Genomic DNA, 121,896 nt, shown 5'->3' on the forward strand with positions numbered 1-121,896 from the left:
ATTAACGTGTCACTAAAGATAATCTTTCTTCTGAATTTGTGCTTATGATTTACATCATTCACAGACCCAGTCCTGTACTACATAGTTGCTGAAGCTGTTACTAAGTTCAGAGGAAGTTGTAAAGAAGATGTAAGTTTGTACATTTACATGTAATTAGGGAAGTTGTTTTTGCTACTCTCCGTTATTTTTAGAGAATGTTGCCAATGACTTTGCTTAACAGAAAACTGCAGATAAGTTTACATGAATAACCTTCAAAAACATCTTACATGCCCCTGTTGGCTCTTCTCTCCCCCTTACAATGGGCATTTCCTTTATCAGTAAAAGCTGATGAATACAACCTGCAACAAAGGATGATTCCTATCATCTAGTCTTAGATAAATGGCACTTTGACAAGCACATTTCCTCACAGTGTCTTTGCCAATTTGGACAGATCTGCTTCAGGGCAAATATACTTCCAGTTATATTAACTGGTTAATTCTCTTAAGACGCGTTAATATTTTTTTTTTTTTTTTGTATTCTTAAGGTTAGTTGACAATAATAAAAAGAGTCATAGTAAGTATCTGTAGTATTGTCGTGTATTACTGAGACTGAAAATATAAAAACATTGGTAATGAGTGCTATTACATTAACAAGAAATAATGGTAGAAGCACAGATATTTGAGACAGCTTAGCACTGCATTTCACTTTTCTTATAATTTACATTTGTGATTATCCATCTTTGTAAACCAATGTGTTCCTGTATTTTAACCACCTTGTACATTAAATATTTTTCACAATGAACTGCTAATGTTTACAGTCATGAGTTTGCATGTTATTTTTTTAATTTGTTTTGCTTTAATTAAAATAAAATAAAAAGTATAATAAAGCCAGGCAGCAAAGCCATTTTCAAATAGATTTAAAGGTGAAATCTGAAAAGCATCAAAAAGTGCCAAAATGCCACATTTTGTCTTTCTTCCCTTGATATCTAAGATGCTATAAGATTTTGTAACACTTCTGGTGGGGGTGGGGAGGGAGGAGGAAGAATATTTGTCATATGAAAATTGCCATTCAAAAGCACAAAGCACAAAAGCACCTGATGTGCCTCTGGATATAAAGCCTCCCAGCACAGCTCTGCTTTAGAAAAGAGCAGTTACTGTCTATGACAACTCAATTCTGTAATAGGCATGTAACAAATATTTAAACAAGTATTTTCTCAAACAAGCTTCTCCAGTTTTACAGGTTTGGACAAAATTACTGTATTAATCAGAAAAGTGAGTAGCATACCACAGCAAACTGGTTTACAAGAAGAAAAAAAATACTGCTTGACTTACGTGGCCCAAGTAGGTAACCAGCACTATTCAAAGTCCAGCCCCTTTTCTCTTTTGCCTTGAAGAAAAGAATGCAAATATGTTATTGCATGAACTACAAAGTGCTTTCTGAAGACAGAGCAAACAGGACCCAGTTGGACATATTCTTAGCAGAAAGTGCTTTCCAAAGGCTCGAAATCACAAAATACTGTAAAAAATAAAAGCCAATAATATTGAAGTTCACCAAGTATCAATGGTGAACTCTTGTACCCTCCCCATTTAAGTCAATAGTTTTGCTGTCGACACCCATGTGGTACAAACATTTCATACCACGTAACTGAAACTGCAAATCACACTTTGGAGGCAGAAATTTTAACTTTATACTCCAAGTTTGTATTACCACCTGATAATTGCCTTAGCGGACAGCAATGTTTTCTTTTAATTGTTTGGATTTACATGACAGCCCCTTTATAAAAAAGTCCATATGTAGACCCCTTTTCTGAGTCAGATGGGACATCCATTCAGTTTTGGTCTATAAACTAGACACTCTCTTTTCTCCTTTAGTCATCTTATTTGTTACAAGGGAGCTAGTGTTCAAAAGCCCCAAATTCTTAATTAAAAACCTGTTCACTGCCCGAAGTTATTTTAAAAGTGCTGCATGTTGTCCAACCCATATATACACAGTGCGTATCGCTGCAGGGTTTGCTGTTACCTGCCAGCCGAGACAGGGATGCTGCCCGATGGGCAGGAGCTTCAACAGCGAGACCCGTACTTACTGAGAAAACCAGTCCGAACGCTTCTGACAGGGCGGCGAAGAGGATTAAAGACAGAAACAGGAAACTAGCACACCTCTGCATCTGGAAGATAAAATAAATAAACAGAACAAAACAAACAAAACAAACAAACAAACAAACAAAACAACAACCAAAAAAAAAAAAAAAAAAAAAAAAGGCAAACAAAAACCCAAACAAAACCAAAACCAAAACGCTCCGAGTTACGGCTCCGCCCTCCCTGGAGCCCGCAGGCGTCCCCGCCGCGGGTGGGAAGCGTGGGTGACCCTTCTTCCCGCGGGGCAGGGCGGCCCCGGGGGTACCTTGAGCCGGGGCGCGGCGGCCGGTCCCCGGCGGGTCCCGGCGGTGCTGGCGGGCGCGGGGGGGACCGGTCCCACGGCGGCGGAGCAGCCACTACTGCATGTCCACGGCACGAGCGGAACTCGACGCGCCCACCCGCGGCTCCCGCCGCCCTTTATGGGCTGCGGCGCGATCGCGCGGGGGCGGGGGGGGGGTGGAGGGAGGGGGAAACCGGGCCGCCCACCCCTCCGTTCCGCCTCCCCTGGGTCATCTCCCCCTCGCCAACCCACTGCCTTGTGGCTCATGCCCTCTGTTCTTGCATCACAGCAGAAGGAGCCGAGACAAAACTCCGTTATTGTACTTCCTCGCTGCTTTCTGCTTTGTATCTGAGATATCTTCTTTTTTTTTTTTTTTTTTTTTTTTTTTTTGGTGTGTATGTGAAAGCCTAGGGATGTAGCTGTCCCCCGCGAGTAGACTAGCCTCAGCCTGTTAATCTACAACCAGTGAAGTTTCACCAAGTTTGCTTATTTTAGTTGTGGTTACAGCTGGCATAGGGATGGGCAAAACTGAATTACAAGGCACAGATTCCAATGTTAATTCCTCTTTTTTTTTTTTTTTTTTTTTTTTTTCCCTGCCAAATTGTATTTTCTCTGCAACAGGTGAGTTTATTCACTACAGGTCCCTCAAATTCATCTCTCAGTAAGAAAAGCATCAGATGTTGCACAGCATAAGTTGTACTTCCAGCTCCTTTTTCTGAGGCTGCTTAAGATTCTCTACAAACTTTTACATGGTGTGTATGTGAACTTGAATGCAGAGCCAAGACAGCTATCAAACAACACAATACATCTATCGTTCACCAGTTTAAAAGCAAATAGTCTTTTACTTCAATGTAGCATAATGTTCATGGTCCAGGCTAGAAGCAAAAGCTGTGTCTTATAGTTCTGTTTGCTGCTCTCATCAGGCGCAGTAGGGTTATAATAGTCTAGTCATGTCATTGGATCTCTGATCTAAAACTGCTTGAATAAAGTTTCTTTTATACAGTTCTTAAATTCTAATGTACATAAATGGGAATCTCAACTTTGCAGATTTTATTTGATGCTTTTTATCATTTGTTGAGGATGTTCTGTCAGCCATTGCATGATCCTCACAATTCAGGCTAGATAGATCTGGAAAATAGCAGTATCATTTTTGCAAAGTGTTGTTTTCCTTTACCTTATTAAAAATGCACTTCTGGCTGAGATTTCCTGTCTTTCAACTGTTACCTCCCCAAAACTAATTTTTGAAACTTGAAGCTTCTCTGTGACACAAAATGTTTTCTTTGTGTTATTCAAATGAAACCACAAAACTTATATCAAGTGTCAAAATTTACATTCAAACAGTATGACTAAAATGTGTTAATTCTGATATCTTTGACTACAGTTTGTTCTCCAGGTTCCTGTAAAAATTAATTGAAAAAGTGTATTTTAACCTGTAATTTTTACTCCAATTTTTCATCATGATACTTGCATCCTGTCAAATTACAGAGGAAAATGATCTCTTCATCTCCACTAGAGTCAGATGCAAAAGAGAGCCTCTTTGTATACTCAAAGGCTTAATCCATCACTTGCTCATCATATTTTTTGTCTAAATCTATCTTTATGTTACTGTCAATTAAATAATTTTATCAGTCATTCCTACAATTGATGTTCTCATTCCCTCAATTTCCCTTGTCAAGAATGCTATTAGTCTTCTTTTATTCCGTAGGAATTTTAAATCTCACTGCTCAGACAGAAGAATTAGACTGAAGCCTGACTTCTCTAGCTTAGCTTGAAAAACGGCCATCTCTGTGACTACATGGTTTTCTTTTCTTATTGAGGTTGACCCTTCAATGTACTAATTCCTTCATAGATTTATTAATTGTTTGGTTAATTGTAAAGGCTTAGTGCAATTTACAGCAGCTGTTATCTTACGCCTAGTCCTCACCAGAGGTTCACAATCAAACTCACAATGAAGATCATGTAATATTTACTCAGGTCAATAGAACAATAAGCACTGATAACAAAACTAGCTCTAATGTCTCTAAATTGATACATGAGAGACAGTAAAACCATCAGCCATCTCATACAACGACATGTACTCTGTTCTGTAATTGTAACTGCATTTCATAATAATTAAATGAAAACACAGGGGAGAATACTATTGTCAGCCAGAGCTACAAATTTTTAAGGAAATGATAATATGGATTAAACAAATGAGAGTATTGATTGAGCCTGGGGAAAAAAAAAAAAAAAAAAGAATTGAATTTTGGCACTGGAGATGTAATCCTGAGAACAAGTGATAAATCCTAAGAATCCAACTATGTGTTTAATGGTAAAAATTTCCATTATATACAGTTGATAAGGTAGGATGACCTATTTTATTTTCAATTCATGAAAACCATAAACTATCGAGATTAGTTACTTTATGTAATATTCAGGAAAAACACTGAATAAAAACGGATTTTACAGTAGATTTTGAGAGGGTCTGCAGTGGCCCCTCTTTTCTCATTACTGAGACATAATGAATAAAGCAGGAAAAAGTGTGTCTGCTATTTCTGTGTTGAAGTTGTATAGCTAGGTTTGGCTTCAGCAACTTACCAGTAAATATTAAAATCAAATATTAAAAACCACTGCATTCATAGTCTGTCTGCCTGAAAAATGAGTGATGTTTTTTTCTACTTCCTAGGTAAAATCATGTGTGAACACATTGTTTAAGACCAACCTCAAGTACTTACACAAAATCTCCAATATTATATGAGCAATGGCAATGAATTCTAAACTTGGGAGATAAGGTACCAGAAAAAATTGCCTCCCATACACTGGAGTATGGGAGTCCAGTGAAATACTGACATTACAGAAAGTAAATGTTTTATTGGGGAAGTGTGATCATCCAGCTAACTAGAAACGATTCTTTGGAGAATTTTGAAGTTGTCTGCCCTTAGATCTGATTAAATATTTACCAGGGGACCATTGACATGCAGTGACACCGGTAGCTTGTGTTACTGTTTTTTCTGTATCGAAAACAATTTTAGATATTTTGAGATCAGTGTTTTAACCCTGAGTACAGCAATTTACCATAACTGAGCATGGAGATCACAAATGCAAGGCTTTCTGTGGATAAATCTAATCCTGAGCAGGAAAGGCACAAATTTCTTTCCAACAGAGCATGGGCATTGACAGATCTGAGAATCTAGAAGCAATGAGGCATCCCAGTTGCCCACAAGGCTGTGAATTGCTTCACTGATCTAAAGATTTTATGCTGTTTTGGTGGTAAATGAGGACATTGTCACAGACCTGAGAAGTTAGAGTTTTTCTTTCTGTTCAACAGAATTACCCCACCCTTCAATATTTGCTACTCAGCTGCTTATTGTTAAACTAAGCAGAGATAAGTTGAAGATGACACTTTGCATTTATCTGAAGATGAGATAGAACCTCAATATGCAACTATAATTTTGAAAGTGGTTTGATTTTTAAGTCTTCAAGAAACCTCCTGATTATTTTTTTCCCTCACACGTATAGAACTTGTTTATTCTTTGTCGTGGTTTGAGCCTGGTCAGCAGCCAAACACCATGCAGCCACTCACTCCCCCTTCTCTTCCAGCAATAAGAAGGGACAAATGATCCAGGCTTGGGGTTTGAGGTAGGACCAGGAGGGGCAGATCACCCATTATGGTCATGAGCAAAAGGCAGACTCATTAGGGGAAGAAAAAAAAGAACATACATTTATTATAGACACTAACAACACGTAACAGAGTAGGACAGTGAGAAGCATTGCCACATCTTGAGAACACCTTCCCCCCACCCCTCCCGGGCTCAGCTCTGCTCCCGATATCTCTACCTCCTCCCCCAGCGGCTCAGGGGCAGGGAATGGGGGGTGCAGGCAGTGCTGCTGCTTCTGCCATCTGCAGTGGGGGGAGCTGCTGGAAATTCTTCCCTCTGCTCCAGGGTGGTCCCTCTCTCACAGGAGACAGTCCTCCCCAAACTTTCTCCAACATGAGTTCCTCCCATGGGCCGCAGCGTTCCCCACACTGCTCCGTCATGGGTCACCAACTTTCTCCAACTGGATTCCCTCCCACGGCTGCAGCCCTTCCCGAGCTGCTCCGGCGTGGGACTCCCCCGCACGCTGCAATCCTCCCAGTGCGGAACTACAACAACGGGGGCTGCTTCTCCCCACAGGGTCCCAGCTGCCTTCAGGCACAGCCACCTTAATTTCACATGTGGGGCCCCTCCCAGGCCATAAATCAGTGTCTGCTCCACCATAGATCTCCATGGGTAGCAGGGGGGGGCCGCCCTGCCATCTCCCCACAGGATACAGGGGGGTCTCTGCTCCGGCACACCTCCCCCCTCCTTTCTTCCTCCGTTCCTCCACTGACCTTGGTGTTCACGCAGCTGCAGCAACTCCTCCTCACCAGCCCCACTGCCCGTCACCACGTCCCTTCTTAAGTTCTCGCAGAGGCGCAGCCGATGGGCTCCGTTTTGGTGCAGAGTTGGGGCTGACTTGGAGCTGGGGGAGCTTCGAGAAGCTTCTCAGAGGGGGCCACCCCGATATCCCCCTCCCCTGCTACTCTAAAACCCCACCACTCACTCAAAGCCAGAACATTCTTTAACAGATGTAGAACAGATAACATGGGTTGTTTTCTTTTTTTCTTTTTTTTTTTTTTTTTTTAATATTAATAAGAGAAGGGCCAATTTTTTCATCCTTCCAAAGCTTTTGCTATTGTTTTCTTCCCATTTTACCATTTTGTAATTTCTATAAAATGTAGGCAATTTTTACTGAGTGAATCTTTTGTCCATTTTACCACCTATAGCTCAGCATCAGACTAAATATTAGATACCTTCCAAATGGAGGGCTGTTTTCTGTTCTGAATTACATTGATATCAACTAATAATTTCCTGTTATTACATCGATCGGTGTGCTACCAGAGGTATTATTCACGTAACATTTATCATTGCAACAAAACTATGACTACCACGTTAGATCACCCTATATCTTTTAAAAATTATTTTTGGTTCAAACAGCACATTGATTTTAGACTAGTTGTCTATAAAGAAACAAACAGGAGAATAAAAACTTAAAAGAAAAATTTGGAAAGTTAATTACTGTACATATCAACAATGTTGTGAAAAATTATAGAAGACATTTAGTCTGGATTCCTGCTTCATAAAACTCACAGAAGAGTAATATATCTGTCCCATTTGGTTAAAATTAGCCAATAGGTTCAAATCTATCAAGGACAGGTTGCTAGACAGCACAATCACATAAATTTCATATCCTAAAGTAATCAATCCAAATGAGAGGTTTTCTTGATGAGGGTTTATCCAAGAAAAGTGTTGAGAATTTGAAATATTCTAAGAAATACCATTTGCAAGGGTTTCCAGTTCTGATAGTAGTGGATCAATACAGATTGCACACCCTACAGCCATTTCTTGTCATGCATCCCCAGATAGCAGCTATTTGGGCAAAGTGGCTATATGCAGAATCCTCACGGAAACTGCTTCAGCAGTGGTCTTTGTGGGCCAAGAAGGATGGCTTCAGAGCCACTTTCTCTCTCAGAAGCAAATACAGTATTTCAGCTGTGTAAGAGGCAACAGAGCTTGGCTCTGAGCACCTGCTAAGGTTAGAGTTCAACTTTTTGGGAGGCAGCAACTCTGGCTGCATCCTGCAACAGCTGTGCACCTCTGGCTCAGAAGGCAGGTTCAGGACTTCTAGGTGCAGAGGTTCCTTTCTCAAATTCTGAATTACAATGCTTGCCTGAAGAAAGTTGATTCTTGGCTTAAGTTTCCATTTAATTCTTTACTTCCTCCTCCTTTGAACAGTAAATTCAGTGGAAGCTCACAGCTACCAAACATGAGGGAGCTGTTTCTGCTCTTGCAAGATCTCAGGAGGAATTACTGCCTATCCACTGATGAGAAATGATGAGAGGAACAGCTGATGACAGCTACCTGTCTCCTGGTGAGCACCTTCTAAGGCCACCAGAATTTGAGAAGCTCTTCTTATCTAGAGGCAACAGAGATCCGAAGTATTTTGTCTCAGCCTCCTTCTCTGTGTGAAATTATACACCTATTATATTGTGTCTCATTTTAATTACTGAGGGTACATATCTGAAAAGCTCTGTACAGATATATCATGTCATATGATATCTTTTTTTTTTTTTTACATCACGTGATAATCTTTGTATATTTTGTGCATTTTAATGTTAAACTATCTGAAGATTCACTGCTTTTGGAAAATCTTGTCTATATTAAAAATAATACTAGTTCCTTATTTGAAAGCAACATCATCATAACTCAATTAAAATTTCTGTAGTGGCTTTGAAAGCCTTATGTGCTTATGAGGCATGATGTGAAAGGTTCCTATTACTAAACTACAGCTTTGCATTTCAATCAATGAAACCAGCATTCCGCCAATATTGTAATTTTTGCATGGGACGTTATTTCAGCATCGCTGAATTAACGAAGTCTGCAAAATATAAATAATTACCTCACAGTTTCTTAAACTGTGTTTTAGAATGGAGCTTAAAATGGATTAATCTAAACACGAGAGTACGGCGGTTCCCGTGGAAAGGGACGCAGGAAGGGCTGTGCGCTCTGCCGGGTACCGGGCTGCTGCCTGCTCTGCTCTGCTCACTCGCCAGCTGAGGCTGCAGCCCTGATGGTCACCTGTCCTGGGTTGAGTGAGTGGTGGAGTTTTTTGGTGGCAGGGGAGGGGGCTATCGGGGCGGCCCCCTGTGAGAAGCTTCTTGAAGCTCCCCCAGCTCCACGTCAGCTCCACTTCTGTTTGGGAAATTGAGCCAATCAGCTGCGTCTCTGCGATAACGTATTTAAGAAGGGACGTGGTGACGGGCAGTGGGACTTGTGAGGAGGAGTTGCTGCAGCTGCGTGAACACCAAGGTCAGTGGAGGAACGGAGGAAGAAAGGAGGGGGGAGGTGTGCCAGAGCAGAGACCCTCCTGTATCCTGTGGTGAGACGGCAGGGCGGCCCCCCCCGCCACCCATGAAGATCTACGGTGGAGCAGACATTGATTTACAGCCTGTTGTTCCTGCTCGGCTGATCAAGGTTCTGTGCCCGAAGAAGGCCGGGGTCTCATGGAAAAAGGTAGCCCCGCTGCTGTAATTCAGTGCTGGGAGGATTGCAGCATGCGGGGGTGTCCCACGCCGGAGCAGCTCAGGAAGGGCTGCAGCCCGTGGGAGAGAATCCAGTCGGAGGAAGTTAGTGACCCATGACGGAGCAGTGTGGGGAACGCTGCGGCCCATGGGAGGAATTCAAGTCAGAGAAAGTTTGTGGAGGACTGTCTCCTGTGAGAGGGGGACCACGATGGAGCAGGGGGTAACAAGTTTTGGACACTCCCCTCACCGAAGATGAAGGAAGTGGCAGCACTGCCTGCACCCCCCATTCCCTGCCCCTGCGCCACTGGGGGAGGAGGTAGAGATATCGGGAGCAGAGCTGAGCCCGGGAAGAAGGGAGGGGTGGGGGAAGGTGTTCTCAAGATGTGGCAATGCTTCTCACTGTCCTACTCTGTTATGTGTTGTTAGTGTCTGTAATAAATGTATGTTCTTTTTTTCTTCCCCTAACGAATCTGCCTTTTGCTCGTGATCATAAAAGGGGGATTTTCCCCCATCCCAGTCCTATCTTGAACCCCAAGCCTGGCTCTCTGTCCCTTCTCATTGCCGGAGGGGAAGGGAGAGAGAGCTGCTGCGTTGGGGTTGGCTGTCAATCAGGCCTAAACCATGACATCACCCCAGCTAGGCTGTGCTGTGTAAGCCTAGCCAGCAGCTTGAGGTCTCCTGGGAATTAGAAGGACTTGTTAGACAGCGCTTGGAAGTTGCCAGAAGCATGGTGGTTGAGCCCAGGCAGGAACCAGCTGCCTGGCCAGGGGAGCCCAGGACAGGTGGGGGCATCCTCCCAGATAGAGCAGCTTCCTATCGGGATATCTGCTGGCCAGGGGAGGGCTGCCAGGACTGCACCCCCCGCTCCTGGGTGGTGCAAGCTGGGCTCTGGTGGGGTCACTCAGGCAGCAGGTGGAGAAGCTGCAGGAGGAAGTTAACAGCTATGCTGTATTAGGGAGGGTGAACAAGTAATAGATCAGGTATTATCTGAGACTTGGCAAGAAGAAATAATAGTGCCCTGTAGCGCAAACAGCTAAGGACTGCCAGACAAAGAGCTTCAACAGCGACCAGACAGAACTTTGGAGAAGGAAGCACGATGGTCTTTGGTGATCCATGGGAACAGGCTATCACCTCACTCTCCTTCTTGTATGTACCAACCAACAGCAGATGTGAAGCCTTGGAAGTGGACAAAACCAGTGAGCGAGATTCACAGGGAGAAATGACACCCACAGCACACACTCAAAGCTGAGAAAGGAAATGGCGAATGCTAGTAGTGGGTGACTCTCCTGGGAGTCACAGAAGCACCCATCTGCCAGCTGTACAGTGAAGGGGAGTTTGCTGCTTGCCAGAAGCCAAGATGTGGAATGTCACAGGAAGACTGCCACAACCAGTTAAAAGCACAGACGACTGTCCACCTCTTCTCCGTGTGGGCACCAATGACATGGTAAAACAAAACTTAGGTGAGATTAATCAGAACTTCCGAGCCCTGGGGGCACAAATGAAGGAGATGGGTGCCCAAGTAATCTTCTCTTCTGTCCTGCCAGTCAGAGGCAGAGGTGCAGGCACAGGTCTACACATCATGCAGCTCAATATCTGGTTTCAGCAGCAGGGCTTTGGTTTCTAAGATCACAAGTCATTCTTTAAGGAATACAGCCTACCAGGGAGAGATGAGATCCATCTATCTAGAAAAGGCAGACTTTGCTAGCAGACTGACTGATTAAGTGAATCATGCACTAAACTAATGAGCTTGGGGGACCGTGCCCAAAGCATATTCATAAGCAACAAGTTGGATGTATGCATCTACCAGGGTAGTGAGGAATGCTCCCCAACCCTATCCAAATGCAAGAACCCTAATAGCCACCATCTTAAGTGCTGGGAGTTACTTAATAACTTCCTGGAAGCACAACAGTCCATTCCCTAGAAAGGGAAAGGAAGAAGACAGAACAAGAGACGACCCTGGCTTAACAATGAGCTTTTGGGTGTATTTAGAAGCAAAAAAGAAGCATATCAACTGTGGCCAGAGGTGGCTAAATACCCACTGGGGATGATGAGAACCTTGCTAGGGCAGAGATGCAATCAGGAAGGCAAAAGATCAGTTGGAACTGAAATTGGTCAAAGATGACAAGAATGAGAAAGGGTTCTTCAAATATGTGAGCAGTAAGCAGAAATACGGGGAAGACCCATTACTAAACACAGCAGGGAAACTAGTCACTAATAATGTCAAGGCAGAGTTTCCCAATACCTTCTTTGCCTCTGTCTTTACTGGTGTAGCTGGACTCTAGATCATAGGATCAAATAGCTACAACACATATGTTGATCCACCAGTGGTGGAGGAAGGGGTGATCTGAGCCCTCTTGCAAGGGCTCATCCCACATAAAGTCTATGGGCCTGGACAGAATCCATCCCAGGGTGTTAAGAGAATTGGCTGATATTGTTGCAAGGCCACTGTCTATAATTTTTGGAAAGTCATGGAGATCAGGGCATGTCCCTGATGACTGGAAGAGAGTAAATGTGACACTCATCAACAAGAAGGGCCCAAAAGAGTAACCAGGAAACTACAGACCCACTAGTCTTACTTCAGTTACTGTGAAAATAATGGAATGAGTCCTCTTGGAAACTACTACAAGGCAAATGAAATAGGTGATTGGGAAAAGCCAACACAGATTTACCAAAGGCAAATCCTGTGTGACTAATCTGATCATTTTCTACAACAAAATAGCATCTTCTGTCTACATGGGGAGACCTGGACTTCAGCAAAGAGTTCAGCAGTGTTCCACATAGCCTCCTACTTGACAAACTGGCATGATACAGATTGGGTGGGTAGTCTATGAGATGGGTAGGAAATTGGCTAACAGATCCCACTCAGAGGTTGGTGATCACTGTTTTTCACTCAGGCTGGCAGCCTGTCACAAGTGGGGCCCCCCAGGGATCAATATCGGGTCCCATGCTGTTTAACATATTCATCAATGGTCTGGATGATGAGATTAAAAGTACCTTCACCAAGTTCAGTGGTGACACCAAATTGGGTGGTGAGGAGAACATGTCAGAAGGGTGAGCCGTCTTACAGAGAGACCTGGAGAGGCTGCAAGAGTGGGCTAGCAAGAACCATATGAAGTTTAACAAAGGCAAGTGCGAGGTCCTGCACTTGGGATGACTAAAGAATAACCAAAGAGCCTAGTACAAGCTGGGATCGGTGTGGCTGGGGAGCTGCCTTGCTGAAACCTGGAGGTCCTGGTGGGCAACAAGCGGCACGTGAGTCAGCAGTGCATTGCTGCAGCAAGGTGGGCTGGCTGGATCCTGGGCTGCAGCCACAGAGACACTGATAGCAGGGACAGAGTTGTGATCATCCCACTCTAGCTGGTGCTTGCCAGGCCACACCTGGAGCACTGTGTCCAGCCCTCACCTGCACAATTCACAGAAGACACAAACTGGAGAGGGTCCAAAGGAGGTCCACGAAGATGATCAAAGGGATGGAGAACCTGTCGTATGAGGAGTTAGGTCTTTTCACCCTGGAGAAGAAAAGGCTTAAGGGGGATCTCATCACAGTTTTCCAGTAGCTAAAAGGCAGCTACAAAGAGGATGGAGGCTCTCTCTTCACAGGGAGCCACATGGAGAGTACAAGGGGCAAAGGGTACAAGCTGCACTGGGCAGGGTTTCATATTGGTATAAGGAAGAAATTTTTCACAGTGAAACCTATCAGTCTCCCATGGACTTGTGGAGTTCCCATCACTGATGTTTTAAAGATTTGAGTGGACAGGATGGTAGATAATAGGTTGAACCAGATGATATTTTGATGTCCCCTCTGACCTGGGCTGTTTTATGTTCTATTATCCTCTTAACATATTATTTCTAAATTACACTGAGTTATCAATTTATGTGTACTAAAATAAGGACCCACAGGAAAAAAAGTTAGTGTTTTAATGAATTTTGTTTTTTAACAGAACACAATGCTAATTGTTTCATTAACAAGTGTTACAATATTATAATACAAAAAGCCTCACAAGTAGGCATTTCAGATATAAAGTACATTCACAAATGTACATGCAAAAAGGAGATACATAATAATAGTTACATCAAATATTTTCCAAAAATATTTTTATTTTAAGTCCATTTAAGTATAAGGAAATCAGGCAGAATGTTAAAAGATAGATATTCAGTTACAAAATACAATTTTGTACCTTTGTTGTTACTGGTTTTTATTTTGTTAGAGTACAAAATAGAATTAACAAGATGATATTACACAGCCTTCATTATCCTACTGTAAATGCACCCAATTAGTCTTTTTCTGCTTTGATAAGAAATAATTCATTCTATCTTACAGGCCCGCTGTGTAATTTGAAAACAGGTTAGGGAAAATTTGGTGGTGTGCATTGTATTCCAGAAGAGGAAAGCCTTGAGCACATTTGATCTCTTGCAAGGAAGACTGAAAGTGAGTGATAGCTGAACAAACTGTTCTCCCACAACTTCCCAATGGAAAAATAAATGGGGAAAAAAAATCTTCTTCTGTTCTCCTCTAGAAGTCTTTTCAACTGATGCCCTGGTGATGAGAATACACTAGTGGTAACTATGAGGCAAAAGTTGTTCTCCCCAACAAGAACCTTCCAAAAAATCAAAACAAGCAAAAAAACTTTCAAACCTAAAATCATTTGATCTCAGATTAAAAAAAGTTCCCAGTGGCCCAGCTTTCAAATGTGGAATTTCAGCTCTAATTGAAAACAAGCATCTTATGACGTGTTGAGACATATGAGTCAAAAAGAGGTTGTGCAAAGCTAAAAATTACTTCAAAGTTATCTCTGCTCACACTTGTGATTCATATGGAGGCAAAACTTCTGTTGTATTTGGTAGGCTATATATGGAGATACTGATGTGTGCTGAACCCTCACAACATTTCTGATTCTCAGTGGGACCATCTTTCAAGATTCTAGCTTCCAGTAATATTTTTTGACACATAAAGGTGGATATATTGGCCTTTTTTTTTTTTTTTTTTTATGAAGGTCTTTTGTTAATACATTTTAATATTTTCAGTGGAATAAAGTCAGTATGTCTGTGCTGTATGTGACCTTTTCCATGGGTTTGAAGAATAAAAATGCCATTGATGTCATGCACAAGATAGGTTAAACAACATGATTGTGCAGCATTGTGGTAATCTTGAGAAAGAATGTTTATGAATTCAACATCAAAAATACAATTTACATGCAGATTTTTGCCCTGTTAAAGTGCATATTGTTTCCACTGGCTACAGAGGGAGCCCATGCTCTTAACTGAGGCCAGGATTTAGACAATATGAGTTGCCATATTATTTGCATTTTGGGGCAATAAGAGAAGGCCAAAGGTTTCTTGGCAAGCCAAAACCACAAACAATTAATATGTAGAGAGGGCTCACAGTCTGCTGAAATACTAGCTTTCAAAACAAGCAAATGAAAAATTCCCCAACAATCACTAAACAGTCCCAGCAAAACAGAAGTAAATCAGGGCAGGTAGAGAAGAAAAATTTCTGTGACTGGTGTGTGTCTATGTTGGGGGGTTACTTCCCACCAACCTCACTTCAGTTCCTTAGCAGTGCCCCTTCTCGCCCAGCATTCCTTATTACAGAAAACAAATAAGGGGTTGAGGTGATCACTCCCACCCACTCCAAGAAAAAGCTTGAGAATGAAGAATGCAGGATGGGATTCAGCTCCTTAGTTCTAGGACCTTACATGTGAGTAAGATATCAAGCTCCCATGATAGTCAGTGGAGAGGAAAGCAGTATGTTCAAAAGTGATTCCATTTAAGCTAATTTAAGTACCTACATGTCATTAGTTGACTAGTGCTCTAAAGTTGAGAGGCTCTTTTGGCTAACTATCCATTGACTGTTATGGAAACTTTGACATTTAGCTCACCTTTAGGGACCTAAATTAATGGCAAATAATTCCAGCCATGATGATAATCTTTCAAACAATAGAAAAATGTTAGAAAAGAGTGATCACTTGTTATCCATGATTAATAGGGGTGTAGAAGAAGACAGAGCTGGATTAATCTGCAAGAAAAAATGTTGAGGTTAGTTATTAGGAAAATCTTTCTAACAATATGGTTAGAAAAAGAATGGCATAAGAAATATAGTGGTAGAGGATTTATGTGGAAGCTTCTCTAGGGGACAGATTCGGTGAATGTGTCAGGAATAATATAGCTACACTTAATACTCCAGAAGAGTAACACTTTAATTATGATCTCTCCATTCTACCTTTATGTCTCTGTGTCAACAAAACTCAGGGACAGTGCCTTTCTTAGAATTATTTCAGATCTATTTATGCTATGATAATAATCTGGATTTTTACTATTGTTAGTGATTACAGATTTTAACTTCGTGTACTCTCCCAGAACATTCATCATCATTACTACCTAGCTTCCCTCACATGTTATCATCTTACATTTCATTATCTCCCTCATTACTTCCTCTGTCATTCTTCTGCTTTTCTGTAGGATCATTGCTCCTTTTCATGTTCTCTGTATCCCTGTCTCATTTTATTTTCACATTTTTTAGTCTGTTTTCCTAAAGAAATAGAGCTTATAGTATTACTCTGCTGTCTTCTCATTTGTCCTTTTCCCACACATGATTTTTGGAAAAAAAAAGCTTAAATGAAACCTGCCATCAATCATAAGACATAATCTGTAGCAAATCAGGTTTCATTAACTTTAATGATGACTGAATTACTGAATTTCTCTTCATTTTCTTAGACTCATACAATAATTAAGTTGGAAAAGTCGTCTAGAGGTCATCTAGTTCAGCCTCTTGCTGGTAGCAGCCCAAATATATCTGGTTCCTCAGGGCCTTAACCAGTTGAGGTCTGAATATCTCCAAAGGTGGAGATACTCCCTCACCTCTGTGGGCCCCTGCTCCAGTGTCTATCTTCAGGGTGATTTTTTCTTCCTTTTACCAAGTTGGAATTTCCTGTGTTGCAACTTGTGTCTGTTGCCTTTCATCCTACCACTGTGTGCAGCGGTAGCAGAGGAAAGTTAAATTGCTGCTATACTTTGTGTGACCCAGAGTTTGTATGAAACAGAGCACTTAGCCTTCATTAAACTTCTCTTTTCTTCAGATAAATATATTAAAAAATTATCACAATTTTTGTATAATATAGATGCTGTAAAAACAATAACCAGTGGGGTTTTCTGTATTAACTGGAGCCAAATCTGGATGCTAAAAAGATAAGTCTTTTGATTTAACTCTTGAGCACTTCAGTTTATGCCACTTGAATGTTAGCAATTATCCTTATCCCTTACCCTTCTAACAACCATAACTATGCTATGTATGACTGTAAATTAGCAGCCCTTTAGTGAAAACAGCAACTGTAGTTTTCATTTCGGGATAGTGGCACGAATCAAAATTTATTCCAAACTATTTTTCAGAATTTCACAGAATGGTCTGTCATCATGTCCACCATTTTGTCTTATAACTTGTCATCATAAATTCAAAAATAGAGCCTTTTAGCTGCAGACTAAGATCTACATATTTAGTTGAAAATATTTTAGAGGAGTTTTTTTTCCCAGTGTTGTACAAGGTAAAAATTTAAAAATGTCACAAAATGCAAGGCACTATTCAGAGCTCTGATTACCAAAGCAGATTATGGTTTACCAGAAGTCTCACTGCTTCCCATGAAGATCAGTTAACTGTACTAACATCTTAGATACTATATTTTTTTTTAGTTTGCTGATCATTACTAATAAAATTGCAGAAGATATAGTTAAAAAATCTGTAAATTATATATTTAATGGGAAGACTACATTTCTAGTTCTTCCTTAATCTTTTTTCTAAACCTTTCCTCACTGGACTCCATCTATCCTTCTCTGTAACACTGAATATTTACAATTTCTTGTATTCTCAACACTAATCCACCTAACTGATTAAGACAAAACATTTTCCTATATCGTATTTTCTTCTGAGAAATATTGTTTGCTTACCAATCGATCCTTGCTTCAGTATGAGAAGATTCTACAAAGAATATCCCAAAGGAACAGATTCAGGTTGTTTTAAGGGGTGTTTTTAATGCAAGCAACACCATTTCCTTCTCTGGGAAGGGTGATCGCTGCTGTCACTTACAAAGAGCAATTAAGTCCTACTGATTCAGTCAGATAGACGGTGAACATTCACTCAGCTTTTAACATTATCAGCCAAGTTATCAAACAAACTAACAGTTCAGAGGCGCAGAAGAAACAGAAAGAAATCCTTATTATGTCCTTTATTGAAAGCTTTTAATAGCTGCATTTTGCAAGTGAATATACGTTACCTGAGTCTAAACTTTTAAGATCTATTATGATACACTTAAGAATGCATATTTTCTCATGGGTAGCTGAAAACTGTAAGCAGCAGATGCAGCGCAATTGCTAATGTTATCTTTTTTCCTAATCTATTTGCAAAATTTTCTGTATTAAATTTCTGTAATACTTGCATTAAGTCTATAGATCAGTCTCGAATGAATTTCATGTTTGTATGAGTGTAAGTAGGTTCGCTTACTTTCTTTTGACTTTCACATGTACTTTTTAACTAGTACCTCGTTGTTCTGAGAGTTACACAGTACTGAGGGTCTGTTTTTCAATTAGCAGTGCAGGCAGACCACAATAGTCCACTTTCTATTATGCAGTCAATGAAAAATCATACTCTTTATTCTTTGGCTTACAGGTTCTCACAGATTTCTTCCGTTTACTTCATCATCCCAAGAAATAGAAGCGAAAGAGGCCTTCTAGCCACTTCTAGACATCAAATTTGAGTAATAGATGTCAACTTTTTAGCATCAAATAAGAAAGGGTTTCCTGGAGTCTACTTATTCCTGCTTCCTAATAAGAGAGAGATGAAAGATTTAAGCCTAGTCTTAGATCTTCCATGACTCTTCCTTCATCAGAAAGAAATTAGAGAAAGAAGTAACCCAGTTTGATAATTGTAGACCCTTTGGGGTTTATTGTGTCTGGGGGATTGAAGGCCTCTTATAAGACTCAAACTACATGTATATATTATACAGAAAGTAATTATTCCCTGCTTTGGATCAGGAACATTTACAGTGGTTGGTTAAACTTCATGTTTTGGGGAAATCCAAAGATTTATAAAGACCATGTCAGTAATGGATTTATGTCAGTACATTTCCTACATCTTCCTATTGCAGTTGCATGAAAATAATGGGAAAAAAAAAAAAAAAAAAAAAAAAAAAAGCTTCTTTTTCAGGTACTAGAAGAGTGCTGGTATTACATATATAATGAAAAACCTTGCAGTGTCCTTTTATCTTTTGAATTTAATGGCTTAGTCTGTTGAAGATCACATAGTTTGTAGATTGACACAATGTGCACCTCTTGCATCCCCATTTCTCTAGGCTCCTGTTTTTCACTCCATATAGCTAACTTCTGATTGTTTTGGTCAGACAGGGTATAGAGTTGACTTCTGTAACTACCTGAGTATCATGAAGGAGGAAAAAAGTAGAGATAAATGTCTTCTTATGTTAAGATTTTCTTGATATTTTGCTCAGAAAATTATCCCTGTCAGGTTTTCTTTTGCCTTCCTTTAAATTCTCCAAAAGAAGTTCAGAAAAGCATCGACTATGATTAAAGAGCTGATTTCTTTTTTTATATGCAAGAAATGAATAAAATAAAACTTCTTGTTAACTGTAAAAGTCTCAAAAGTTTATGAAGGAAACTAAATGGATTAATTTCCATAGACTTTCTGCATATAAAACTGCTCTCCTGGCTCTCCTCTTACTAGTCAATGAAAAAAAGGCCCTTGAAAAAAGGGCATTCAGTCAAAGTTGTGAAGGACCATTATTCTAGCAAATCTTGCATGTTATTTATTAGAAGGCAAGAGTTATTTGACCTTTAAGCTTCAGTGGATGTCTTTAATAGGTGGTACAGTTCACTATCATTCTTTAAATGTTGTTTTCTCCCCAAGTATATAATCATCTTATGACCCAGTCTTTAGAGGATGCTTGTTGAAATTGTTTAAATAATAACAGAAGAAATACTGCTTTGTAGAGGAAGGTAAACAATTTCTGGAATTTATCACACCAACTTGAACGGTCAGACATCAGAAGAAAAGCTATTAGTCTAGGCTGTTGAATACATTGTGTATATACAAGGGAATGTCTTCTGATTTTATGATTATTTCAATTTCCAAATATAAAGGGATTTGTGTAAAAAGTGCTGTAGGAGTACAATGTACTCTTTGTCCAATTTTAACACAACCACCACAATTTAATTCCCTTACCACAGATGAGCCTGACTTCTTTATTTGTAGATTCACATCTCTTTCAATCTTTACTTGTGCTTTCTAAATGTATTTTTTGGTGTATATTTCAAAGTTTATTTTGTCAGGTAAAAAGTAATTTTAAAAACTTACTTTACAGTTCAGTGTGCAAAAAAATATGAGCTCAGTGTATCATCTTTATCTTCTTAAAGTATGGATTAAATGCTTTCACAGAACATGTAAACTTTCAGAACAAGAACAATTTAATTTCTTGGCAGAGTAAGTTATTTCTTACTATGCTAATTGCAGTACAACAACTAAAATGTTACTGGTTCCTGAGTCAGCCTAATCTCTCTACACATAAACTGCAAATGCTAGCTTTCTGTCTCAACAGTTCTTTCCTCTATAGAGATTGTAATAATCTTCTGGTATGCAATTTAATCTTCTGGTTCACCTGAGAAGAAAGAATAATGATTTCAAGGATTACCTTAAGCAAGAGCAAAAATAAAAAATGCAGCAACATACTGGATCTGGAAAGACCAATCATGCCAGATGTGATATTCCTTTGTCTTGGCTCCTGTTTTCCGATGGCATGCACCTATAGTTGCTAAAATTTGCGCTAATATAATTTGGACTGTAAACACAATGAAAGATGTCTTCTCGAGAGATTTCTACAGGAGATGTACCTTCACATCATTTTCTGTTCATGAAGAATGAAGGTGATGTCTAACATGGATTCCAGTCGTGATTTATGAACTGATTTATTTATCTGTTTGATCTGATTTCTTGTGGTTGCACTTCTGCCCATTGTTAGTCCATGTCTCTGTCACTAAAGACAAAAAAATTCATCAGGGACAGTTCCATCTCACCACCAAGACTAGTGAGACTGAACACGTCTGCTGTCCATCTGCTATTGCAGTTGTTTTTGATGAAAACATGTGTCTAGTGTAGCTGATCATACACGTTGACCTTTAGCCAGAATTCCGTGTTTGCCGTAGTTGCATGGAATGGAGCATTTTTATCCAGGCCACTTGTCAGAAGCAAAGCAATGCTTGCTAGACATGCTATCCAAAAATTCATAAATGCAGCATAAAGCTTTGTTGTTATTGAAGGGAAGTAAGAGCATCATTTATTGAAATTTTTTAAATTTAAATCAACCAATAGTCATAGAAATCACTATTAGCTAGTTACCACAGCTCATTCAGACTCAATACTTATTCATATGGGCATTAATGGCATTGCTAGCAAGATGACTACAGTTAGTAATAATGTCATCACTCTCTCACACACATGCACACATATATATAGAATGTGTATATTCTAAGCGAGGTTTGGTTTTCACACAGATATTTATCTTGAGGTTTTTTTGTTAACCCTCTTTTGAACAGAGCAAAAACAGAAGAATCCTTACATTTTCTTTCAATAACCATGAAAAGGAGGAGCTGCTGAAAGCATTCAGAGTATTGAGCAATCTTACCTCTACCAGTAGCCTCTCAGAAACTGTATAGGAAAAAAAGACTTAGCGCCTCTTATTTTATGGTAGCACTAAGACACATCAATCAAGCAGAATGGGAGTGCACTGTTTGGTAGGGGTTAAAATATCCGTATGTAAAAGGCAAAACCAAAAAATCCAGTGTCCCTGGAGAACTGCTGCCAAAAAAACATCCATAAAAAAAGTTTGGAGCCTCCTCAGTACACTAAAAAAGAATGTAGGCTAAAAAAAAAAATCAATTCTGTTTTCCCAGTGACAGGCCCCTGCTCAAAGGCCTGGTTTGCAAGACAAATGAGGGTAGTAAATTTGTTCTACCTGTCTTCCCAATAGCCAAAGCACAGGATAACCTAGACTATTCTGAGACTTGATGTAATATCTGATCAAGGAGAGACTTAAAATGGCTGCTTCCAGAGTTATCTGGCCTTTTGTGCACAGAAGCTGTGTGCTCTGTGTCTGGCAGTATTTATAAAGGGGATATTTCTCAGATATTGGACAAATATTAAAGCTTTTTCCTAGTGGATCAACGCTGAATCAAGTGTGTCTTGATTCTATGCCATTTTGAAAACTGTCTGTTATTGATGGTAGCCAGACATGAATTTCAGACTTCAAATTGATTACTTCTTCGCACTTCTAGCTGAGGAAAAGTTATGTTGACTCTGTACAGTCTTCTCAGATATTACTTCAAAGGACTTGAACTTGCAGAATAACAAGACTAATTTGCTCTGAGCAAAAGCTAGCTAACAGTTTCTATCAATTACCAATAGACAGATGCAAACTCTAAGAAAAAAATTAAATTCAATTTTTCATGGGGTCTTTTGGATTGCTATCTTTGGAATTTCACACACTTTTATTACACAGCACCAAGCAAATCAAGAAACCTCAGCAAAGGCAAACACCATGTAGAAAATTCACCAAACTGTGTTTCTGATTAGCTTCTTGGTTTGCTATTGAATCTGCTACCTCTTACAGCTTTGTACTTCTGAAAGAAGTAAATAATAGGAATGCTTAAAAAGGGACATCCATGGGCAAATGAGCTTGTCACAGAGTCCTGTATCTTCTAACTTGCCTACATTTTATTCCTTCTATTTTCTCCATCTATACCCATTTAATGTTGTCTGTTCTTTGGGCAAACAGAAATAAAAGGACAACATTTTCAAATCCCAGTGTACCAGGGGAATATGTTACCATATTTCTGTTTACTATTGTTGTTCTATTTTTCCTAGAAGTTACTTGGGGATTTTGTGTTTTTACATGGAGGAAAGAAACATCTATTCTATTTGTCAAGTAGAGAAAATCATTATTTGGTTGAACAATTAACCTAGACTGTAAAGTTTAGAAGTACTGTTCCAGGGGCATATTTTAATAGCTTTCACCTTTTTATTATCAGTATAAAAATGTCATCAGAAGGTTTAGGGATTCATGTTTTTGCAGAGTTTGAACCAGCAGCTTCATTGTGAATTTATCTTTCTTAGACATGTAACAGGAAAAATTTAGTACTTTCCAAGTCACTCCTACTGGATGACATTTTGTATATTACTTGGAGTAAAATGATTACCAACTTGGTCTATGAGATTATATTAATTTGGCAATAAAACTAAAGTAAGAATGATTCATACCTCTTTTGGAACTTTTATTTCAAGGTATTTATAGGTTCAGGAAGACATCATTGCACATGTATTGATGGCTATATTCAGAACCATAACATTATATTTTTCAGGAAGTAAGTTTCATGCCATCTAGATTCAGGTGTACAAATACCTAAATTAGGAATCAGTGAGGTCTCAAGAAAGTGATTCTGAATATTTGTTAGTAATTTCTTTCTCTGCTGAAAATATGAGCAGCTAAGATCCTAAGATTCTTAGTTAGATGTTAAAAGTAGATGGCATGAACGTCTCTTTATTTAAAAAAAAAAAAAGGAAATTACACTTGCCTACATTTCTTAGAAGCCTTTAAAATAAGATTTAAATGTTTTACAAAAGTATAAATTCGTTCTTCAGCACTTCAGCCACAAATGACTGATTTATAAGCCAGTCTTGTCTTCACTATAAGATTATACTTTATTTCTTTCCACATAGAATATAAAAAGTTCATTCTTCATCTGAAGTTTTAATTCTCTAAATATACAAATCCTGAGGTAAAACAAATGAGTAGGTTTTCTTCAGATCAGTTCAATGGTTAGATACTTCTCTGTGTGTTTATTCCTTCTTTCTTTCTTCCTTTCTTTCAGCATAGCATTTCAGTTGTTACTGAAAATTTACAGGCTTCATTTTCCCTAAATAATCAAATAAAGAAAATTAAATAAACCAGAAAAAAGCAGAAATATGCCCGGCAGACAGCTAGCTTACTAGTTTTCGTGTATAATTAAATAATATTTATCAAATAAGCTTTGTATATACTGAAAAAACAAGAAACATTATAGACTATTAAAGTACTTATGCCTGGTTTTTGTTAGATATCTGTGTCTTGAAAAGGTAAGTGGTGTGCATTAGTACTTCAAGAAGAAAACAAACAATTTCAAAAATGTTTCTGTAGTAAACACTTATTCCAAGGTAGATTTTGCTAGCTTGATAAAAATAGGAATAACTATGCTTATTTTGTTTCCAGATTATTGTTTTCTATATATCCTGGATAACATTAATACATCTTTGTGAAACAAATTCATATCAGTAGCAGCAGAATCTGCCATGACCCACATGTTACAATTTAACAAATAAATGAAATAGCATGGGTAGCCAAAAGGACTGCCTCCATTATTGGGTAAAGATATAAAAACATGCATAAATACAGACCCTTGCTCTTCCATCTGCCATTTGCTAATCAAAATGACTTACTCTAGTCCTTGAAAGTTAGTAAAGTTAGTAAAGTCTGAAAGTCTGAAGTTGAAAGTCTGGTGAAGGTTAAAAAGAGGTGCTTCATAATAAAAAATACAATACACATTTTGACAGATGTCCTAGTTACAAAATGATATTCTGTGGGAAGATGAGTGTTTTCCCAACAGGAGATTTTAAATTACATAAAGATTGTATCTGGTATTTTGGATTAGGAACAACAAGTAGCTGAGCAAAGGTGGATTCAGGGGGGCAAAAGAGGAAAAAAGTTGTCTTATTACTTGTGGACATTTCCCTAGGCCAAAAAAAAAAAGAAAAGATTTTAAAATTCCCTTTGTAAAATTATGTGGAAACCATTGGAGTAGGATTTACTTTGCTTACCTACTTTCAGGCAGCTGCATATTATCTCGTCAGTTATCTTAGCTCCATTAGGGTTAAGAGACCTCTTCAGTATGACCATTGGAATTTAAAAGTGCAAATATATCTGACTGTAGATAACTGTGTATTTTAAGATGAGATAGGTCACTTTCTGGACTCTATTGACTATCTGTCTCTCAACTATAATGGCCACTTGAACAACTAGTTCTTATATAAATACCTACACTGTGGACATGGAAACTCAGTTACTTACCAAGTAGTCAAAATCATATTTTGCAACATGCCAAATCTAGTTACTTTATGGATAATGAGAGTAAAATTCTTGTTTATAAGGGGAAGGCTTTTGTGTTCCATCAGCTTTCAGTTGTCTACTCTGACTTGTTGTCACCTTTATAAGTGAACTGGTTTTGGCTGGGAAAGATTTCATTCTCTTCATAGCAGCTCATTTACCGAAACCATTCCTTGATTCTATAACAGCAGTGTTTCAGCTATTGCTGAGCAGTGCTTGAACAACATCAAGGCTTTCTCTATTTCTTGTTGCCCCATGGAGAGGTACAAGGACGTGGGAGGGGACACAGCTGGGGCAGCTGTACCCAGCTTCAATATACGTTCAATGGATTTCAATATTCCTACTATCTGACTGGTGTGGCAGCACCAGCTTCCTGACTGACTTTGTCAGAAAATTTGTTTAGTTCATGTAAACGTAGCCTTCTTTCAAAAATTTCTGCTGATAAGTGATATTCTGATCCTATATTACCCTACTGGTAACATACTTACCCTTGTAAGTATAATTAGTACAGCAGTCAACTGCTATAGGAAGTACGCTATATATTTTGTAAGTCGACATTTATTCTCACTGATGAATTCAAGACTGAAGTGAAATTGGACTTCAGCTGAATGTGGAAAAAGATAATGGATGAAAGCACAAACCCAGGCTGGGCCCTCGAGGGGTGGCTGGAGAGCAGCCCCAAGGAGAGGGACTGGGGGGGTCGGTGGGGGGAAAACTGCCCGTGAGGCAGCCCCGTGCGCTGGCAGCCCAGAACCCACCCGTGCCCTGGGCTGCAGCCAGAGCGGGGGGGGCAGCAGGGCCAGGGAGGGGATTGTCCCCCTCTGCTCCGCTCTGGGGAGACCCCCCTGCAGTGCTGGGGCCAGCTCGGGGGCCCCCAACAGCAGAAGGACACGGAGCTGCTCGAGCGGGGCCAGAGGAGGCCACGGAGATGCTGGGGGGGCTGGAGCAGCTCCCCTGGGGGGCCGGGCTGAGAGAGTTGGGGGGTTCAGCCTGGAGAGGAGAAGGCTCCGGGGGGACCTTCGAGCAGCCTCCCAGGGCTTAAAGGGGGGGCAGGGAAGGGGGGGGGGACTCTGGGTCAGGGGGTGGAGGTAGGATGAGGGGTGATGGTTTTAAACTGAAAAAGGGCAGATTTGAATTAGATGTAAGGCAGAAATTGTTCCCTGTGTGGGGGGTGAGGCGCTGGCCCAGGGTGCCCAGAGCAGCTGTGGGTGCCCCCTCCCTGGAAGGGTTCAAGGCCAGGTTGGACGGGGCTGGGAGCCCCCTGGGCTGGGGGAAGGGGGCCCTGCCCGGGGCAGGGGGGCACTGGGGGGGCTTTGAGGTCCATTTCAACCCAAACTATTCTATGATTTTATGATATTGTCACAATTGAGCTTATAATCCTTAAAGTTTTGTGTATTAACATTAAAACAGTATCTAAAGTCCCACTTACAAACAGCTGGTAAGGACTTGCTGAAATCCTTGGTATTTTAAAAGCTAAACTCAGAGTACAAGTGGTTGGAAGATTTCATTGTATAGTGTGGAGAAACAATGGAAATGCTTTTGCTGCCTTATTCAGCAGCAGACATCTTCTGAATTTATCAGAGAACTTTCTTTGATCTTGCTGCAAGGTAAAAACGAGGCACGCACTTTTCATTTGCTCCCTTTCAGATAAACTGAGATGCTTCAATTTTGAATTAGGTTGCTCCAGGTTTTCACTGGGAAAAATAAACACTTCAAGAGGAACAGAATGGAAGAATTATCGCTGTCTCATCTGTTAAATGGCATTCATGTCTTTGATTTGACACAATGAGTGATCATTTTTTCCTTATTTTATTCATTTACCATGCAAGTTAACTGAAACTACAGCAGTAAGTAATGCAAGGTAATTATTTTGCAAAATAATTCTGAAGAACGATACTGTTGATTAAAGCCTGTTTCTGTGATAGATTTCAACCTGAAGAAAACTGGCTTGCTAACAAAAAAAACCTAACCACAAAGTTGGAAAACCTCATTTTGTGTTGTCCTAAGGTTTCTTTGAATTATGACAATTCATGAATGTGGTTTCAAATTTCAAACTGTGCTTGTTAAAATGTCATATGTTCCTTCTTCACTTGTATCCCAGGTATGATAAAGTTAACTAATGAAAAAAAAAAGATGTAATTGACTGGATAAAACAGAACAACTTGCCACATATTATAGCTACTTTCTCTTCTTGCTAAGGTCCTATAGATACTGTATGCATAATACTAGTAATTGCTGCAGGTTTTAATGACTAAGAAAAAACTTTACCTTTGAAGTAGCCGCTCTTTTTTTCTGATCTGAACCTCAGTTATTAGAAATAGCTAGATCATTTTATTTTCCATGATTTCTGTCACCACAGAGATCTTGCTTTTGGTTTCAGAAATTGTTGCCATATCTTTCAAGAGCACCACATTTTTCTGTTAGTTATCACTCTATGGCCTAGAGTTAGAAAATGACATTCATAGTTTATACAAATGAAATTTACTCATTTTGTGTATATTTATGGTTAGCTTGCTTATTTTATTTGCATTTTATTCCTGCATTAACTCCTATTTGAAGAGTGTATGTGATATTTAGGGAAATTTTAATGCTTTGAAAGTCATTTCAATATTTAGAGGTGTCTAAAATATTTTTTTATTAGACTTCTGTAAACGAAGACCTTTAAAATGCAATTGGTGTCAACCATGAAACCTTGTGAGTCATTCTGGGCTATTAAGAAGCAGACTCATCTTTTCTCAAGACAGCATTTTTAAAACAAAGCACTAATTCATAGACTATTCAGAAAACATTTAAATAGTAAAGTAGTCCTCTCATTGGCAAAATAATTCCACTGTAAGTGATGAGAATTACGTTAATTTGTGTGCACTTCCATGTATCCTTATCATTCTGTTTTCTAGATACTGTTTTATTGCTCAGTCTGGTTCTTTGGATATTCTACATATTGAATTTTGCTGAAATAGTTTTCACCCTTTGACTTTTTCTTTCTCTTTTATTTGTTCTGAACTTTTTCCTCTCCCCACCCTGCCAACGAAACTGTTCATAAAGCTTAAGGGAACTGAGCAGGACTTGGTTTAAGGTGAGGGGTGTGAAAATATTGTCCCAGTCATAATCAGTTCTTTTAAAATAAGCACTACCCTTATACTAAATGCAGTATGTGGAGGTGTTTAACACTAAGCTTCCCTATTAAGCACTGTTTAAATAGCTTCTAATTAAAAAAAAAAAAAACAACAGACTACACCCATAAATTTAGGGTTCTAACTCTGTATTTGGTTACCTTAATATATTATTTGTTTACCTGTAAATTCTAATTAACCTCTTCTGCATCCATTTGCCTGTAATATTAAGTCTTTATAAATTTGTGATGCTTCTTGTTTGTGGTTTTACATTTAGTTGGAATCAGACTAAACAAATCTAAACCTTCAATATATATCTAACCTTATTTAGGAAACCTCTCCAAGCAGTTTTACCTTGTAACACTGATCAAGCATGTATAATTCATGCGATTAAAAACTGTTACAGTCAGATCTAAGCAAAAACATATGACTGCTGTTCCTTCCCTACTTATGGCTTTGGAAGGAAAGCCATCATAAGAATCTCATTTTTTCTCACTTTCCCCTCCTGCAGAGATTTTAAAGGCAGCAAATAAGGTGGGGATTCGGTTCCCCATGTAGTTATAAACTGCATTCACTGGTGTTGCTTTTCCAACTATGACATTCACTTTGATGCAACACAAGCATAAAAGCACATAATTTCATAATATATCTTTGTTAGGCTATTGACAACCATATCTGAGTAGAATGTGCACAGGAAAATTGGGATAAACTATAATTACTCAGTCCGGCCTTTGAACGCGACACAGAAATCCGCAGTCTATTCATGTGATGGGCATTATGAGATGCTGTTGAGTGCAGACACACAGAACAGCTCGTTCGGGAGCACAGACACATGAGCTACTCGTCTGTAAGCGTCTGCTGTATGCATACACACCCTCTAGCAGGCAGTCCAACTGTAGCTGGTTTACCTTAGCAGTGAGTGTTCGGTATGAAGCTATGCCTCTCCATGTATACTGATCACAGCCATTGTGCAAGCTATATGGGCCTGAGTTCCCTCCGCTCATTCAGCTGTACTGCAGTCTTTCCCTTAAAACTGCCTTTATCCTACACTTTTTTATTTTTACCATCTTTTCTCCTACAAAATTGATAGTGAGCCTCTAGCTTTCATCTTCTATGCCAGTTTTCTCTTACTCTACCATTTTAGATTAGGTATATTTCCTTTTCCAGTTTTCCTTTTCTTTAATTTTTAATTTTGTCTTTTGCTTGGTCCTTTTCCATTTGAGAGATATATCTAGAGATATATATCTATGTCTATAGATATATATCTCTCTATATATATGCTCATTCTTTTATGGACATATATATTGCCCATTCTTTTATGGACATATTCCTATCATAGAGGTTAATTTTTAATCTTTAATACATCTAAGTGAAAATTTGGATTCAGATGCCCTTCAGGTGCTGTAAATCCCAGGAAATTAAAATATCTTTGGTACACATCCAGAAACAACTTTTGAGAAATATCTTGAGATGTAAAAGTCAACAATCCTTGGCACCCGTACCGAACACTTCATTTTTATCTGCGTGACTTCCTGCAACTTGTAACCCAAAACAGGCTGACATTCCTTGCTGTTATGAGTTGTGAGAGGTAATATTGTCCATCCACATTTAGCCTGTAACAAATACTGCTGACCAACATAATGGCTTATGACAAGGTCTTGAGCTCTGTTTCCCACAAGTAAGCCTCATCAGAGAGAAAAATCTACTACTATCTTGTTACTGTTCCATGACATATGTCTGCCATACAGGTACCTAAAAACTAACAGATGACAGTTTTAAGGCTTAGCTTTGTTATCTCCAGTGTCCAACACTGTTGCACCTGCTCCCAGATCTGCTCCCAGAGAAGTCTGGGAATGCAGTCATTCCATCCTCAGCACCCTCCAGTTCATGGCATTCTTGTTGGACAACTTATGCAATTAGAGAAAATGTTTGTGCCTCTGATCCTGAGTTACTTCTTGTATCTCATGATGAGTAGTTGCCCACTGGAGGATCAGCTGTAATCATTTCCTTTCTATTGAAAACTAGTTGGTGTTTATTCCCTCTTCAACTCTGGTTTTTTTTAGAAATCTGGTGAGACTCTTTCCTCCAGTGGGAGACCCTATATGATGTATATTTGATTTTCAGTACTACCCTCACCCCCCATGACAGTTCTTAAGTGCTTAGCAACTTAATTGCTGCTGCAGCTTTTCACTTGCACTTACAGTTAACCTCTTCTAGCAGAACTGGACCCACAGAACCAGGCAAAGACTCCCCTGTCTGCGCGTGATGACTGCTTAGAGACCAAAGGGCCTGGCTACCTCTACTCAGATTCTGTAAAACTGGTAAATAGATCGCATCCATTGCCTTTCAGTAAATACTAAATATGTAGTCCTTGCAATAGTTTAGAAAATAAGTGTACTTCCACCTTTAAGGATGGAAGGCTTAAGGATGAAATTGCAGTATCTTGAGATCAGACAATTCTTTAGAGGAGAAAAAAAAGAGTGGATGCTAGTGGTACTCTACTTGTTTTGCAGGGGTTTTTTTTGTTGTTTTGGTTTTTGTTTGTTTGTCTGTATGTTTGTGTTTTGGTTTGGGGTTGGGTTTGTTTTTTTTGTTTTTGTTTTTGTTTTGTTTTGGTTTTTTGTTTGTGTGTTTTTTTTTTTTTTTAAGATTTTGCCAGAATCTGGCAGATTATCATCCTTGACTTCAAGACAATACAAGTGGCTTCCTCCATTCCTCTCTTCCTCCCTTCCCTCTTTCCTTCCTTCCTTCCTTCTTTCCTTCCTTACTGCCTTTACCTCAGCTGATTCCAGCACTTTCCAGGCTGTACGTCAGATCTTGACCTATTCTGCCTTTTTGTTTAGCTATCACCTGTTATTATACCCGCTCTTGATAGCATATTTCCTTCTCTGACATAGCTGTACATTTTCCTTTTAATCTGTAGTTATGTCCTAAAGCATCACATATATTTTAATAAATGATATCTCAAGTTTCCTAAAAATATTTTTTATTTATGATTATACTTTCACTTACTCAAAGTTACACAGTATGTATAAATGCAATACAAAAAAATGAGGGCCAATAATTTAATTAACAGGAACGTCATTTTTTTTAAGTGCTGAATGCAGGCTGGATATCAAATAACCAGGCCTACTGCTTAGTCCTTAACCCTCAAAAATAATTCCTAGTCCCCAGAAACATAGCTTATAGAAAAAGGGATATAATACTTAAATAAAACTTCTGGAAATTCTTTCCACTACTCCGTGGGTTCATCTTCATAAACTATAGCTATTCCTATGATCTAGGTAGATACTAATTACAGCATAATATCAGAGGACTCTCTGTAACAATGTCTGGCAATTTAGCATATCACAATAATAAAGAAATATTTCACGTCAGTTGAACATCAATGTATAATGATTCTATAGTGGTTGCATCACATATGGAAATGTAAAAAGTATTTTTAATAGTAAATTTTTTTTTTTGAATGAGAGCATAAATATTTGCATGTTAAAGGGAATATACACTGAGAAAAGCAGAACAATTATTGTTGGGTAAAGATCAACCTTGTGTAGCTCTTGTCCTAATACAGAACTTGTCAATAGGTAAAAAAGTGGTTCTTGCTGTGTGGTTTGCTGTAAAGCCAGACTGTATTATAAAGAAATATACTGTAGTATTTATTTCAAATTCTAACCAGTATTTAGAGTCTCAGAGAGGATATAAAGCACAGGGAAACTTTCTTAAGGGTAGGAAACAGAGTTTTAAAAATAGCTTTTATACCCATTTATACAAATTTTGGTACAGTTAACTTACTATCACAATGGTATGATTTAGTCTAAGTAACTATTAAACTCAGGTGTAAAGGGTATAAAGTATTAGCAAGCTCTAAATTTCAAACTAAAATATTTTTCATCTGTAGTTGACAAAATCCACCTACTGATTAAAAAGGACCGTGTCTCAGTGATGAATTTGGTGACTCTAAAGTCAGCTTCCACTATCAAGACATTTTTTATCCCTGCAGACCTACTATATGAAAACACAATAACGATTAGATAGTTTGCTTTGGGACTCATTCCTCTTAGGTGGAGGGGCTGAAGGAGTGCTATTAATATCCCAACTAATAAATCTGAAACCTGCTGATAGAAAATTTCCATTTGTACTATAAAATGACTACTTATGCCAATATTTCTATGGTTAATACACATCTGCTTACATGAATGAGAAATGTTTTACAGTTTAATACCTCCTTTTACCAAAGACTGGGTCAGAGCTTACTCTTTCAAGCAGGTATCTACTGCTGCTCTGACTCAGAGAGACATTAACAGATGGCAGGGGAAAGAAAAAAGAAAAGGACAAGTACAGTGGTACCGCTCCAGATATCCCCCCGTTTACCATAGTCTGTGCCATGTGGACTTCTTGAGTACAGGAGTGCATCTGTATACTGAATAGTCCTGATTTTTTTATTTTCTGGATATTTGTCTAATAACTTTTGAATTTGTCCAAGCTTTTTGCTCCACAGTAACTTCTATCAGTGAGTTCTGTATTTAGTTATGTAGTCTCTTTTCTTACATTTGTGGTTTAATAATTTAGCTCAATGAACTTATGTTACAGAAAACTGATAATTTTCTATTAATAACTGTATATATTTTTGTAATGCTTTGGTCACTTTTTTCAGTGCAGAAGACTCCAATTCCACATATACTATTTCTGACTTCAGATCTTCTCTGCTGGTGTGTCAGTACCTTTTATTGTTATCCTATATTGTTTATGTGTTTGTGGGGCAAGCAGTATTCTAGATGAAACTGCAAATTTGATTTATAAATAGTTAAGTTCCTTATTTTGTTTCTAGCAATTGATAAAATTCTCCTAGATTTTTAAACCATCCCTGCAGCATAAAGTTGATATTTAAAAAAAAACTGTAAGAGTAATCCCAAGCCTTTTTCCCGGTGCAGTAGCTAGATTAGAGCCTATTATAAAGGTCTCTATATATATAGTTAGTTGTTTTAATCCCAAGCATATCACTTTGAAATTACCATCAGAGAATTTTATCTGCCATTTTATTGCCTGTTTTTATTCAGTATTGTGAAATCATTTCGCAACACTCTGCAGGTTACTTTCATTTTTGCTCCCCTATTTAAATTTAGAGGACAAACTTTCCATACATGCCCTCTTCCACATCACTTATGAATATGCTAAAACACAGTCCCATCATAGCTCTGTATGGAATTCCATTAACTGACAACCATGTTTTAACAGTCAGCGGAGATGTAGCCTAGGTGAGAACCCCTTCACCAGGGTAATAGTAGCTTGATGCTCAGAAACATAGTTTAGGTTACAGGGACGTAATCAAATGTTCTAACAATGATGAACTTCTGATGTGTCCTAAAAGGGGGATATAATCAGCTTATGTAATCAAATCAGCACAGTAAAAAACAGGGAGAATGCGAGAGAGAGGATTGTTACTTAGACCAATACAATCTCACAGAACAGTAAGATGCCTAAACAGTTCACTTAGCTAGAAAATCCTGTACTAGCTGGTGGTCAGTCTGTCCCTGTACCCTACAGACTTAGCCAGTACCTGCTCTCCCTTTGGAGAAGCAATAGTTAAAGCTCTGAGTACTGACAAACCGAAGTTGAACATGTATGCGAACAGGGCTCGGACTCTGTTGTGAGCCAGTGTATTTGCAAATAGCTTGACACAGAAATGTAAGAGAATGATTCAATAGTTGGCTCAGAAGAATTCAGCTGTTCTGAACAATACCTACATGCTTTGAGTTTAAGCTCTCCATAACGTTTTGAGACTGAGAATTACACATTTTTGTTTATCCCGTGCTTGCATTTTGCAAGTGTTCCTTCTGCTCTGCATGAGAGCTGGGTTAAGATACAGTATTTTGGACTGTTCTGAACCTTACAATCTTATTTAGATTTATGAATGCAGCCAAAGAAAATTGTATTAATAAAATAGAGGATGGTAGAAGATTCAGCACTAAGGAAATATAAGAATCAGCAGTGTTAAGGAAATCACAGAATGTTTGGGTTGGAAGGGACATTTAAAGGCCACCTAGTCCAACCCCCTGCAGTGAGCAGGGACATCTTCAACTAGACCAGGTTGCTCAGAGCCCCGTCCAGCCTGACCTTGAATGTTTCCAGGGATGGCGCATCTACCACCCCTCTGGGCAACCTCCTCCAGTGTTTCACCACCCTCACTGTAAAAACTTCCTTCCTTATATCTAGTCTGAATCTACTCTCTTTTAGTTTAAAACCATTACACCTTGTCCTACAGCAACAGGCCCTACTAAAATTATGTTTAATTTGCCTTATTAGTTCTGTGAGTAATATGGCTATGTGTGATAGAGTAAAAAGCATTTGTGACTCTTTAATGTGAGTATGGTGGGTAGTTCAGACTCAGAAAATTCATCCATTACAAACATCAGATTTGAATAAGGTCCATATTGACTAGGATGCTGCTGACTACTTTAGTCAGACAAAATAGTACCTCAGATCACGAAACGAATGCAGAAAACAATTCTGTTTTTCTACATTATGTCCTTCTGTCATCCTAAACCTAGAGATCAAACTTTGATTGCTATCTTCAAAAGAACCCTATAGCCTATGCAAATGCAACCTGATAAGAATTAGAAGTTTACTAGGGACATATCAAATAGTTATGGGATAAGGCCAGGACTAGCAGGGTTTGAATCTGTTCCCCTACTTAGGAAAGAAGAATATCTAAATCCAAAACTAGCCAAATGCAGGGGGAGGGCCCAACTACCAAACTGAAGACTGCAGCTGACAGCATTGCTGGAAGAGCTATCAGCAGGGACAGGGAATAAAGTTTGCTTGGAATAGTTCCACTAGTTAGTTTGGGCCATATCAGAACAAAACACCATTGCATAGTAAATATGTTTATAATTGTACCTCATCACAAAGCACCAAAAACATTGGTGTTTTTCCTAAATCTGTAGATTTCAGAACAACTTTACTTATAGTGGCATAATTGCCCCTTCTTTTCTTGCCCCCCCTTCACCCCATCCAATCAAAATAATATTGCTTAGTCTGTGGGGGAAGGATATGGAATGCTGCAGTGATGCAAATCATGGGTTCACTGGCTTCCTCCCACACAGTATTGCATCTTCATGGGTTATTAACATGCTATAAATCTTTATGTAAAAGAGATTGTTTTGAGTAAGTGGCACGTCACAAGAATGGAAAAGGGGAAGAGGAGTATTTTTCTATAGAACAGAACTGTTTTATCCTCCCAGAGCTGTTGTGCCAAGCTGTGGTTCATCAGTTAGTGATGCTCAGAGTCAGGGAAGAAATCTGTTGAAATGAACATTTCTCTTCTCTGCAGCCAGTGGCTGCCCTTTCCTCTTAAAATGGGTTATACTCTACTGAGCCTGAAGTGCTACTCCATGTTCCTTCAGATGTTACTCACCAAGAACATTGACAAAGTCCTTCTGTTTTTTTTGCAATAACCCACTTGGCCCAGCAGAAACGTGGAAATCCCAGAGCAAGATCAAAACTGCTCAGTGTCAAGGCAATGGTATCCTCATTGCTTCTCAAAAAACCCCCAACCAACGACAATGGAATATTTACTGCCCATCAACATTTGCTAATATTGGTGTGTCATTGCTAAATATGCCTTGCAATTTTGTATCTTTCAGGATGCAAACACGGTATTATGTTTAAAACATAGTATTGTTTTCATCTTTTCCAGGTACCAGTTAATTAAAAGAATTTGTGAATAATAAAAATTACTTTCTGGAACTAGGAAGATAGACCATTTTCTGTTAACATCATCCTTGTCTCCGAATTATTTTAATGCTGTTCTCATAGAATGATGCTGTGATCCCAGTCTTTGACAAGCACCATAACTTTTCAGGCAATACTGTACACTGCATACAGTTGGAGGAAAGATGCTTTCAAATTGTGACCTTCACAACAATAAACAAAAAAAATCCTCTCCCCCCCCCCCAAAAAAAAAAAACAAAACTAAAAACATCAGGAAGCACCTGACTAGCCAGACACAAGATGTCAAATGCAGTAATATTTTAAATCCTAAGATTTCCCTTGGATCATTGCTGTGTATAGATATATATATATATACAATTCTGTCCTTTAACACACTTGTATGGATTGCTACGGATCTCCACCAGCATAAATTTCAGCACAGAAATAAGAAGGGAGCCTCCATTCTGAATAGAATTGTACTCATCCTGGGAATAAGTTGTGACAGTCTGCCACAAGCAATTGTTGATTGAGAAAGGAGAATAAAAATTCATTATGTGCCAAGAAGAAACTGAAGCATGGGCAGATGATTAACAAAATGTAGTGTGAGATCAAACACATCACAAAGCTGAACATTCATATAAACATTTAATAATTTAAATTATTTTATTGTGCTTATTTGGGGCAGCATATCTGAATTATGCCTGCAGTATATCTTCTGTTGATTCAGTTCCCGGGGCTACTTTAAGCTGCTTGCTATGAAGACTGCATACTTCAAATCTATAGACCCTATGTTTTCAGCAGTTACTACTATTGCTAGCATCCTGGAAGTGCAGAGCATGTTGTCCAGACAACTATAACTCTGTATTTATAAAGCTTTTGAATGCTGAATGCATTCAGGTAAGTTGAAAATGGGTGGAAAGCTAAAAGAGAATTAAGAGTTTGCTGCTTTTCATGGAGATACTTTATAGAAATTCATGCATGCTGGAGACTTCTATTTCAGGCAAATCACACGTGGGAAGTGGACATGGAGAAAGAAGATCAGTTTTGTCAGAAGCCAGTGGAACTCAAGCAGCAGATGTCCTGGGACTGACAGACAGACACGGGACACGCCACACGGCTGATGCAGTGGGAAACACTGATGTAACCTGAGTGTACGCTTTCATTTTAAGGACAGTTCACAGAAGGTTTGTGGACAAGGAAACAAAAGTGTAAGTCACCCAACCTTCCTTACCTGACATTATGCTTACTAAAATCATCTATCATTATTTAGAGGTCTGCAAGGTAAATGCATTACCTTGAGGAGGAGGAGACTTCTAGAAGCAGTTTACAAGCAAAAGGAGACAGTGGCTCCTGAGGAGTTCTTCCATACCACTGCAGGATGAACCTTTGACTCATAGTATATAGAATGGTTTGAGTTGGAAGGGATCTTTAATGAACATATAGCTCCAATGCCCATATCATGGGCATGAACATCTTCCACTAGATCAGGCAGCTCAAAGCTCCATCCAACCTGACACTTCCATATCTCTTTGCAACCTCTTCCAGTGTCTCATCAGCCTTAGCTGGTTGATAAGGGCACACCAGTGTTATCAGCCTTGCTGGCCTTTACTAACTTGCTCTTTTTTTGATCGCACAGCAGGAATTCACCCACCCGAGCAGCTTGCATATAGCAGAATCCACAGCTGATTGGGCGATGTGGCCTTACCCTAGGAGCCCACATAACACAAGCCACAGGCTGTCTACTTTCCCTAGCAGTACTTCTTCTACAGGAATAGTGGATGAACAAAAGAGAAGAGTAATAACAGTGCAGAAGTCAACTGCTAAGGACTCTGCCATTCTTTAAGACTCCTCAGAAATGGGTTTTGGACAGTGGATATCTTGTCCAAAACAAGACTTGCAACAGATGGCTTAAAAGAATAATTGCTAATAGCTACTGTAAAACATGGAGAATATGATTCCTGATTCAAGCTCAAATTATCTACAGACTTACAATATAAGAAAGGTAAGTTGTGTCTTTTGAATCTATTATAATTTGAATTAAGAACTAACAATTTCTGCTATATAATAAAGACTCAGAGGAAACACACAAAGAAAAAAAATACCTTATTTTGAATTCTTGTTTCCAAAACATCAACATGATGGTGGTATTTCTGCAGCAATAATTTTCTGAGCCAGTATGGTGGTGCAAATGAAATCAGCTCATAGTTGCAGATCTGTTTCATTTGCTACAGCATTTCTGAGTAAAAGTATTTGCACAATGACTCTTTTTGCATCTTGTTAATGAAATTATACATATTCCACCCTTTGAAGATTGTATTCTTATATGCAAATCTGTATGAAAAAATTATATCTGTGCCACAGACCAACAAACATATCTTCATATGATACAAAAGAAGAAAGTAAGTCCTGTGGTTCTTGTGCAGCTTGGAGTGTGGGCTGTTTTTTTTTCTAGATACCTTTAGCCTTATTTTTCTGTATAGCTTCACAAGATTTTTTTTGCATTGCTACCACCTAATGGTTGTAATGTCTTGCTTTAACACTAATGGTAGTAATTTTGTCTCACTCATATACAGCTTTCAGGCAGAAATCATACAATAGCTTTTGTCTTTTTATAAAAAGAAAAAAAAAAAAGTAGTAAAATACTAAAATTACTGCCAGACTTTCATCACCCATTTTTTTCTATTTGCATGGTAAAGTCTTTTTCCCTCAGTGTTCCTGAATTTCTAATGATAAAGAGGGTTATGATTAATTTGCAGATAGAATAACCCTTTTCTAAATGCATACTACTCAATAAATGAACAAGCTGCTTACAGTAATTAAAGTAATGTCATCCTGTGCTCAAATTGCTTGTGCTAATAAAGCTAATTGGCAACAGCAAGCATTAACTGCGATTAGTCATATGTATCTAATGTCATCACCAGTGCCTATAATTTTCTACACAGAGAAAATTTCACATCTGTTTTAAATCACTTGTCTGTTGTCTGCATTGGTGTTCTTTCCGATATTACTGTATCCAAGATTCTTTTACTACAATAGATGATAGAAAAGGTGATTTTCTCGTTCAAAGAACTGAACGTTAGAGAACTATATATGAAGCATTTTCAAGTCACTCACTCTGAAATAAGTGTTTGATTTCAGCTAAATTAATAAATCTGCATTCTCTTCCTTTTGCATATAGTCTGATATCCCCTTCTACAGGATGTAGATTATTTGCAACAGAACATTCATCTAATCAATTTAGACCACAAGCTGTATTTCACAGTAAAACAGATGAGTCAGAAGATCCATTTTGTATTTGTTTTGGAAATTTGCAAGAAATCATTATCAGGAAGACAAACTTTCCAAGCTGTTGCATCATTTATTGCAGACAAACTCTTAGCTGTAAGTAGAACAATAATTATTTGCTGTGTCAATCCAAGAGGGCAGACATTGAATTATCAAGAATCAGGTGGCTGAAAATACAGCTTTAGAGACCAACATTTACTACTTGTTTTGCAGCAGTCTTTCCTCCTATTTGAAGATTTCCTTCTCCCTTCAGTTTGCTAACAACTAACCAATAATTTCTATAAGTGTTTTTCATAACTTATGTTTACCAGACCTCTCTAATTCACATAGCTTTCTATGGTCTCTGTCCAGATGGGTACATTTTTCTAGAAACACAACAGTGTTCTCAAGTTCTCCAGCTCAGGCTTTTTGCCTATGCTGGATGGAGTAACTACTTCATGTGTTGCTCCGCTACACTTCTCAGTTTGCTTTTAACCAGCTGCTTGGAATTACTGATTTATGTTCAGCCGATGTTTGGCCCTATACATCACAGCTTCATTGACTATGTAAAAACATAGAGCTATCATATCATCTCAGGATCAGTAAAAGTAAACCAAGTGATCCCAACTTACACAAAGAGATGCACAGATAAAAGTAAAGGTAACATCTCTTTCAACAGCTCTGGTGATCCCTCTCTGTTTTACAGCAATTTAGCTGGCTTTTTCCACTTCAGACTTCAGTATATATCCATTACTCAAAAAGTTATAGTTGCTTGCAATTTTCTTTCAATTCCATTTCAGAGCATGATCAGGTCATGACTTTTGCTCATCATTCTTAATTTTCTAAGACTAAGTTCCAGACCTACTCATAAAAATCCTCATAATTTTGGAATTTGCCATACATATTACATTATATGCATTATCATACTATGACCTACCTCTGTGGTTAATATGACATTAATGTCAGTACCCTCATTTTTTCATAAGAGTCTTAAGTTTCACAAAATAACTTAATTGTAAACATATAAAGAGCCTGATCTTTACTCATATCAAAGCATCAAATTCTTAATCAATTTCTTGGATTGTTTTTGCCTACATAGATGACAAACTGTTTCGTTTTGTTGGGGTTGAGACATCCTGTAGAAACCAAAGATACAAATCTGAAATCACATCTAGAACTGCAGGTATTAGCTTTCATTTTATCAGCTGAGAAAAAATCTGACTCATTTGTAAGCTCAAAGGACAGTTAATTGGCTCACTTTCACCAATGTATCTAGATTTCAAATAATATTCTTTAACTTTTAGGTTGCTTAGTTGGAAAAATCTTCCCATTTCTAAGAAGCCAAAGTGGCCCAAATCGACTCTGGAGATTTTCAATTTTTGATGTCTTGGATAACTTTACAAGTACCCAACTCCTTTGCAATGGCAGCAGTACTTGTGTTTATAAGAAATAGTCATTCTGTTTGGTCGGGCACATAAAAATCACTACTCCACCTCTGTGAAATCTCTAAAAAAAGCCCCAAGCTTTTGCCTGTGTATACCCAAGAATACTACGTGTTTGTTTATAGAGCTCACCACCACCACTAAAACACAGTTCACCCATTCTATCCAGTATGGTGAACTTAAATACTTACAAACCCTTCCCAAGGAGCACAGTTAGGACTCTTAGTCTTGTGGATGACTGGGCATAGAAGCTTTGCAAGAATGTTTTACAACTGAAGTCTTCAGAACCCAAGTTTAGATGCTCTTTCATCTCAGTTACAGAAGTATGCTATCACTTCATGCTCAGTGAAGCCAAGAGGTGGATTGTTTCCTGCCATAAAACTCACAGAAAACGTTTCTGAAAAGAAATGAAAAGTGGGCATGATGAAATATGATGCAGACACAGAAAATTATATCGAGATGTCATGGACTGACTATGGGGAGAAACCATTTAGCTTGTAACCAAAGTAGGGAAAGCAATGAACGGAAAAAGTAGACATTTCTCATGTTGGCCCTCAAGGATTTGGGGTGGAGACTGCAGCAGCTAGCACAATGATGCTTACATTCTTCTATTTGCCTCCAAGAGGTTCATACAGAGCAGAAGTCCTCTGACATCAGTGCTGCCTATTAGGGGCAGAAGAAATAATAACCATTCTTGGTACAAGATGATGAATGCTACTTCGTACTAGAGGAGAAGAAAATCATAAACAGAGACTAGTTTTAGGTGTCTTTAAGGAGACCAAGCTAATAACAAGCAAGCATAGATTCTAAAAAGTTATAAAATTAGAGAATAAGTAGATAAAAGTGATCTTTTGCAAATATGGAAAGTTAAAGGGAAGCTGTGCCTCACAAGCCTATGAGATAGTGTTACAAATGGATTGTGCCCTGGAAAGCTAATCCTAATAATAGAAAAGGAATATACTTTTAAATTCAGGTTTTTAAAGTTATTGTTTGGACTTGATATGCATCTGACGCACTTGATTTTTATGGTCCTACTTGAAGTCATAGGATAGTTATTTAATTCCTTAGCATTTTTCTTGTCACTGCTTCTTCACGTTACCCTTCTCAGTTTGAAGTTTTGTTGTCTTGTCTTTTAAGAGCTTTATGGTTCTTGCCCTCACTTTGGATTTTACGTCATACTAAGTTATCATTTACTAGTCTAATAGCTAAACAGAGCAGTCAGGGGCAAGTTGACCTGCCTGAGAAATGCAGTATACTGATGCCTATGTAACTGCTGTCCAATGTCAAAGAATATAACTTAAATTTTATTTGTATTTATTGTTATTCTGGCTAGCAAGCAAGAAATTTGCAAGCATAATTATCAAGTTGGTCTTCTTCGTGCCTTTGCCAACATAGGTACAACAGCAGTCCTATCATAAAAAGGCTAGGGGAACAGGAATAACAAGTATTTTAGGGAAAGCAAACCCAAACCATTTTTGATAAAGGACTACCTGTATCATTGTTTTAGTTAATGTAACTACATGGTTACATGAGCCAGCTATTTCCCTAGGCTTTCATGATAATCACTGGAAAGGCAGGCTCCTCTAGAGGAACCCATTGCAGCTCATGAATTCTGCCTTCTCAAATACAGAAAACAATTAAGTCAGTTGTTTCAGACTAAATACGAGAAGGTACTAATAGATGGGTACAATCAATTTAAGTTTTAGATGATGCAAGGCTGGCTTGCCTTTTTAACAATAATGCTAGTCTTATGTCAACAACACAGTACCAATAATTTACAAAAAAAAAGGGCTATCCTGGTTATCATTCAAACGCATTTTCTACAGCAAATGCTTCACCAATACAAAAGTGCCCAATTTTGACTAAGTCTCAGTTTAATGATTTAAGATTATCTAAGCGCATAGGGAGCAATACCAATTCCCTGACAGAATTCCAATACTACAGTCAAGACTGTTGATTTTCTTTACTTTTTTTTTTCCTATTTTATTTTTAATATGGAGTTAGTCCACATGAGTAAGATGATTCTGGTGTACTTCCTCATTCAGAATTTAAAATCTTGTAAGATAAAATTGCTCAGGTTTTCCTTCCTTATTCTTTCATGGCCATAATAGTCACAGATTTCTATTAGTGATTACAGTGTGATGGATGATACATGTAATTGAAGAGTTTTACTACACTGTTTATTCACTGTGCTCAAATATATGAACAGGGTGCATTTTTTCCCTGTACTGTTTTTGACAAGGCAGCTATGCCTTTTAATAACTATGGATTAATATGGATTAATAACTATGGATTCTCTGAAGTCATAAACAGTTGTAAACTTGTTGCAAATAAACGCTTTAATCTCAAACCCATTTAAACATTAGTATTTTTATTTAACACCTGTAATCTTTTACAAACAAGTTTGTATCTTTAAACGGAACAAATGTCTTCCCTTTAAAGATAGTGACAACAGTAAAATACATTATAGGAAATGCTTTAGAATCTTTTAAATCCTTAGAAAGTGGGTAGAAATGCATTGTGGAAAGAAAGAAATGACATGGGATGAGACAAGTGGGTCATGTTTTCCCTTCCGGTTACAATGCAACCTGGCTGTGCAGCTCAGAACGTTTTGAAGTGTTTGCTTCTCCCAAAGAGAGATACTGAACTTCACTGAGCCTCAACTTCTGAAGGGCATGAGTACCCTGCAAATTAAGACTCATTCTGAGCTTCGACAGCCATGGGGGCTGGAAATCTGGGGTCTCTGCTGCCCCTTAAGTGTTCTGCATTTTCTTGGGCACCAGATCTCAAGCAAGCCTCTTCTGCCTGACCCGCTGCCAGTGCTTACTCCTCTTACAGCAGAACAGCTCATTTCATTACATAGGCAGGCTTCTGAGTCCCAGAGAGGAAAAAAGACATCTGGTTTGGGTTTCTACCATTTTGCCAGTTCAAGAAGTGGGAAAGGGAAAGGAGGAGAATTTAAGCATAGATAATCTGGAATTAACTTTGAGTTATAGACAGTGTAAACTGAGCTATTCACATGTGACAGACCCAGAGTCTGAGCTCATCTAGCATGCTTAGGTGGGTTAGAGAGGGTGAAAAAAAAAAAGCCAGCCACCTAGGTAAACAAGGCGACAAGAAGTTTGAGTCTAAAGACTCAGCAATAGATGAGGTTTGGGTTGCTAGAGGACTCACAATCACTGCTTAGAAGTTAGCTATATTTCACATTACTACTAGAAATAAACTAAGGAGTTCTGACCTAGTTTCTCATTGTGGCAAACAAAACATTTAATATTGCAGCATACGAAGTGATAACCAAGAAAAAGGTAAATGTGATGCATCATACTGTAGATGTGCTAATGTACTTAATTTTTGCTTTTGCAAAAATCTGATTTCAGATGCAAGGCACTGCAATTGTATGGGTAGCTAGTAAGCTGAAGACAGATGTAATAACTTTTTTCCTGCATCATTTAACTCTTCAGATACAGGGTAAGAATAGCTTTTTAATTTCAGTTACATCTACAGCCTTGATTTATATAATATATGCCACTTCTGAATTTTAGATCTATTATAAATTGTAAACTAGAGTAATAAAATAGTGTGCTTTGATTGCTACTAGTAAGTTACTTTATCCAGATCTATTAAAAGCCATCCATTAATATAACTAATATTCAGAGGCAAATTACTGCACTCAAAGCAACAGCAGTAGAAATGAAGTGAAATTCCAGTCTTTGCAAATCCATAACAGATTTTTTGAATTGCCTTTCAGTTTTAGATATACATGCTTTTACTTATCTGCCTTCATCTCTCTTTAGCTTCTAACAATGAAAAAGGAACATTTACTTCATAAATACCCATGCCTTAAATACATGATTTTTGCAGTTTTAATAACAGTTCGTTCTCATTGCACAGTTCCAGATCTCAGTTCTGCAAAATCTTCCATGAGACATCAGGCAAAAGAGAATGCCAAATACAATTCTGTGAGATTCTTAATGCACAGAAAGCAAGAGCTATTTGTACTGTAAAAATAATTCAAAGCTAGATCATTTATCTGATACCCTGTTTGCAATAGTCATCTTTTGAGCGTTAAAAAAAAAAAAAATTCCTCATTCTAGCACTGTTCTTTTTCCTTAAGTTCTGCAAGAAATTATCCCTATAAAGCTCTTACACAAAAGGGATACAATATCAACATAAGATTCTGCTTTCTCCTTCACTTCTTAGAGTAAGAGCAGTTTGTTGCAAAGTTCAAGTACTATACATGTAGTATAGTTACTGCAGTATTTCATCAATTCCATCCACAGCCACTACAGAAGCTGCTATGGCAGCAGAAAAGCAATGAACAATCCTTACAGATTGTAACCGAAGCTGAAGACCTAATAAATGCATGCCAGCTTAGCAGTAAATATAATTACCTTTATTTCTCCTCAACAGAAAAGCTGTAGCTAATAGAAAAGCTTATGCTTATTTTTGAATTTCTAAACCATTCTTAGAGTTTTGTAGCACACATCAAGGCCATACACTGTTTATGAAAAAAATTGTTCTTGACCCATTATCCTTTCTGTTCAGAGGTCAAAAAAGCTTTTTTGTTATGAGAACATACAACGAATATTGTCAAAGGCAGCAGTATTCAAGCAGAGACATGTCATTATCAGCCTGTATCTTTTGTTGCATGTAAGTGAAGACTAAATCTGCAGTCCTCATAGCAAGTCTAAACAGCAGACTAAGTCTCTTAAGACAACTGATGTCAATAGAAAACTATTAACCTTGTAATTTTTGTCTAGCAGCAGCAATCATCTGCGTTTCTGAACCTTCACATTGCAAAGGGTCAGATTTCAGCGCATAATACTCAGCCCACAACATCAGTACAAATTCTGACTTCATATTAACAGCTTAGTCAGAGAATTCAGTTACTATGCATCCCATTTCTTTCTTCTAGTACAACTCATCTTTTTCCCCTCATGATTGACTTGACACAGGCATCATGGCCATGAACTATTTGAAAAAAATTTTCCTAGGAGCACAAGGCCATTCAGAGGTTCTTGTTTACAGCAATCCATTACTTTGCAGGCAGGTAGCCCACTAGGAAGATTTAACCTTCTTTTTCTAGCTTACTTAAATGTTGCAATGACCAAAAAAAAAGAGAAACAAGAGCTTGCTTGAGATTTAGAACATCGAATCCCCTTCCCCTGACCTCAAAGTTTAACTTCATAGTTTATCCGCTTATTTCTTTCAAGCCAGTATCTTGACATTTGCAATAGAGATGATTTTACCACTTGATTGTTACCCACCTATGACCTTTTGGTGACAACCTTTGCACATTTGTGAACATGAAGAATTTCTTGCTCCTAATAAACACATTTCAGTGTAAGTGGGTGATCTAACTTCTCTATGAATCTGTCACACTGCCCCAACACCACTTCCCTTACTCTTCCTGTCACTTGGTACAAGAAGTAGCAGCTACCCCTCTCACTGAAGGAACTAGTTACTTCAGTCATTTAGTACATAGTCCACACTTCCTCATGATAGAAAAGGATGTTGGAGAACAGTTCAGATGAGAGCACCAAGCACCCTCATACACACGATTCAAGCTTTACATAACCACTAACCTGCACCTAATTTTTCTGAGATACTCCATCCTACACCATAATTGGAGATTCTCACGAGGTATGCCTTAGCATATGAAGCAAACTTCCTCCAGAGCTGTCATCTGCAAAGATCTCTGTGTGCAGCCTGCTCAGCTCAGACACTGGGATGGCTGGGGGCAGAAGGTCCTGCATGCGCTACCTGTAGCCACTGTACTCTGGACTTAATGCCAAGTCAAGTGTAATTTGTTCCTCCAGCAGAGACCAAGAAGCTCCTAACGAACAGCAGATAACCACCCAGGTGAGTTTACTTTCTTTGGACTGTGTTCAGGATGCATTAGACTACTCCTTAGAGCAGCTAGAGGCTTGTTCCACCACATCAGAGACACCCTACCTTTCCCACACAGGGCGTTATGACGGTTTACATCTGTGCAATATCAAATATAAAGCTGCAGTCGACCTGTCACTCTGTTCTTGAGGACAGTACTGGTTACAGTTGCTGAAACAGCTATATCTCACCATTGTATCAAGAACTTAACGCAGCATGCAGTAGCATAGCAGTTAATGGATTTACAGTGTTTACAGATGAATCACTTTTGGCCAAAGTGGACAGTGTGGATTCAATAATCACAAACACAAATTCTTGCCTCAGTTTCTGGGAAGCTATATATATATATGTCAGCAAAAAGGCTCAAATATAACAAGTAGTTGGTCTATGAGAGAAGCAGAGAGATCTTCTTTGAGGAAAGTTGAAGTTGGCCCCAAGCAGCCAGAGGCACTGGTTCCTCCTCCCGTCAAATTACACTCAGGCTGGCCAGAGACCACTGAAAGTGTCTACACATGCAGAGACAGGAGCTTAATATTTCCCCGAAGTGCTTCAGAATGGGCTGCACTATATGCTCAAGTGCCCCCTTCTTCCCAGTAGTCTACAGCTCAGTGTGTTTACGAAACATACCATGCACACTGCAGCTAGCTGTGTTAAAAAGAGAATATATCCTACCCATTGAACTGTGTGTGTATCTATTTATTTGTACAGATTTGTTAAAATTTGTCTTAAGTGCTTAAACATAGCTGTCAATGTGAATTATGTATGGATCATGTAAATAACACACTTGAAAATTTAATTATCAGGAAGTCACCCAACTCCTCCCAAGTTCAGAGACTTGTCTTTAGGGTACTTCAAACTAGACATGCATAGGAGCAGCATTATTAAAAAAAAAAAAAACAAAACCAAGAGTGCTGCACAATTCTTCAGCTCTTTTATCTTTTCAAACCACTTAACCCTGAAGAGACTACAGAGGAAGAATAGGACTCCACAGTCCCATGAACATCTCACAGTTCCTACTTACTACCTTTCCTCATTTGAATGCTGGCTGATCAGTCTGCTATGGCTTACTCCAAAGTGAAATCCTCATTTGAAAGCACATCCCCGAACAATGGTTTAGCAGTGACTACAGAACAACCCTTTTTAACATATATAGTACTAACAGCAAGTGTTTCTATAAAAATATAGTAGGAAAGGTGATCTGGAGAACAACAACAAAACTGAGGTCATTTGAATTTTAGCAGTCAGTAGGCTTATCTTAGCAATCTTGTGCCACTGCCTGATACGAGAGCCAGAAGACAGTCAACATTTCATATCCTTCATTTGAAAAAAAACAGCAAAGAGGGATTTTCCAAACACTTAAGTCTGCCTGATGTAAGGAAAAGCTGATGTTATTTGCAATGTATGCATTCATGCTTCAGTGCCCTGCTGAACCACCAGGTTAATCCATTACCTAAAATGAAATTGTGACCACCTCTGACAGATAATTGGCTTAGGTAAGACAGGAAGAATCCCCCCCAGTTAAGACAGACAGGAAGAATAGCAGAGCTCAAAAGTAGTCCCAACAGATCTGTAACAGGTCCAGGTTCCATCTGAAAAAATGAAGTATTTATACTATGCCCTCAAGAATCAACCAATCTACCTAATTATCATCTACAGATTGAAGAAGTGAGACAACCAAATACACTTTACCTGAGCAAACGGGCAAGTTGAATCTCATGAGACACGAGCGACAAAAATCTACTCAACTGCAGCTAGGCAAAATTTGGTTCTCTTACTCTGGATGACTGTATGCCAACAGACAATCACAATCTAAATTACAGTCTTCAGAATCCATGTTTTGAGATGCAGAGAACACAGATAACGGGAGAGCACCCACACCAATCAGAGGAGATCCAGAATGAGAAGGGAGAACACTCCTTCTGAAGAAGGTCCTAGAATCAGAGTTACAGTATTTCAGCTACAGCCAAAAAGATGAACTAAAGGGAATCCTACCTCACTTTGCAAGGTACTTACCGATTTAGAGAAAATAAAAAGTTCCCCTTCTCCAATGGAAAAAGATGCATCAAACACTAAGCCCAGAATCATCTATGAGAAATTCTGAAAGATACTACTAGCAGAACACAATGTAAAGTTGAGATCTCATTACTGCTTCAGCTTGTGGCAGAAGAGTAATAAGCACACACTGACTTCCCTGAGATGTCATTAAGAGAAGTATAATTACACACAAAAGTCATTAACCAAGACTAAGTGCAGAGCAAATCACAGGCTTGGAACAACTTTAACCAGAAAGCCAAACCAGGTCTGGGCAAATCCAAAAAATTTCATTAACTATCCCAGTTAAAACAGGCAGGAAGATGCCTTTTTTTATGCCAAGAGTATTTTTTTGCTTTAATTTTATTGCCTTAGTCTTCCTCCACACTGTAACCTTACATATTCAAACAATAATGGAACAGAAGGATGCCAAATCCTTACCTGTTAGGAGGTAAGATGCAGAAACTAAAAGACAGTAATAAAAAACTTAATAAAAAGGGCTTGTTACTGCTGCATTAGCTTCTTTTCCATCCTGGTTTGGGAAACAATACAGACGCTTTTATAATGAAACTTGAAGCACTTATACTACACTGAAGAAAGTACTATTTATTCCGAGACAGGCAGAAGTGATTAAGTATATTAATAGAGCCATCAGTTATAGACAATAAATACTTCCTGATGAAACTATGTAAGACGTATGTTAGAAAACAAAACAATCTCCAAGGAAATTAAAGCTCTTTTAAACAGGAAGATAAGTTTATAATGAACGATAGTAACAACCTGATTAATCTTCCTCATAAGTCTTTTATGACTTCAGTGGATTTCACACAAAGAACGAATATCACAGTAAGTTTCCACAGGAGTATGCAGATGACAATACAGAACTTACTGGTTTCAAGAGGTAGATACAAGGCTTAACAGGAGTAAAAAGGTAGGTTTCACTCAAGAGCATGGCCACGCTGAGTTGCATTTACAATGACATGATGAGACTGTTTCAACTATCCTGTTGTCTTATCAGTGACTACCTGTCAACTCACTGAGCAGGGGGAGTGCTTGCTGAATTAACAGTAATGTTAGTCAAGACAACAGTTAAACTTTTATAGCAAGAATAATCTTGCTATAAAAACCTAATACAAGGCTTACATTTAAAAATAATGGTTTAACTGGTCAAGAAGACATGACTCATCCACTCTGCCAGGTAACAGAGACACAGGTCTGAAGAAGCAATGAACTGTTGCACATATTACTGGCCTAGTCAATTTTGTAACATACTTTTGCTTGAGTAAAAATCATCTCCAGAGAAGTTCTGAGAGTTAAACCCATCGTCCCTTGATATCAACTGACACCACTATTCCTCATTTTCAAGTGACGGAGCCTTTAGCAATTTCAAAGAGTACTGTGAAATGTAGCAATGCACATATACAGTACAAGTTATTCAAAGTAACCTTATTTCATCCTAACTGCAGCTAAATACACTGTAGGTAGTCAAACCTGTACAAAGGCATTAGACTTTAGTCCACCTCACAAATGCATTCAAATATCTTTTAATAAAGATGACTCAAATTCAATGCATGCAAGTCAAATTTGATTAAACAGGTTTGGTAATACAGCCATTCAGACAAACCCTTGTAAGCCTATGTGAGCAGCATAAAGTACTGGTAATGGATGGCAAAAGGTGTGTGTAGGTATACACATATCCCTACACACCCCCAAAAAACACACCTCCAAAGCGTTCCCTTCAAGTTCAGGATTCCTTGTACAAGTAATATGACTAATAGGTAAAACACACCCTAAACCTCTTCAGAACAAGCTCATACTACACCAGATCTAGGTTAAATCCCAGGCTTAATTCATCTCTCACACGAGGTGTTAAAACTAACAATAAATGCAATAGTAAGGAAGAACCCTCAAGACCACTGGAATTAGCATCAGGTAAACCAACCTACTTGACTTTGCACCCTTTAATTTAGAAGGCAAGCTACACTGAAGTGTGAATTCCACTCACTACCATACAACTGATACTGCCTAGCAAGAACAGAGGGGAAAGGAGGAGTATTTTGTCCCCTTTCAGTTCTGAGCTCAGTATGAACTAGATGGTGGACTGATGCAACAGTTCATTAACAGAAGGACAGACAACATACTAGAAAACTTTGCTGAACTGCAGGCAACAGGGCTGAAACACAGTTTTAACTAATTTGCTGCCAGAATCCCCACTTTTCATGGTTATGTAGCTAGTTACTTCAACTCATTATAGCAAGGGACAAATAGCTCCACCAGAAAGGACGAAAGTTTTGACACTTACAAGGAATAAAATTATGTAAGCCAACACACTGCTGTCCTGTATCTGGGATTTCTACTTCGACTGCAAGTAGTGTTGAAATGAATGGTTTTCTTTCCAAAACTGCTTGTTCAGTAACAGATCAGAAAGTGATAAAAGGACAGCTGCCAATCTTAAAGCTAATATATTAAACATTTTTGGTCGAGGTGATCTTGAAGTAATTCTGAAGAAGAAACAACTTAGAAACTGACTGGATTACATCATTTGTAAAGTACAAATAGAAGGGCAACCATAGTTACCAACTCCACCTATGATGCTGTGGGTTTTTTCCCCTTTCAAATTTCACACAACTGATCAGTTTGTAACAACTTGCAATGACAAGTGCCACCGAAGTTTGCTGCAGAAAATGCAAGAGGAAGCAATAAGGGTAATGCCATTATACATGTGAGGTTTTTTCTTTTTATTTCTGTATGCAATGTAATATTTAGGCACGTTGCTTGGGACGCCTTCTAGAATAAATCATTGGCCATTGTTTAGAGTATCCTTTTGGCTTTAAATACTGGTCAGGAAAACAAAATGATGTAAAAAATAAATGAATATAACTATTACAGAAACAAAAATGGATTTGCATCTAAAAGTGCAGGAGGTGAAGTACTTTAACCCTTTCACCAGACAATGTGGCAATATACAGTATATTGCTTCTGTTTGTTTGAGAAGGCTGTTGGAATTTTACACTGACATAGAAAATTATAAATTACACAGAATTAGTTTCCATAATCACTATATATATATACACAAACCAGCTGTGAAAAAACTGGTTTAGAACATACAAATGAAAGCCTCACACAGATCAGTACAGTGAAAGTAACAATTAACATGCTCTGCTGCCAAAATTTGTATTAAAAACACTATATACTTTTAAAATGCATGTACTGTAATTACATTAGCAGCACAAGCATTTTTTTTACTTGACTTGTCTAAAAGGATTATAGCGTTTTAAATACGCAGATTGTTCTGAAATGTTCCATCATATAATGCTTGGTATTAAACTAAATCTTGGTGAATGGGTTAAAAGGCAGGTGAATCACTTAAACACAACAAGCCATGTGCACTTCAAATATTCTAGTGTTTCACCTGTAAGGTATTGTTTCAAGCAAACAAGACTTAACAGAACATATGGCTTTACAGTAACATCAATTTGTCAACTAAGTTGTAGCAATAAATACTTAAAATCTCTACCAATAGACTTACATTTTTGATCTGTTTTAAACAATACAGAAAACAATTACCAATTAAAAAACCTGTTGCAAAATGTTGAACACCAAAAAATTCTTATTTAAATCACTTTTGTAAGCTAAAACAACCAAAATAACATTTATAGGGCATTTCAGTTTCAGAAGAAACATTAATTCATTTTTCTTTTCTTTTTACAAGGTGAAAAATGTATGAAAACTGCTAAATACTTTGGTCACACTAATCATCAAATAGTTATGTCTCAAATACATTAGATTTGTGTATTCACTTTTTTATAAAACTATTCTTACAGCCATTTTAACTATAGTAACACTACTGTCATCATTACATGGGTAGCAAGATTTTATTTCACAGGCCACCCATTATTTAGAACAATACAATATAAACATACGCAAAAATTATTGGTATTTCTCAATGTGCAATATTTTTACACTTATGAATTTCTGTACAATGTCTTAAAATCTAGAATATAAATGTTGCTGGTCCTGATCCCTTGCGAAATTAGTGCAGCAGTGACTGGCTTCAACAGAGTCTAGATGAAATCCTCAAGAAACACTCAAACACCTGGATATCAGTTCATTTTCTTCAGCCAAGGTAGCAGACATCACATATCATACAGGGCCATTAACAGACGCCTCTCCTAAATGGGTGTGTTGATCAGTCCTAAGAGGCCAAAAAAAGATGTAAGTATACAAGAAACAGGAAGGGTGGAAAACAAATTTGGGTAGGTGCAAAAAAACCCCCAAAACCAACCACCCCAGATCACGTGTAGCAGGACCCATGCGCTGAAGACAGGAAAGAAGCTAATAACACATTCATCCCATTTATTTTCTCGAGTCCAACATTTCTGGAGTTCTTAGTGCCTAATTAAGCACAGTACTTTAACTGAGCATACCACTGAAGAGCGTTTGATCTTTATTAACTGAGCTACTAAGTGATCTCTAGAGATGCGATCTTTCCCCAAGAGAATCACTAATAAAAAGCACATTTGTGATACTTCTCTGAATCTTATTCTGTGAGGCAATATGTGATACTAGGAGTATGTAAAGTTGCGTTTGAAAGCAAACAGTTAAGACAACAGGAAAAACAGTGTCTTAAAAAACCTGCTTTAGTTACTAATCTAATCTACAAACTGCCATTTCACAAATTCTTTAATGTCAGTCAGTTAGCACAAAGGGTCCAGGAAGTATGAAGGAAAATAAGGAGCAAACCTGCAAAAATGAAAACAGTATATACATTTCTAGTTAAGTTTAGTGTAAATGTGGGCTCTGGACTAACACAAATAAAGAGATCAAATCAGGAGTGCACGAGAACATTAAGAACGGCAAACAACAAAGGCAAAAAATCTCAATTTCCGTTCAGTGGAAGTCTACTGAATACATCTGACAAGTCCCTTAAAGAATATAAATACCATTTGAAACTACACATGAGAAAAGTTACCTGTAACTCCTGTTCTCTGATGGTGTACATCACAGAGAAGCCACTCTTGGGTCCGTGCTCTACATGCACATGACCAGCAGGAGTCCCCTAGCTAAGTCTTTGGCTGTTAAGCTCTAAAAAGACTTTCTAAAAAAACATATGTACACATTAGAGAAAAGACAGACAGCACTAGACAAGAGTAAACACTTTTTAGAGAAACCTGGAAAGTAAGAAACAAGTGCCGCATGGACAGGAAGTCTGACGGTCCGCACAGCAGTAAGTCACTTCTTAACTGGAAAAAGTCTGTGTCAGAACAGGGCTCCTAGCAGAGATTACTACTGCTGGCCACCAGCCAAAGACCTACCTAGGGGACTCCTCCCACTAGTCATACATGCATGGAGCCCCAAAAGCACAATTATGTTTATCTTGATATTAATACTGCGCTTATATGAGGATCTGCTGTGACAGCCACCTTTAGAGAAAGTATTGAGCTTTGCTGAAGCCAGCTGGATTCAATGGAAGGAGTTCCTTGATATTTCCTGCAACTCAAAAGCAATCCAAACTGCTAAGCTCTATGAGCCCTCTGTTGGTTTAGACAAACATCTTCACTCAAAAGGCAGTCACACTGTACCCAAAGACTTCTTCCCTAGAATTTAATGCTTCTTGGCATTAGAATTATCTTCAGAAAAACAGTACCTCCAGATAAAAAAAGAGGCTGGGAAAGACAGCTTCTGGGTTTCCCGCTTTAAGTGTACAGGGTTGGATTTTTTTCTGACTAGAATCCACTTTTTGATTAAATTTACATAATTTATGCAGAGGAGGAAGTTCTGGCTTACAGAAAAAGGTAGCAGTGCTTTAATGTAACATCCAGTACCGTAGAGGTAAAGCATGCTAGCTCATAAACAACTCTAAAAAACAGAACAAAGTTGTCAAACATGCTTGCATCTTAGTCTGCACACAGTATAATCAGAACACAGTAGCATTCTGTGTTGTATGTAGAGCTATACTTTAAATCTTTGCTTACAAAAACGTTTCAATTTTGTCTCCACTAGGATCCTTGATATATAATATAGCATCCACAAAATCTTAAAAGTGATTCTTTCTTTCCCAGGATTTATGTGACAACTATCATGTTTCTCTAATAATAGTTTAAAATCTACTGAAGTCAAGAAACACAACAGCTTTTAAATTACTAAAACTAGTTAAATACAGATTCAGAAAATACATATGTATGTATGTATATATATTTATCCTTTACGAATTCTAATTTTCAGAATCATACCCCTATTATACTGCAAGGCAAAAGTGACTCCTGGAATTGCTTTTAAGTAAGCAAAATACTCTCTCACTACAGAACATGCTCCCAACTCAGAACATCCTAAGCTCCCCAGCAAAGGTGGCAGGATGCACAGCTCTGACACACCCCCCTCCCCCCCAAGTCCTGCCCTGCTTAGAGAGGAGCAGACCGGACAGATTACTCAGGTTTTAACAAACACACATTTAGGTTTTCCTTTTGTGAGTTTGCTTTTAGATGGCACAGTTCCTCTAGGCACCCCTGAATTACATCCAAACCAGGAAATGGCAGCACACCACCCTTTGCCTTAACACCAAGAATCAAGCCTGTAGGATTGCACCCTATGTTTAACAAGCCATTAATTCTGCTAGGAAACCAGTAAGCTCTTGCCTAGGTCTGAATTTTAAAGTACTTATGAATACCTAAGTTCCAGAGCAAGGTCTTCACTGAATCCTGCCTTCAAGGGTGGAAATCTTCTCACCTACTTTAATCTCTTATTTGTTTTAGGATTTTAAGGTAAAGATGAATCCTGATCTGACTGAAGTCTAGAAACTAGCACAGATATGGAACATCTGCATTAAGCATTTCTAACATTTGATGACTAATGTCATCCTACATGCACTTCACTTTGATGAAGCCATACTAGACTTAGAGTTCATCGTGTATGTTTCCATACCATTGTAACTTAGTAGGCAAAAAAACTCTCAAACAAGTACTCCAACAGGAAATGAAACAGGAGAAATACTGTCAAACGCCTTTTTTTTTTTTTTTTTTGAGAAAGCAGTACTACCTGACAATTTAAGAGAAATAAATTTATGCAAAAGCGGCTTTCTGTTTGGTGGTGGTCCCCTCAGAACTCTGTCTTGAATTACTGTTCTTCAAGACTGCACTAGTACCCAAGCTGTCAAAAAAAAAAAAAAATCTTTTCTTTCCTCCAGTAAGTATGATAAGCAACCCAGGCTGCTCCATATTTCAGGCAAATTACGTGAAAGAAATTATTTATGTATTTTGAAAAATCTTCCAAAAGTCTACAAGTATTCAGATTAATACCTGATGAAGACAAGGGTGCAAACAACAATTGCTTCACAATCAAACAAGCATGACTTAAGGCACCATTTCCTTTCCATACAGCTGCACTAGTGGACTTCCCCCAACTGTTCTGCAGTATAGAACACAGAATGAAAAAATAGTAGACCTAACTTACCTAAGTGTTCAGGACAAAGTCAAATGTATTCCCCTAATTTTTTTTTTTTTTTTAATCATTATTTTCGTAAGTGTACCAATTCACTATTCTAACTTGATAACATATCACAAAACAGAACGGGAATATTTACAATGCCCTACAAGACCAATAGTTCAGGGCAAATAAATTTTTGTCAACTCAAGAGTCTAGAATCAACAGAAAATATAACTTGTGAGAATTTTATAAAATAGATGCAAGCACGTTTAGATTGAGCTGATAACTAACAGGAATTCATTCATCTCTGTAGATCAATCCTGTTGTAAAAACATGCAGACTGCTGTTTAGAGGACTGAAAGCATCCTTGAATGCAATTACCTCTGTTCTGGACTGCTGTTAGGAGGCTGCAGAGCTGAAGTAGCCTCTTCTGCAACCTCTGCATTCTCTTCTACTACATATTTACATGAAGCATCCTGCGAGGTAGACAATTTTCCTTCCTCACTTGAAAAAAAAAAAAAAGGAAAGAAGTTGTTTAATTTTTAAGTTTACAGGGAAATTTCAGGCAACAGGAGAAAACTGGGAGAGGGGTCCGTATTTCACATGCAAATGGATTTTAAGTTATGACTGCAACATGAAGATCAAGCACATGGCTCTAGACTTTGCAAACACCTATAATGCACTGGTGTTTACATCCATTAGAACTTGACTGGATAAAAGGGCAGGAAATACAGTGATTACAAGTAAGATCAGAAAAGAAATAAGGAATGTGCATGACATCTGAAGTGGTAACAATCACAGTCATGATCCTTTACTATACATACCGATAGGATTTCAACACTCTGAAGCCAGAAGTATGCAAAAACGGAAGAAAGTATAAAAGAAATTCAAGATTCCCTCAGAAACGATCATTAATAAATATCTTTCCATGAAACATATCAGCAGAATCGTTAACTCATCACCATCTTTATTAAACTCCCTAATAACTATACAGTTAAATACAATGTATGGGATATACAGTACTGAGACTGCAGCCCAATTATAAGCACTTCCTCTGAAACAAAACCAAACATAGTTCAGTGAAAAAGCAGTATAATCACACTAAGACATTATCATGTAACTAGGCAGTCTCAAAAGTTATTAGCAAATATTTGTGTTTTGCCTCCAAATCAAATCTTTTCTATTTTACCCTCTCTCAACTCAACCACAGAGTGCACTAAAATACAAATTTGACCATATACTTGCAAGAAATAGTTTTAAGATAACTCTGAATGATACAAACATTAATCTTATAGCTCTGTCACAAAAAACCTATTTATGTGAGAAGTCAGGAACATTGTAAAGCCATTATCCTCTGCTGATTTTTCTTCCTACTCTTACAGTTTTCCTTTCAATGAATCTTTCTCCTTCCTCCCATGCCTCCTTGTATCTGCCGAGGCTATAAAAATATTGTCTTTTGCACTGAAGTCTCTCATCAAGATCCAGCTTTCCCCATCTGATGTCCCTATCTCATTTGCTTTGATACTCTTTGTTCAAATTAAAATACTTGTCACCATCAGAAATGGTCTCCTAATTTTTTGTATTTTTAAAGAAGGGGTAGTCTCTGCTATCATTCTTCCCTTCTAATTCTTCATTTTGAACTAAGTTCAGAAACCACATTTTTGTCCTTTGCTGCTTTCCACAAATTAACTACTGTGCTTATGATGCTCCTCCCCCTCAACACTGACTTCAACACCATCAATTTTCTACTGGTAGAAACATATAAAACTTAGGTCTGGGAGCACCCACTTTTCCAGGTACACAGTCCAGAGCAGGACCTCCTCACACTACTCTAGTTGTCTGTTAATCCAGGATTTTTTTTTTTTTTTTTATCCCCCCAGCACTGTTGTAGACATCTATTTCAAAAAAAAATACTACTTTTCTGTCCCATTTGTTCTTTTGGCATATTTAAAAGTTGGTTTAAAAGAAAGTCACGTGAGCATTAAGTCAGTACAAGGCCACATACCTCTGTCACAGAAGAACAGTGTCCATATTCAAGACCTGACCTTTCAGCCTCCTCCTAAATTTCCTTAATCTCCCCTTTCCAAATCAGCATCCCAGAGTCCCCATTGCTAGAGGTTTTCAAGATGCAATCGGACAGAGTGCTAGATAATCTCATTCGGACTCCCTTTCCCACAAAAGGTTAGATCAGATCATCTTCTGAGGTCCCTTCTGACCTGGGCACTTCTATGATACTGCTTCCTGCAGCACCTCTGTGTCCTTTCAACTAAAAGAACTGAAGTGTTTACTCCACAGCTCGAGCAAGTAATTCCATGAAGGCAGGCAGGAACTGCTTCCTGTTAGTCTTTGCATCAGTATCAGAAGTCACAGAACTTTAAAGTGCATGTGAACTAAAGCACTTTAAGTGTAAAAACACCATGGATAGCTAAATCCAACTGTAGATATATAACACAACAGGAGTGCAGACCATATAAAAGTATTCCCCAAAATAGAGAATAAACTGAAGAGCAGATTCATTACTTACTAAATCAGCACAGCACTATGGTTCCATGCCACATCAGTCTGCACTGAGTTACAATCCTCCTCTAAACTGCTTTGGTTCAATTCCTCTAACAATGCCGTTTGATTTATAAGCGCTGTGCAACCATAAATGCTTCTTCCTCCATATTGGAAATCATCAGAAGTCAAGTCAGGTGCCAAGAAAGATTAGAGTTATTCATTGCTTCGATGGAAGCGAGAATGACTGAAAGCTGTTACAATTCCTGAAGCATCGAAAATGAATAGCACTTATTTACTACCACTAACAGGACAAAGTAAGATGAATTTAAAAGAAGGGCAATGTAAGGACTAACACTGGGACCTTTTTCTACTGAAATGGACTGGGCAACTTCCAAGACATACAAACAATTGCTTTTTAATATTTAAAGCTAGAATAGGGACAGATACTAGGGAATTATTCTAAAAGAAGAGAGTTGCATGCCAAAATTCTAGAAGTATGTTCTGATTTGTCAAGATTGGGATGGGGGGAAGGCACCACACCAGTTTCAATTAATAAAGACAAAATTATTTTTGCAGGTCAGATTGTTTGTAGCCTGTTTCCCGACATGAAGATTCGATACTTAATAAAAAACCACTTGATCTTTAAATCTAAGATCACAAGATCTTAGTAGACAAGATCAAGCAGATGAAATGGAAGCATGCTTTATGCTCATAAAAGCTTCGCAATGTTGATATATGTAATATGGAATATAACTACACTGTAAGACAGTTATTCCTGAATGAGACATTTTGACATTTGTATTTTGTAGAAGATAACAAAATTAAGGAATTTGTTCTTCTGGTTATTCTAGAATTGCCACCTGTAGTCCAGAACAGATTAACACCATCATCTATACCACCAAGAGTCATCACCCCAAGTGTCTGAAGAGTTATTCTCAAGACCAGTGCCTGGCTGGCCTTCTACTTCTGTCCTCCATCCTCCTGGATGAGAGGGATGGAATTCCAATCCCAATCTAACAGTTACGTGCAAAATTTAAAAAGCTTAGCTTTGACATGCAATTAACTGTTTGTTAAAAGAATAACTGCACATAAAAAATAAACAATGTGCAGCAGAGTCAAAAGTTCTTGAGTCAGTCTTCCACTAATATTTCACTGAAACTAAGGCATGATAAATAGTCATGTTATAGTAACTCACTGGAAGTAAAACTTCAGAACAGTTACTCTGGAAGAAGACTTCTAGTTAAAGCCTCAGGAATTATCACTTGCAAAGAACTCTTTCTGATTACATGTAGTGTTCCATCAACAGTGCTTATTTCAAAAGTGTTGGAAGACAAATAGGTATGCTCACCTTTTGAAAACAGCTGTTTCAGTTTTAGCATCTACAGTAAGGCTCAGTGTCTCTTTCATGCTGCCGTTCATTACTGTTTCAGTTACCTTGTCTGCATTTTCCACATCGTCCTCGCCATCTGAGCTGGCCTCCATAGCAACACTACCTGGGGCTAGATACATAGAAGTAATTTAGTACATGGCTGGTTATGTTTCTATTTCATGAGCAAGCATACAGGCCAATGTAACCAGAATGATGTTTTTTGAAGTTTTGTACTCTTCTTGAATTCTTCCTTAAAGAGAAAGTCACCTTTCTCCAAACCCCACTATACACATGTATAGAGCTTAAGTATTCTTTACAGATGGGTTAAGGAAAAGTCACATTCCGTAACTTTTTTTTTTTTTTTCATTTTGCAAGCCACTTAAGTGATTTAGCTTGACAATGGTTACTGCAACAGCTTTGCCTGAACAAGACTTTTAGTAGAATTATAGTGATGTATTATTTTTCTGTACAGTCAAATTCATCACACAAGCCCACACACTATAAACGTGACAGTAAGTTTCCAAGTACAGACAAAGCCTTTGAGAAGTCCAGTGTACCTGGACTTCTCATCTGCACTTCTTGATCTATCTGTTAATAATATATACAAAAAGCTAATTAGCATGTGCTTGGCCTTTAACCAGTTCATATTTGTAGAAGAAAGAATTAGCACATGCATAGTGAAGATAACTTGGAAAGGAAAGGGCAGGAAAGGAAAATTTGAACACAATGAACCTACTGGCCTACTGCCACATAGGAAGAGACTAGAGGCTACGACTTTTATGTGGCATCAGCTCACCTAACCAAGTGCTGACACAGGTGAGGATTCACTAACAGAACACACTTAGCTTCTTTGTAATGCTTTTCTGTTCATGATGTACAGGCTTTGTAGAGGTAACAGTAACACTGGCTCCTGTTTTTAAATAAGAAACTGATCTAAATAGTTCAGAAATTCTTTGACTTGTCATTTTCATCACCTGTCAGAACAGCAGCAGAGAGAAGAGGCCTGTGGAAACTTAAGTTTTAAAGTTCAGGGAGTTCTTTATCGGGTAAAACTGTTAAAATCACTCTATTTGCATCTCTGAATGCAGTGTACTTACTCTCTAGCTGTGTTGAAAGAGCAGTTACATTTGCACTCAAGGGATCAACTGGGTCTGTGTTTGTTTCCATTTCCACAGGAGAATTACTTCTTAAGGAATCTTTTGAGCTTCAAATACAAAGTAAAAAAGCTTTAGAAACATTTCTGAATAGCAGAAAGAAATAGAAGTAGAAACATTGTTTTAAGTACATATCAAAGTTATGAGGCCTAGAACTCTACTGAAACTGAATGACAGCAAGTTTTTTTGTACAGGAGACTTGAGAAGACATGCTAAATAGAAGTTTAGTAATGCAAAATCCACTAGAACTGAGCTGAGTATATGTTTGGTGGTGATTTTTACTTGTTTTATTTAGTTTGATTAAAAGTAGTAGTGGACACGTCCCCGGTAAATAAGGCATACAAATATCACTGGCTCCTTGTAGCGTTTCCAACATTTTTAGCTGACTTTCTAAACGCACTCTTTGCAACTTGAAAAATGCTTCTCTGCTGAGACTGCCAACACAGTCTTCATTACCCACTATGGAAGTGATTTTACTACTTAATCGTACATACAGTATAGCTGCAAGTTTTGAATTCTGAAGGAACTCAAAAGACGAGATTTGGCCAATCAAAACACTTCTCACCCTTTACAGAACAATGACTTTTCTATCCACTAAGGTGGTAACTCCAAGTCTTCGTTTTCTAAATCCGTAATTCTGCTATCAACTTACCCGCCTGAAGCATGAAACAATACAATGTTTAATGTTGGAAAAAATCGTATGTTTATATCTGAGCTGTTTAATGCCCAGACAAACAATCGAGAACCAGATGTATAAAAGGAAGAGTTTCCTAACTGAAGAAGGAATCAGTTTGTGAATGCTACTATTTGTCAACTTAAAAGTTTACATCTGTACGATTAGGTACTTACATAGAAGACCACTTTTTTTTTTTTTTATGTAGAGTTCAAGCCAAGAAAGGGAATTTTACTTCAGGCATTCCCAAAATTGTTCAGAAGTACTTAACCTAGATATCACAGCTGCATAACTGTGCGAGTTATCAAAAAAACAAAGCCAAACAAACAGACAACAAAACACAAAACCCCAAACCTATTTGTTCTATAACATCCATAAAACAGAATTATCATAGACATTTTATGATGCATTCAACCCTTCACTGGATTCAGACTACACTAAAAAAAAGAAGAAAAAAAAAAAAAAAAAAAATCACAGCCCAAATTATGGTCAGAGACCAATATTAAGAGGACCGAAATATTCTTCAAAAACCCTTCGAAACAATGACACACTAGGATCCACCCATCCTACAAAAGCTTGCTATGAGGTAGATCTTACTGGTATAGAATATACTGTTATAACACATGGTGCCCTTCTGACACAACACACCTTGTATTCCACCAGAACCCTACTAAGGCTTGGGAGACCCTAAGAAAACCAAATGGCAGCTGACATTACATTTAGTAATGAAGAACTTGCCCTGAATCACTAACATTCTTACCTCAGAGAGGATGTGAACTCAGAAAAGGAAGCCCAGCCAGTTTCTTTTGATGGCATAGGTTCTTCTGTGCTCCACACATCAGACCCTACAGAATCCAGATTGGCACCATGTGCAGTCTCCATTGGTACATCAAAGTTAGCTGACCAGTTTGGTGCTGAAAAAAAAAAAACAAAACAACCCAAAAAAACCAACAAGTTAATTAGAAACAAATTTAAATAAAGAACATGAAGGCACATATGCCTAACACATTGCTTCTCTATATGTACATTCCAAAAAGTACAGCAAAATTCATAACTAGACTTTAAAGTACATGCAGAAAGGGCAATTCTGCTAGTAAGGCAGAATTTTAAAAACAGTAACTCAGAGTATTCTGTTAAAAATTGATATAGCTTATCTGAATAAAAATAAGCCGTACTAGATCACAAGTATAATCTCACTTTATTCTTTAAACTAACATCAACATTTGTTATACTTTTTCAAAACTAAATTTCTATAATAATAATAAAAAAAGTCTTAAGAGTTTTCATCCCTTTTCAGTTTCCTATGCACATCTTCCTGAACACTGAAAATGATTATGTCAACTTAGGTATGAGCAGTCTCTAAATTTCTCATGCACTAACAGCACTGCAAGTTTCAGAGACGTTTAAGGCTTTTTACAACTTAATATTTATTGGGATTTTAAGTTTTGGAGCAGCTGTGACTTAACAGCATCTAATTTAGGATAGGTCAATTCAAAATACTTCACCTACCCAAGGGAAACATATTTTTCATTAACACTTACATACAAAAAAACAGGCTGAAAAGCAAGCTCTGACTAGCAATTAGAAAATCCAACCCAGGCAGATATGGGAGGAGACCCACATGGATCAAAACTTGTTTGACACACAGATGCCAACGACACCAATCTGACAAGAGAAAAGAAAACCCTTAACTTTTATTTCTATTTTAAGTTAATTCCTTGCAGTCTAGATAAACACAGGGCTTTTTCCTGCACATATTGCCAGTTTAGCTAAAGCCAGTTTAGTCTACTGTGACTTGAACATGAAAACTTTTAAACCAATCAGTTAAGTTTCCACACCAGTCTACTGATGCACACCTTTCATTTACACATGAAACCAGGCCAATACAAATTCACTTGGCTTCTGTAGGAAGTCTTTTAAAAAGGGCATTGTTAGATGAAAAGTTGGTCTGAAAGGCTTCCAGTAAAAATAAGCATGTTTTAGTTTTGGAGATTAACAATCTGTTAGTTTTGCAGGCATTCAATATGTATAAATGATTAAATTTCATCCTTCCCTTTCTGATTGTTCTTCCTTTTTTTCCTCATGAAGAGTAGAAACATGAATTTTAGAAAGACTAAGTAACTTGACTCAAGACATGTTAGAAATTCAAACTTCCCAACATTCGCATGTTCTGATGCAAGCAGCCTTTACAGTGGGAAGGGCTACTTAATTAAGATGGAATAAAAACAGTAAAAGAGGAAAACTCCTACAAAATTAGACTGATAGATCTAACCCTTTCCTATAACTCAAAGCAGATGGGAGAAAAGCTACGTACGTTCACTTAAATCTACTTCCATTTTGTCCTCTGCATTGGTGTGCGATTCAAACAAGTCTTGTTTTGTTCCATCCTCCTCTTCAGAATCTGTACTTTCTTCACTGTCCGTACTGCCCGAACTTAAAATACAAAGAGATCGTTTACATTCTGTGTTTCGTATCAGACCGTGTGCACAATGAAATACTGGAGAGTTTGAGGCTAAAGAGAATTACAACGACCACCATTTCTGATAGATTAACTGAAGTATAATTTGTTATGTTAGTATTCCCCTCATTTCTCTCTAAAAAACAAGGCTTAAGGTTTTTCACTTGATCATATGAGGCTACCTTTTTTTCCTCTCCCGTTTGTAAGTAAAAAACAAAGATTATTTTTACTCTTGCCATGCAAAAGGGAGCATAAAAGGAAAGTAAGGTATCAGATCTGTGTACAGAGATTGCTGGTCTATTTCGTCTCTTCACACTAAACAGAAGCACTGCAATACAAAACTCTTCAAAACCAATCTAACAAGATATAAACTTGATTTATTTTAAAATTTAGTAACAAATCTATCAAATCTATTTTAAAATCTCCCCAACTGTATTCCAGTCCATCCTCTTTAACTACATACTTTAAACCCTACGCACATCTCTCTCTTCCTGGTGAGTGCAGCTAAGACAAAAAGCAAGGTAATGTGAGAAGGTAAGGATGGCCCTAAAATACATCACATTAAATAACCACAATATCATCAAAGTAATTGATTTTTGAACAGCAACATACATTTCAAAGGTGGCAAGGGAAAAAGAGACTGGGTTTGTGACTCAAGCCACAAGGTCAGAAGAGCCAAGAATACCCTTGGACAAAATCAGTAGATAACAAATAGAGGCTGCACAGCCCTGAGTTTTCGGGACCAGATGCTCCCTCCCCTCAGTGGAGCTTCCTGCACAGTTTTGTCCACAACCACACTGGGACTGGCAGAAGAGACAGCAAGGTCTGTAGAGGTGTGGAGCTGGACTGCCTTGCCCAAGCCAAGAATGGCTGAGTAGGTTTAAAAGCAGAGCGAAAGAATAAGAAGCACAAAAAAAAAAAAAAAAAAGCTGCAAAAGCTAAAGTGCAGGAAGAGCTGAGTAGGCAGAGCAGCTGTTGCCATCTTCTGCAAATTATGGTTGAAAGACAGACATTAGATCCATCCGTCTACTCATTTCTCCATAGAATGGAAAGAGCTAGTTATGCTGGACAGTCTGTGCTGACAGTCAGCCTGAATCAAAAGCTATGCTCAGTACTGAGGGCTCACTATACTGCTATTTGGATGAAAAACACATCTCTTACCTGGAACGCCTCTGGGACTCTGGTGTAAATGCAATATGTTTTTCTTCCCAAATGTCTTCTTCATCAGAGCCACCATCATCAAACTGCTGTATCCGCTCCTTACAGCATGCCTCAAACAAGGCTATATTGCCCTAAATACGGTAGAAGTATAAAATAAGTATTTATGATTAATCATTCTACTTACATTAGTAAACATTTGAAAATATAGAGTCCTAGCATCGTTTAGGTTGGAAAAGACTTTTAGGATCACCAAGTCCAACTGTTAACCTAACACTGCAAAGTCCAATACTAAACCATGTCCCTAAGCATTACATCTACAAGTCTTCTAAATACCTCCAGGGATGGATGGTGAACCCACCGTTTCCCTGGGCAGCCTGTTCCAATGCTTGATTTTTGGTATTTTTGGTAGCAGGGGAGGGGGCTCAGCTTCAAGTCAGCCCCAAATCTGCACCAAGGCCAAGCCAATCCACCGCTCCTCTGCGAGAACGTATTTAAGAAGGGACGTGGTGCGGAGCAGTTGGACTGGTGAGGAGGAGTTGCTGCAGCTGCGTGAACACCAAGGTCAGTGGAGGAACGGAGGAAGAAAGGAGGGGGGAGGTGTGCCGGAGCAGAGACCCCCCTGTATCCTGTGGGGAGACGGCAAGGCGGCCCCCCCGCCACCCATGGAGATCTATGGTGGAGCAGATACTGATTTATGGCCTGTTGGGCCTCACATGCAAATTAAAGTGACCATGGCCAAAGGAGGCCGGGACCCTGTGGGAAGAAGCAGCCCCCGCTGTTGTAGTTCAGCGCTGGGAGGATTGCAGCATGCGGGGGTGTCCCACGCCGGAGCAGCTCGGGAAGGGCTGCAGCCGTGGGAGGGAATCCAGTTGGAGAAATTTGGTGTCTCATGACAAAGCAGTGTAAGGAAACACACTGGAGCAGGGGGAAGAAGTTCCAGAAGCTCCCCCCTTTGAAGATGGAGAAAGTGGCAGCACTGACTGCATCCCCCATTCCCTGCCCCACTGGAGGAAGAGGTAGAGATAGCAGGAGCAGAGCTGAGCCTGAGAAGAAGGGAGGGGTGGGGAGAAGATATTTTTAAGATGTGGTAATGCTTCTCACTATCCTACTCTGTTAAGTGTTGTTGTTGTTAATGTCTTTAATAAATCTATGGGTTTTTTCTTCCCCTAACAGGTCTGCCTTTTGCCTGTGACCATAATGGATGATTTATCCCTCCCTGCCCTATCTTCAATCCCAAGCCTGGCTTATTTTCTCCTTCTCAGTGCCGTGGGGGGAAAGGTAGATTGAGCAGCTGTGTGTCAAGTGATGACAACAAGAAGTTTTTGTGAAGAAGTTTTTCCTACTATCCAATCTAGACCTTCCCTGGCATAAGTTGAGGCCATTTCCTCTTGTCCTATTGTTCGTTACTTGGGTCAAGAGACCAACACCCACCTCGCTACACCCTCATTTCAGGTAGCTGTAGAGCATGATAAAGTCTCCCCTCAGCTTCCTTTTCTCCAGGCTAAACAACCCCAGTTCCCTCAGCCACTCCTCATAACACTTGTTCTCTAGACCCTTCATCACCTTCATTCTTCTTCTCTGGATGTGCTCCAGCCCCTCAATGTCTTTATTGTAGCAAGGGGCCCAAAACTGAACACAGTATCTGAAGTGCACCCAAGTCCTGGGGGACAATCACTGCCGTAGTCCTGCTGGCCACACTATATATATGACTATTCCAAAGAGAATCTTAAACCAGTGGAAAGAAAAACATTTCTTTAAAAGTAGCAGAAAAACAGAATGTCAAAGCAACTTAAAGCTTGTCAAGAAAATAATTAGCAGTGCTTGTTTTACTTAGCTACCAACAAGTTGAGTGGACTGTCAAAGAACAGTTTGGGCTTTTCATCATGTTTAAGAATGGCATGCAGGAATGACATTGAAGAGCTTTTCAGATAACTAGACCACCAAACACTCCAGCTTTATCTTCTGTAGTGGGGTTCATTTCAGGTCAACTGACAAATAATATTTGCGGTTAAAGTCTCTGACCTTACTTTCCTGTCACCACAATCTCACCAGAAGACTGAAATAGTTTCTACCCATAAAAACACAAGTGTGTAGTATGTACAAATCAGATCCCAGCCTGTTCTTGAACTTGAACATACAATTTAGAAGCAATTCTGTTTAATACTGATCACAAACAACAATAGTGTCTTCCAATATGAAAGTCTCATGATACAGGAATAAGGTAGGGCAGTTATATACCAAAGATTACACAAAGGAGTAAATATAACAACCACCACCAAAACTTTGAGGTCACAACAAAGTTGAAGAGACAGTAATTTTTCTGGTAGCACAAACACATACTTACACTTTCATTCGTATTGAGGGTAAAGTTGATGTCTGAGACCCGATCAAAAGAAACACTACAAAAAAAGCAGATGTATGCAATAAAACAAGATGTTGTGTTATGACATGAAAACATTTCATTTCTCTTAGGTTTCTCATTTTCCAATAATCTAAAAATGTAAGATTAAAGACAAAATAGTTTCCAACATAAAACAGTCAAATTCTACATTGAGGAAACCTGGCATTCATGTGATTTTTCTAACTGTGAAATATTTTAAACAAATACAAAACAATGCCATCTCTATCCTATAGTTAGATGTGAAGATGCAACAAGCCTAACTGAAGTTAAGCAAACATAACTGAAATTATATCAGCAAATCTCAAATACTGTAGTATTATGCACTGGAAAAAAAGTAGGTCTAAAGAATGCCTAATCTGACTATGGTCTACCATGATAGAGCTCAAAATCCTGAATTTTTTATATCTTTTAACCAATTTCACCATGCTACAGGAGGACCTTCTCAACAGGAAGAAAGTGAAAAAATGTAATACCAACTTCTGTTTCCTAAACAAAAAAAAAGAATCTATTTTTAAAATCATTCACTTAAGTTTTTTTCCAAACTGAACACTAATTATTAGGCTTTAAACATCTTCCCATATTAAGCAGTTTCACAGAAATGATTATAAACATCTTGGACTAGAAAAAGCATTAGGTAAACTAAATCTCTAGGGGAAGCAAAAAGAAGCAGAGGAGGAAAATACGGGAAATACTCCCAGACTTTCAGAAGAGTTAATATATTCTTTCTCTAGCTACATATAGCAGTGCATTCAGAGCAGGTATGACTCTTCCTCTAATCCTCGTTGCATTACGAAGCAGGGAACAAGGTAAGTGGACTGAAGGAACATAAATTTTAAGTGTGACTGAATTACTGTGCACATCACCATCTGAATTACTGTACAACAGTAATCAGGTAATTTAAGCCGTAATTAATTCTTGCACAAAGGCATCACTTTAAAGTAACTTTACCTACAGCTTAATTCAACTCATGAATACCTCATCAGTATACCTATCACAAATTTTAAGAGATCCGCTTACACAAGTAGTCATCTTCTTTCTAGATGCATGTGCAAGCTTCAGTCAACCACCACTTACTAAGCACAGAATCACAGAATGGTTTGCGTTGGAAGGACCATCCAGTCCCACCCCCTGCCCCGGGCAGGGCCCCCTTCCCCCAGCCCAGGGGGCTCCCAGCCCCGTCCAACCTGGCCTTGAACCCTTCCAGGGAGGGGGCAGCCACAGCTGCTCTGGGCACCCTGGGCCAGCGCCTCACCACCCTTACAGTAAAGGATTTTTTCCTTATATATAATCTATATCTACCTTCTGTCAGTTTAAAACCATCATGTCTTACAGAAGAGCACTGAGACCTTTTATTGTATTTTACCCTTCTAGAAACCATCTTCAAGTAATGCTTTTTACTCTTATCTGCATGTTCCTGCATCCCAAGCCATGAATTCTTATAAAGATCAAGACCAACTGTTTTCAGCAAGAACACACATTCTTTCCCTTTGGGCAACAGTTTACTTAGAACTGAAGAAAGAGATCCATTTTTGTGTGGGGTGTTTTTGTTGTGTGGTTTGTTTTTCTTCACCTGACCAAGATTTTTCTTATTTCCTCATCACTTACCCTATTTGTAGAGTCTTAACTGCCTTTACCTTGAAAATAAAAGGTAAATTCACAATGCCTTCCCCTTTACTGTTCCTTACACTCACAGATGTGTTGTTTCTGTCATTTTTACCAAGAAAAAATAAAAGCAGATCTATTGATCTGGTCTGATACATAGAGTTGGGGGGGAGGTGTGGGAAGAAATAAAAAAATGTATACCACTGTGGTACAGAGAAAATGAAAGTGCCCCTTACAATGCCATGTCATTGGACAGACATGGCTTTCAAAAGCACAGTTGTAATTAATTTAGTTAGTCACAAGCACTGTGTTCTCATGTTGGCACATCCAGGACACTAAAAATGGAAGATAAACTGTTGCTTTCCTCTATAAATTATTCAGGGAGGCTTCCATAAATGCACACAGATAGTATAAAAAGAACTGATTGGCAACTGCCTCACATTAATAAAGGCTTGTATTTATCATCAGCAAAACCACAGCCAAATACACAGTAAGAAAGGAAACTCCCAAGACTATACTCAAAGCCAGTATAATGTTATACTCACTTGCCGATGTCATCTTGGTCAGCAAACTTCTCATCGTTGAAGCCAAACTGGTCAATAAAATTGGACGTCATTTGTTGCATCTGATAATCAGAAAAGGCCTGGCAACCCCAGGACCAACGACAGTGATATAATGATTCTAAGAATACTCTAAATCCTACTTGCCCATTTTGCTCCAAAGAAATAAAAAAAGTCTCTCTAATTTAGACATAAAGGACAGGAAAAGGATTTGTCTTAACCCTTGAATTTTAAATGGTAACATTGACTACACACCTACTTACATTTACTGACTTGAAAGCCAGTCTAATAGCAGCTCTTAATAAGAAAGTTAAATCTCTAGGTTAACTGCATGTTAATCAGCACCTTTCCAAATGCACCCCAAAAAAACTAGTGAAACAACACAAATAGAAGAACAGTGTATATATATATATATATATATACACACACTAAAGAGAAGAAAAAGCTGTCTTTGTTCAAAGTATCATGAAGTTACAAATGGTAAGAATCAGAAAAGTACATTAGATATAGACACTAAAGCACAGTTGCATATTTATCATGTAGTTGTCACTAGAAATAGCAGTCTCAGGCACACACACCAGCATCATCTATTCTACATCTAGAAGAAAGAAACTACTGAACGTATTACATGTCAGTGCAGTGTCACTGACTCAACTGCTGTGCCAGAAGATAGGTGTATAAACACATTAAGGTACACATGGGCATCATCTCCTATCTGTAACAATAGTTTTTGTCCCTTATTTCCCAGGACTATAAATTATCACACATTCTTTACGGACATTTAATTGTGTTACTTCCATGTGTAAAGTCAGCCAATGCTAAGATATTCTAGGAAATACAGCTGTCACACCAACTCTGTTTCTTGCCCAGGTAGCTAAAGGGACACAGAATACAGACAAAACCTTTGAAGAAGGTGGTAAAGCTGAACAAAGCGAATATAGAAAGAAAACAAGACAATGGTCAAAAAAAGCAAGTTGGGACTAAGGCATTATGAAAACTGGAGAAAGAAGAAGAGAGAGAGGGATGAGGTATACAGCAAGACCCTATGAGGAGTGGGAGTGGATCTGAAAAAGCCTCATGACTTGTAGGGTCACTATGCTAAGCCAGTTCAAAACAAGAAATCTTACATTTTGATCCTAAATTTCAAAATTTGACAGTTCTGAAAAACCTCAGGATTTCATACTAACACAATTAGTATATTGATATTATACCAGTAGACAATCAATTACTGACTGTCCTCACTATAAAATAATTACTCTGCTTTACACTGGTTACTGAGCTCACCTTTCTGGTAAAGTATTTTCACTATTATGGATATTAAAAAATGCAGGTGACAAAGACATTAGTGAATTACCCCAATGGGAGGGAAAAAACCCAAAACAAATCACAAAACCACACCAAACAATGAAGAGGTTCAGACTTGTTCTCTTTTAAAAAAGGTGTAACCAATTAAGAACACCATTCATCAGAATACACAATTTTGATGTAGTTCTCTTTATGACAAGTATATAAAATGCAGTTATAAACTCCTAGTGTATCTCAGATCCTAGATGGCTCTATCATGTTCCCTAATATATTTGCAGGATGCTTAAGAGTCAAAAAGCGGTACTAAGCTGGTGGAGAACAGCTTTCCCCAAGTAAAAGTTTCCAGAGCCACAGCAAGACAGCACATTAACTACTGCTGTCATGAGAAACTTTACAACCTCAACCTAGGTGACAGATCACTTTTTCAAAGATGTCAGCTTTGAAGGGCTATTCAGAAACTTACATAAAGATTGTTTATGAGTAAAAGGGAGGAGAAAAAGAAACCTTCCCTTTTGGAACAGAAGGTCTTCATTAGAAGAAAAAAGTATCAAATTACATTTGGATGCCAGGAGTCATAGCAAATTTGATTCTGCCCAGGCAGAAGTTCAATTTGACAAAAACAAATCAAAGATGAATAGGTTCCTTAGTATCTTCCTCCCTTACCCAATTCCTAATGGGTCTGCTTGAATTTGGGAAATTCCCTTCTGTTTCCTCCTTTAACTACAGGTCTGGAATAGGGTATTTTAGTTAAAGCATTCTCTAGCTGCATGAATTTGTTCATAAAAGGTGTGTCTGGCTTCAAGTAATTCCAATGCATTTCCCATCAGTGATTTATTTTGTCCAGTATCGTATGCTTTCCTCAGTGGACCACTTTAGAAAGCATATGTCACTAGCTTAGAAAAAAAAGAAAAAAGATTAAGAAAATGGTGACACACTTGAAAAACAGCACTGGACCATCTGTATTTCTCCAGATTAATTAGCTGGAACTGCTAGGATTGCCTAGGTACAGCAGGTCACTAAAAAGATGCATGAAAAGCACAGAGATATTTGAAGATCTTACTTTCTCACTAGAGCTGCTACAAATAGCACCCAACTTATCAAATTTGTAGTCAGGTGCACCTCACATGCACAAAAATCACTGAATCGGATGAAAACGTACCAGATTCTTAAAACTTGTGCCAACACCCACAATTCAAACTTAGATAAGCAATTACTTATTATAAAAACAACAGAAAATTCATAAAGTTCCAAAGCCAGTCTTAGACTAGGTAGTTACTACATAGCTGTTAGTACAAGCTGAAATATCGGTGTTATTAACCAAAGTCATGTGTTCTATATAAGGGATTTATCAGCCATCTTGTGCCGCATGGCTCCCACTCTTTCACCACCAGTGAAAGAACAGACCAAAAAAATGCATATTGCAGATAGAAAAATACTATTACAGAAATGTCATCATTCTTCATTATAATGACACCAGTGTTCCCTGTAATCCCTCATCGCAAAAATACTCTAATACGGTAACAGTACTAAGCACTGTATCATTATCAATTAATCAGCTATGAAATCATTAAAACTTCAAGGTGGACAGTTTTGACTTATGCTTTCAGTCTGGTTGATCTGAAAATTCCCTAGACATTCTCTTTTTTTTTTTTTTCCCCTTACTAAAACAAATAATAAATAGTTATCTTTGAAACACTCACAGTAAGTTGTCAAAAGCATATACTGAATGAGGAATAAAATATGAATGAGTAATGAAATAAGCAATCCGGTTCATTGGAAATTTAGTTCAGGAAGATTTGGCTAGGTACACTTGCCAGGTATCAAGGGTCTATAAAGTTTAAAACATTCAAGCTGCTAGATACAACCTGTCACAGAAGCGTACTTAGTCCTTCATGTATATTGCTGTGATAGCTGTTCAGTCACTGTGACAGCAGTTGACAGTGTTCAACATTTTGCCAAAAACTAAACACACGTAACAACAAATAGCCAATCCTCTTTGTTTGCTCATCAAAATAAGGGTCAACATTTAAAAAAAAAAAAAAAAAAAAAAATCTATTAGCAAGACCAAACAGAAACCTGTATTTGTTTTCATAGCAATTCACATTTGCCAGAAAACACAGTTAGAAACCACCATTTCAAACTTCTACATTTAGTAAGAACTAAAGTTAACATAGAAACTGTGTTCAAGTTAGCCACACAGCTGGCATATAAAATGTGTTCTTAGGCATAATGAGTAAAGATCTGCATACACAGCATGATCAAAGACTAAAAACTGGAAGGCATACCAAGATACCATGACTTGTGTTAAAACCCATGCCTCTGGGTTTGGTAAGACACAGTTGTGTGCATGCACACATGTAAGTTGTGTTTTAAACTTTCTAGATTTTTATCTGCTTGTGATAGAAAGTTCCACTGCTTTTCTTTTTACAGAAAGAGCAACTTATGTTGGTAAAAGAATTCAACTCACCTGCTGCAAAGAAGAATCCTGGGAGAAGCCGGTTTCTTTAAAGTCAATTTCATCATCACTGGAAGAATGAATGTGGCAGGTAGTAACCTACACAAAGGAATCCAGTCATTTGCACAGTGTATGACAGCCGCTCAGGTATACTCACACTATCTGGCTGAATCTTCAGCTTCAGATCAAAAACACCACACTGACTTATTTTCAGTTTTCCAACTGCTTTACCACATAAAACAGTCCCTGAAATATTTCAACAGCATTAACACATATATGAACATGGACACACCCTCAAAAAGCTTTTGACTATTTCTGAATGACTATTTAACATAGAAAAGCCAGTATAGCTGACAACTATCTAAAACAAAATGAGACAAAGTTTGCATCTTGTCTTTGTACTGCATGAAATATGTTGACCAGCAAGTGAATTAGCAGTCACTAAAATATTAGATTATACAGAGAGATCTTCCTCCTTTCTTACATATAAAATATAGAAAAATTAAAGGGAAACTGTCTTAGGTATCTACAGTATTCCCAACAAGACAAAAGAATTAAGCCTCAAACTCATAACCAATGTGTACTTGCAGAAATAAACATGGAGTTGTTGCCACAGCAACTGCTGTTTTAAACATTACCCTTGAAAGAAGAGATTTTTTTTTTGATGATCTGACATAGAACTAGTGAGAATAGTTTGTTCAGTGACAGTGCTACCTAAGCAACATATTCTTGGAAGTACTCATCTTCAATCAGAACAGCACTCAAAGTAATTTTAGCTAGGACACCAATTAGCTAAAGTAACAGTAATGACAGCTGACCCTTATGGCATACTCTACAAAAGATCACTAGTATAAAGCAAATCTATAGATGACAAAGTTTATACTGTACTATAATATATTGCATTATTCTACACATCCTTAGAACTCCATGTTACATATTCTCAAGTGAAGTCAGGCGACTCATTGATTCTTTTATTTTTTCAGGAAAACAGAATTCTGTACAAAAGGTGTACTGAAACACATACAAAGCTTCATACAAGACTGACACCTTTCTATGCTCCCACAAATATCACAGGACAATGCTACAGTCAGGACACATGTGCAAGAGATAAATGAAGAAAGTTCTTACCAGAAAGATATTGTGCTTCTATGCTTTTCCCTCTGTTAGTATAACAGTCATTTAAAAAAATAATTGGGAGTGCTTTATTCTTGCACATCTACCATTCAGTCCTGCACTGCATACTAGAAGTACCCTGACTTCAAGTTAGTGAATTCCTGAATGAAACCTGGTCTATCAACACTAAAAGTGTCAGTAAGTAGGAAGAATAGTAATGCACCAAAAGATCTCTGGGCTTCTTGTATCTGGAGAACTGTTATATCAATATTCTTGCAAAATCTGCACACTTCAAGGTGGTATTGCATTCCATGATACTTCCTTGATACTGGCCCACTCAAACAGGCACCTTTTGAGAGGACAAAAGTTCATATACCTACTCCTTCTACAGCTGCAACTTGGGGGAAAAGATACCCCAAACCAAGTCAGAAGTTGTTGTTTTAGTTACTACTAATGAACAAGTTAAACCCCACTAGAAATCCTGCCCTTACTGCTATAACTGAAACAAGCTCATGACTCTTAGCTAGACAGAGTGTCTTCTCCCTCAAACTCCCTTTGAGAGCCAATAGGACATAAGGCCTAAGATACATGAGTGAGTTCTCTTGTTTTCTGACAGCTGCTGTTAGTTGAAGCATAAACCTGAAAGAAGAAACTAGCATTACTCCACCCTAATAAAAAAATAATGGAATTATGACCACTGAAAATTCCAACAATTAATTCTTTTCCTCACTGTTCAGACCAGTTGCTTTCTAACACTAACACCCAGCACAGGCACTTTTCACAACTAATCCAATGTGTGGCATTTTTTGCCTCATTTCCTGGTAATATTAAAAGGGATCTTCCTGAAGAGAAAGGAACTCTGTGGTGATTTTTAAAGCAACCATGAGCAACGTGTCCTGTAAACTAGGCTTAGGGGAGGTATATTCTCCTCACGTAGTCTTTAAGTATACCTCACAAACATTCTGTATCGTGACTAATACTGGAAGGATGTCATAAAGAGACACATCTGAAGTTATACAAAGTCTCTTCTACAAATCTAGCATAGCATTCTTCACTGTACCAGCACCTTGACTAAAGAGAAAATGAACAATTACTTCATGTTTGTTTAATGTTCAGCTAGGTATGCGTAAGTAGATAAGCTTAGTGAAGCACTGCCTACCACCTACCAGAGGGACAATTAGCAGTGGAAAAACAAAAATAAACTTCCTGTAAAGTGCTTTGGAGAAATTGAGATAGTTCTGTTACACAGTCACTACCAAGTCTGAAGTTACCGTTGTATTAAAAAAGGTAATAAGAACTTATTTGAAAGACAGAAAAGCCTAAAGAGGGAGAAAAAGAGTGAAAGAGTGAAACTTAGACATACCAAATTGTCCAGGTTTACAGATGGAGAGGACAGGTCTATGGAGACCAAAGCACAGATCAAAAGCAGGATATTGGGGGACAATATGACTGGAAAGAAATAACAGGGGGCTGTGCTTTCAGGATACACCCATACAATAACCGTAACAAACCTGGCTCAGAAAACTCAGCTTGTTGTTTTACTATGAGGTCTGTCTTTTAATATCCTCTACACTACACTGTACTCTCCATTACTGCTTATCTTTGAATTAGAAGTTAATCCAATGCTCATGAAAATTGATCACACAAGCAGTAACAAATATATAACTTTAGAAATTCAAAAGACAGTGTTCTCCAGATGGCATTTTAGATAAAAGAATTTGTTTGAATACTTCATAATTCTATTCCACCGAATATTGTGGAGTTTGAAGATATGTTTTAAATGGGGTTTTACTGTTGTTACATCAAGTACATCCAAGTAAACAATTACCTATCTAAAGAGCTAATTACAATGTTATTAATCACGTTAAAATTCTGCCTCTTTAGATGACTCTACTCTTGGCCTTGACCAAGAAGTAGTTTCTAAACAAAAAGGAAAATACCATTCTACAAGCACTTCTTTGCATTCACAGGCTCATGGAAAAAGGTATCATCTGTACATCATTCGGTCCTGTCCACAAGTTGCAGAGTTTCAGATGAATTTCCTATTGCTTCTATTGTCACACACATCATGTTAGCGTTATGTTCCAGTTGCCGTATTATGTTGAAATAGCAAATGTAACAGTCTATTAAGTCTTATAGCCCAATTCATATAGCACCAGCACATGTTAATGAACATGCAAAGCACTGCATTCCTGGAGAAGTCAGGTATATTAAAATTCATTAATTGGTCTGTTGATATTGGAAACAGCACCTGCTTATCAAAATCTCCAAGTGATTATTCTTAAAACTGTATATTTAACATGATTACACAAAATGTCTTCATACTTCTACTAAGTTTAGCTTTTTTCTAAAAGTGTAATCACTACTGCTGTTGCAGAAGAAATAACAGGTGTGCAACAGAAGTATGTGAAGTTACTTGACTTAAGCAAGGTCAGTAACACATGCAGTCGGATGCAGGTAGCATTTTCCCATTAAACTTACACAGGCTCATTTACATACTGTAGATAAATTAATTAACACCAGCTCCTGCAGTTTTCATTTGTACTCTTCATGCAGACAGGAGCTTTCAAGGACACTAACTTGAAGCTGTAAAGAAATCCTCCTTCTTGACAATTGTCTGGGATGAGGTATACAAACTGAGCAAGATCCCCCATACAAAATATTAATGATATAGGTTTAGTCGAGAACTAAAGAATTATCAGTTCCATAGCTCAGCACCTACATGTACTTGTTGACACAAATACATGGTAGTTGGGAAGACTACCCAAAGTTGGGTAAGTTGGTTGTGCTGCTGACAAAAAGAAACTGGGGCCCAACTAACCAGCAGTAATTTTGCTACCTCAGCCATCACTACTTACCAGGTCCACTGTGTTCCTCTTGTTAGTTTCTCCTAAAGAGCTTGTGCAGAATGTCTCCCATCGTTCTCTGACCTCTTCTGGAAGCTCTACCATAGGGAAGAGGAAAAAAAACCCAGTTTGATAGTACTGACAAGGGAGCATCACTTAATTTTTAACTGTTCTCTTCTGCTCTACCAGAAATACTGCAAAGAACACTGACATCCTCCTAAACCCATAAAGATTACTCCATCTAGCAAGCAAGGCCAAATTAAGCATCTCAGAATCTCTTTGCTTTATTTCAGGGACCTCTGATACTGTTTGGGGAGGAAAAAAAAAAAAAAAGGCATACGTTTAAGGATTGTCAGTTTTAAATTGAATGTGTCAGAAGTAATCAATATTTTCTTCTCTTATCCAACAACTGCATTTTAATTCAAGTTTGATTAATTTCCTCAAAATTTGATACTGAAAGCCATGAAGACAAACTTAAGACCTTACCTTTAATGAGCTGTTGGACTAGCGTACTGTTTGGCCCTTTATCTGTACTATGCACAATACAGTTTGCTATCCTTGTCAGATGGCCCATATAGCCATGCCGCCTTCCCCCTTCAGCCCTGCAAGAGACAAAAGAAATTCAACTGCCCACACTTAAAGCAACTGTGCGACTATATTTTGTTACGAAGCACTCTAGAGTCAAGAAGTTACACAAGACAAATAGTGTAGGGGTTCTTAAGAAGAGTTGCATCCTAAAACCAAGGATTCACAAAAATACTCAAGAATTTAAGATACCAACTGGTTTGACTATACCAAGCCAGTGCAGAAGACTTAACAAGCATGTAAACTACCACGAAGTACAGAGTACGAACAGATTATTTCTGCTTTCACATTTGCATGTATGTAGAAAGAAGACTACAGCATTATCAAGGTAATGACAAAATTAACAAGATATCCACAGTTTTTAGGAAATTTCTGTTGCTGAAAGTAATTTTCAAAACTCCAACACACAGAACATTCTCTCAGAGCTTTGAGTATTTCAGTTTCTTAACATTCCATTTAGCACACAGAGCTGGAGTGGTATGACCAACTGAAATTTTAGTCAGGATCATTGCTCTCCTGAAGTTTAGGAATGACATTTAAGTGCATACCAAAGATAAATTACACAGCAGTTTAGACACTTTGTGTGACAGAAATGCTTTGTACAAACAGGAATTGCCAGTTTTTAGAGTAGTGCTTTGAGTAACTATGATCAGCTGGAAGTGTTTTAGATCTGACCAAAAAGCTAGTGAGAGCCAGCTTGGACTGAATTTCTAGCATTTAGCTGCAAGCCAACCAGACTTTGCTGTCCCAGCTCTAAGGTTTGTGCTTTTAAAATGAAAAAAAAAGCACCAAACAACCAAAAAAAACCACCCCAAAACACAACATATCAAGACAGACCCACTCAATTGGCTAGACAAACCTCCCATGGACTTGGCTCGAATCTTTGTAAAGTGACAGCAGTTCAGAAGTAGCTTGTTATGCCAACACAGATCACATTACTTGATTTTCCACCACCATTATCTAACACATGAGGTAACTGAAATTATGCTACATCAGTGCAAGATGTCATGAATGAAACAGTATCACATTGTTTATAGAAACAACCTGAGAGATTCCTGTCTTACTTCCTCAACTGCTTAGCTAACAAGTACATTCAAAACAAGCAACATGCGATGATTGAAAAAGGTTAGCAGTTCTAATATAGAATATGCCATAAAGAGCACTTGTATTTGGCAAAGTGGACTGACTTGGCATTGTCTAGCCAAAAAGTCTAGGAAACAATTCTATCTTCTGTCAGCAAATACTTATTAATCCCAGTAAATCTAACAGCTTTTTACTATGTCAGATTTTTACCAGCAGAAAGCAGTCACCCTCAAGCTTCTAGAGCTGCTCAAAGTAACATTAAGTGACAGAATACAGAAGCATTAAAAAAAAAATTCCTGAAGCAGCTAAGCTAAAAATACCTTTAGATCTCTTAAAGACTTATCTTTTATATTTGGAGACATACCTGTACAAAATTGGATAAAGGGGTGAATTACTTACAACAGACTGCTTGTTTCTCACAAATAAAAATAAATTCTTTCCAAATAAAAGCACAATCTGAAGCTTACAACACTATTTTCCACAGTAGTAGCTGTAAACATACGACTAAATATTTAATTTACCCGCATGGTAAACACTGGATCAAGAACATTCATATCCAACCAAAGAACAGTTTTAGGTTGGATCTACGGAAATAACTTTCCATACTTATCTGCTGAGTTTAACTGCTGATAAAGTTGGCAGTTTTCTAACACCTCAGGAGAATATGATATAAAATAGAACAGTAACGAGCGCATGTTTTCTACAGTTAAAATTAAGTCACATTCTTTTCTTTGTACCACCCTTTTCACCTACTTCAACATCCTTATTTTCAGGTCAGTAAATATATGGCTAATGTAACTACCTGATTCACCTCAAACAGGAAGAGGAATATTTTGGGTAGTAGAACTGTCAAATAATACATGAGCAAGCCAGCAACACTATCCCAGTTCAGCTCATTCAGTATTTTGACAAGTTAGAGCTAATATTTACCGTTCAATATCTCCTAAGACAAACTCACCAGCCTTCAGGTGGTGTTTTACCACCTCAGGTAAAGATTAAGAGGTTTTTTTCTCCTGCTATGAACACAGTTTCAGACAATGTTAGCTACTTGAAACTTCCATTCTTTCACAAACACATACTTTTAGAAGGTACTCTACTGTTGAGGACTTGGCTTTTACTCATTAGGACTCTATTACTCCCTAGTATGTAATATGCTTTGATGTGTTAATAATTTTCAATTGCTTACTGGAGAAAAGTATTTCCCGTCCCCTCAAAACTTATGTTGTTTCTGTACTTGAAGATGGGTAGACTTTAAAGATCATAGTATTATCTTATTCATGGCAACAATGACAAACTATTGTATTCTCAAATAGTCATGAGAAAAAGCATTAGAATGCTACCAAAAACCAGTATGAGAGAAAGCTTTAATCCAAATATTAACATAGAAGCGTTTTTAGAACTTGCCACATCAGTTATGAATTGGTCATACATTCATTTCACAATTCAAGTCTTATATAGACAATTGCAGGGAATAAGAAAACTAGGTACTCACTGTTTCTTCTCATTCATCTCCCATGCTTCAAGTATTCGTTCTATTAATTGGCACTTAAGGAAGAGCTATCAAAAAAGCAAATTATACTTAGTAGCTGTAAAGTAGAACACTATTATGTATTTTATAGTTGCTTTTAACAAATACTAATGTCTTACAAGACAACTAATTTTAGGTTCAGGATACTTTCATTAAAGGGTTTAAAGTTCATAAGCAGCAGTCATATTCCAAGCAAAAACCTAAAAGCTAAACCAACACTAATTCTAATTCTCTCTATAGATGTCGAGTTGTAGCAGCATAAAATACTTGCAGCTCTGCACCCATATTCAGTTTAGGGCAGCAAAAATCTACTCTGTGGCACTTTCAGGTTTAACACCTTCAACTGACATTTTAAGAAAAAACAGAAAAAATACTCCTGTTCATTCTATACATAAAGTAAAATTGAGGTATATTTCACGTAAGAGTAACTGCTATAATAGCTTACAGACAGGAATATTCAAGAGATTCCCCAAAAAACACAACTTACATGTTTCAGTAAGAGATTGTCTCCAGTGGAATCCTGATCTGTAATTGTGCCATTTTCTGTGCTTTCCAGAGGACTTGCAAGAATCAACGCAATACAGATTTCTACTTGAGTATGCAAAAAGTTATTCCACGTATACTTAAAGAACATATCCTGAAATACAAGTTCAAGAAGGCTTACACAAACCAAGGTCTTTGCATTAAACATAACCAGTAGTCTCACCCCAGTAAGTCATTTAAACAAATAATTGTTTCAGTGTAGTTAAGTTTTACATTAAGAATTATTGTACCAGAGAAAATTTGTGACCTACACAAAAGTCAATTCTTGGGCTTGTTATTATCTGAACACAAGGACTATCATACTGAATCAGAATAAAAACTTCACTGTAACTGAATTTATCCTGAGGGTAACCACTTTCAGAGAACAAAGACAGGGAGAAATGACACTCGCCACTTACATTCTTTCTGCTGGTTGCAACCCAGAGTCCCAGAGCCAGAATTGTTATTTATGACCTTAACAGCTCGATAGATTTTTTTTGTTGTTGTTGTTTATTTAACCTCCTAGCATCTACAGTACCATTTAATGTGCTCCTCACTTCAGAGAGATTCCTTACAAAATCCTATCTACCTGTTTTGAACCTGTCATCTAGTAATTTTATTCTTCTATTACAGAAGGCTACCGCAGATCATCTAGATGCAGTGTAAAATTATTAAACACCTTACACAGGGTGGACAAATACTGAGGTTGAGATACAATAAACAGTATTCATTTAGTCACGTTCATGGTTCTCCACATTTTTCCTCTTAATAGAAAAAAATTTTTCAAGCTTTATGTCCAGTTATTTTAGGCCACTTCTTACTGCAAAACTCAAGTGATTGCTCTAACTGGTAAAATGAAATTAGTTATGGAAATACGTGGAGTGATTAGGAACAGTATCAAACAATTTAAGTCTCATTCAAAACATATGTAAAGAACTCCAATTTTCCTTCAGTCCTCCTAAACTAATGACATCTTCCCATAAAGATATGCTAATGAAACAAGATCATTTTCCTAACAATCAAGTCTGCACAGTAAAGCATGTGGTGTTTCAGCAAACAGCATGAAGCACTGAGAAGTTTATATGGCTATAATTACTTTTTTTCTTCTGTAAAACCTGCAACAGAAAAGCATGTTTGAACCTCACTGAATTTAGTTTACGTGATAATCTACTTATATGAACATGCAAGTGTTCATAGCATGCACATTCTCTTAGACAATGCATCTAGGAAAACCTTCAGTTACAGTGAAGTTAGCTATTTGTATACATGTTAGCACCTGTATGCAAACCCAAGTTGTGCGGAAAAACTGAGATGAAGACATTACAAACATAGCTGTGCTAATTAGTTGAAGGGAAAAGGATTTTAGACTAAAACAATTTGTGGCAGAGAAAATATTTACACTAGAGCTTGCAACTGCCTGCTTAGAAGCAGAAGCTTACATATATTCAGAAACAGTACTGTAAGTTCTAGCATGTTTTGCTAGTTATATTTTTAACTGGTACCAACATTTAAATTTTTTGGTCAGTATAAACACAAGGAATATATCCTGCTATAGTTGAAGTATGAGGTAGGAAGCACTTAATGTACACATTCCACATTAGCAAGAAGTGAGTCTGAGTTAACTGACTGAAAGCTTGTTGTGCAACATCTTGCTTTCAGAGGTTTGAAGGCGTATGAGCTACCAAGAATAACTGTCCCTTTATAGGACAGTACTGAGATACCATTTGGTGTACCATATATTATTAAGAGAGGAAAAGGGGTTTTGAGGGAACAACTTATTGAAAACAGCAAGGAAGCCTTGAACATGGCTGAAAACCTGAGAATATACAGATGAAAAAGTAAGCTTAAGAAAAATCACTTCATACATATATGAAGATGTAGAGAATACGAACCATTCAAGTGATCAGAGGAAAATGCTGATTTCAGATAGATGAATTTAACGATAAAGTCCAATATTAAAAAAGCTCTTAAACAGTGCAATAGAAGCCACAACACAAACGGGCTGAAAATTTAGGCTGGAAAATATACTACAAATTATCTGCAGTGACAGAAAAAACAGACAAGATAGTTGTCTTAATAGCAATCCCTAAAAATAAAGGTGGCAGCATTAAGTTCTTACCAGTATTACTCCTATGCTGTTAAGCTCCATGAGCTCCTGATTCACGCTGCTTGTATTAGTCTGCAAAAGGCTAGATATTAATCTAATCACATTTAAACGCGTGTTTCCCACAGGTGGATCCAATACACCCCATGTTGTCTTCATGACGCTTTTCTGAAAAAGGCAGATACATAAACCCCCATTAAAATATCTTTGAAAGGACAGCTCATCATTACTATGCACAATGACAGAGCAGTGCTTAAATACATACAATCAGTCCTTGAGCAACAGTCTTTCCTTCATCCTACAAAAAAAGCAATTTTTAGTTCTGAACACTGTAGCTTATTTTAACTCCACAGACAGGAAACACTAAAACCAGTCACATAAGACCAATGATATTGTAAGAATTGATGGTTAATTACATACAGAATCTTAAAGTAGATGCATTGTACCCAACCTTGAAAAGAACGAGGAGATACTTCCTAATAAATGCTTCTCACTGGTTAATCCATGTACAGCTATAGTCTACATTGCTACAATACACGCAAAACAGCTAGGTGGACAGTCCCTAAATATATTCTAATGCCTCAACAACCCTAACTTCCTATACTTGAAAACAATTTCATTATGCGACAAGCTTCTCTGGTGTCTTATTCCATCTGTAGACTCTGAAGGACTTCCAACACAGCAAGAATCTCTTTCCATCTACTAACGGGTTCTTATACTACAGTCATAAGCTTCATGGTCCTTACACTGAAATTTTAGCTGGTTGACAAACCACAGCTGTTGTCACATAACTAAGTGCCAGCCAGTAAGAAAAATCTGGTATTTGCTACCATAAGAGCTAAAAATCTATCTAGAAACAAATATGCAATGAGCAGGGGCCTTCATAATGAAAATGTTTTCCTATCTTAAAACAAACACATTTTTGACAAGACCACTACTGCTTTCTGTAACACAGGATGTCATTTTTGCCTGACCAGCACCACCCTTGCATTAGAAAAAAAGATGACTGACATCCTGCTAGTTCATTTAGTCCATCTCTTACATAAGGGAAAAATCTCAGGATACTCATATAACTAGTGCTCAAAATGATCAACAGATTCAATAACTTCACTAGATGACTTACTGAAATGCTAAGTATTGCCAACCATGAGAAAATACTCAAGTATCTTATGAGAGCCTGCATCTACTGTAACATAGACCTGTATCATGCCATGTTCTTGCAACAGAGATAAGACAGTTTCTTTGCGTTTTATTACCTTGTCTGCGTTTGGAAATCTTGGGGTCTCATATTCTCCAGGCTAAAATACACTTTAACACTACCTTGATCCCTCTCCCCTCTGGTATTTTATACACCTCTGGTCTTTATTTCCACTTTAGCCCACAGGTCCTTCTCTCTTACGGACAGTGGCACACATTTAAGAGTGCAGTTTTCTAGCTGAAATTCTGCCAGTGAAAATTTCAGTGGAAAAATGTAAATGGATCACTGGTAAACCCCCTGTTTATACATCTTGCATCTATCTTTTGCAATAGCATGACATAGATAAGTTGTTTAAATCAGTTTAAAAGCCCAAAGAATTTAACATGCCTAGAGTGCAGGGTACATGCCGTGGAGTAGGTGTACTTGGGTCATGGGCAAGTCTGGCGGTATCGTGCAGGCCTCACGTGGGCCATGCCAAAGTTCCAAACAATCAAAGCATCCAGAGTCCGTGTTTCCTATCCAGCTAAGATTTCCAAGCAGAAAACAGGACCCACCTTGAGAATATATAGCAAATTTCTTGTCATTGCTTTCTGAGAGAAGTAATTGCTTCAAGGCTATTCTGCCAATTAAACAAAAGTTTAAGCTGAAAAAGCTTATCAGTTGGCATAACAAATTGGCTCAGGGGCAACAATAATGAACAGCAACACTCACAACAGGCTGGAAAGAAGTCTGGGCACTTGCCCCTAAACTGTCAAACTGGGTTTTGTTTGTTATCATAACCTGCCTAAAACACAGTCACACAGCAACAGTCTTGTTTCAATTTGGTAACACAAGGTTTCACTTACTTTTGGAGGCTCAAGTAGGAGTTCATGGAAGCATGAAAGTCGTGCTTTTATGGCTTCTAAAACACTTTTGTTGACCAAATATGTTGAATTGCTTATGCCTGGAGGACAGATCTCTATATGGCCTTCAAATCTAAACACATAAGCAAAATCTGATACTTAGTATCAAAACTAGTGGTTAAGCATCTTTTAGGTATGATCTTAAGTATCACAGTTCTGAAAGCATGTGAAAAGAATTAATAGGCAAGTAAAAACATATGGTTACAAAAATAAATTACGTGCAAAGTAATGGCTGAACAAGATTTTTCCAAATACTAGCCCTAGTATTTATAGGTTTATTGTGCTTGAAATCTTGAATACGGTTTTGAGATTAAACATTACAGCTGTTCTATTTACTCTTTTGAAGCAGTTAGAGCTTCACTCATCTATCCTGAAGAACATAAACAGGTTGAATGTACCAGAGGTCTGTTCAGAGGTTTAAGTGAAGTTCTAGTAAAATTCCAAATAACTTTTTAAAAATACCCACTCGCTACACTGAACATATTTACTCTATTCCTCATACCCAGAAACAAACTGATGAAATTTAATTAGCCTGATTTGTCAAGTGGCACTTAAACTAGCTTCTAGAAAAAAGCTGCAGAAAAATCAGTCATTTGGTGAAAGTGTAGTAACGCCAACCGCAATCACTTGGTTTGCTCTTTTACTTCTTCAACTACAACAGGCCACAAAAACGGTTCAATCGTAAGTAAATAGGAGGCACTTGCTACTGCTGAACAGTAGTTTAGTTAAGTTATGCAGGCATAATTTAAGTGAAATAAGAACACTTACGTCTGTCGTCTTGTCTCAAGTAAGGTCAATAGTATTTGGATTGCGCTAACTATGGCAGATTCATTTTTTTCTTTATGAAAAATATTAGACAGCAGCTGCTCTATGATTTCTCGTCTGAAAAGAAAAGCATTGGCACCAGATATAACAGCAGTATCCTGAAGTAGTGTTAACAGAAGCAGCTACCATTTGCCCTTGTAAAATTAATAAGGGGATAATACAGAGAAAACTAGTAGCTATTTCAAGCTGGCAGGTATTAATCGCTCCTGTCCTCACTGCCGCAATCATATTTTCCTGTTTCTTCCATTGATCTAGTTTTTTGATCTGTACCAACAGTACAGAAAGGGAGTTTTCAGTCAGATCAAAAACTTGATTAAAGTTTTCCGTAACAGTCATGCAAACCTAAACGTATAACCAGCAAAAGGAAGAAGGGAGTACAGGAGAATCATCTCTGGCAGAAGCACACATATTAACTTAAAACAAACAACAGATAAAAGTCAAAGTCTCCCATGTTTACTCTGCACAGTATCAAGCTGACCTTCACATGTCTGATCCCACTAACTTTGGCAGTACAGAAAATATTTTAGTAAGACAAAATCCTCCTCCAAGGATGTCCTCCAGGTGGGCTGTTTACTTGCTCAGTTATTTTAAACTGTAGACAGATGATGGGTAACCAGGAAAATGTACCTGAAAACCAGAGCTTGCCATTTCTAAAGGTTTTCAAGGTCAAAAGTTAAAAAGTATGAGTTTTTTATGAACTGAAAATAAAATCAGAAATTCAGCAAGCAACTTACTTCTCTAGACTTGCAAGCAGTGGATCTGGTTCTGAACTGTTCTGTACTTGTAACATCTGGTCTCTGCTTAGACGAATAATTTCACAGAGGGACTGTGATGCATTTGAATGCCTCTGGAACAGAAAACCATAGCTTTTCGCTGTAAGAGTAGTAACATGCTGGACTGTAATTCTTCAATTAAAAAAGGCGAAAATTTAAACTTGGACAAGAGTCTCTCTTACCCAAAAAACATTCAGGCAATAGCTTTATGCCATAACTAAACAAGGCAAGAAGAAATGTTGAGTCATGAGGCAAGAAAAAACCCACACACCTTCCTTCAAAGGACTACACTTAAATACTGAAATCAGCTTACTGAAAAGAGCAAGCAGAAAACAGTAAAACTAGAAGTTCTAACACTATATTGTACAGCAACTTGCTGAACAAATAGACCCTGAAGAGAAGAGTCAGTCCAATACTTACATCTTCATCTTGAGACGGATGTACAATTTCCACAAGCCGCTGGATAATCCTCTCCTCATTTAGCCACTGTAAAAGTGTTTGTGGGTGTTAGTAGGAATGCTAGCCAAGTGAATGAATTAAGTGAATTAAAATGAATGAAATTAAAATTAGTCATTTGACAATTACCACAAGTCATACTGCTGATATTTCTAAACAAGGACTACCAATACTTCAGAAAAAAAGTAAAAATTAGTGTTTCTGAGCAACTGTAAAGAAAGCAAGCTTTAGGTATATTTTTAAAATAAACTTTGATGAAAAAAAATCCAAAATGTTCAGTAAGGTCCAAAACATTTTTAAAACTGTGTCTGGCAGTTTTAAGTTACGTATTAAAGACCAGGGGAAGGGACCAGCCACTTAGGTTCTAAGCTGTCCCCACCAGCACTGTGGCTACACTGGTAAAGCATTGGCTGCACCAAGCAAAACAAAAAAAACAAAAAAAAAGTTCAGCACATTTAAGAAATATACTTAATAAAACCAGCAGAAGATAAGCCATTTTACAGTTTACATGTAAGACAAAAATCCTTCGAGACATTTTACTTACATTTAACACTTCTTGTCGGGGCTGTGGAGGTTCTATGCAAGTCAGTAGCCTGAGCAACAAGTCCATGATAGCAGAGGTACCTATGTGCTTAATAATGAGGTCTACAAAATCATGTTTCCTCTTTAGAAAATCCACAATCTAGAAATTAAAAAGAAGCTTACATTTGCTTATCTGTATTTTACACGTTAAATTACACCAACCAAGTTTCAGTTTCTCTCTCCTACCAAATGGAAAAAATAAATAAGAAACATTTTCGCCACTTAAAGCTTGCAGTACGAGGCGGGATAACACACACACAGAGTAGCAAAAGTGGCACATGACAGATCCATACTATGTACAGTGTCTTGGGCCTCCTTTCAAACTTAACTTGCTGACTGTAAACTACTTACAATCCAGTGCACACTCAGCTTTCCTTTTTTGTATTAATTACTCTTAGTGAGCAGAGTTCTGGCACAGCAAAGCCTTAACATCATACAAATAAATACAGAGGTTGCTAAATTAATGATACAGAATGGAGTCGCGAGCTTCATTTGCTCAGGTACGAGAGCCAGTCATTGCAGCTGTTTGCAGTACTGGACCACATGAACACCGAGTACAACATTTCTGAACAGGGACTCCAAATGTCTCTCACACTGTTCTAACAATTCTTCACACCAATTTGGACCCACTCCCACCGACTCAGTCCACTTACCTTCACTTCTAACAGCAGTTAATACAAATATAACCACGTAAATACTGAGCTAAGCTAAACCAAAAGGTAAGCACTCACTGATTGTACAAATAGCTCAGGCAAATGTGAATCAAATACATCTCACTCATCTGGATTTATTCTTTAATCCTGCACACACCATAAAAGTCAGTGTCTTCAGCTAGTATGGGAAGCTGAATGCTCTTTTTTGACTCTGTTGCTATTCCTCAGATGGGTAGTCTTAAATCAGCACTGCCGAGTACTACAACTTTATTAGAGCAGTTATTAAATTGGAGAGCTTGTAAATATTTACCTGTTCTGGTTTTCTGCTTATAAGAATACTTAGCACCTTGCTGAAGAAACTGGCCAGTAAAGGGTTTAGAGGAGATTCATTTAAGAGGAAGCTGTACAGTTTCACAAGTAAGGATTCTTCTTCCCCCAGCCTATCATTGATCTGTGAGACATCTGATGTAAGCAGCTCACACGATATGTTTGGATATCTGGGGAAAAGGGGAAAAAAAAAGTTATCTATCACTTATGCTTCAAAGTTGTCATACTTCCAGCTCTGAATTCAGAACCCAGTAAGCCTTCCAACCAAGCTTTCAAGCAGGGTTAGTCTGCACTAATTAAAGCAGCAAACTACTACAGGATAACATAACTGCACATTCAGCCTACAAGCTCTGTTCTTTCATTTAAGAAATGGCCTACTCTGTTCTTCAGTAGAAAAAGGACAATTCTAGGGAAGTGGGGAAAGTGAAGGGCAAGCTTTTTATTTCAAGATCTGTTGTTAAAGCCATCTGTTCTATTGTTAAATCCATCTGTTCAAGTACTGATCTATTATTTCAGAAGCCATTTTTTTGAAGGGAAAAAAATTAGTTACTAAGAAGTTAAGCAGACTGATAGTACTGGATCAATACTGGGGAGAGAACAGTGTGTTTGCTCCTTTCTAATATAACAGGGAATATATTAAAAAGGTCAAAAGGAATAGCTTCAGGATTTTTATGTATCTATTATATATATATATTGCAGTTATGTAGAAACTCAGTAAACTAGTCTAAGCCTGACAAAGCCTGGAAAATGAGGTAGTACTGCTTCATGACAGAGTCACAAGTACAGTTCAGAACATTTAATAATTAAACTAAGTGGCCATCAAGACCAGTAATTTTCTGCATTTGACAGTACTATCACCCACTCACACCAAAGATAATTTTGACAGCAGCCACCATTTAAGGTGAAATATGCTTCCATTTTAGACTCTACTAGAAACACTTACAGGAGGCATGGTTTACCAGAAATGGTGAAGTGCTGCAACTAGGAGTGTAGCTTATTTCACGTTATTTTTTTACATACTGTTTTAAGAAAAAAACAGCTTTCTGCATAGACCAATCTAAAATAGGCCAAAAATTGTAAAAGTGCTTTTATAAGAATTGCTAGGTTGACTTTCGAGTCTTAACCTTGTCAGCAAGCTAGCTGAAGTCATGGCCATACCCAATTCTTACAGTTCTAGCTCTAAAAAGGAAAACACCAGCAATTAGACATTAAGTCCATTCTTTCAAGGAATGCTACAGACCTTCTACTAAGCACCTTCAGAATGTTTTACCAATCATCAATAAAACAAAGCTAAACACTTAACTGCACTAACCAAATAGGGTTTTTCATTAAAGTATTTTCTTAATAATCACAACTACAAGATTCTTCATGTCAGTTCTGACTTTTTTTTTTTGTAAGCCTCCTTTGGACAGCAATTAGTTTTGGAAGCATTTGTGGATAAGAGGATTCCATTTGAAAAATATGCAAATATTAGAATCATTTATTTAAAAGTTCTACAAAGCCCCTTGAAAACAAACTTACTCTAAAGATACCAGTATTGTACTACACACTAGCACAAAGGGATACAAAATGCACTATCAAATTAACTGGAATAAGTTACCCCTCCTTCCACATTCCCAAGTCTCCACCACCCCCCAAAAGTTTTCCTACTTATATCGAATTTTTTCATCCATGTCTTGAGGTGGCTCTTCGATAATAAACGAAACTAAGTCTTCCAAACATTCTGACTTCAGCAGAAACTCTATAAGTTTGCGATTCTGAGCTTTGCACTCTTGCAGAACATCCTCTTCATCCATCAATTCCTTCAGTGTTACATCTTCTCTCTCTAGAAGTGTATCTATGTGTGATGACGAATGGAGGTCAAATTTCCAAAACATGCTGGTCTGGATAAGAAGAATGTACACAAAGCGTTAAATTTATGAATCTGTTTAAGTAGTACTTGTAGTAACACTTCATAGTAGTATTTCAGAACTTGTAACCCCAAAGGTACCTACATGGACAGAAACTTCCTAGAACTCAAATGACACACAACAGTAGATGCTGATTATCAAAATCAGGCTTGATTAAAGATGACTGAATGCTCCATAGTAATTTTTAACTTTAGTAATAGCCAATATTCTAACATCCAAAGATAAAATTAGGCAGCTCCAGGGCTTTATTTACATGAAAGCAACATGCTAATTTGCATTAAAGAAAAAAGGATCACTTTGGTTTTCAGTTTACTGAATTTATCCTTCATAACCTTTGTTTTTCACCTATGTACGAAGTCTCAGATTCAGAACAACTTGCTCAGCAATTAATAGAGCTAGGACAAGATAAAATGGGCACTGCATAAATCCATTAGAGTACCACCCCTACTGTTGAAGAAAACACCAACAAAGGTGGATGAATTATAATTTTAACTTGCAGGCAGCACACATCGAAGTGCTAGAGCTAATGTCAACACAGGACCTAATGTCTTACTGTACCTCCCTCCACAAACCTGACCCAGGAGGAAGCACAAGGGACAATAAAATATCTCAAGCAAACATGTGAAAGGACAGTGGCCCCAACCACTGGAACATTGTAAAGGTCATAACAGAAATGTATAAGGATGAGCAACTTCACCTTTCTGTATAAATGCTTTGCCACCTCCATGTTAATTCTGTTGCTCTAAGCCACCTTGCAAGCAGTTGCAACTGAGACAACTGTGCTATCAGAAGAAGAATATTTCAGTCTATGACAGATCAAATAAACTACTGCTTTCACCTCTTATTAAGCTTAATACAAGCATTTTCTCCATTCCCCCCACTCCAAAACAAGGCTTTTTACATGACATTTAACCTCTAACACAGTATCAGCGGGTCTTATGTGAATGCAGAATTTAAGTGGATCGAGAGAGATACTATAGATACTACAGGACAGCTTTTATTTCCTTATGATTGGAAGTAGCATGGTTTTGAGCAGTACTCATTTAAATAAGCGACCACTCCTAAAGTGACCATTCATAAAATGAACCATGCCTTTTGCTCCTTTAGTAACTGCCTTCCAAGTATGAAGGATTAATTCAACATATTAATTACTGCTCTGCATTAGTGACATCAGCTGTGAAGACATGCAGTTACCACTGAGAATGTAGGTGAGTAGTACTATTTTAGTGAGAACACTTCTGTAAGGTAAAGCTTGTATGCAGGAGGAACCTTAAAGACTATAATCAAACTATGCTTTTGTCATACACTCTTACAAAAGCCTACAAAAACTAAAATAGAAGTATCTAATTCTCGTGCAAACTAAGAGGTAGACAGCTTTAAGCTTTTATTTCCAAGTTAAAAGGGATTTAGCATGCACACTACAGCTACTTAGAAAAGTGAAGTGCCAAATCAAGTACTTGAGCAGTTTAGAAAACAGATACAAGACCAAAGATCCAGCAAAACCCTCATGATTCTCTTCATTAGCAAGAATTCCAGTATTTGGCTCAAGTATTGAAGCACCTGATATACTCACTATGGAGTTCTAACAGCTTTTAAGGTTTTCATTGTTGCTTTAACCATTACACAGTGATCACTTATACCACCTTATTATGCTTAGTCTTTTGTTGGGAGTTGTAGGCATACATAAATGCCCCTAGATTACATAGCTTTCTGTTTAAAGATACAGGAGTCAAACAGAATCAATCAGAAAAAGGTACAGATAATTTCAATTGCAGTATTGGTACTTCTAGTCATCTGAGATCCCACACAAGGATTAAGTGGTAAAAAAAAAACAGAAAAAAAATTTCTACTTAAAGTATTAGTAAATTTACAAGCAGGGTTCAAAACACCTGAATTCACAAATTAGCTTAAATCAAATTATATACAGTTATTAAAAACACTAACTTGTGGGTATTCAGGCTACAGGTAGACTTACAGTAAGAAAGTGCAACTACTGCATTATTAAAGTACAGGATATTTTTGTTTGTTTGTTTGTTTTTTTAAGTCTCTAGAATGTAGATAAAAATCCCCCCCTTGCCCCAATTAGTGAAAGCAGCATCTTTGCAAGTAACCACTATCAATGGTAATTCCAAATGTTAATCCTTCTGAAGTGATTAAAGCTCATTTCAGTAGCTTCAGTGTATTTCTCAGTTACTTATTTCAAGAGAAATTCAGCAATGGAAAATAGCAACAACAACAAAAATAAAAGAGGCATACTACTGCAAACATGTTACTGCGTTATTTCACAAACTGTCTCCCAGGCAAGCTCTTTTAGGGGGTGCTCCCTCAACATGTCAGGTGCCGGCCAGAGATTATTCCATCACTTTTCAACACGAGCCCAGGTCCTTTGAAATAAGGAAAAATAAATGACATAAAATGTGCCAAAGAGGAAGTCCAGGAACCCTGAAGAGAAGAGAATTTTCTCAGGCGTGTTATCACTGGTGATAATCTAGAATCAGCCTACCATAGTTCTGAATGGAAGTTTTAAAAATAAGAAGTTACTGTTTTTTCTGCAGCCCACTGTTTTACCTTCCCTCCCCAAACCTACCAATTCTGAAATTTTGAATTATCTCCATATTTTTTCAAATTTCAGTCCCATTAACAGAGTCAGAAAGAATTAGCCCTCATGTCCACAAATCAGGAGTGCTCCTCCCAAAATTTCACTATCTGCAAAATTTATCATAATTCCACAGGTCAACTGAGTTGTGCTACTCCCAATGTTCAACTCCATTGCCAATATGAGCAGAAAAATCACAACATTTGGATTCAACGTAAGAGGCATAAGACTGCAAAATACAAGGCATGTTCAAGATCAGATACTACAAAAAACAAAATAATCCAGGATAATACTAAAAACTCTTAATGTGAAAAGAAAAATTGTGTTAAAGACGGTAAAACTGCTGCAGATATTTGACTGTCTTTTGTAACTTCAGTTCGCATTCCATAATCTCTGAAAGTTCCCAGCAAGCAAGACTAACAGATTGCCAATTCGCATAGTCATTCTGAAAGTTTACATCAACTTGCTGATGTACAAGTTATGACAACTCAAGATCTTAAGGAACACCTAGCATTCAGAAAAATATTGCTTTGTTTTCTTCATTAATATCACGAATATTAATATCACGAATGAATGCTGAAATAACATCCCATATAGTAAACATCCAACTTAAATCTGAAAGAAAGCAGTTCACCTAAAGGAAGAAAGCCCTATTTCAGAAGTTGACAGGCTAACAGTCTCACTTGAATTATTTGCTAAAGGGAAGAAATAAAGCTTAGGAGTGATCCGTTCAGACCAGAAAAAAATTGAAGTCTTCTGCCTACTATAGCTGAAAAAAAAAAAAACCCACCACACTGTATTTCATTTAACAGTCCTTGGTTCTTTTTAGAAGAAAATGCTTAATTGGCATCTCCAGCTTCCAGTCGACAGAGCTGTCCAACACCTTTCCCAAACACAGACATTCCTGTATTCAAGCTATCGGATGAAGGCATGAATTCTATTCAGACAAGTATAGCTTAATTTTGGACAATGTCTCTCTTACATTGAACCTATTACAAAACAGACTTGTTTGCCTAAAAGCATCTAGAAGTCCCTTCAGTAAATAAGAAAACTATTAAAGCAAGCTGCTCATTTAAGCTAAACTTTTAAGCATCATACTTATGTAAAACACACGAGAAACACCCTTTGCAAGGGTTACTTCCAACCTGGTACCTCATACTTCAACCTAACAGTTGAGTATTAGTAGCTACAAGCAGACACGGGGATCTAGACTAGCGCAGAAAGAAAACTAAAAAGACCTCAGCTAGCCAGCTGAAGGCTGTTTTACCTGACAACTGGGTGTTAAAAGCATATACATAGAGCTTCTGGTAGGTACTTCACAGATTTTACAAGCAAGAGAAACTTAAAAAAAAAAAAAAAAGCATCAGTGGCAAGCTGAAGATTCCATAATATATGAAAGTCCAAGAAATGCTACATAGAGAGTTATAACAAGGATTGCAATATAAAAAACTAAACTCAGAGCATAACTGTCAACTTTTTCTTCCATCCTATTTTCTTGCTATAAGGTTCAAGTGCACAGATTAAAAAAAAAAAAAAAAAGAAAATCTGTTACTTTTGCACCGACAAGATTTTCCATGATTGAAACACATCCTAAATTTTGTAGCTTGCTTCAGCACATCAGGTTTTTACAACTCCTGTACGGCAACTAGCAAAAGACAACTTAGTTGCTGGATGCAAGGACAGCAACCACCAAAGGAGTCCTTGGTGCCACCACAGGCTTTAAAGGAGGTCTTACATTTCTTAAGGATAAAAGGACTTTCAATGCAAACAATCCATTGCCTTCTAAAAACCAAACAGTTAGGTAGGTTTGAAGAAATAGATGAAGATAAATTGTTATGCTTTTATCATTAAAAGAGAACTTACCAGCATTTTTAAGATCTTTAAATGCATTAAGTGATTTCTTTAAACTGCTAAGCATGCCCTTCTGCCAGCTTCACATAACTTCAACCAGTTAGTCCCTATGTATATTTAGTTTCCAGTTTTAGGTTTTTTCCTTTCTCCGAACAATGGACAGTAATTAGACAGCATACTGGCATTTATGAAGTGCTTATTTTGACAATGGAAATGGACCACCTGTTCAAAACAAAGCTAAGCCTAAGTGTATGTCTGAAAAAAAATTTAGAGCTCAGAATTACCAGTCACCCAAACTGACAGAGAAGACACTAGTGGCTACTTTATAAACTGCTTATCTCAGTCAGCCACAGCATCACCTATTGTAAGCCTGCTGTCTACAACTGCCTGTCCTTTGCAGGCTGCGGCACAATTCCTCAAAGCATTAAATATCCCCAAACCTATTAAATTGGAAAATTAAGCACATATGCACTTAGTATGGCACTGAGGGCAATTTGAGCAAAATAATATGAAAAACTAATACACCTGCATTCTAGCTTGAAGATCTGGACCAAACCAGTTCTATTCTGTAAACTAATGGTAATTTATAGCAATACATATTTATCTGTAACTGAATTCCCCACTTTTTCCACCTGATGAATCCAAGAAAGAATCTCTCATATACAGCAGCACAGCTACATTGTTGCTTCTGCACTGAGAGTTGAGGGGGAAAAGGAATTTTTTTCTCTTCTAGCCCATTAAAATAGTATGGGGTTTAAGTAGTGTAAAAAATCTGCTCTTAACTATTCCTTAGTTTTATTTCTAAATACTTCAAATACAGTAGAGACCATACTTACCTCAATAGCCTATTTGAAAATAAATTTATTTTTAATTAAAGCAGTGAGATTCATTTTGAGTGTTATTAGCTAGAAAGATATCAGTTACTGTTACAAAGGCCATGAATGAGAGCCCTTTCCCAAAGATAGCAAAAGGAAAACAAAACCAATCAACAGTTCTTTTATGGAGCACTGGGAGACCTTGCGTAGGCTGGCTGTGCCTCTCTTTCCTACAAATGGGATGTCTGGATGCTTCTCCCCCTCTCAGCCACTGTTGGGCACAGGGGGCTGTGCTGCTTGCAGGGAGCCAGGTGGTACATCACCGAGGACCCCCAACCCTCCTGCAACGCTGCTGCCTCTATCTCGCCCAGGGGACACTAGACACAGGATGAGGAGGGGGCTGGAGCCAAGGTACATGAGGGGAGGTAGAGGGCAGTCCCTGTGCCCAAGTGACAGCAGAATAGCACAGCAGAGCAATCCCCAGGAGAGGGGCCCTCAGACCCCCAACCCTCATCCTTCTTCCACAAGGGCATCTGTCAGGCTACAGGCCCCCTGCCCCCGCCCCCAGTCCCAGAATAGCCATATTTGGCCACATGCATCACTATCACAGTGGCTTCCTGATGTCATGAGCCACCTCACTGCCTTTTGCTCTAGGCCCTATAAATACAGCACCTGGCCCACAATTTGCTGAGCTTTGAGGCCCTCAGGTTCCAAGGACAACTGGAACAGAGGTCCCACAGCAGCAAGGCAAGTGGCTGCCCACTCGTGTGGGAAGGCAGATAGGTGGTTGCAGGAGACACAAAGGAAGAGAAGGCAGTGTCGGCAGGGCGGTGGCACCATCAGCCACATGGTAGCAACGGCCATTGCTCATGTGACTGATGGCGTGGAGCCCATGGAGATGGATCCACCCAAAGATCAAGAATAACCACTGGAAGTGGATCCACTCCAGGATGGCTCCCCTGGCACCACTACACCATGCCAGGCCCCCTTCACAGCACCATCTAGGCAGCATTGCAGAGGCACCCTAGCATCAGCCCAGCCTCTGCACCTGGCTGTTCTGCAGGGTCACCCATTCCATCTCCCAGCATTAATGATTTTGTTGATTGCCACAGGTGGTGCGAGACCTTCTCTTTCCCATCCCCACACCGCCTGAAGGAGTGACATCTCCTCTGCCCTAAGCCCCAAGGTAAAGGGGGGCTGCTCCACAGCCCAACAGGAGGAGTTCCTCAGAGGGCCAGAGGTCCCTGGGGCCTGGAGGCAGGGTTTCTTCAATCTGAGGACAAGAAGGCTACCCGATGAGTGCTTGAAGATGAAGCCAGACCCTCTGTGGCAGTGCACAAAGAACAAATCAAGCAAAGTTAGAGACAGTTCTTCATTTAGAGAAGCAGAAGACTGCAGTTCTGCCCAGGAGAAATGCTGGCCCGCAGCACCAAGGTCCCTTCTAGCTGCTTCATTCGCAACTTTCCAACGTTGGGCAATAGACAATTTTAAAAAGATAAAGCAATCAAGCAAGAAAAGAACAGTAAAAATGCTATCCTCCTCTCTTACTTGATACTTTGATAATTGCATCTGGATTCCTCTGTCCTCTCCTGGACTCCCTAGTCCCGGAAAGACACTGGTGCATGGCGGGTGGGCCCAGCCCAGGGTCTTCAAGATGGTGAGCAGCCGGGGCACAGGGCACACAACAGTAAGCTGAGGGAACTGCCTCTGCTCGTGAGGGCAGTGAGACACTGAGCAGGTTGCCCAGAGAAGCTCTGGGTTCCCCCTCCCTGGAAGTGTTCAAGGCCAGGCTGGCTGGGGCTCTGAACAACCTGGTCCAGTAAAAGATACCTGCTAGCCTCACCTCCGTGCCTGGGAAGCTCATGGAACAGATCCTTTCAGAAGCTGCATTAAGGCACATGGAGGGCAGGGAGCTGAGTCAAGACAGCCAGCATGGCTTCACCAAGGGCAAGTCTTGCCTGATGAACCTAGTGGCCTTCTAGGATGGAATGACTACATCAATGGACAAAGAAAGAGCTACTGATGTCATCTATCTGGACTTCTGCAAGGCCTTTGACACAGTCCCCCCACAATATCCTTCTCTCCATTGGATAAATATGGATTTGATGGACGGACTCTTCAGCGGATAAGGAATTGGCTGGATGGCCGCATCCAGAGAAGTGGTCAATGTCCAGATGGAGATTAGTGACAAGTGGTGTTTCCTCAGGGGGTCCGTATTGGGACCAATACTGTTTAATGTCTTCATCAACCACATAATTGGATTTACTGCACCCTCAGCAAATTTGCAATGACACCAAGCTGAGTGGTGCAGTTGACACACTTGAGGGATGGGATGCCATTCAGAGGGACCCGAACAGACTCAAGAAGTTGGCCCACGTGAACCCCATAAGGTTCAACAAGGCTAAGTGCAACTCCAAGTATCAATACTGGCTGGCAGATGAACGGATTGAAGCAGCCCTGAGGAGGGCTTGGGGATACTGGTGGATTAAGAGCTGGACATGGTCTGACAATGTGCACTTGCAGCCCAGAAAGCCAATCATATCCTGGGCTGCATAAAAAGAAGTGTGACCAGCAGGTGATTCTGCCCCTCTACTCTGTTCCAGCGAGACAACACCTGGAGTCCTCAGCACAGAAAAGACATGGACCTGTTGGAACATGTCCAGAGGCAGCCACATAAATGGTCAGAGGCATGGAACACCTCTCCTATGAGGCCAGGCTGAGACAGTTGGGATTGTTCAGCCTGGAGAAGAGAAGGCTCCGGGAAGACCTTATTGTGGCCTTTCAATACTTAAAGGGGGGCTTATAAGAAGGATGGGGACAGACTTTTTAATGGGGCCTGTAGCAACAGGGGTAATGTTTTTTACAAGGGGTAATGGTTTTAAAACTGAAAAAGGGTAGATTCAGATTAGATTTAAGTGAAGACATTTTTTACAATGGGGGTGGTAAACACACTACCACAGGTTGCCCAGAGAGGTGGCAGATGTCCCATCCCTGGAAATGTTCAAGCTCAGGTTGGATGGGGCTCTGAGCAACCGCATTGCGTGGGGGTTGGACTAGATGACCTTTAAAGGTCCCTTCCAACCCAAACCATTCCGTGATTCTATAATCATCTTAGTAAGTCTTCAACATCATTAAACTGAAAGATTCAATAACTGAGGGGGAGCATTCCTTGTATGTAAACTGGTGACATTTCAGTGTTTTAAACAAGTTGCAAGTAAAGTTTCACTTACATATCAAAAAACAAAACACTGAAGCTTTTCCCAAATGCCATCAATAATTCCTGGGTAATCAATGTTTCAGAATACAAGATCAACACTTCAGCATGTTCACTGACTGTTGTACAATTTAAGCACATACTACAGATATGATTCCTTCCAGTCATTATATTAATTCACAGCATATATGCTCCTCAGCTAACTACTATATTTTCAGAGGGTAACTACACACTCTTCAGTGAAATGCAAGCAAAAGACACCATGTGGTGGTCCTTTCCTGTGTGGAAGAGAAACAGGTCAGAAAACTGTATGAAGACACAGTAATTTTCATAACATCCTCTTTAACAGCTACTGCCTCCTCCTCCTAATGAGGAGGCAAATTATCTAATAAGTAGGGACTTTCACTTGCCTATCAGACAAGGGAAGGAGGAACCTGCTATGGTTTCAGAACAGTTAAGAACTGAGTGAAAGTGAAATAATTTTCACCCTTTTTTAACCACACTAGGCACACTTCTAACTAGTTCAGAATTATAAATACATATACTTTTTACATAACACTGTATATGTGCATATACATCATGTGCGTATACACACACCTCTAATGACTGAATGTCTCAATAATCAATTGCTTTGATATGCTGAAGTACATAAACAAGTTCAAACTAGTTAATGTTTGCTCAGAGGCACCAACCCCTCAAAATTCAAAGTACAAAATCCAGCTGAAACGTACAGTTTACAATAAAGTTACAAGAGCGGTTTTATGCTAAGCAAAAAGTGTCTCCTTGTCAATTCCTACAATCTCAAACCATGGATTAATGAGTGTTAATAAATATAGATCTTAATTATCTGCAACAACTACAAATTAGACACTGATCTCTCCTACCCAAGTAGAAAAGATTAATCGATTTCTAGTAACTCTGCTTCAACAGCCAAACATTTATACATTTAAAATATTCACTGGTCACAGAATTCAGTTAGAATCTTCATATTTTGAGTTCTCCCAATTATCTTCAAAACAGGAACGAAAATAGCTATGTACTGAGAAAAGTAGATGGCTCCATAATATTACAGAAAGCAAGCTAAACAATGCATAGCTAGCCAGAAGACAATTTTACACAGAAGCATGCAGTTTAGTACCATAAATTAAATTCCAGAAGACAATACTACCATACTTCAATATAATAACCTATAGTGCTAAACATCATTCATACCTAATATATGTCAGTTCATGAACACATTTGCTTTGAAACTCTTCCAAAGAATTGAAGGCTGGGCAGCAGATACACCTCCTGGCACAAAATCAAAACACTTTAAAACATGTTCCCTGTAAAACAAATAGAATAACCACAACAGTGTGTCTAGATGACCCTTGTTTCTCATTGTAAAACCAAAGCAGAGAAAGACGACACTGCAACAGTAGGGTGATTTAAGACAAAGTTAGAAACAGTCAGCTAGAAAGTGGTCAGAAAAAAGCTGTAAGGAAAGGGAAGGAATGGCCAAAGTCTGAACTGCAGAAGGAAATGCAGCTTAGAGGGTGGTAAATGTGAACCTACAGAAATCAGGTAAATAAGCCTTTAGTGAACATCAGGAATATGAAAAACTTAAAGCCATTCAGGAACCATGGAAATTTAAGATAAGGCTTTACAGATGCAGAAGCTAAAGCTACTGCTGTAGGTGAAGTTTAATAGTTTCTTACCTGTTAAAGACAAAAGTTTTTTAAAAGTTAAAAAACCAGAACGATTTGTATTCTCTCAGGCTCCTTGTCCATTACAGGGTATCCTGGCAACAGCAAAAAAATCTTTCAATCTACAGTATTAGCAGATTAGCAGGACTGAATTAGGATTGAATTAGATGAAGCAGATTTCTTCCTATAACGACAAAAAAAACATTTTATAATTTAATATTGTTAACAGGTTCTATTCAATAGCTCAACAACTGCATCAATACCAAGCATTGCTGTGCAGGGAGTAAAATGTATGAACTGAAGGAAACAACTTGCTAGGAAGAAAAGTATCAGTTCAGTGCAGCATACTCTGAGAATAAATTCAAAAGCAGCTTGGCATCTAAAAGACTTATTTAAATCAACTTTAATTAAACAACCCCCCTTTGCTTTTGGGGGACAAAGGAAGAAATAAAACTACCTCACTGAAATAAAACTGCTTTTATAATCTGCACTCAACTATGGAATCAAAAATCCAGACTTTCTTCTTTTATAAACTATTAGCAATTTCATATGAAGTAGGATCTTCAGATCTAGAAGATCTGAAATACCCATTACCAAAGGTTTTTACAGCAGTCTTTTTTATCCTCATAACTACTTTCTTGTTATATTAACATCTGATTTATCCATAAATCTGCACAGAAATAAACATACAAGCATTAAGAATGCCAGTATTTTGGCATAAATCTGTATAAACAATTCAGTCAGTTTTGATTTGAAATCAGTTTATCTTAGAAAAAACAATGCAGTCCACATACAAACTTAGAATCTAACTAGCTCTTTTAAGACAGCATTTGGTCACTTAAAATTCATCACTAAGTCAAGCCCTGCTTTTACCAGTTTAATTCTTGCAATATCAAGCAAAGTGACATTAAAGAGCTTAATTAGATATTCATAACTGGCTCCAGACTAACACCTACCTGCCTGTCCTTTGGTCAACACCAGTTAGGCAAGAAAGAAGCATTAATTGATAGGATGCTTTATTCTGATATACTGTTTCTTGCAGATGTAAAATAAATTTTTAATATTTAAATACAAATATTCACTTTCCCTTTCCACCAGTTAGAGCGCTTTTTGATTTTGTTTCTAATGCAGGTTTCAAGACAAGACTTGTTTCTTTTGGGAACATGGGTAGTATTGTTCATGGGGAAAAAAAAAAGTGGAAGTACTAGTAACTAAGAAGGGTAGCAAATAATAACAATTAATTCACGTTAGTGGCTACCCAGCATTTGGCTGAAACGTTTTGCTATCGGAGTTTGTCACAAATATATCTTCAGCTAAAAGACACCTCAAACCATTAATCTCAAAAGCATTTCAAGTAGTTTGCCAAAGAAAAAAAATGACTTTACATCTTCCATGTTAAAGATAAGAACCTGCATCTTCAAAGCTGTTTCATGATCTTTGCAGATGACTTAACAGATAACCTCTATCAACCTAAAGATATATACTACAAATACATTCGTCTTGAACTAAAAGGAACTCTTTTCTTTAATCACTGTACAAAAGTGTTTTTCCTTAGCTTTGTTAGGGCTGGTAAGTTTTGCGGTTTGAAATACCATGTTGTTTGTTATCTCCAACAGTTCTGGAACCAAAAGTCAGCACACTGGCATTTTATTCACAACAGCACAAAGACTCCAAGCCTTAACTAACATACACGAACGCTAACCACAACTTTCTCTAATGCTGTTTTAGTAGCCAGCATTCACAGGAACTGAAGGTCAGTGCAATACATTGACCATAATACTTTCAAAGGTCACATGTGGTTTTCATCCATAGACCTTGAGTTCTACATGTCAAGTAGATTTGCCAGTCCCTTGGGAGTCAAGTGACTGACTAAAGCAGCAGAAGTATACAAGTTTAGTAAAGCAAACAAAGTTTAGTAAACTCCCCTTGGTTATAATTTCTGCATTTCAAATGCACACCTGTGTTCAGAAGTATAGCTCCAAGAAGGGAAAGAACGTCACTTCCTCATTTATGTCATGTGGAAAGCAAAATAGGAAGCCCACTTAGCTTAATGCACTTTCAAAAGAATATACAGATTCTTAAAATATTGTCTGCAGAAATCTTCATTGCCAGTAGAACTATCCAAATGAAACCCACTATTACTACTCCTCTTACAAGGATGTCTTTCTGGTATTTCTCTATTCCTCCTTCTGTTTGAAAGCTGCAGTGTCTAAATACCATTGTTTAGCAAAAGAATAATCAGCTTCTGAATTCAGTGCAGTAGGATTATACAGGAAAATAAAAACACTAGTGTAATGAAAATTAGCAAGATACTAGCACTGCAAGTATCAGAAGCCTACTATGGTAAATTGGGACATTTTCAGTCAGCCTCACAATCTACAAGAGTAGAGAGCTTGGTTTAAAGAATTACTTGCACTCAGTGGTCCAGATGGTTTATTGGCTCGGACTGTTCCCCTCCACACCACAGATTAGGTATTGAAAGGGACTGCAGTATGGATAAATGAAAAAAAGAAAAACCACAGGAATTCTTTCCTTAAAATGGTAAGAATCAACTGATTGGGTGAGGCTCAAGTCTATTTAAATCTGGCTTTCCTACATCCAGGGACAGCTCACATCCATCAATAGTTCAGACACATCAACATGGTACTTCTGTCAGTGAGAAGTGGGGCCATGATGGAACGTATCAAAAATTTCAACCCAAAGATAACATGCAATGGCAGGATGGAAGTATTGTCATGCATATACATTACACTCAAACATAAAACTATGAAAACTCATCACCACAAGAGCATATCCATACATCTCTATCGGGCCAAACACTGAAACTTAACAGGTCTCTCTGCTTATAGAAACCAATGCAACATTTGTGCATCCTGGTGAGAAAAAAGTACAAGAACTGCAAGCTACTGCATAGTGCTGCTCTTACAGTAACTCATTCCATGCATTCAAAACGATAACTTTATATAACCTCCTATATCTGAAATAAAGTTGCTATATAAGACTAGCTTTTTGCAATGCAAAAAAAAAACCTCAGTGAAAAAAATTCAGTTTCATTTTGTGGCTCCCATACCCCCATCATGGGGGCAATCAGTTTGACAAAACCACTAGCAGAACACCAACATCTCTTCAGGAACAATAAAGGTGTCTGGAACACAATTAATAATAGGAAGCATAGGCCATTGCATGGTTAGTTCTATTTCCTCTTTGGGCCATATTGTACTCAGAACAAGTGGAAGTATTTTTATACAACACTGTGCTTAGGTAAAAAAATCAGATTTCCCTCCACCCCCATCCTTTTTCCACTAGCTTATTGGTCAGAAAGATTCCCCAGTGAAGTTACAGTCTAGCAATACAAAACCTTTTAATGTTAATGCCCAAGACAGAACACTGTGAAATCACTATTTAAGAGTCATCATTGTTCTTTACTACACACCCCTCCAAATGTCTGGTGGGAAAAATAAAATTAATGTCTTCCTTCTTCCTTGAAGAACACCCATGTCTTCAGGCCTACTACAGAAGTGAATCAGGAGCATCTCTTACCCCAAACTTCTATTTAAGCAGCCCCTTGAACAGATGGTCTTGAAAGAAAAGAAACTAGGCCTTGAAATGCTGTCCACGACCATGAATATGGTAGGGTGGAGAGTGATGAAGGGCAGAGAAACCAGTGCATCCAATCTAGTTCAGAATTCCAATTTGTGAACTAGTGAAGTTTATAAAAAATCTGCATGATAACCAAGGCAACTTTTAAACGCTAAGTGGCTTACTTAAGATAGGACTTGAACTTCAAATGCTTTGGCTTTCAGTTCCAAACACCTTGGTCACACAGCATATTTGTATGCTGAAATGTCACCATCCACAGTGAGAATGAGGACCAGGATTGAAATTCCATCCAGTCTCTGACATGAGTGCTACAGGAAGATAAAATGGCTATGCAAAGAAGCTCCACACTACCCTGTGCTGTGCAGTCTCCCCAGCACTGGCCAAACTTATGCCAAGCCATTTCCCAGTGAAAAACATACTTTAAGAGGTGACAAATGCAGCTGGTGGATGAAGAAGGGAATGAGTTTTTCCTGCCAAGTCCACATGCTGCAACAGCTCAAAGGGTCTGTCAATCACCAGGGCCAGCATGGCCAAGGAAGAGGGGAACACACCGTTTAGGAACAGGGCAACCAGGATTTGTCTCTTCCATTTTTGCTCCAAATTGTATCACCTTAGGCCTGCTGCAGGATTGCAGAGTAAAAGTTCTCCTGAATCTTATCATAAGTAAGATGATGTCATGTAAGGTTGAATTTGTGTAACTCAACATCAGTTTTACTATTGTCTCAACCACCTGATAATCTGCAAGTGTAAACAAGTCCTGAACTCTTGTAATACTACTCTGGAAACATAAAAAAAATCAGTAATGCTGGCTGACTGCCTCTGCAATACGTTTTCCCTTTTTTTTTTTTTTTTTTTGAACATTTAAGGAAAAACTATTGTAACTTAGGGAGACATCCTTAAGGATAGATGTATGAATTTTAGCAGAGGTTTCTTAAGCATTAATACTATTCTCTTTCAGTTAGTAATCTCAAAAGGTGTGTGGGTTTGGATTTTTTTTTTTTCCAAGTCTAAGACACTACCATCAGATCACAGGGATACAGGCTCCACTGGTGCTGCGCATGACTTGAGCCACAGGTTTAATTTTCAGCATTTCATTCAAACTGCCCCATTTCACCACAGTCAGATTGAACACTGCTGAAGAGCAGGCTAGAGATGAGAAGACTACTGCTTGAACATGCTTACCAATATTTGACAAGAGTATAATAAAGAGTTCTCTAAGGTAGTACCTAGGTAGCACTACTACTAGAGGGCAATACTGCTGCATCAGACACTGCGCTGTGCCAAAGCTACTCAGCCCTGTCTCTCACTTCCCTTAATTAACCAGAGTACAACAGCGTGATAACTGGCCACACAGCTTTTCAACCCAAATCACTACTCAGCATGGCACACTAAACAAAAGCATGTGCATAACTGGCTTGGACTTTTCTAGCAAGGCACTGGAGTGCATCATGTAAACATACCCATTTTCCCTGAACATTTTTTAAATGTTCAGGTAAACAAGTTCAACCTCCTTTTCACCTCATTGATTAGACCTTGAAAGTCAGACACAAATCACACTGAGGTGCATGAAAATACATGGAGGTAGAAAAAAGCTGCTTAGTTCAGCACCCAGGACTCCAGAATGTTCTTTCTGTATAGACAGTACATTCTAGTCTGTTACGAGCTTTCTTTTTCTATGAAAAAATCTTCGTCTCAGTAAAAGGATTACCTAAGATTGTTCATAGCTTCAGAAGTGAAACTCAACAGCCTCTAGGAGCCTGCTAATGTTTTGCCTCTTGAAGCTCCAGTCAGCTGTAGCTGCTGCCAGAATTAAGAGTGGACTCTTTCATTGAGACAGCAACATCAAAATTAAATCCAAAGCTGTTTGTCACTTCTTGCTTGACATTTCACTTTTAAAGGTTCCTTAGACCTGCTGTTCAGGTGCATTTTCATTGCATGTTACTTGAACTGCACTAGCTAAAGGCTGTGGGGAAGATTACCTTCCTGCTTTCCTTCATAGTAAAGTTTACAGAACTTTATAAAATAGGTTTTATAAGTTTTGACAGGTACACATTTTCAAGATATCAGGAAAGACTGCCCTTTTAATTAGGGTATCAAGAATTGAGTCATTAAATATATTACTTATGATTTTTGTGCTACCATGTCCGCAAAAACTGACAGAACTAATCAATCCACCCTGCATGCATACACAGGCTAATATTCCCCTAACATAACAGTATCACAAACACATTTTGCTTTTCAAACTGGAAGTTGGAATCCCTAACACTCTTCAAAGGCTGTGCAGGTCCGACAGCATGAGAAGAAAAACTGAAGATATTTACTCTTTTAACCTTTAGTTGAAGCAGGTTAAAATAAAGATTTACTTTACAGAAAATATTAACAATTTGACTTCACTTATCAAGAAGCTTAAGTCACATCTATGCTTATTTCTACCATCTCCAAATGTTCATGTTTATCAATACAACCCCTATGACAAAAGTAGAAAAGTTATTCCAATGTCTTTGGAATTCTATCAAGCAAGATAAATAAAATACGGCAGCAGCACCTAGATACAAGGGAAGTGATGCTTCTTTACCACACTTCCTTACCTAAACGTTGGTATCTGCATTTAGACAAATGCCTTAGTGCCATCTGGAATCTTCCCCAGTTTAGTGCCGATGTTATAGCTTTAGTTGATCATTCCACCAAGTAAGAACACTCTCCTTTTGTTCAGAGAGCATATTTCATATATTTGGAAAAATAGTCTATACAACTGTTTCCCTATCTCCACAGATACCCTGAGGATTAATTTAATTAGTTAATTTCTTAATTATTTTAATACATATGGGATATCAATTAAGTACTGGATGCCAAACAGTTGGGTTACCTTATCGCTCAGATTTTAAGACAACTGAATAGAAATTCAGTATCCTCCACAGGCAATTGACCATCATTTTTTGTAAAACAAAGTGCTAGAAAACATCCCACTCCATGTTATTTAAACAATGAGCACTTACCACTACATAGTGAAACTACAGATAGAGGTATGACTTGATTTAATTTTCTGAGAGACTCAACTTACAAAACTAAGAAAAAAAATTATTTGAATGAGAAGACTTCAAGTCTCACCTACAGAATTTTAGTGAGTATCATTTTTAGTTGGGTATTTGCAAAAATAAGTTCTAGAAGCTACAACTAGAAACCCAGTAAAATAATGAAAGATCAACTGAAAAGACATTTTGCACTTGGCAATTTGAAGTGGTTATTATCTTTCTTCCTCCTTCCCCCAACCCCCAGACAATTTATATTTTGGAGCAAATCACCCCAGTAATCCAAGTTTTTCATGCTGTGCTTTTACAAACCATGCACGCTGCAATTACACCACATTTTTCAGGCACAGATGCCTCTAGTGCCTCCACTGAACGGAAGTATGCCTTTCCCACAGAATTCTTCTATTTAGATTAACAAGACTAGAAAAATCAAGATTGCCTAGCAGAATAAGCCACCTTCTTCCCACTACAACACGCACCCTACTTATGAAGAAAAAGGCAAAGTTTACATGAAAATGCAAAATTTACTGTTTTCTCTGTAATCTTCAAAAGAATCTTCTTAAAGCTCTAGTTCAATGCTTCTATCTGGACCATCAAAAGAGTACATTTGTTACACAGTATCTTTCAAAACTCTATCATAGTCACAAGTGGCAAACTACATTGCAAGTCTACCTCAGATTTTGTAATATTTCTTAAGAAAACTGTTTTCAAAGCAAGATTACTTTCATATTCTAAATCTTTACACTGAAGTGATCATCAGCTGTGCAACACTAAGTGCACTAGTAAATCGACGCAGTTAAGACAAAAAAAAGAAACAACATTCAAGCAATATGCCATAGTTTAGCAATATAATGTTGTTTTGGAAAAACTGTTACTTCAACTGGCTACATTTCCTCTCTCACTTTCTTCATGCCCTTTCAAGACAGGGCTACAACAAAAATTCACCAAAATACTTCTAGCATCCATTCCTTCCTACAAGTCCCTTCTCTAGCTACCAATGTATCTGTCAACAGTTTTCTCCCACTGCAAGAAGAGGTGTCAACTCTCACCAGGAAGTGTTACATTACTAACTAGGAATTACTGAAATAGGGTGCCCAGAGCAGCTGTGGGTGCCCCTTCCCTGGAAGGGTTCAAGGCCAGGTTGGACGGGGCTGGGAGCCCCCTGGGCTGGGGGAAGGGGGCCCTGCCCGGGGCAGGAGGGATGGAGCTAGATGATTTTTAAGGTCCTTTCCACTCCAAACCATTCTATGATTCTGGGAAATAACAATGTTATAATTAATCCAAATGCAAAACAAATAGTTAAACAACTGCATTGATACAAGTTGCTGAAAACCACATTGATACTTCTGTGCCTCAAGGGATTTGAGGAATAAAGTCTCAAAGAAAGCAAGCTATTTAAAAATGTAAAAACCAATAGCACACCGAGCAGAAACTTAGAAGTCAATTTACTGAATACCTGAACTTAAGTCTTTAAGTCTACACTTTTAAGTAACATATAGGGTTCCACACAGATTTTGCTAAGTCAGTCTTACTACCATTCCATAAAGTCAAGTCACTAATATGGCAAATGGCACAGAAATTAACTTAGTTTGAAATGCTTGAAAGTCTAAAACCAAAACTTTATGGGTGGTTTACCTGCAATTAAAAAAAAAAAAAAAGACAGACACTTTCACTTATTTCCCTTTCCAACTTTCCTATCTATATTTTCAATTGCCAGTTTGCTTTTAGTTTTGGGGGAATGGATTCATTGGCCGTTGCTTGTAGTTTTTCCTATTAAAAAAAAAAAAAGGGGATCACTTTTTTCCTCTACAAAAACCCTCTTAACAGTAAAACACATTCACCAGTTTTACTTGCATTCTGCTGCTTAGTAGTTCCACTATATAACATCAGTTATCAATTCACATTTCCAGAGGCGATCTTAATCTTCACACTCAATCTTCACTATCTCAGATAAATTTAAAAAATTACAGATACTGAGATAATTTATAATCCCTCCCTCTCGTGAGGCTGAGTTCAGTACCATAGTTACAAATTTTCTATTGTATCTATTCATTTCATTCTTGGCTGCATGGGGCTACAACTTCAACATGGGAGGGCAAAAAGCAATCCCACTGCATTCTAGTTCCCAGTCTTATGGCTAGCGTATTTTTCTGAGCAGTGCGAGTTAAACTTCAGAATTCCCGAGCCTGGAGAAGGGGAGGATTAGATCAGTGTATTTCAAGGAAAAAGCTACTGTACAAGTATTAACATTATTGCTTTCTCTTATACCCTAAAAGGAAGCCAGTTTCCTATAACAAAAAAGATCTCACACACCCACAGATGTTCCCTATATTACAAAAGATATCAAACAATCTATGGGGTTTTCGGACACCCACACATGTAGGAGATTTGGATTTTTTTTTTTTTTTTTGTCTGTCTTCAATATCCCATATCTACTATTCCAATCTGGGCAACTAAATTCCTTATTCAGTAACTGGAGATTTAGGGATTAATTTGTATTTCTAAATTGCATTTTTGAGGCAGAGCATCAAAGCCAGGTGTGGCTAGTATTCAGCTCAACCATGTCAAGGTTCCTCTTTTTTTTGGGGGGGGGGGGGGGGGGGAAGGCGGGGGGGCTGCAGCAGGGCAGGGCGCTCTCTCAAAATAAATGAGCACTTCTGAAGTACAGCAGGAGAGCATACTAGAACAGCCAGACACAGAAAAAAAGTATGTGTCCACCTGACTGAAATCATATTAATAAGACAACTGCACCTGGCACAACTTCTGAGAAATAAAAGCAAACAAACATTTGTAATGGGATGAGAAATAGTAAAGCTGTAAGTTCAGTCCCCAGTCACATATTGCTGGTCTCACAGCAAAATTTATAAGATTTTGGATTATAAGTGACTAGAAGATAGCCTTAACATAAAAACCACAGCTTTCATAATCTGATCGCAAAGTAAATCCCTTTTAAATGAGGAAAGACATCCCATAACACCACTGGTAAAGCAACAGGAAGGACTCAGTAACGTCAAAAGGAATTGTAAAGTTTTACAAGTATCTAACAGTTAATTAAAATTAAGCACTGAATGCTATTATCAATTCACAGCCATGACAGCAATTATCTTTTCTCACAACCTGCAGTGCTCAACAAGTTGTGCAGCGTTCTTACACCATCTTTCATCAACAACTGGATTTCTATCAGCATTGCTTTTAAATCTTCCTCCATTTCCCTTCTTTGAAGGGCCACTTGTTAAAACAAAAACCAGCAAATTAATCACTACAGTAAAGGCAAGCAGCATGAAAAGACACGTTTGTGGTTTTTATGTTGACCATTAAGAAACGAAGACCTCTCACTAATGTTATCTCTACCACCTCCTTTATCAGACAAATTTCATCTAAATACAATATTCAGCATAAATCTTTTCACCATTAAATGTGGCTTGAAGCTGTAACAAAGGGCCTACCATCAGCATCAAGTAAACACACAGAAGGATCCTTTGATGAATGCTTGTTTGTCACAGCTAAAAGGAAGAACTGACTACTTCACAGCCAGTTCAGCCTAACTTCTACAGCTGTCACTCTCATACAGGGAAAAAAAAATACTTACCAAAATGCTATCAGCCCTCAGAACTGACATGAGCAGTGACAAACTCCTCCTTCATGACAGCCAAAAAGACAAACATGGAAGATATGAATACAACCCCTATGCTGTTGCAATTTTCAAATGGTCTTCCATCTGGAATGTATGCTGACCAGTATCTACATGAAATGGAAGTTGGTTTCCTGCAGATGCATGCCACTTACTTACATCATCAACAGGAAATCCACTTACCCAGAAGTGGGTCTGTCCCTACCACCACTATAGAGACTGTTAAAACAAAGCTGTATTTTCCATCCTTTTTCCAAGATGTTTGGTGACAGCAGCTAAATTTCTCAAACAAACATCATCTACTAATTATTTTCAAGAAGAGTTAGCTTCCAAAGATACTTGGATATCTGGCAAGCCTGTCAAGGCACTAACAGAAGAAATAATGTGAATTATTGTAGTTCAAACCAGTACTAAAGTTTCCAGATGAGCTCTTTAGATTAGAAACTGGTCAAAGCAGTACATGGTAAGTAAGAACAGAATATGAAGAGAGCCCTATGTCTGCTTCAAAGGTAAGATTAGTGTCTTTCAGGGAAAGAGGTTTTTTTCACCAAGACCTTACCTATGATTTTTGCCCTATTGTAACTTTGTAAAAAAAAAAAAAAAAAAAAAAAAAAGGTTCCCCACAACACCAAAAACCCCACAGACCTGGTTTCCACTATACTTACACAAAATAAAAACAAATAGCACTGTATTTTTACAGTTTCTATACAAGAAGCACTAACTACACCACTCGGGCACAACGATGCAAAAATCCACCCTGTAGAGGCAGCAGCTGATACTCCTTTCACAGTGCATTAGCATTGAAGCAATATGATTTTGTAGCAAGCCAAGTCTTTAGAAATGTCTGTGATTCCCATGTTTCCTGCTCCAACTCAAAAAAAAAGTAATGACATCTGTAGTAGCATTGCCTACAGCCACTGTATGAAGCACTATTTGAAATATTAACTTGCTTTTGATTTATCTAGCAATTTGGGCACTACTACAAGTGAGAAATATGCATCACCTAACTGGGGACAAGGGTCTTATGTTTCACTCTTCTAGAAGAATATAACGTACATTTACAGAAAGCATCTTTCTACTACTAGTTTGGGAAATAATGAGGTTCACTCCAAAAAACTCTAGTAGAAGTTAGATTTGCACAATAGAATCTTACTTTATATACTCAGAACCAGTTAGAAATTCTGCTTGTGGTCATTGAAGGTGGGACTGTGCCACTCAGTAGCAGGGATAAAAGCGGTCAAGGATTCACTTGATGAATAATAACAATGAGAATGCTTTTAGTGATGGAATTACTAAGTTCTAGAACATATTTAATAAACTCAGAAACAAGTCACTAGTTTTTACTAAAACAAAACCGGAAGCTTCCATCCTCAATCCCACCCATGTTTTGTTACCAAACTGGAAATCACATGGCCCTTTCACAAGCTTCACCCAGGACCCGCTTAGTCATCACAAAAAGGCCTGAGTGTTTTCCTCATGTTGAGAGGTATATTTTGGCACCACTGACAAGAGCTAGCCTATGGTCTTTCAGCACTCATCTTCCAGAAGATCGAGTGGACACAGGATAGAGACCACTAGGCCATGTACTCCACCTCCTTGCACATACACAACTTAGACTGTGCATAAATGCTTAGAATTATCTCATTCTAAATGAAATAGGAACATTCTCAAACTTCCTCCAAGGAAGCTAACCAGCCCTCAAATCTCACTATGGGGCAGTTTCTGCTTGTGCTTACATACATGGGTTTTTACTCAGTTCTGCCTTCCTTCACATCTTCAACCAAATCCTCACTACCAATTTCATAGGTGCTCTCAGTCATTTTGCCAACACGCTTAACAATATATATCACCACTCCAGTAGGGTGCATCACAGCTCCACAGTTCCATGCAGTTGTACACTGAAGTCCTTTCGGTATTCTTTTCCACTTCTGGCATGCAACACATTGCATAGAAACTTGGAATGCTCAGTGACAGAATAAGTCCCATGGAATAATAATAAAAAAAAAAGGATATGTCAATTTAACAGGATTAGGGAATGATTATATGGAATAATAGCAAGAAGAAAGAACAGTTAAAGGGTTAGTTGGGAACTTCTTCACCCACTCAATCACATATACCACTTCAAACATGTTTCCTGGCACTTTCTGAAAGTTATTAAATAAACAAAGGTTATGAAAAGTCTTGTATTTTACAGTAACAGGTTTTTTCCCAATATTGTGTGAAGAACTATTCCATAAACAAGCAAGTTATCAACAGCTTATACCAAATGTCTTCCTGATCCTATCAATTTAGTCTACCCTATTTCCTGAGAAGTGTCCCAAGCCAGCTATAGAGCTGCATATAACATCCAAGAATAGAAAAACATTGTACTTTAGTTGCTTAGCAGCATATGGTTTCTAAAACAGATGCTGGCACCCTGACACACCACAAAAACAATTAAGCATGCTATGCAAAGATTTCAACATTATGTTCATATTATCTATGTATTTTCTGATTGATCTTTCAGGCTTACCTCCCACCCTGAAATTATCAGGATCAAACATGATCACTAAACAGTTTCCCAAGTTCTTTGCTCTCTTCTTCCAACATGACAAAATGAGACAAGCAAGGTATTATTTCTGATTTATGCCTACTTGTTTTATGATTGTGGAAAGTTTTGCCAAAAACAATGGCTCCACATCTTGCTCTTAGGATAATCCAGTCAGACATCTGGTCTTCCAGAACGTGGATGCGGTCTTTACTTTGAGATAACACACTATTCTTAAAGCTGAAATAACCAGAGTGCACAGCAATCTTAAGGGTCACAGATGAAGGTGCTACTATGAGAGCCAAATCTAGATGGCAGACAATATGCTTAAGACATCCTACATTACTACAGAAACAGATCACTATGCTCATAGTGGTGCCTCTTCTGCCTGAGCAGAAAAGCCATGGTTTCCATCATAACTTCCAAAGGCCATAAATTAACCCAGTTATACGTGAGAAGTTGCAAGCCTCCTACCTAGGAAAATATTGTGTAGTATGCTGGAACACTGAAGCCAGAAAGTGTCTTATCTCAATATACTGATACAGAGTGATCTTAGCTAATTGGAGAGTTAAGTAAATACTTCAAGGCTTTTTAAGTACTTGGACAAAAGAAGACATCAATAGAGAGAAAGGACCAAACAGTTCTTCAGAACGTTTCTCCCTTCTGACTGTTTCAATTCCATACTGGTTGGTTTTGAGCCAGCTCTTCAGTCTTTCATACGCATTTCAAGCTTTAGCTGAGTAGAGAAGCAAAGCTGTTGAACCATAAGAATAGAGTTCACTCTCTAACCATCTGTTAATACTAAAACAACATACATAATTTTCTGCTTTAATACTGTTAAATTCAGATTCCATTCCATTAATTCACTTGAACCTCACTCTTAGAACATCATCTGATTCTCTGATTGGTACACAGGCTATAGCATCACCTCTGGTAAGTGCAAGAGAGAAGGCTTCTGAAGGAAACACAGTCACATTTTCTCACTTTAGCAAGACAACAGAAGTTGAGTGAACAGTTTGCAGGCAGTATTGTGAAGAGATACATAAACTATTTAGTATTTTTAATTCCACAAGTAAATAATAGCTAGTTGATTTATATTTAAAATAATCTAAAGATATTACAGTCACAGCAGTTTACATATAAATCTAGCTGCTTGCAAATATGTTATATGCATTACCCTACTTAAAGATATTCCTATTAAACAGGCTACTTTTCCTGAATTTCTAAACTTCAACTTTCACTCTAACTCAGTGTTTTCCTTAAGTTCATTGTACACAGATGTCTTCAGCAGTTTTTCTGGCCAAAATAAAGTCTTCTAGTAGTATTAGAAGCTAAATTCCTTTAACTCGGTGCAGGATTCAATACTACATACATGTTCTGTTTTTCAAACAGAAAAAGCAAATATGTATCACCTATGTTCAAGAAATATCACAGATGGAGGAAGCACATCACTTAAGCGAACTTAGCTTACTCAGAACTACAAACTGTCAAGAAATAAACATGCAGACTAGGTAACACATTTGCATGTTCTCATTAACAAGTTACATATTGAAACATAATAGTGTTCTTTTATATTTGTATAATGAAGACTCTTGCAAGCTACAGTTAGTCCATGCCTCACTACTGAAAACGTAACACAGAGGTAAGTAATCACAGATCCTTACTAGAATATATGTTGTGAAATACTGAACATACACGTTGCAGTTCAAATAAGTGCAGTAATCTATTTCAAACCCTGACACAGAGAGAGTTCCCAACTTTCAGTATTCCAGAAAAAAAAAAAAAGCACACTTATTTCTGCAGTTCACAAGCTCCTTTATATACTACCTGCAAACTTTAAACTAGCTTAACGTTCATCAATTTAAAAAAAAAAAAAAAAAAACAAAAAAAAAACAAACCCAAACAAAAAAAAAACCACAACAAACAAACAAACCCCCAAAATCAAACCAAACACACCCCACACTGTTACAGTACACTTAGACTCCTTCCACTGAAAGAGATTTTAAACTTAAGTAATATCACTAGCAGTAACACAACCTTTCTAAGTTGTCAACATCTCACAAGGAACACTTCCTAAAGCTATCCACCCACTCCTAAATTTTCTGTACTCTTCCACTCGGAACATTTTTTTAAAATAGCAACACACCTATTCAAAGTATCCTACTGTTCTAACTTAAATAACATTTATCCTTACAGAGATATTTATCATGACAGTTGCATTTATGTCATACAAGACACAAAACTATAACACTAATTTCCTCTTACACTTTGAGAAATTCTTAGCAACTAAAGCAAAACAAAACAAAAAGAATTGGCAGGTTCAAAGTCAGATTCTGCCAAATGTATCTAACAGCAGTTAAAGCTTACCAAAAGACTCCTATGCTCTTAAAAAAATACAAATGAAAGAAGCTCCCTTATTAAACAAGCAAACAAACAAACAAAAAACCCCACAAACTACCAAAGGGGGGAAAAAAAAAAAAAAAAAAAAAGGCAGCGTTCTCACAGTAATACTGAGGACTGATTTTAAAGAAGGAATGTCAATGTAAAACTAGCTATCACCAAGCCTTATCCGTTTTATTATCCGAGAGGTAACAGCGAAGCGAGAATAAAGCTCTGTAAATTACAGTAACAGCACGAGTAATCGCCGGGGGAGGGAGCAGCGCAGGCAGCTTCCCCCATTTCGCCAGGATATTTCGCCCGGTTTAGAGCTCCTCTGGGCCAGCGCGGAACAATGCACCGCCCACCGCCCCCCCGGGCCCCGGGCCGCCAACGCTCCGCGCCCAAACGCTGCCGTGGAGCGGCCGCGGCGTCCCCGCCCCTACGCGGCTGCCGTCAGGCTCCCCACCCGGGACGAAGCGCCACGGACGCCAGGAAGACCCGTCGGGGCAGCTGCCGAAGGACCCAGCGCCACGGTTACGGGAAGGAAGAGGCGGCGGGCGGGCAGCGCTCCCCACGGCGCGGCCCAGAGCGGCCCCGCCGCGCCCAGCCCCGCGGCCCAGGCCGGACCCAGGCGCTGCGGGCTCCACGGGGCGCGTGCACGGGGCCGCCGCACCCGACGAGCCGCAGCAGCGCCGTCAGGCCCCGGCGCGGCGGCGCCTGAGGAGCGCCCGGAGCCCCCCGCGCGGAGGGGAGCAGAGGCCAGGCCCGCGGCGCCGCAGAAGAGCGGCCAGCGGAGCGCCGGCTCGTTAGAAGCGGCGGCAGGGAGAGCTCACCGCTATCCCGCCCGTACCTCGGCAAGCGCGTCCCCCCGCCGCGGGCCCCAGGCTGCCTCCGCTCAGGCGGGAAAGCCACCGCTTGCCACCATCACCGACGCTCCAAGATGGCGGACATTTCAGCTCCTGCGAGCCCTCCTCTCCCTCCGCCCCGCCTGCCAATCATACCGCCCCAGCACCGCCCTCCTCCCTGGCTCGCGGCTTTCTATTGGGCGGTGCGCGGAGCTCGGCCTCTCACTGGCAGTTTGGCGAATGTCAGTCACTCAGATACGCGACTGCAACAGGGCCGAAGGGGAATGGAGGCGGGCTCTCGGCTTCTTGTCGGCCAGTCAACGCATGGGGCGGGTGCATCTCGCTTCCCACCTTCCCGGCTTAGCAACAAGGAGCCGTCAGCCTGACAGGCGTTTCCCTCGCCCAATAGAAACAGGAGCTTCCTTTTGAAAATAAACCCTTTCCGCCCAATGCAGAGCCGAGACGCTCAAAACTCGGCAGGGGGCCTCGACGGGAGGGGAGGTGCGCCCGTGGTGCCAATCTCCCCGTAGCCTTACCCCCTCCGCCTCGCCATTGGCCAGGGCGCGGAGCCACACCCCCCCCGGGCGCGGTGCGGGCACCAAACTGCCTGACAACAAGTCGGTGGTGCGCGCGGAGGGGCTGCGGGGGGCGGGGGGGGAGGCCGTACTGTGGGGGGTGGAAAAGTCAGCTCAAACGGTAGAGCGCTGTCATGGTGGGCGAGAGGTCGCCGGTTCGATACCCGCGTTCTCCATAAGCACGGCTTCCCCTTTTCTGTGCCACCGTGCGGGTACCCGTGGGACCACCAGTTCCACCTAACGAACTGGAAGTATATTTCAAACAAAGTGCACCAGAATAAATGTGTGTGAAAACCAGGGGAGGCTCTGCACCTCAGCGCTGGCAACCATCCCGGCTTGTCAAATGCAGACCGAGGCGGCAGCTTCACAACCCCACCGGGCCAAACCCTGCTGACATGGGCCTCTGCTTTGAAAGTTTGCATGACAAACAGCTGAACAGGTGGCCGTGTGTGCCCCACAACTGGCAAATAAACGTCGACGACGTGGTATGTCATGCCCTGTGTCTTAGAGGCATGAACACGTGCTGGACAGGATGCCTGCGCCCTTCCCTTACAAAGCCTCCCAAACTACCTTTGCCCAAAACGGTGGTGACCCCCCCAGCTGCCACCCCCTTCACCACTTTGGGCAGCCCTCCAGGCTTCCAAATGTCACTGGCAGGATGATGTCCCCGTCCCCAGAGGAGACCACCCAGCTGTGGTCAAAAGTGCTTTGCCTGTGGGCAGCAGAGCGCTGCCACCAAGTAACCACCTTCCAGTCTGGTTTCAGCAGGTTGTTGTGGGCTTTTGCCTGGTTTCAATGCGGTTTTGTCAGCTTCCAAATGTGGTTTTAACTGATTTCGACTGGTTTCCACTGCACATGGCTCCTGAAGAGCTGGGAGGGGGGAGGCAGTGGGTGTGCTGTCTGGTGGTGGCACCAGCAGGGTGGGGGGGTGCCAAAAATGTCTGTTTGCACCCTGGGGTAGTGGCACTGGCCTGGTTGTCACCTGCAACTGGTTTTGGTCCCCCCTCCCCAGACCCACCTGGGTACTCCTGGGGGGGGGGGGGGTGCAGCTGAAGGGGGCTCTGCTGAGCCAGAGCCACCGTGCCTGACCCAGCATGGCAGTTCTGCCCTTTACATTTTATGTGTTGGGTGGTTTTTTTTTTTTTTTTAGGATTGGCAATGATGTTTATGTATATATAATGTCTACCTATCTGTGAATGAAAGTGCACGGAGGGGTCACCATGCAGAGGGGGTAGTCACCTCTTAAAGCAAAGGGAAACAGCCTGTCTGCAAGTCCCAGCTCCCGCACCTGCTGTCTTCTAAACATCTCTTCTCAATATAGTAACAGAGCCAGGAAAGCCTGTTTTTCTTATCAAATGACATCACGGACTTGTAAAACACTCCCTTTCTCAGAGTCTTGCTCCATCAGGGCACTGTGGCACCATGACAGCATGGCATTACTGACTCTTCATCAATGTGTGCAAGCGAGTAGCTGAGAGGGATATGGGGCAGTCCAGGCTCACCAAAGCTGTTTTTCCATCATACTATCACTTGCCTTGCTCATTTTGAGGGTTGTGCGTGCTTTCTGTGAACAGTGGCAGAGACCTCTGTTTTATAATGAGTGTGAATCATGCATGAGATGATTTTTTATATATATATATTTACGTATATTTGTTCTGATAGTTACTGGTCATAATATGTTTATGAAGAGAAAGAAGTACGTTATGGTTAAGGCAAGGCTTTACCACTACTTTATTTACAAAGGGGGAAGAAACAACAGAGCTAGAAAGATAGTTTAGTGATAGGATAGTTCTTGCAGGCACCTCATGTAGAGCACATGAAAACTGAAGGGTAGCACAGATCACTGTGTTTATTTCATATGCCAAAAGAAGAGGAAGACAATACATTTCTTTGACTTCATTATGTATTAGCAGTCTAGGATAAAGCAACTCCACTTTGAATAATATACCTTCACATCTTTCACATGCTCATGTGACATACGTTAAGATCAGTACAGCTGTACTTAGATCTTGCTGCAAATCAATGACCAACTCAGCAGATCTGCTCCCATTAAAACGAAATTATTGATATCACAAAGAGACATAAATACTGAGGACGGTGATGCAGAAAGCATCATCTCTTTCAGGAAAGAAACAGTGAATCAAGCTGGAAATAGGCTCAAATCTTGGGCTATAAGAGTAGGGTCTTAATGGGAGTCTGTCTGCATAAAATGTCTTCAAGTTATTTTGTGGACAAAGGGAAAATGTAATAGGTAAAGCTGTGTGCTTATCTTTCTGTGTGTACCCTCCTTCTCAGAGCAAGGGCTGAATTTTGCCTGAAGATCAGAGGGAGTCCGCTTCACATCGGTATTGTGTTCAAGAACTTTAAAGTAAGATATAGGCTGCTTGGAGTTCCTCTGGTTTTTATCACTTTAAATACAAAAAGACAGGCCAAGATAATTACTTCTAAAGAAAAGCTAGCCATCAGATTTAGAATAGCTGCAAACAGGCTAACATGTCCTGGCCTTTGTGCTTTGTCCAGACACTCACACAGCAGAAATTCTTGCCAGCTGCTCAGGTGCTTGGTTTTATAATGCCCATTGCATAAAAGGCTGGGCACAGGGTCGGCTTCCTTTTTGTTCCTATGTCTTTCCTACCAGCTGACCAAGCTTTGGCTCCTGTGCTTTCTGTAGGCATTACTGGTTCTCCTAAAGATTGAGTCACAGCACGCTTTACTCTACTAAGAGCCATCCTTGCTCATGTTACCCTTCAGCATATGATGGCACATCCTTATTTCACAAAACCCGTATGAACAGAAGCCCTCCCCAACCCATGCACCCACTGAGTTGCTTCCATTAGAAGGAGATTGTTGGCTGCCAGCTCAGACACATGATAATCTTATTCTGCCTGAATAAGTTAGTAGAGCTGCAGCAATTATGGATGCATGTGATCTTAATGTGTCGCAACCACATGGTAAAACCACAGTAGCACGAAATGTATTTGCTGATCCACAGAGTTGCACGGTTAGGCCTCTGAGTGTAGAGCCTGTTTTTGTTTTCTTTTTCATGCAAGCAGATTTATTTAGTAAAATGTACAAAAAAAAATGTTTATCCTCCAAACAAGCAACATGAAATGGGACATTGTTTCTTTTCTCATTATTTCAGCTGGTGCTTAGTCCAGAAAGCTCTCTAGACTGTATTTGTTCCACATTTATTTTAGCTTTCTCCTTTTTCTTTTCTTTTACTGTGGCTGTTTTTTGTTTTGTTTTGTTTATGTCATGACACTTGCGTGTTCTATCAGTCAGTACCTCCACTGACTACAGCAAATGGAGATTTCACAATATGAAGTGTATAGAGGCAGTTCTGGTTATACTGTCAGTTGTCAATGATGGTCTGTGGGAAAGACATTGCACTGGAAACTGTGAGCAGGGAGATAATAGGAAAGAATGGTCTATGGATTTAAATAATGGATAAATGAGAGTACAATGTTAAATAGCATTCTCAGGACAAGAACCAAGTTGTTAAAAGGATGATGAGATTATAACCTTTAGCAATCACCAGAGTCAGTATCTGGAGAGGGAATTAATTGAGTGTAGAACAGCTACTACGGTAAAATATTTAACTACCTAGCATAGTTTCTGTAAGCATAAAGCTTGTCTTCACAGCAGTGTTAAACTGTGCTGCTATTGACACATCCTATATCCTGAGCAAATGTGCCCAGGTTGTAAAGGATGGATCTTAACTCAGAAGGGGCAGGATGATGTTTACACTGGCACATATCTGATTTTCAAGGTCTTTATCACTGCCATCTCAATTCTGGAAAGGTTTGGGACATCACAGGCACTGATTTTGTCTTAGTGAGTTCCTGTCAATATATTTCTAAATTGTGATTTTGTGTAATTATTTTTTAAAACTACAACTGTTCAGGTGATATTACCATTACCATATAAGTTGGTAATCCTATGGTGCTACTACCTCAAGGTAGGAACACTTAATGTCTACAAGGAGGAACTCAAAGTGCTACTGAACAGTTAGGGGAAACGAGGAGGTTACGTGGCTTGCTCGATGTCACACAGTAAACTGAACCAGAGGCAAAATATTGAAATCCTAATCCTTTATCCATGGGAATTGTGTGCAAATCTGAAGACTTCCACACCATTCCTGTGCCTGTGATTATAGGCAAATCGGGAAAAAACCCTAGCCTGCTTTGGGTGGCTGTAGTATTTAATTGCTGACAGGGAAACTCTGAGAACTTACAGGCATGGTCTGTGACCTGAAGCTTGATAGTGTTTTACTAAATGAGTTGTTGCTAGTGTTGCAAATGTCAATCTCTTATCTTTGTGATGGCTGCTGCCTGTGTGCTTCCAGAGACAGCCACTTCTGATGGATTCCTCCACATAAGGTGGTGTGCAAATAAAAAATAACCAGCCTGGTTAGTCACCATCACCACATCAACCAATGCGGAGCATGTTTCTTCACTGTACACCATTAACCCCTCAGCCATAGCTGCTACCACCTCCTGAGGCTGGTGGGGGCTGGTGGACCCCACTGCAGAGGTGCCAGGGGGAGCATTTGCTAGGGGCTGCTGTGC

At 38.7% G+C, this 121,896-nt stretch overlaps 2 protein-coding genes across 11 annotated transcripts in view; both read right to left on the minus strand.

The window, feature by feature from the left end:
• The window catches only part of GAL (galanin and GMAP prepropeptide), an 8,595-nt gene extending 6,060 nt beyond the window's left edge, over positions 1–2,535 (minus strand). Inside the window, exons 1-3 of the mRNA XM_042785148.1 lie at positions 2,380–2,535; positions 2,063–2,143; positions 1,311–1,365 (exon numbers count right to left, since the gene is read on the minus strand). Coding sequence (XP_042641082.1) covers positions 1,311–1,365; positions 2,063–2,143 — 136 coding nt within the window. The 5' untranslated portion in view covers positions 2,380–2,535. The remainder of the gene's footprint in view (positions 1–1,310; positions 1,366–2,062; positions 2,144–2,379) is intronic.
• A 48,297-nt stretch (positions 2,536–50,832) lies between these two features.
• On the minus strand, positions 50,833–116,909 carry PPP6R3 (protein phosphatase 6 regulatory subunit 3). Of its 10 annotated transcripts, none has more exons than XM_032989618.2 (27): positions 116,759–116,909; positions 100,755–100,926; positions 100,270–100,382; positions 92,838–92,965; positions 90,322–90,554; positions 88,655–88,841; positions 87,654–87,791; positions 87,074–87,139; positions 86,615–86,727; positions 85,824–85,937; positions 84,999–85,128; positions 82,971–83,123; positions 80,817–80,966; positions 80,294–80,358; positions 77,620–77,735; positions 77,146–77,231; positions 73,187–73,273; positions 69,400–69,446; positions 67,196–67,250; positions 64,852–64,982; positions 63,547–63,665; positions 61,993–62,146; positions 60,503–60,609; positions 59,385–59,535; positions 56,362–56,379; positions 55,919–56,041; positions 50,833–52,310 (listed from the first exon to the last, which is right to left on the minus strand). In XM_032989618.2, the coding sequence occupies exons 4-27, from the start codon at positions 92,847–92,849 to the stop codon at positions 52,259–52,261; spliced, it is 2,607 nt and encodes an 868-aa protein (XP_032845509.1). In that variant the 5' UTR covers positions 92,850–92,965; positions 100,270–100,382; positions 100,755–100,926; positions 116,759–116,909; the 3' UTR covers positions 50,833–52,258. The 10 variants fall into 10 exon arrangements, with proteins under 10 accessions (XP_032845509.1, XP_032845500.1, XP_032845499.1 ...); XM_032989609.2 differs by having other exon boundaries at positions 69,400–69,497; positions 100,270–100,347; positions 116,759–116,908; XM_032989608.2 differs by having other exon boundaries at positions 69,400–69,497; positions 116,759–116,908.
• Positions 116,910–121,896: the final 4,987 nt, after the last annotated feature.

This window comes from Tyto alba, unplaced genomic scaffold (genome assembly GCF_018691265.1).
Source record: "Tyto alba isolate M040663 unplaced genomic scaffold, T.alba_DEE_v4.0 Super-Scaffold_8, whole genome shotgun sequence".
NCBI lineage: Eukaryota > Metazoa > Chordata > Aves > Strigiformes > Tytonidae > Tyto > Tyto alba.

Bases quoted from the DNA above. Each gene is read 5' to 3' on its own strand.
- PPP6R3 (XM_032989609.2), bottom strand. The intron at 77,736-80,293 runs GTGAGTACCTAG...TGTCTCTTGCAG, and splicing joins GAGATGAATGAGAAGAAACA to GGCTGAAGGGGGAAGGCGGC. The intron at 69,498-73,186 runs GTGAGTTGAATT...TGGGGTTGCCAG, and splicing joins AGGATTCTTCTTTGCAGCAG to GCCTTTTCTGATTATCAGAT.